Here is a 144,179-nt window from a genome sequence, read left to right on the forward strand (position 1 = left end):
TGTTTTTGTGACTTCAGGTCTTTTCTCCGCTTCGGTACTTTAATTTCGGATGTTTTTGTGACTTTGGGTCTTTTCGCTGCTTCGGGACTTTAATTTCGGCTGTTTTTGTGACTTCGGGTCTTTTGGCCGCTTCGGGACTTTAATTTCGGCTGTTTTCGTGACTTCGTGTGTTTTCGTCGCTTCGGGACTTTAATTTCGGCTGTTTTCGTGACTTTGGAACTTCCTTCGGGTCTTTTTGGACTTCGGCTGTTTGGCACTTCGGTAGAGGCGGCCCGGCTTTGGTACTGTCAAAGGGGGCCTGGCTATTTCAAAAAGTGCAGCACAGCTGGGCCCCCTAGCCTTGTACCCCCTGTGCCCCCCTGATTGCAGCCCTGCTTGCCCCCCTGGAAAATTTTGTGCGGACACCCCTGAGTGTGAGCCTCCCGGTGAGCCCCCATCCCGCTGCGCACACTAGCACCCGCCTCACGCATTCCTGTTACACGAGAGAATCTCCGCTGCAGGCTGTGCTTTCCGTGCAAGGGGCGGGGCTAAGCTCATTGTGTCAGGGGAGGGAGGGGCGTGTGAGAAGAAGGATCTCCTCTGGTAACTGCTAGTGAGAGAAAGAGTTATCTCTCCGGCGAAACACGTTCTACAAATGTAGTATTTCTTAGCCGAGCCCTTCACGCCCTTTGCTAACTGCCAAGATACGGGACCAGAATTCCAAGTCTAAAACACTACCTCTTTTTTTATAGCAAACGATACTGGCAGCTGCTGCCGAGATATTGGAACCAAAACAACTTATGCACCGGGAATCAAATTACAGAGCCCCAAGCACTGGCACCGGCCCTCAGAAAGCTGCAGAGTTGGGAGTGAGCGCAGTGCAGCACAATGGAAACTTTCTCAGTGTTCCCCTCCTGCTGAGCCCCAGAAAAAGGAAGCTCCTTCCACTGAGTTCAACCCCAGACTGAATGCTCAGCTTCCTTCTTGCTGCTGCTGCTGCTGCTCTCACATGGGGACATATCCCTGACTGCACAGAGAGAGACAATAACATCACTGAGACTGCACCGGGGGAGTTAACATCACTGTGTGACTGCTCAGAGGGACTGTAACATCACTGAGACTGCACCAGGGGAGTAAGATCCCTGTGTGACTGCTCAAAAGGACCGTAACATTACTGTGTGACTGCTCAGAAGGACAGTAACATCACTGAGGCTGCATAGAGAGACAGTAACATCACTGAGACTGTACCGGGGGAGTAAACATCACTTTGTGACTGTTCAGAGGGACCGTAACATCACTGAGACTGCACTGGGGGAGTAAGATCCCTGTGTGACTGCTCAAAGGGACCGTAACATTACTGTGTGGCTGCTCAGAGGAACAGTAACATCACTGAAACTGCACCGGGGGAGTAACATCACTGTGTGAATGCACAGAGAGAGCTAGAGTAACATCACTGTCCGGGTCAGAGAGACATCACAAGCTGAATAACACCACTTACTGCACAGAGAACGAGTAACATCCAGCATGAGAGTAACTTCTTACTGACAGTACGAGGAGGGTCACATCACTCAAACTGCTGGAGTAGAGTAACATCCCTGGCTGTACTAGTGGAGAGAGTTGCACCAGGCACAGTGTATTGGATCTGGAGGAGACTTTGCATTAACTGCATGGTCAGGTAGAGATCCACGGGGGGCATCTCACTGGCACGGGTGCAAAAAGTGGCACCGATTGGAGACCAGGGAACAAAGGTTGTGGAGGGGAAGAGCAAGAGCAGATGACGACACCTCTACCTCTTTAACTGCCAATTACTTCACAGGAAGAGGTACCCACAGGAGACACAACACTGGTAAGGCTTATACTACTGTACCGCCTCTTATATTGCACCTGGGTAAAGATTTATTGTACCCTAAGTTAGATGGCTACACTTTAGACTTGCTATATGCTTAATTTAGATTTTTTGTACCATTTGTTTATATGGCTGCTGTAGTATAGTTTTTCTGGACCCCGTGTAACTGCATTATGGATATGCTGTACCCCCTGGCATAAGGCTGCTGTACATATCTGTTATATCCCCTGTTACATGGCTACAACAGAATAGTTGTGCTGTACCCATGATTGTATGGCTAATATGTCATGGATGTACCCCCTATTAAATGAGAGCTGTAAAGGTGGCCATACACAGGGAGATCCACTCGTTTGGCGATGTCCCCAAATGAGCGGATCTCTCCCCGATGCCCACATTGAAGTGGGCGATATCGGGCTGATCCGATCGTGGGCCCTAGATGCCCACATTGAAGTGGGCCATATTGGGCTAATCCGATCGTGGGCCCTACGGCCCAACGATCGAATCAGAATGGAGGCCAAACGGGTGGTCGGATCACGGGACAGCATCAACGAAAAGATGGGATTTTTAACCTGCCCGATCCGCATCTGGACCACTTTTGGCCAGATATCGATTGGGATGCCCTTCGGATGGCCCCACACATGGCCCAATAAGCAGCTTTTATCAGCCTGTGTATGGGGGCCTTTATATGTTTACTATACAGATATGATGGCCCATATGTTATATGGCTACTGTATGTATCTACTGTATGTCCCTGTATGGTTAGTATAGAACTTTTCCGTTATAGACATGTATATACTGTAGATATAATAGAGGCATTCCCGAGTGAGAATAGATGCAGAAACTGTACCAGGAATGTGTAGGTATAGTTGGGTGGATTACAGTGATGATCTGCATCTTTTGTTGTAGCCTCTATTACTACAGAGATATGAACAGTCCAGGTGCAAAAAGTCCCTGACCCACAGAGCTTATAACCCAAGCATTGTCCCCGAGGCACAAAATAGTTAAGTTAACTGCCCAAGTTTTCACAATATCGATCAACTGCTTATCAATATGCAGGAAGAAAGTATACGTGTTTATTCTTAAAATAGGTAGTTCACCCTAAAAAGTATAATCAGTAGTTTGCCTTAATTTTTTTTTTTTAAGAATTTTTTGACGTAGTTTGTGCAGCTGTCAGGGCTGGAAACTTAACAGCTGTCTTCCTAGTGGCTTCCTTTCCCTAGCGACCAAAAAAAAAAAAAAAAAAATATATATATATATATATATATATATATATATATATATATATATATATATATATATATATATTAGTGAATCCTCACTGTCAATTTGCTTCTTTTTTTAGTTGCTGGGGACAGTGGCCCTGACAACCAGATAGACTTTTCAGTTGCAGGCCAGAGGGAAGAACAGGAAGATTTATAGTATAGCAATTTGCTTAAACAGATTGTTATATAATACACTAACAGTTTATATCATGTGAAATGTTTATGTAAATTGTATATGATTGGTGTTGGATGCTTTGTTCCCTTGTGTAACAGATAACCTGTCCCTAACCTTACTTAATGTAAAAGCTCTGCCCTGCTGTAATGGTAATTAACCTGTGCCGAGCCTTGGGTTTGAGAAAGTCTTCACACTGCCATAGCATCTAAATTGCCTGCATCCTAAAATTAACTCTGGGTCCAGCCTTACAAAATACTAACTGTACCCTGCCATAGCATCTAGATTGTCTGTACCCTGCCAGGGATTGTGTGAGGTATATTAGAGGGAAATAGTGGAAGCACTCAAGGCTAAATCAAAATATATTTAAATATAATGGAAGTGCTACTTACAATGCACTTCCCTGGGCCCCTGTCTCATAAGTAATTCAGTATAAATGCAAGTGCATGTTTACAAAACAGGGGTTTTTAGTTACCAAAGTTATGATCATAAAATTGAAAAGCCACCATACCACGTCAAGGTAAACCCCATATGGCGGTCCCTAACTTACTTATTAAAAAGAAATGTTTCTCTGCATAATAGCATTACCTGTGTTCAGTGTATGTTGAGCATTGGTTTCAATTTGAAGGCTGAATCCTCCCCCGCCAGTAAAGGCTTTTAAGAGAGAGTGATTGCCCAAACCAACGCCCACATTTAAAAGCGTAGGACCACCATTAGTTTTAAGGGGTGGGTATGGGGTGCTATTGAAAAACCACATGAAGCTAGGCCACAGCTTCAGGCCAATATACTATATTAGAGGGAAATAGTGGAAGCACTCAAGGCTAAATCAAAATATATTTAAATATAATGGAAGTGCTACTTACAATGCACTTCCCTGGGCCCAGGGAAGTGCATTGTAAGTAGCACTTCCATTATATTTGAATATATTTTGATTTAGCCTTGAGTGCTTCCACAATTCCCCTCAAATATTGTGTGAGGTGGTTGCCCTAGAGTTGCTGAACTCCAATTTCCAACCGATATCTGAAGGCTGACTGCTGCTCTTTGGCATTGTGTATTGGCCCTTGGACCCAGGTACACAAGCAAATGTTCTGTTTTATGTTCCATCAATAAACAGCATATTGATAAAACCAGGGAAGCATTCTCCCAGTAGATTATGGGATTTCCCCTACTAAAAATTAGGGGGTTGTTTATCAAAATCTGAATGTTTCTGATATTTTATTTGAAAAAAAGTCAGACCAAATTAGAAACCACAATTTTACCTTATTTATTATTTAAAAAGCTTGATTAAATCGGAGCAGGAAAAAAGTTGTGCGAAAACACAAATCGTACGATTTTTTTCTGTCTTTTTCCCGAAAAAGTGGTCCAGCGCAGACCACAGAATCTTCCAAATAGGATAGAGACCTCTCCCATTGACTTATATACAACATCAGTAGGTCGGAGATGGCAGATTTTCGGATTCAGACTTTTTGCATCCTCGGGGTATAATAAATCTCAAAAAATTCGAGTTTTTAAAGTTTTTAGCATTCAGACTTTAATAAATAACCCCCTTAGTGTATTAACTTATTTTAGCATAAAATACATTAACAAATAGTTTCACTGCCTTGCATGATAAGAAAATTTATACTTTACTGTCTTTGTGCCTAAATCCACCCCCTACATTATTATTATTATTATTATTAACATTTATTTATATAGCGCCAACATATTGCGTAGCCAACATATGACAGGCAGACCTCCATGCAATGTGTACTATATATCTATATTTGCAATTATAAATTCTTTTTCTTTAGTCATTGCCTGGGTACTGGGTAAAGGTTTTTTTCCACATCCTAAATGGCTCTTTAAGGGGCCATATATGCTACAATTACGATCTTTCCCAAGACCATTGGCTGTACAAAAAATCTTTTGTCTACTCTACTGATGTTAAGAGCTGAAACGTCAGATATGCAGGTCAAAACAAAAAGAATTCTTTAGCTCTATCTGATGATTCAGCATTAAAGTAACAATGTTCAGGAACCTTCAAAGGTGTCCTATCAAAAATTTCAGTCCTGCCCGATAACTAGGTAACTTTTGGGAACCCCTCCAACCCTACCTTGGGTCATAGCTTTCATCTAAAGTCCTTTTACTCATCCATAGAAAGTTAAAGATCACCTTTTTAAAGGCATTGGGCTACGTTTTTTAGGGAGTTGATAGGCAGATGTAGCTTGGGGCATTCTCTGCCATAAATACAGACAATACCCCACAGCTTAGTGTTACTTAAAGTTCTGCACCATATGCCGTGATAAAACTTTGTTGAACTAAATGAACTGGTTCCGTCACTCTGGCTTGACTGGGGCAGTAGGCTACTCTATTTTTTTATATATAAACTTCAGGCTATAAAATAATTGCCCAGTGCTGTAACTAACACTGGACTATTCATTATAGGATTACGTTGGTATCACTTTTATTCTGGTTGCACGATGTATCAGGTAGCCCTTGATAACTGCTCTGATATCCCATATAACTTTCTGGGATGGGGTAGAAGAGGAAATAAGTTAAAATATATAATAATAGTAATATATTCTATAGTAATCAGAGATTTGTTTAATTGATGTACCAGCACATCTGGTTGGCTAGCAGTAAAGGCTCTAGGTTCCTCTACTTCTAGAGGATGTTGCCCCCAGATGACTCATTATGCCCCCTGAGGACTGATGAGGTCATACTGTATCTTCCAAGATCAAAATAAAATTGACTCTGGAGAATCTCATCAAATTCTGTGTGTTTATTCCATCACAACATGTTTCAGATAAACATATCCTTCAGCACCTGATGAAGGATATGTTTATCCGAAACATTTTGTGATGGAATAAACACACAGAATTTGATGAGGTTCTCCAGAGTTGATTTTATTTTGATCTTGGAAGTATTGTGGCTTGGACGGTGCCATTTACTCTATTGTGAAGAACCCTGAGACGCATTGGAGTGAGGGACCACGCAAAAATTTCTATCATACTGTATCTTGAATCTTCATAAAATTTACCAGTTTAACTAAGTGGGGTTCTACCAGAATGAAGTCTGTTCTAGAATTGGAGTCATTGACTTACTATGTTACTGTGAAGAGTATTTCAGGGTTATTAAGATGGCTATACACAGGCTGATATAGGCTCCTTCAGACTGAGTAGCTTATTGACACATGTACAGGGTTTGACTAACCCACTGGGATGTCAGGAAAAAATCCTAGTGGGTATTGTGGCCACATTGTTTAACTTTTCCGTACACTCCACTATATAATAAAATCCCTGATACCGTAGGTGCATCACCAGTCTTTTTGCCCCACTTCATTCTATTCCAGCTTGCAGGTACCCGCTGCCACCAATTCACATAATGCCTTGAGCAGGGCAACTGTTGAGGTCAGGCACTTTGGTGGGTCCCAAGTGCCCCAGTGGGGGCCAAAAAACAACAGCTGTCCCAGCTGATATCTGACCAGGTTAGAAGATCCCATCAGAAGAGGGCCTCATCAATAGGATGACAATAAGATCAATCTGGTTTGGCCCTAAAGGTGACCATAGACGTAGAGATCCTCTCGTTTGGCGATGTCACCAAACGCGTGGATCTCTCCCTGATATGCCCACATTGAAGTGGGCGATATCAGGCTGATATGATTGTGGGCCCTAGGGCCCAATGATTGGATCATAATGCATACGATACGGCCGGTCGAATTGCGGGCCCGCATAAACGCACAGATGCGGTCACGATCCGACTGGATTTTTTAACCTGCTCAATCTAGATCTGGCCGACTTTTGGCCAGAAATGGATTGGGAAAGCCTGTCGGATGGCCCAGACACGGGCCAATAAGCTGTTGACTCGGTCTGTCAGCAGCTTTTATCGGCCGTGTATGGGGGCCTTTAACGTGGGTGGCCTAATCATGAAAAGATCTGCTCAGTTTGTGAGGCCGTGCCCAGCTTTATCACCAGAAATCGATTGTTAATGTTTGCATTACACATTAACGGCCCAGCCACACCGTGCCTGGAAGCTATTCTTTCAGTTCAATGGAGACCGAGTAGAATCCACCGGTAAAATTCTGAATTTTACCGCTCTGCAGAATAGAATATGTCACATTGATACATTGCTGAGCCTGATACATAGTTATAGGGCTTTACCTTTGTAGCAGTTGAAGGCTCTTGATTAATGTGTTTCCACTCCTTCTTCCCTCCCTGCATTGTCTAATATTCTATCTGCAGTTTGCCTGTCTCACTCTCTGGCTGGGAGCCCAGTATTTCTCATTGATGTAATAATGAGAATACAACGAGGTACAGTATAAAGCAACAACCCTGAACTTTACACAGCACAATAAAAACGACATCTCTCTTGCTAAGCCTCGGCGGATACTCCCGCGTCATCTTGTGTTTACCCTGCACCCAGCAACCTCTGGGACTCGCTTTATTTTTTAAAGGGGAAGTCAAAAGTTGTTGATATTATTTAACAGGTGTTATATAATACCATATGTTTGTTTGATTTCACTAATATTTGCCCCTTCTGTCCTATACTGACATCCTGAGAAACCATTTGAAATATCTGATGCTCTATCTGTACAGGTATGGGATCCATTACCCGGAATCACGATATCCAGAAAGCACTGAATTATGGAAAGATCATCTCCCATAGACTCCATTTTATCCAAATGATCCAAAGTTGTAAAAATGATTTCCTTTTTCTATGTAATAATAAAACAGTAGCTTGTACTTGATCCCAACTAAGATATAATTCATCCTTATTGGAAGCAAAACCAGACTATTGGGTTTATTTAATGTTTACATGGTTTTCTAGTACACTTAAAGGGATACTGTCATCGGAAAACATGTTTTTTTCAAAACGCATCAGTTAATAGTGCTACTCCAGCAGAATTCTGCACTGAAATCCATTTCTCAAAAGAGCAAACAGATTTTTTTATATTCAATTTTGAATTCTGACATAGGGCTAGACATTTTGTCAATTTCCCAGCTGCCCCATGTCATGTGACTTGTGCCTGCACTTTAGGAGAGAAATGCGCTGCTGTTTTTCCTTCTCAATGTAACTGAATGTGTCTCAGTGGGACATGGGTTTTTACTATTGAGTGTTGTTCTTAGATCTACCAGGCAGCTGTTATCTTGTCTTAGGGAGCTGCTATCTGGTTACCTTCCCATTGTTCTTTTGTTTGGCTGCTGGGGGGGGGAGGGAGGGGGTGATATCACTTGCAGTACAGCAGTAAAGAGTGACTGAAGTTTATCAGAGCACAAGTCACATGACTTGGGGCAGCTGGGAAATTGACAATATGTCTAGCCCCATGTCAGATTTCAAAACTGAATATAAAAAAATCTGTTTGCTTTTTTGAGAAATGGATTTCAGTGCAGAATTCTGCTGGAGTAGCACTATTAACTGATGTGTTTTGAAAAAAAACATGTTTTCCGATGACAGTATCACTTTAAGGTATGAAGATCCAAATTACGGAAAGATCTTATCTGGAATGCCCCAGGTCCCAAGCATTCTGGTTAAAAGGTCTCATACCTGTACATTATGCTGGGCAGGTGGCACAACGCCCCAGAAGGATGAAATGCAAAAATAACAGAAGCCCAGGTCATCAGAGCCAATCAACAACCTAGTTTAATTGAAGGACAAGAGAAGGTGTATAAAAAAAGGCAAAACTACTAATGCTAATAAAACTATTTTTATGATATTGACACCTTTCCTGCCTTTGATAAGAGTGCATCATTATCATTATACTTTCAATTAATGAGTTGTAGGTATTGTTATTTTTCTTCAACACTTTTACATCATATCTCATGGCTTTGGTTTGTCAAAGTCGCTGACCTTAGTGACCAATTCAATATGTTTTTTTAATATAAATTTCACTTCTATCTCTACTTATGCTTTATGATCACGGTGGCACAGACCACGTGGAGCTCTGTTCTGTCATTTACACATCTTTCCTTCTCTTTTTACAGCTGATTTGTTTATGGAGGTTTGGGCAAGAGCCCAGAAAAGCTTTCTTCAGTTGAGCGTTCCAGGCAATGCTGTTCTGAAAGAGGATCTTTTGGGAACCCCGCATGTAAGCCTCCAGTGCAGAGACACCTCCTCACACTACTATGGCTGTATTTTGTTATGCCTTGAATAGTTTGGTGATCATGAATAACAACAATGTGAATACAGGCAGTGTCAGTGTGACTAAGTCTAGCCCTAGTTGCCAGAGACCAGTGCTGCCTGTACCTGATAGACGGAGTGCCTATTACCCGGCGAGCCCATCTCTTCCTCCTTGTAGCCCTGGTCCCTCCAGCCCTGGGTGCTCTCCCAAGAACAACAGCTCAAGTGCTTTTATTTTCCCTACGGAAGAGCAAGATCAACTCACATTGAGAAGTTGCAGCCCAAGCTGGAAAAGGAGAGACAGAAAAATTTCAAGAGGCGACCGCAGTCCTTCTCCTGTAAGGCTTCCTGGAGGCCACGTGGGAGAAACAGGGTCTTTGATAGCCTCACGTTCCAGGACATTGTCAGAACTTGGACAAGGCTCAAGTTCAGGATCTGGAATGGGTCAGGGGTCATGGTTAATGGAATCTGAAGAGAAGAGACGCCTTTCTCGGATTCAAAGGGAACTTCAGAATGTGCAGGTCAATCAGTATGTGGAGCTTTTTGAAGCCCATATTCAAGCCCAGAATAGTCCCACATCCCCGTTGCTTTACAGTCCCCGAATGGGCAGTAGGTCCCCATCACCTTTACGCAGAATCAGAAGAGAAGAGACAGCTTTTAACTTTGGACTAGAAACACGCCGCAGGTTGTCCTGCTCAAGCCAGGAAGAATCATCAACAGCTCCTCCATCACCAATGGTGATTTCTCCATATATATATAACAGTGCACCATACACAGGAGAACTGTTCAACCCTTCTCTCCAGGTGAATGACTTTGAAAAACCAAACTCACATGGGAATGCAAATCCAGGACCTATACCTGCTGTCATTGTAACTGACCATGGAGAAGACAGTGAAGAACAGGTGGAAAGAATAAACCTAGATACCAATCCAACATTTTTACCTAGGAAACTGTCATCCTCTTCTGCTTCCTCTACTGGCTTTTCTTCCTCTTGGGATGAATCGGAGGATGATATTTCCAGCGACCCAGAGAAATCCCCAGAGAAGAGCACTCCTTTCTTGCAGACTATCGAGCAACCTAAGCCTCGGGTGGTAAGTGTATATTAATATTTCTGGCCAGAGTCGACCATAAACTTTTATGAAACATTGATAAGTCTTTACATATACTGTTCTTGACTGTCCAAGCTGTCTGGCATAATAGTACAGCAGTGGCTGTTGTTATAGTGGGGATAATAGCACAGCAGAACCTACAGCACTGGTGATATAAGAGCTCGGTAACACCTATAGCAACATTGTACATAATAACACAGCAACTCCTATAACAGCAAAGGGCATAATAACACAGCAATTACTATAGTATTAGTAATGGACAAAATAGCACAAGAACACCTATAGCAAAGTATATACAGGAATTCCTGTGGTTGCTGGGAAATAGCACCTCCACACCTATGATAGTATATAGTGGGGTAGAAATATAGCACAACCTAAAGTAGCAGGATATCACTATTGGCTGTCATTTAAGGTCAGAAACAGACGAGAAGAATCAGGGAGATTAGTCACCCGGGGTCAAATCGCCTCTTGAACGGGGAACAAATATCTCCGACCTGCCTCCCCGCCAGCTAGAATCTAAATCGCTTGCGGGATGGCACTTGGAGCGATTCGTTTTCTGATGTCACCCGAAGTTGGCTCACGAGGAAACTTCGGACGACTTCGGAAAACAACGCACTCGGAGTGCCATTCCGCCAGCGATTTCGATTCTAGCCGGCAGGGAGGGTCTGAAGAAGAGTCGTTTTATCGCCGGGCGACTAAATCTCCCCGAATCTTCTCGTCTCTCTCTGCCCTAAGGTTAGGGTGTCACTCTCAGCACTACTGAAACCCACGCTAAAGGGGCAAAGGTTAAACATTCTTACTTTATAAACACTGTAATGCAATGTTTGTCTACCCTAACCCCTAGTACCACTTGAAACAGCTGTGGTTCTGGCCCAGCTGGGTTTGTTTTGCAGTACCCTGGGATAACTGATCTTCCTGGCAGTTTCATAAGTGAATAATTTTCCAAACCCTTCCAAAACCTTCATGTGAATTTTCCACTTTACAGTTTTTTTCCGCTGCGTTAATATGATTTTATCACCAAGGAAAAGGCATAAATATTAAAAAAAACAGGGCTTGAATTAAATCGGAACTGTTACTAGGTTAGATGTCGCCTCTTGCCTACAAAGTTTCCTTTACTGTAGCAGAACTCGAAATATTTGAGGCTGCATGTAATGCTCTTGGGCTGTTTATCTCCTGAAAACAACATTGTCACCTCTTTATGCAGAAAAGCTGACATCATTAGATAAAACAATCCACACCCACCCCCTGGGAATCAGAAAGCAGCATAAATAATTAAAAAGACTAAAAAGAAATGGAGAGAGAGATTGATCTTTAGCAGACCTAGAGATTAACTGCGACTGCACCCTGTATACAACTGGCAGGGAACAATTGCCTGTGGATTTTTAATATTTGTAATTCAAAATCTTTAATCAGAAATGGATTCATTAATCTCAGAGAGATGTCAGATCTGCTTTTGGGCTGAACCTAAGAGAATACTGGGACTTGTGGTTTGCAAGGTTATGCACTTTGGCAAAAATAATATAAATGCAAGTTATACACTAAATGGCAGTGTGTTGGGAGTTCCCTTAAATGAGAAGGATCTAGGGGTTTTTGTAGATAACACGTTGTCTAATTCTGGGCAGTGTCATTCTGTGGCTACTAAAGCAAATAAAGTTCTGTCTTATATAAAAAAGGACATTAACTCAAGGGATGAAAACATAATTCTGCCTCTTTATAGGTCCCTGGTGAGGCCTCATCTGGAGTATGCAGTTCAGTTTTGGACTCCAGTCCTTAAGAGGGATATAAATGAGCTGGAGAGAGTGCAGAGACTAAGTGCAACTAAATTGGTTAGAGGGAAGGAAGACTTAAATTATGAGGGAGACTGTCAAGGTTGGGGTTGTTTTCTCCTGAAAAAAGGCTCTTGCGAGGGGACATGATTACACTTTACAAGTACATTAGAGGACATTATAGACAAATAGCAGGGGACCTTTTTACCCATAAAGAGAATCACCGTACCAGAGGCCTCCCCTTTAGACTAGAAGAAAAGAACTTTCATTTGAAGCAACGTAGGGGGTTCTTCACAGTCAGGACAGTGAGGTTGTGGAATGCACTGCCGGGTGATGTTGTGATGCTGATTCAGTTAATGACTATAAGAGGGACTTGGATGATTTCTTGGACAGACATAATATCAAAGGCTATTGTGATACTAAACTCTATAGTTAGTATAGGTATGGGCAGGCAGCTACCCTCAGTTTTCCTGGCAATATCGCCTGAAATGGTTCTTTTTAGTTGATGGACAAATCGTACATTTAAACGTTTTGAGATAATCGTGGTCTCGCGATAACGGAAAGATCTTTTAAAAATCTTTACATCTATGGCCAGCAAGGCAGAAACACACACTGATAATTCGGGAGATTAGTCCCCGATCAACATATCACTTCTTCTTCATACGACTAATCTCCCCAAACTGCCTTCCCGCAGGCTAGAATGTAAATTGATGGCGGGATGGCACTCGGATCGCCCTTACCCTTAGGGCAGAGACACATGCAGCTATTTCGGGAAGAACCTTCTGGCGACTTCAGAAAATGAAGCGATCCGAGTGCCATCCCGACAGCAATTTAGATTCTAGCCGGCAGGAAGGCATTGCGGGAAGATTAGTCACCCGAAGAAGAGACGATTTGTCGATGGGCGACTAATTTCCCCCAAATAGCATTGTGAGCCTCTACCCTAAAGCTAAAAGCAAAATCTTTATCCATTCATATTACATATAGGTGCCTCTGTGACAGTGCCAAAGCCAGGCAGACAATCAGCTCTCTCTAATAGCAACCTTCCTTCAGCATAACAATTGACAACCCTGTAAGTGCTGATTGTAGGGTTGCCACCTTTTCGGGAAAAAAATACCGGCCTTCCTATATATTAATGTTTTTTCCCTTTTAATAAAATTGGGAACAACCATCATTTTTACCGGCCAGGCCAGTAAAATACCGGCCATGTGGCAACCCTAGCTTAGTGCCAGGCTTGACAAAGGGCTTGAGTAAAGCCCAGAAATTTGCCAGCGGCACTTCAATTTTGTTTGCACTTTTGAGAAACGGATTTCAGTGCAGAATTCTGCTGGAGCAACACTGATGTGTTTTAAAAAAAAAAAAAACATGTTTTCCCATGACAGTATCCCTTTAATATTTAAATTTTTGGGAGATGTGCAAATAGACTCCATGACCTGGTGTTAGCGATGCTATTAAAGTTAGGTCTTGGTGGCAACAATTGATTCAGAAGCCTAGAATACTGCTGTCTTCCCAGGAATCACTCAGAGCAAATGGAAACTGGTTTTTACATATCCGCAAGAACAATAGCACTCATGAACTTAATAGCTAACGTTTTATCCAGCAATGGAAACTCAAACACGTATCTGTAAATGCTGTGTGTGGCACTTCTACGTAAGAGCAGCTTTCCTTTTATCACAAGCCTAATACTGTTTGTCAGTTGTACTTCTCTTTAATTTGCATTTCATCAGCATGAACCCAGGAACTGCGTCAGGGCTGAAACTAAAGGTCTGATAGGGAGTTACAATTATAGAAATATTTATATAAATAGTATAAGTGTCTCAAATTCAACTGATACATTACAACTCTCAGCATATTCTATCCGTGCCATTGTGATGACTGAATGTTTTTTGTAATGAATAGCTAGAATCTCAGCCATAAAGCAGGGCAGGACTGCTGCTTACAATGGGGATCAGATAGGATCTGTGCAGCCACTGGGACAGAATGCTTTGTTATACAGATAGCTAGAATCTCAGCTGCCATAAAGCAGGACAGGACTGCTGCTTACAATGGGGTTCAGGTAGGATCTGTGCAGCCATTGGGACAGAATGCTCTGTTATACAGATAGCTAGAATCTCAGCCATAAAGCAGGGCAGGACTGCTGCTTACAATGGGGTTCAGATAGGATCTGTGCAGCCATTGGGACAGAATGCTCTGTTATACAGATAGCTAGAATATCAGCCATAAAGCAGGGCAGGACTGTTGCTTCCAATGGGGATCAGATAGGATCTGTGCAGCCATTGGGACAGAATGCTCTGTTATACAGATAGCTAGAATCTCAGCCATAAAGCAGGACAGGACTGCTGCTTACAATGGGGATCAGATAGGATCTGTACCACTGGGACAGAATGTTCTGTTATAAAGATAGCTAGAATCTCAGCTATAAAGCAGGGCAGGACTTCTGCTAACATTGGGTATCAATAAGAATCTGTGCCACTGTGACAGAATGCTCTGTTTTTTGGGTTGCATTCTCCTTTAAATATTTATATTTGCACTGCTGATAATTGCACCAAAGTAAAAACAAATACATAAGGTGTTATTTTCTATATCCTATGTTATGTCAAGCTAATTATGACTTCCCCTTTTAAATGAAACAGCAGTTTAGCATGGGCCAATTCTGTCCATTTTCTGTTGTGTTTGTCTGTAGTGGAGCGGCTGAGGCTCGGTGCACATGGCGTGGGCGAGGTACAGAGCATTGTAACTCTGAGTGGAAAAAAAAAAAAACCTTAAATGTGGTTACGGTGCTGCAGAAAGTTTCAAGCGTTCACATTAAGCTTGTTGGCAAGATTTTTGTAGCATGAAGCATTAGGTCCGCACACCACTGCATTGCACCATGTTTTGCTATTAAAATAATGCTACTTTTTGCATTTCATCCTGGTAAAAATAGCAAAATCTTTTTTCCACTGGCTGTAAAACTGCAACGAAAAGAGAAACTGAAGGGAATGTGTGATATACATACCACTAACCATGGATTGTCACACCAATAATACCACTAGACAGGAGTATTATAACCAGCTGATATACACCTTTCTCACTTGTGCTTTAAGAGAGAACCTTTACCTTTAAGGGCAGAGAAACACGCTGCTATTTTGGAAGATTAGTCCCCCAACTACATATCACTTATTCTTTGGGTAACTAATCTCCCCGAACTTCTTTCCCGCTGGTTAGAATGTAAATCGCTGGCGGGATGGCACTCGGATCACTTCCGCTTTCAAAGTCACCCAAAATTTCATGAGGCATCTTTGTGCAACTTAGGAAAACAAAGTGTTCTGAGTGCTATCCCGCTGGCGATTTACATTCTAGCAGGCGGGAAGGCAGTTCTGGGAGATGTGTTGCCCGAAGAAGCTGGGCGACTAATCTCCCAAAATAGCAGCGTGGGTCTCTGCCCTAAAGATCATACCACCTACTGTATGATCCAGCTGTAGGCCATAGCCCAATTAAGGGGGATATTTAAGTTTGCCTTTGCGCAAGCTGTCTGGGTTCCGAGTTCCGGTCCTGTAAGTTGGTTCGTGCCCTGCCCTTGTCTCCTCTAGTTTTGATTCCCTGGTTTCTGAGGTTCAGGCACAGAGTCAGGGCAGACGGCAAGTTAACAGAGTGTGAAACAGGCACTAGATCAGGGCAGTTGGCAAGTTGGCAGACAAACAGAAATCTAATAACAGACTAGCGGTCAGACACTGGGGAGACAAAACCAGGGCAGGAACCGACTTACAGGACAGGACTCAGGGCAGAAACTCAGAACTTGGACAGCTTGGACAAAGCAAGATGGCTGGATCGTAGGTGGTGTCAGATGGGGAGAACAGACAGGGGCAAAAAGTCACTGGGGCTCATTTATCAACACTGGGCAAATTTGCCCATGGGCAGTTACCTATTGCAATCAATCAGTGATTAGCTTTTTAAAGCCAGCTGCAAGTAAAACAATGAATACAGCAATTTGATTGGTTGCCACGGGTTACTGCACATGGGCAAATTTGCCCAGTGTTGATAAATGACCCCCACTGACTCTGACAGCAGCACCAAAAGTATGACTTCTCTAGTGACTGAAGAAAGAAGAGCTGGAGCTAGTAATTACATGGGCAGCAATACTGTGATCATCATAGAGACTTGTATTTAAATGTTTCTTTGTATTTCTCAGTTTAGTCAGGGAGCAAAAGGTGTACAAGCTAGTAACCCCAGGATATGCAGTACAATAGAAGAAGAGACTTTTGGCTATTTGGGATAAAATATTGGGGTGATTGATGTTAACAAGAAGTAATACAGTGCTGTCATCATACTGGAACAATATGGCAATGCTGTTTAAATGTTTTTATTTTCCCTTTATATATCATTGCTTTCCCCAGCCATCTCCCCATAGCTTGCTACAAAAAAGCTTGCTAAAAACTTAAACTACGAGAAAAAAATAAAATAAAAGTGCAGATTACAATAAATGAATAAATAAAAATAAGCCCCATGGTTTTTTATTGAAAGGTTTGCAGGACATAGACACAGGTTGACATGTACCTACACGCACATACCTCCCAACGGTCCCGTTTTCAGAGGGACAGTCCCTCTTTTGACAGCTGAACCCGCAGTCCCTCGTTTGTACTGGAAAGTCCCAATTTTCCCTGCACTGAAGCGCCAGAAAAAAAAAACAAAGTTTCTAACTTAATTGGCTTTTGGCAGAGAGCCCAGAACAGCCACAGCTGCAGATAAGATACCTTTGTAACAATTTTGAGATAAGCAAATAAGTAATTGTAACAATATAAGATAATAGGTCTCTTGGGAGAAGTAAGGTGGCCATTCAAGTCACCTTCATTAGCAAAACTGTAATAACTGGGGAAAAAAACACAGAAATATGTTCAAACTTTCATAACCTGGCAAGTTTTGTAAAATTAACATGGTAATTAGGGGGTGTTGCCACAAAAATGGGCATGGTCAAAAAATGTGTCCCTCTTTATTTCCAAAATGTTGGGGGGGTATGCAAGTATGTTTGTCTGTTGGACACTGATTGTATAAGGTTTGTTTTTTAGGGAAGGGCTTAAAGCACACGTGGCCTGTATGAATTTTGGCACCACTCTTAGATATTTTTTACAATAAATTTCACTTTCATTGTCTGAAAGCCTCAGTGTAAATGAGCCGTCAGTTTGTTATAAATTACATTAACAAACAGCCAAATTCTACTGTAAGAATGCCGGAAACATTTTTTTGCAAAATGTTACTTCTCAGCACAGAAGATCTGCAGTACGAAGGGCTTCCCTATTACACTATCTAAAGTAAACAAATCACAAGGGAATATCAGCCCAGTCCCCTAATGAAGAGCTTAGAATATTTGTATATCCGCGACTCGACATTTTCCATCCTGGGGAGGATTGTCAGCAGCTCTCAACTGTTTAGTTTAAAGGGATCAATTTACTGAGGTTTCAAATGAGAGAACAGTGTCCTTTTCATACGTTCCCTACAGCCGTTCCCAGCAAATGCCCCCCTCTTTGTTCTCTCCCCCTGCCCTGACAGGTAGAATTAGTTTCCTAAGCCCAAGAGCTGCCAATTTTCCATTCCACAGCGTTTCCGTAATACAGCCCTGGCTGCGTTTTCTTCCTCTTTCCCTTCATTTCACAGCAATCTCTTTTTACTCCTTAAGGTCTGAAGCTGTTCCCCCGGGTTACTGATTTAAGATAGAGAAGCTCATCTCTGGGTGGCTTAATGGGTCAAACAAGGGAATGTCTCTTATTCTGCTTCCAAGTTGGCTTCCCTCTGAATTTCAATCTTTTACTGGTTAAAGATGTCCTAGATATACAATTCTAAAATGTAAATGTCCACCCCCTATGGTGGGGAAGATTTGGACTCCTTGTTATTATGTATCAGTATCCTTGTGACATTAAAGAAGGAAGAAAACGTAAAAAAAGAGTATATGAATTCTCTTCTGTGCACAGGGGCTTTTTGGAGAGAGGTGCTGTCCATTCATAATATATATATATTATTGTTTGTTGCATACAGTTGTGCCCATTTTTGTACCCTAGAAAATTCTGATTAAAGACTCAGGTGCATTCCATTTATATAACTCTGGTTTCTTTTGTCAAACATGCAGTACTAGTCACCATGCGCAGCTAATGTTCACTTAAAGGTGGCCATAGACGCACCGATATTATTCGTACATAAGATCTTTCGTACGATAATCACTGCATGTATGGTAGGAGATAAGGTGACCAATATCGGTGATTCAGCTGTTAACGTTAGTAGAGTGGATGAAAGATCTTAATTGTACATGTATGGCCACCATAACCCCAAATCTTTCCCTAACTGCCTTCAGGCTAGGTGCACTTGGCTCATAACAAGGTTACAGATATATAGAAACATTGGGGTAACAGGTACCAGGGGTACCCAGGGCACAAATAAGCACTGACCACAAATCTCCCACTAACTGGCCTTTAGGCTGGGCCCCCTTAACTCATAACAAGGTTACAGATATATAGAAACATTGGGGTAACAGTCACCCTGCTATAGTTCCAGGGGTACCCAGGGTACAAATAAACACTCACCCCAAATCTCCCCCTAACTGACCTTCAGGCTGGGCCCCCTTAGCTCATAACAAGGTTACAGATATATAGAAACATTGGGGTAACAGTCACCCTGCTATAGTTCCAGGGGTACCCAGGGCACAAATAAGCACTCACCCCAAATCTCCCCCTAACTGACCTTCAGGTTGGGCCCCTTAGCTCATAACAAGGTTACAGATATATAGAAACATTGGGGTAACAGTCACCCTGCTATAGTTCCAGGGGTACTCAGGGCACAAATAAGCACTCACCCCAAATCTCACCCTAACTGGCCATAAGGATGGGCCCCTTAGCTCATAACAAGGTTACAGATATATATAGAAACATTGGGGTAACAGTCACCCTACTATAGTTTCAGGGGTACCCAGGGCCCAAATAAGCACTCACCCCAAATCTCCCCCTAACTGGCCTTAAGACTGGGCCCCCTTAGCTCATAACAAGGTTACGGATATATAGAAACATTGGGGTAACAGTCACCCTGCTATAGTTCCAGGGGTACTCAGGGCACAAATAAGCCCTCACCTCAAATCTCACTGTAACTGGCCTTCAGGCTGGGCTTCTTTGATCTGTATATAATTGCCTCATAGACTAACTAGAAACATATGCTTTACAAGTAAAAATGTTCTGTAGGATAAACATGTTTTAGGCCTCTTTTAGGCAACACCACAAGCGAAAGCTACATATAGTGTTTGCATTCCTTGGTTCAAGAACTGTTAAATCTCATCACAAGGGACCAGTATTAGTAGAACACAAGCCCTCTGTATATAAAGCAGAGCAGGTAGTAACATCTAAAGACATTCATGCAGCAAACAGCAACCACATGTTTGGAGAAGTTTAGATATGTCGTAGCTCACGTGCTGTTTTTTAAGGATGTGGAAGCTTCTGTATTTTTTTTTTGCTGTAGCCAAGATAGAAACAATTTACACAGGCCTCGTAGAGGGCCCACGTCGCCTCAATGTATTTTTTCCATTAAGTTACAAGTTTCCTAGCTGGTGACTAGTTTCATGGAATTTGTGAATTGAACCAAAGAATTTTTTACGTGGCCGTGCGACACAAAGTCAGCATGCGTATTTTCCTAGTCAGTGTCTGTTTGACAATTGGAATAAATAGTGATGTGGGAATGACTTTAAACGCCTTGTATAGGAAATAATTGTATTTGCCAGTTGGGAGTGGAGACATTTTTTTCTTACAGTTCAATATTCATTATAAAAGAGATAATAGATAATACATCTGTCAATGTTTTTTTTACTTATAAGGGCTCTAGACCATACATAGATCTTCTGTTCTGCTGCTCCTACCTTCGAACACAGTCACCAATCTTTTAACATATTGGATAATTTATTTATGACAGCATTCAATCAACTTTAATACACATAATAAAAATGAATCAGAGAAATAACCCATGATCCTGAATTCTTCTGGTCTGTAGTAAAGGGTGACTTCCTTTAATCCGTTAAACAGAGAGCAAAGCATAAATGACCATTATATAATAGAGAATCAGGCTGATAAATCTGTCTTATGTGTCTAAATTAATTAAACCCCCCCCCCAGATTAAGTAAAAAAAAATAGGAGACAGGTGAATGTTTTGTTTTATTAATGAGTCTCAAACCAATTTGAATATGTATTTTTTTCTTCTGTTTGCAATTTGTTTTTCCAGTTTGAGGTTCTTGCATAATTTGTATGTAAAGAAATCGGTGATGACAGTATGAAAAGCACCTGTCTGTACTTGTAGCTTTCAGTGTGTTTGTTCTTCCAATTGCAGCTGTTTGTTTTTCAAAAGAGCTATTAATGAAAATAAAGGGAAACCGGCAGAACATTTGGCTTTTAAACTAAGGCTACTAGATGATTTGTAAAATCAGGGAGACTTGTACCTTTATACAGCCACATGGCTTCTATGATTCTTATAATTTACAGTAGGGGGTACATTATCCTTATAATAAATGAGTGATAGTCAGAATTCCCTGTATAACTCAGCCTGCAGCCTTGTGCCTTTATATGGGCACAACACCCTCAGTGACTTCTAATATCCTTATCATTTACAGTAGGGGGTACATTATCCCTTATAATACATGAGTGATACTCAGACTCCCCTGTATAACTCAGCCTGCAGCCTTGTGCATTTTTATGGTCACACAACCCCTCTGTGACTTCTAATATCCTTATAATTTGCAGGACACATTAAATTACATTAAATAAATTAAAAATTTTGAATTATTTCATTAAACTGGAGTCTGTGGGAAATGATCTAACTGGAATTCTGAGCTTGCTGGATAATGGGTTTGCAGATGGATTATAAATATTATTCATACCAGGTATTAAATGTTCATAGAACAAAGCATGCAAGAAATCTATATTCTGTATTTTCTCTGCATGTCCCATCAGTCTGCCTAGTGTATAACAATAATTCCCCAACAAGGCATCACGAGAAGAAATATTGCTAATGATTGAACGTGATTGCTATTGGCAATATTGGGATTTTACTTCAAGACCAGCTAAAAGGCTGCAGGCTGGGCAACATTGATAAAAATATTATTGAACCCATCCTGCTGTACTGTTGCCATTTTACCTTCAGTAGTGATTTATAATTACTGTGGGGTGCCTAACATTTTGGGACCATCAGTGATTATACCTTTAGTTCTCCTATAAGGCCATTGTGTAAGAGAGTAGTACATTTAGAATAGCCAGTATATCAGGTCCCTGGGGGGAAGAGCAGTAAATTTATATTAGGCAATAGATTTAGATAAGGGAGGTATAAAAGTCCAATTCGTAGGAGAGCAGCACATTGGTAAGCAGCAACGTACAGTAGGAGAGCAGCACATTTAGATGGCAGTTTACTTGCTACTGCACTGGAGAATATCACAATTAGATAAAGCAGCATACTAAGCCACTGGGGAGGAGAGTGGGGTGTATTATAATACTTCACTGAGTACAGGTACGGAGAAATACCCAATAAATTGTGCTAGTCCTGTTTTCCATTCTCTGTTGTTATTTTTCTTTTGAAAGGGCGAGTGAGAACATTTCTGTTCCACTTCTAGTTCTGCCAGCGCTGTTGGAGGTGCTTTGTGTATTCAGGCTCCTCCATTTTTCTTTTCTTGAACGTGTTTCAACAAAGCCAGCATTCCTGCTTTGTCCCTTTTCTCTTGACAGTCAGAACAGCTGGTTCTTCCTGCTCGGGGTTCTGCTTTTAGTCAAATAACAGAAATGGGGCTAAAAAGACGTTTCCAATTGCATTTATGGGTTGTGATGGCTTTGGAATGCATGCTGACAGGCTGCACATGGTTAGTGTTACCAAATTAGTTTTCATACTGTGCAGAGAGTAACTTTTTTTCTAACATTTAAATCTCAATTTCCCCATCAATCCTGCTGTTTTAAGGGTCTTTGCACCATCTTTTTATTTTTCCATTCTGTTTGTCAGATGGAGATTTTAAAGAGTTCCTTTGTCATGATTTTCCTTTACAGTTGTCTTCCCTAGCTACTAAGGTGTCAGAGAGATACAATGTATGATATGATAGAATAGGTATTCCCCTGTACTACACGCAATTCAACAGGAATAATCCCAAAGTTTACTCATAGCAAGTACTGAGATTATACTATAAACCAGAGGCCAAGGTATTTCCTTGTACTAAGCTCAATTGAGCAGGAACAACTACAGTATGTAAGTGTAATCATAGATTGCACTAGGATAATAGCATAGGTATTAACCTGTACTAACCACAGTTCATAAGGACCAGACTAAACACTATAAGCCTCATTTGCAAAGTGCAAACTACAAATAAATTAGCACCCTCCCCTGCACATTGCACAATGTCCACAAGTCCAATATGAATGATGAGTGGATGTGATTTTGTGGCCATTAGTGCTCCTGAACTTGTAGCAGGGTAAGAAATAAATTAGCCCTGCTATACTTTAATTTACAGCAATGCTGTCTTCCAAGTAGGTTTGCCACCTGGCTAGTAATTTACTGGCCTGGCCGGTAAAAATGATGGTTGATCCCAATGTTATTAATAGGGAAAAAAGATAAATATATAGCAAGGCCGGTATTTTTTCCCCAGAAAAGGTGGCAACCCTACTTCCCAGGGAACATTGTACATTATGAAATTGAGGCGTATACACCACATAGCACTGACAAACATGCATCACTCGAATTCTCGCTGTCTACATGACATTCAGATGTTTCAGCATGAGTGCAGAAGAACCAGTAAGATTTGGGTGCAGGGAGCCTACAGGCCCTTCGCTTTATAATAAATACAATGAAATACTGAGGTTATTCTCAGATACCTCATTCTTCACTCACATGGATTTATGGGTGGACACATGCAAATTATGGGGTAAACTTATCAAAGAGTGAAGTTCCGCCACTGGAGTGAAATTCCGCAGCTCTCAATTCATTTCGATGGGATTTTGAAAGGCGTATTTATCAATGGGTGAAAGTGAAAGTTTGATAAATACGCCTATAAAAATCCCATAGAAATGAATGGAAAGTGGCGGAATTTCACTCTAGTGGCGGAACTTCACTATTAACTTCACTCTTTGATAAATATACCCCTATGTGTCAAATGTCTCTTTGGCTAACAATCCAGCCATAAGTCAGGGTGGGGTTGTGTTACGCTCTTATATTTAACCTTAAAGGGGAAGGAAACCTAGTTGGCGCAAAAACCCTCCCCTCTCCCGTGTGTTGCCCACCCTCCCTCCTCCCCCCTGGCCTACTCGTCCCGCTGGGCAAATGCCCCTAACTTGTTACTTACCCTTCTGCGCAGGTCCAGTCTAGGGAGTTCACAGACGACATCTTCTTCCACGCGATCTTCTTCCTGCTTTGACCGGCGCATGCGCAGTAGGAGCATTTCGCCTGTACGATCTACTGCGCATGCGCTTATCTACTTCGTGACTTTTGGCGCATGCGCAGTAGATCCGTAACGGCAAAATGCTCCTACTGCGCATGCGCCAAAACGCCGCTCAAAGCAGGAAGAAGATCGCGTGGAAGAAGATGTCGTCTGTGAACTCCCTGGACTGGACCTGCGCAGAAGGGTAAGTAACAAGTTAGGGGCATTTGCCCAGCTGTACGGGTAGGCCAGGGGGGAGGAGGGAGGGTGGACAACACACGGGAGGGGGGAGGGTTTTTGCGCCAACTAGGTTTCCTTCCCCTTTAAGGCTTTTCTATGTGTGTAGCCTGATGTTTGTGTACAGGAAGGCATTTACTATGAGTCTATTATGAGATTTTTTGAAGGGATGTAACTTTTACAAAGCATTATATCATTGAAATAGAGTCCTGCATCGGGTTGGGTACCCACGTAATACCCACAATATAATTTGGATTATTCTTCATTTGCCCAGTGTTCGGGTGTCCCACAGGTACCCGGTCCTCTGCAGTTGGGGGGCTAAAGGTAGCCAATGCAGGGGGAAACAGTGAAAAATCCAAGCGTCCTAATGGTTAAAAAGCTCGATGTGACGTCACTTCTGGTCAGAGTGACGTCACTTTTGGTCAGAGGGATGAACACTTGGGGGAGCAGGTTGGGTGAAAATTCATGGAGTTGCCAAGGCAGGTAAGCAGGTCCAGATCAGACTTGGGGAAAGTGGGTACAGGTTGGATCAGTGTCATTCCTATTTTTATGAGAAGAAAGTGGCTAAATAGGTGGAATAATGTATTATAGTATGTAAAGAAAAGAGACCAGGAGAATAGAGGTTGAGGAAGGAGAGGAAGAAAATAGTACTGAGGGTGGGCCCCTCATCTAAAAAATTTTGGTGGGCCCCAGGTCTAAGGTTTTTTGGTGGGCCCCTGGTGTCCAAGTCCGACACTGGGTTGGATGCAGTTTTAAAAAACAGACCCGTGCAGGTCTTTACATTGAAACACAGAATACTTCATAGAAAAACTTACGTATCCAAGAGAATTCTCCAGTCAATTAAACATTGGAAGTGGGGACATATTGCTGTTTAGGTGGTCACTGTTAGAAAATAATCTGTTTATTGCTCCTCGTGAACATAGAACAATAGGCCAAAGTTGTACTGCATGCTGGATTCTCATTGGAGGATTGCAGAAATGGATTATCTAAATTTACGGCAATTATATATATAAATCACATTGCGGCAGAACTAGTGCAGAGTGGGTGGGGTATAACTGGGCATGGATTGGGCATTGTAGAGGAATGGCAAAAAACCTCCGCTCTGAGATCATCTTGCAGTGACACGCTTAAGCTTGGATTCGGTTTATCAGGGTCGTGTCTGAGTTTTATAGACTACATGTCCCATGCTTCCCACACTCCCATGTTAATTCCTTCATAGAAGATGCTGGGAGATGGAATCAATCAATGTTGTATTGGAGCAACAACTTTATAGAATGTTAAACCGAAGAGCTGAAAATGATATTTGTTAATGGGGAATATTTTCCCTTTTTTTTAGTTTACTGCCCATATTGTTGATAGAGATGGTAATTAGAGGATGATTGCAGTTGTATTCCTCGTGAGGCAATGGCAACAGAAAACAAAGTGCTCCAGATGCCATCTGGCTGGCGATTTAGATTCTAGCCGGCGGGAAGGCTTTTCAGAGAGATTAGTCGCCCCAAGAAGAAGCTATTTGTCGCCAGGCGACTAAATCTCGCCGAATCTTAGCATGTGTCACCACCCTTAAAGCCACAACACTACAGAGGAAGCAGACCCTGCCGTTGCAGGGGAGCCTAGGAGTGTAGAGGGCCACAGTTTGTACACGTAACAAAGGGATTATAAATCGTGGCTTTGTGATGTAACTCTGTGAGCTTGGGTGTATACACGCCTTATTGAATTCTCTGCAGCGTAAAATCCCTTCAGTCAAACCACGTGTTTACTATTAGATACACTCGGCTAAACATCCTGAGAGAGTGGAGCTGATTTGCACAAGACCACAAAGAGCTGAAGCTACCGAGCCAAGTAGCAAATGTTACATTTGGGGCCCGCGTGATCTTCTGTCACTACCATGCATGTGGGGGAGGGGATCACATACAGGAGGAGCATGATAGAACGGCTATTTTGAATGATAGGCTTTTGCAGTTACAAATATTAGGGTCACAATCACTGCATTTATTTAATTTGTTAAAGTATCTGTATATTTATACGTGTGTGTGAGGAGCACTTCCTGTGCTGAGCAGTTCCCGCCTTGTGAAGTTATTTAGGTGTTGCTGGGAAACTAGCCTGCAATAGGCTTCCACAGGACAGTAAGGCTCAATCCCATTGGCTGACAAATCTCTCACACTTTACAGGTGAAAGTTTAGTTTCTCATGAGGCAATTTAAGTCAGTATCAAGTGGCTCTTCTGTGAATTGGTTGTGACTGACTTGATTGTGTCGATTATGTCCAGAACGCAATGTTTAAACGGAATTATCATGTGATTCTTTTGTCACAAGTCTGATGCGCTTATTGACACACCCTGCTGTGGTATCCCTATGATTACTGCGGTGTTCAGGGTGCTCCAGCGTTCCCCAATGTCAGTGGGCGCATAAATGCAGAAGAAGCATATATATATTTTTATATTTTTGGTTTGTTTGTTTCCTTTGGTTTGTATATACTGTATGTTTTTTTTGGTTTGTTTTTGTTTTTTCAAGAGCTCATGACTTAAATAAACCCTGAGAAATGTGGCTATAATTAGTGCTAATGCCACTCAGTCACCTGTATAAAATGGTTCGGTTTCACAGTTCTGGCATGGTTCCCGGGGGATAAGCCCTCATTACTGAGAGCAGTGCTCTAAAACCACCATCTACTTAATACTCATATGAAACAGAATTACCAGTCATCACACTTTCACCCGCTGGGCTACCTCTGGCTGCTACTGTGTTTTTAGCTGAACTAAACAGGACTCTGGAGAAAATTGCTTCAGCGACATGGTGTATGCTGTAGATAATTCATGGGGGAATGTATAATGGAGACACGACTTTGTGACTCGCGAACTGCTTTCCCTGTAGAATGGAATGTACCATGTAGCTGCGACTGTGCAATTCTAGAACCTCTTTTCTTTTATAATGGAATGTACCATGTAACTGCAACTCTAGAACCTCTTTTCTTGTATAATGGAATGTATCACGCAGCTGCGACTGTGCGACTCTAGAACTGCTTTCCTTGTATAATGGAATGTAACATGTAGCTGCGACTGAGCAATTCTAGAACCTCTTTTCTTGTATAATGGAATGTATCATGCAGCTGCGACTCTAGAATCTCATTTCCTGTATAATGGAATGTGCCATGTAGCTGCAACTGTGCAATTCTAGAACCTCATCCCCTGTGTAATGAAACGCAGTATGTAGCTGCGACTGTGCAACTGTAGAACCTCTTCTCCTGTATAATGGAATGTACCATGTAACTGCAACTCTAGAATCTCATTTCCTGTATAATGGTATGTACCATGTAGCTGCGACTGTGCGACTCTAGAACCACTACTCTCCTTGTATATTGGAATTTACAATTTAGCTGCGACTGTGCGACTCTAGAAACTAATTTCCTGTATAAGGAATGTACCATGCAGGTGTGACTGTGTGACTCTAGAGCCGCTTTCCCTGTATAATGGAATGTACCATGTAGCTGCGACTGTGCGACTCTAGAAACTAATTTCCTGTATAAGGAATGTACCATGCAGGTGTGACTGTGTGACTCTAGAGCCGCTTTCCCTGTATAATTGAATGTACCATGTAGCTGCGACTGTGCGACTGTAGACCCTCATTTCCTTTATAATGGAATGTACCATGCAGCTTCAACTGTGTGACTAGAGCCGATTTCCCTGTATAATGGAATGTACATAGTAGCTGCAATCCTGCAACTGTGCAACTCTAGAACCACTTTCCCTGTATAATGAAATGTACCATGTAGCTGCGACTGTGCGACTATAGAACCACTTTCCTGTATAATGGAATGTAGTTTCAACTATGTGACTCTAGAACCACTCTCCCTGTTTAATGGAATGTATAATTTAGCTGCGACTGTGTGACTCTAGAACCGCTTTCCCTGTATAATAGAATGTACAATGTTACGGCGACTGTGTGACTCTAGAAATGCTTTCCCTGTATAATAGAATGTACAATGTAGCTGACACTGTTACTCCACAGAATAAAATGTACAGTGTAGTTGTGCATCTCTACAACTGCTTTTCCCAAAAGTATGAAATATATGGTGCAGCTGAACATCTAGTGGTGCTTTGCCCAGCTTTGTACAGTACAGATGTGTGCTCCCCTATAACCTATTCAAGTTTTGTAGGGAGTAGGATGCCCCCAGTGCAGCCATATTTGCCCCCTATATCTCCTCTATACAAGATACAGCGATATCCTGGAGTTTTACTTGTGCCCCAGTCTCCAGAGAATTGAAGGATCATCTCATATCCTGCTGGATGTATCTCTGACAGTCAGACATTCAACAGCCTCTTCTTAGGACAATGAAAATCCCCTGGCAGAAAGAGCCAGTGTTAATTATTATTATTGTTGGCAGGAGCAGAGCGGTGTATGGTCTTTATCACCAGTCAGAGTTTATTGTACTGTAAAGCATTAATGTTTTGTTTGAAAATTGGCTTAGCAGGTTCAATGGGTGGGGGGGGCTTGTTTGGCCATCTCTGGCACACATTACTCTGCTAGGCTGCCGCTGCAATGGCATTATGCACAGCTAGTTCTGTTAAAGGGCAACTATATACTAGGGATGCACCGAATCCACTATTTTGGATTCGGCCAAACCCCCGAATCCCTTGTGAAAGATTCGGCCGCATACCGAACCGAATCCGAACCCTAATTTGCATATACAAATTAGGGGTGGGAAGGGGTAAAAATGTTAATTCCTTGTTTTATGACAAAAAGTCAAGCGATTTCCCTCCCCACCCCTAATTTGCATATGCAAATTAGGATTCGGTTTGGCCGGACAGAAGGATTCGGCCGAATCCGAATCCTGCTGAAAAAGCACGAATCCTGGCCGAATCCCGAACCGAATTCTGGATTCGGTACATCCCTACTATATACACAAGGAAAGTAGCACCCACTAACATATAACTCAGCCTGCAGCCTTGTACCTGTATACGGTCACAGAACCCCTCAGTGACTTCTAATATCCTTATCATTTACAGTAGGGGGTATATTATCTCCTTATAATACATGAGTGATACTCAGAGTTCCCTGTATATCTCAGCCTGCAGCCTTGTGCCTTTATATGGTCACAGACCCCTCAGTGACTTCTAATATCCTTATCATTTACAGTAGGGGGTACATTATCCCTTATAATACATGAGTGATACTCAGAGTTCCCTGTATAACTCAGCCTGCAGCCTTGTGCCTTTATATGGTCACAGAACAATCCCTCAGTGACTTCTAATATTCTTATCATTTACAGTAGGGGGTACATTATCCCTTATAATACATGAGTGATACTCAGAGTTCCCTGTATAAGTCAGCCTGCAGCCTTGTGCCTTTATATGGTCACAGAACAACCTCTCAGTGACTTCTAATATCCTTATCATTTACAGTAGGGGTACATTATCCCTTATAATACATGAGTGATACTCAGAGTTCCCTGTATAACTCAGCCTGCAGCCTTGTGCCTTTATATGGTCACAGAACCCCTCCGTGAGCCGTGAATATCCTAAAAATTATATCCTTATAATTGATGACTAGGGATGTTGTTGGTTTTAATTGTTTCTCAGTAATGCATATCCTTATACAATACATTATTCACTATATACTATACAGTAGAGCTTATATTATTCCCTTAACTGGAATAAAACAAAAAAACTCTAAGTACAATACAGAAGCATTTTTAGCTGTAAGAACCATAGAAGAAAACAGATGTGCTTTTATGTCTCAAACCCCAGCCTGCTGCTATTTAAAGTATAATCCTAAACTGAATTTGTTTTTTATCAGTTGTTATGATATTCTAGAAGTTCCATTTATAATGATGACATGTTGCAGAGTTGGATTTAGCTTGGAGTTATCCCTAGGGAGAGAAAAGACAAAATTGCAGGGTTGGTGCTCAAAATAATAACACCCTGTTGGACTCCATTGTAAACTGCAGGAAATGCTTCTATGAAAGGCTGTTCCTTCCAGGAGTTGAATTTTGAGTTAGGTGTGTCCTGTCATTTATATTTGGGGGGAAAATTTTAATTGGGATTTAGGATATGTCCTCTGTACCATCTAAATTAAGGGAAACAATATGGCAACAGCATCAATGCGTCTTATACTGTACCATCTAATTATAGAAACACAAAAACATAAATCGTGCAAATATGGCAGTAAATACAGTATGTTATTTTTAGTCTGGTGGAAGTAGTCATTAAATCATGGAATCATTCCTGCCTCTCGTTTGCACCTTTGGATCATAAATTCAATACTAAATGGAACAGTTCCTTCATTTGCAGAACAATTGTCTCCCTGTTATATGTTCAATCGCCCCTTTCTACTGACAAGGCAGGATTCTCTACATTCCTCACATGAAAATGAAACGATTAAAGTGCAAAATTGCCCCAATAAAGTGGTAATTGAAGGGGCGGGAACTAGAATAAACCATGAGTTTCTCTATGTAGTCAACGCGGTGGAGCAGGAATATGGAAAAGCTGTTCCTTATTAAACGGTCTTATTCCAATTAGTATTAAATGATGGTGCTGTTGTGACTTATACTTCTATTGCTGGCGTTTTGTTTGCAGCATTCATTACCCATAATCTTTCCAGTAGGGTAATAATGTTTGGCATTCATCCAGACCTGAGCTTCACTTCTAAATCCAGACCCCACAGAGAAGGGCTAGCTCACAGGATAAATAACATGCAGAATTGTAGGTGCAACCAGTCGTGGATCTAACGGGGGAGCAGTGGTGCGATTGCACCAGGGTCCACACCCCCTTGGGGCTTGCTGGCAGTTAGTGTGCCCACGTATCTTCCAAAAGGATCACTTCTGAGAGGTGGGGGCTGGTTAGTTACGTTACTGAGTGCACCCAGGATCGCCATCAGGGGGTCACAGGGGGTACAGCTGTATTGGGTCCGGGGCTAAAGGAGGGCCCAGCTGTGCTCAAAAGTTCATATGGCGGCGAATCCGGCCCGAAGCCACGTAAAGACCCGAAGCCACAGCGAAAATACCTGAAGCCACGAAAAGACTAGAAGCTAAAGTCCTACGAAAGGAGCCAAAGAAGCTAAAGAAGAACCTAAGGTAAGTTCCACTGGACACCAATGTTTTTTTTTTATTGAACCACTGGCCACCAATAATTTTTTTTAAATATTCTATGTTTTTGGAAACTTTTATGGGGGGGACCTGGCACAATTTTTTTTATATTTATAGGGAAGGCCCTGACCACCAATGTTTTTGTAAAATATTTTATGGGGGGCCCTGGTGCAAATTTTTATTTATAGGGTAGGCCCTGTCCACCAATGATTTTTTTTAAGTTGTAGGTGGGCCTTGACCACCAATGTTTTTTTTTAAAAAAAACCTTTATGGGGGCCCTGGTGCCAATAGTTTTTTTTTTTTAACTTATAGTGGGGGCCCTGACCACCAATGTTTTTTTAAAAACTTTTATGTGGGATGCTAGCCACCATTTTTTTTTAATTATGGTTGGCTGATCACCAATGGCTTTTTATAACTTGAGAGTGAGGGGGTTTACTGTTTTTTGCACTTGAGTCTGTGTGGACTTTTTACTGGGGTGGGGTGTTACTGTACAGGGCCACATGATTTCTTATGGCAGCCCTGCATGCACCCAACTAGAGCACTTCTAGCTAATTTCTTCAAGGCAGGGACGGGCAACCCCAGCTCTTCTTATCAACTTTTCAGTACACATGTATTACTTGATTTTACACTGGATTTAAAGGAACAGGTCAGTGTGAAAATAAAAACTGGGTAAATAGATAGGCTATAAAAAATGTTTCTAATATAGTTAGTTAGGCAAAAATGTAATGTATAAAGGCTGGAGTGACTGGATGTGTAAAATAATAGCCAGAACACTACTTCCTGCTTTTCAGCTCTCTAACTCTGATTGGTTACTGCCTTGTAACCAGGGTAACCAGTCAATGTAAACCAAGAGAGCTGAAAAGCAGGAAGTAGTGTTCTGGCTATTATGTTACACATCCAGTCACACTCCAGCTTTTATACATTACAACTATATTAGAAACATTTTTTTACTTTGCACAGCCTATCTATTTATCCAGTTTTTATTTTTATACTGAACAATTCCTTTAAATGTATTTGTAAATGTAATCTCTCTTGAAAGCAGTATCTGTCTTTAATGTTCTCAGCGCTGCTGGTTCTGACTCCTGAAACACTGTATCAGAAGTCAGCTGATTTACAGACCCAGAGAAGAAACGACTTCTGCTACAATGTTTCAGGAGTCAGAACAACAGAAAGGGCTGGTGCAATACTGCTTTTAGATGCAATTGCATTTACAGATAGCTAAAATCACGATGAATGTATACAGGAAGGCATCATAGAATTATATCTGTCGTTATGGTTCTCATAACAGTTTTTGGGTGGAGATCCTGTTAAGTAATCACGTTAAAACGGTTTCCCACCAAAAATAGATGTAGCCTGTTACTGTAGCTTGATAGCACCAGACACTTGTATGTTAAGCTGTGAGACTGGAACCATTTGTGGTTAGCTGCAATCTAAATTGAAAGAGACAGCCAACGCAGAATCCTTTCCTATTGAAATGAAACAGTTTTCGTGAAATATGGACCAGCAAAACCAAGTCTTTCTCAAATTCAGAATCTATTTCAGGCAAAATAGGGTTACGAGTTGTGCCTGTGCTGACATTACACCGTGAATTCTGTTGCTCTGATAGATCACTACTTTATTGTCACTTTTACATTTATACATTTATTGTTGATTGGAAATAGTCATTTTATGAGAGGACATTTCCACTGAACTTTGCTTAGTACAGAGAAATACCTGTGCTGCCACAGTTTTATGGTTTTATGGTGTCTGCCTGTACAACATAGGGGATATCCCTGCTGAATTGTGTTTAGTACAGAGGAATACCTATGCTGCAATCGTTTTATGGTATCTCTCTGTACAGACTATGAGCAAACTTAGGGGCTGTTCCTGCAGAATTGTGCTTAGTAAAGGGGAATACCTATGCTGCCGTAGTTTTATGGGATCTCTCTGTACAGACTATGAGCAAAGTTAGGGGCTGTTCCTGCTGAATTGTGCTTAGTACAAGGGAATACCTATGCTGCCATAGTTTTATGGTATCTCTCTGTACAGACTATGAGCAAACTTAGGGACTGTTCCTGCTGAATTGTGCTTAGTACAGGGGAATACCTATGCTGCCATAGTTTTATGGGATCTCTCAGTACAGACTATGAGCAAACTTAGGGGGCTTTTCCTGCTGAATTGTGCTTAGTACAGGGGAATACCTATGCTGCCATTGTTTTATAGGATTTCTCTGTATAGGCTATGAACAAACTCAGGGGGCTGTTCCTGCTGAATTGTGCTTAGTATAGGGGAATACCTATGCTGCCATAGTTTTATGGTATCTCTCTGTACAGACTATGAGCAAACTCAGGGGGCTGTTCCTGCTGAATTGTGCTTAGTACAGGGGAATACCAATGCTGCCATAGTTTTATGGTATCTCTCTGTACAGGCGATGAGCAAACTTAGGGGGCTGTTCCTGCTGAATTGTGCTTAGTACAGGGAAAACCTATGCTGCCATAGTTTTTTGGTATCTCTCTGTACAGGCAATGAGCAAACTTAGGGGGCTGTTCCTGCTAAAATATGCTAATCAAAATGGAATAACCACATTGGCATCGTTTTTTTTAATATTGGTAGAAACAAAATCACCTTTTAAAAAAACCAGGGAAAACAACAGAGCCATTGCTTGTAAGCAGAACTCTATGGACAGATCGCAGTGCCACTGTTCACTCCCCCTGCAGTGAATGGAGGTTCTTATACACAGATGTGACAGTGATGGGAGTCAGTCAGCTTTCTTTTGGGCCAGAGTGTGAATGTGTATAAACATGACTAACACATCCTTGAATCTGGTAACAAGGAGAGACACAGTAAGATCATCGTCTTGTTGGAATTATCCATCAGTTTCTGTTAAAACAAACACATCCTTTGGTTATAAGCAGGGATTATGTTACCTTTATTTTTCAAAAATGCCCAGTAAAACATATACTGAGTAGGATATTCGGCTCAAGGATGTTTGTCTGCGCATATTAAAGGGGCTGTTTACCATGAAATTAACTTTTAGGATGATGTAGAGAGTGATATTCTGAGATAAATTGCAATTGGTTTTCATTTTTTATTATTTGTGGTTCTTGAGTTATTTAGCTTTTTATTCAGTAGCTCTCCAGTTTGCAAATACAGCATTCTGGATGTTAGGGTCTTAATTACCCAAAAAACCATGCATTTATCTGAATATGAGACTAGAATATGAATAGGAGAGGCCTGAATAGAAAGATAAGTTATAAAAAGTAGCAAAAACAAAACATTTGTAGCCTTACAGAGCATTTGTTTTTTAGATGTGGTCAGTGACCCCTTTAGAAAGCTGGAAAGAGTCAGAAAAAGAAGGCAAATCATTCATAAACTATAAAAGAGAAAAAATGAAGGCCAATTGAAAAGTTGCTTAGAATTAGCCATTCTATAACATACTAAAAGTTAACGTAATGTTTATTGATAGAAAGGGAGTAGTCATGCTGTTTGCTCTGATGATTATGTGACATTTCAGCCACCCTAATGAAATTGTGCTCTGCAGCTGCCAAACTGCCCATATGGCTTGTCCCATATACGATCTGCTATCCACAATGCTTGGGACCTGTGGTTTTCTAGATACAGAGTCCGCTTTTTTTCAGTTCAGTTGTTTTCAGATTGTTCGCCAGAAACAATGACTTTTTTTTTAATTGCTTCCATCTTTTGTTGCCATTTTTCCAAAATTGAAGTTCAAAGTTAAATTTATTAAATTTAGAACAGTTTACAGAGTCAACCCCCCCTTCCGTAACGGCTTTAGAAAGACAGATGAAGCTGAAATATGAAACTTGGCACTCCAGAATTAGAAAAACTGTCACAAACAGAAAATATGAAGTAATTGGAAAAAGTTTATTTCTCGGTACACTGGATTTTTCTGTCAGCGCTGTTGTGGTTCTGATACCGCTGGTGGGCGCTTGCTTTATTGGGCAGGTGGCGGCTGCTTGATGGAGAAAGCTCCGTTTTACCTAAAAGGTTAATGACCGTAACAGGGGTTAAACAGTGTAATATTATTATTAAATAATAAATAAATAATAAAATCTTTATTGGACGAAGATCGGTTAAACATTCACTACACGGAAGCAGAAGCCAATGAATGCGGGACATGTCACAAGATGACGGGGATTTTGAATTTCGCGCCTTTTTACTGTGTATATAGGGGTAGTTTGTATATGTGTATGTGACTTTGACAAAGGCTGTAATACAGCCGGAACGTTTTTCTTGAATAAAGCATTTGTATATTCGTAAGACCTGTGAGTGCGGCTTCTACTTTGGATGATCGTGTACACTATCGGTGGCACACACCCAGGCCAACAAAGACTTTAAACTTGAGTGCTGTGAATGTGGGGATTATATATATATATATATTTTTTTTTTTTCTTTCTTTTTTTCCCAAAATTGACACACTCCAGAACTTCATAATGCAGTTAAAAAGGATAATTTTTTGTCAATGTTTCGGTCCTGTTCTGGTCCTGTCTCAAGACACATCAAGACAAGTAATGTCTTGAGAAAGGTCCAGAACAGGACTGAAACGTTGACAATAAATTTTCCTTTTTAACTGCATTATGAAGTCATGGAGTGCGTCAAGTTTTGGAAACTATTATCTATAATATATGTGACAGCACCCATGCATGAAGAGAACACTCTATTGGAGTGCACCACAGCTGGAACTATATATATATATATATATATATATATATATATATATATATATATATATATATATATATCTCACACTGCCAAAAGCAATATTCCACTTACAGACAATGGTAAAGGGGAAGTACATTTTATTTATATCTTCCTTCATAACGTATATCTGTCTACTGTATGTATTTATTCTGTAGGAGGTGTCACTGTTCCCTCTTTTAAGTATTATTCTTAAAGTGGCAGAGCTAACCCCTACAGATGCCAAATTAATGTTAAAATACAGGATTCATACCAATAACTAACAGTATGTGCAATTGCATGTTACATAAGTTCCACAAAGATTAAGCATCATCCCCCCCAATAAAGAAGCTTCATATATATATATATATATATATATATATATATATTGTGCGGATCCTTACTTACAAATCGTTATATGAATCCTTTTTTGGACCCTGCACCCACCAAGAGAGAACTAAGTCCGGTCTTCAGAGTGCGGTCGTTTATCACAGACTATATATATATATATATATATATATATATATATAAAGTGAATAAAGTACCCCCTCTTGTAAAATATAAGGATATTATAAGTTACCGAGGAGTTTTTATACAGGTCATGGAACTCTGAGGTAGCTTTTAATATCCTCATATTTTACAACTGGGGGTACTTTATTTATTATAATTCACAAATTTCAGTGAGTCATGTGACAGAAATGACATCAGAACTCACCGTTTATAAGGATATAATTTACAAGATATTCATGGCTTTTGTGTATTATATATATTTAAATTACTGTGTGGTCTTCTTGTAAAAATAATGTCCAACCCTAGCCTTCAGAATGGGCTAGCATTATTGTGTAGTTTAGAAAGCCGACCTTTGTCTTGTTACATTGTCAGCCCGAGCTATTGTCTTGTCGCTGTGCTGGTGTTTGTGCTGTAATGGAAAGAGTCAGAGTTCCATTTTCCTGTTACAAACGAGCGTTTCCCTTTGGGGTCAGAAACCACTTCCCCCAGCGCTCAGCGTAAGATAATGAACAGAAATACTTTGAGTATTCCCTTTATAAGTTTTTGTTTCTTGCTGCCTCTTAGTTCTACTACCATATTTCTTTTTTAAGAGCACAGACTAATTGGCCCTTTGTTATTGTGGGTGTTTAGCAGGTAATTGTTACTTTACAACAGATATAGGCAACCTATTGGCCTGGGTTCGTTTTATGCTTTGGCAGGAATTTACTCTGGGCCTCCAGAATCTCAAGGGGTATAATTTGTGTATTGAATAATAATTAAATTAGTTTTAAAATATATACAGGCTCTGCACCCTGGAACAGGCAGTGAATGAGGGTTAAATGGTTCTTTGCCTATTCTGCCTGATACGTTTTGTTCCAGGAAGAGGCTGTAAGGCACGGTCGGCCTGTCAGGACTTGCACACGCATTGCAATTATCCGACTATATCAAACAGGATGTCAACAAAACAACACTGCCCTTATCCATTGCCATTATTCACCTGAGAACGGTAAGAAAAGTCACCAAGGGAAACCCTCGTACATTCAGAGATTCGCTGCTCCCAGTGGAAAATTCAATAATGTTCTCCCCCTACTATTCAAAGGGAAGAGTAAACACTGTGTTCTGGCACCCAGGAGTGGTTCAACATGGTGGACGTGAGCGCGGATTAAAACAGAGTAGCCCTTAGTGGTAGTGGGGTCCAGAGCAAAAAAGAATCTCTGGGGCCCCATTATTTGTAAAGTTAGTCTGTTTTACCAAAGGCCTTTCCTACAGCCACAGTCCCTCATACCTCCCAACATATGAAAAATGGAAAGAGGGACAAAAAGAAAAACATTTTGGCAACACTCATTTTATGTCCACAGCCACTAATTACCATGTCCATTTTACAAAATTTGGCAGATTATGAAATCTGAACACATTTCTGGCAGTTTTGCTAAAGAAGCATAAATTACCCTTTAAACTGTGAGTCTCAGTTTTTTCTTGTGAGTCTTGCTTATCTTATTAGTTACAATTGTATCTTTGCTCATCTTAAATTGTTTCAAATGTATCAGTCCAGGCACTGAGTGTTCTTATTTTAACTATATGTTTCAGAAAATGTTTTCTTTTTCTGGCATCACTGAAGGAATCAAAGAGAAACTCTGGACTTTGTAATAAAAATCCAGGACTGCAGTTGAGCTGTCAAAATTGGTACTGTCCCGCAGAAAATGGGACAGTTGGGAGGTATGACTCCCTTCCCAGAGACTATTATCCCACTGTTACTATAGGCACCATCTCTCCCTACTATACCTGCTATCCCACAGTCACACTCCCTTCCCAGAGACTATTATCCACTGTTACTATAGGCACCATCTCTCCCTACTATACCTGCTATTCCACAGTCACACTCCCTTCCCAGAGACTATTATCCCACTGTTACTATAGACACCATCTCTTTCTACTATACTTGCTATCCCACAGCCACAGTCCCTTCCCAGAGACTATTATCCCACTGCTGCTATAGACACCATCTCTCCCTACTATACCTGCTATCCCACAGTCACACTCCCTTCCCAGAGACTATTATCCACTGTTACTATAGGCACCATCTCTCCCTACTATACCTGCTATCCCACAGTCACACTCCCCTCCCAGAGACTATTATCCCACTGTTACTATAGGCACCCTCTCTCCCTACTATACCTGCTATCCCACAGTCACACTCCCTTCCCAGAGACTATTATCCACTGTTACTATAGACACCATCTCTCCCTGCTATACCTGCTATCCCACAGTCACACTCCCTTCCCAGAGACTATTATCCCACTGTTACTATAGACACCATCTCTCCCTACTATACCTGCTATCCCACAGTCACACTCCCTTCCCAGAGACTATTATCCCACTGCTACTATAGGCACCACCTCTCCCTACTATACCTGCTATCCCACAGTCACACTCCTTCCCAGAGACTATTATCCACTGTTACTATAGGCACCATCTCTCCCTACTATACCTGCTATCCCACAGTCACACTCCCTTCCCAGAGACTATTATCCCACTCTTACTATAGGCACCATCTCTTTCTACTATACCTGCTATCCCACAGTCACAGTCCCTTCCCAGAGACTATTATCCCACTGTTACTTTAGGCACCATCTCTCCCTACTATACCTGCTATCCCACAGTCACACTCCCTTCCCAGAGACTATTATCCACTGTTACTATAGGCACCATCTCTCCCTGCTATACCTGCTATCCCACAGTCACAGTCCCTTCCCAGAGACTATTATCCCACTGTTATTATAGGCATCATCTCTCCCTACTATACCTGCTATCCCACAGTCACACTCCCTTCCTAGAGACTATTATCCCACTGTTACTATAGGTACCATCTCTCCCTACTATACCTGCTATCCCACAGTCACACTCCCTTCCCAGAGACTATTATCCCACTGTTACTATAGGTACCATCTCTCCCTACTATACCTGCTATCCCACAGTCACACTCCCTTCCCAGAGACTATTATCCACTGTTACTATAGGCACCATCTCTCCCTACTATACCTGCTATTCCACAGTCACACTCCCTTCCCAGAGACTATTATCCCACTGTTACTATAGACACCATCTCTTTCTACTATACTTGCTATCCCACAGCCACAGTCCCTTCCCAGAGACTATTATCCCACTGCTGCTATAGACACCATCTCTCCCTACTATACCTGCTATCCCACAGTCACACTCCCTTCCCAGAGACTATTATCCACTGTTACTATAGGCACCATCTCTCCCTACTATACCTGCTATCCCACAGTCACACTCCCCTCCCAGAGACTATTATCCCACTGTTACTATAGGCACCATCTCTCCCTACTATACCTGCTATCCCACAGTCACACTCCCTTCCCAGAGACTATTATCCACTGTTACTATAGACACCATCTCTCCCTGCTATACCTGCTATCCCACAGTCACACTCCCTTCCCAGAGACTATTATCCCACTGTTACTATAGACACCATCTCTCCCTACTATACCTGCTATCCCACAGTCACACTCCCTTCCCAGAGACTATTATCCCACTGCTACTATAGGCACCACCTCTCCCTACTATACCTGCTATCCCACAGTCACACTCCTTCCCAGAGACTATTATCCACTGTTACTATAGGCACCATCTCTCCCTACTATACCTGCTATCCCACAGTCACACTCCCTTCCCAGAGACTATTATCCCACTCTTACTATAGGCACCATCTCTTTCTACTATACCTGCTATCCCACAGTCACAGTCCCTTCCCAGAGACTATTATCCCACTGTTACTTTAGGCACCATCTCTCCCTACTATACCTGCTATCCCACAGTCACACTCCCTTCCCAGAGACTATTATCCACTGTTACTATAGGCACCATCTCTCCCTGCTATACCTGCTATCCCACAGTCACACTCCCTTCCCAGAGACTATTATCCCACTGTTATTATAGGCATCATCTCTCCCTACTATACCTGCAGGGTCGGACTGGGGGGTCCGGGGCCCACCGGGACTGGTGTCCAGGGCCCCCCTCTGGCCCCGCTACCTACTTGTTCGGCGAATCCCTGCTCGGCGCATCGCGCATGCGCAAACGGCGCGCATGCGCAAACGGAAACGGCGCTCGGCGCGCATGCGCAAACGGCGCTACTATGCGCCGATTTTTTTTTTATTATTTTTAAAAAACAGTTTGGGAGAGGGGGACTGGCCCGGCGGGGCCCACTAGGGTCGGGGCCCACCGGGTATTTTCCCGGTATCCCGCCGGGCCAGTCCGACACTGTATACCTGCTATCCCACAGTCACACTCCCTTCCTAGAGACTATTATCCCACTGTTACTATAGGTACCATCTCTCCCTACTATACCTGCTATCCCACAGTCACACTCCCTTCCCAGAGACTATTATCCCACTCTTACTATAGGCACCATCTCTTTCTACTGTACCTGCTATCCCACAGTCACAGTCCCTTCCCAGAGACTATTATCCCACTGTTACTTTAGGCACCATCTCTCCCTACTATACCTGCTATCCCACAGTCACACTCCCTTCCCAGAGACTATTATCCACTGTTACTATAGGCACCATCTCTCCCTGCTATACCTGCTATCCCACAGTCACAGTCCCTTCCCAGAGACTATTATCCCACTGTTATTATAGGCATCATCTCTCCCTACTATACCTGCTATCCCACAGTCACACTCCCTTCCCAGAGACTATTATCCCACTGTTACTATAGGTACCATCTCTCCCTACTATACCTGCTATCCCACAGTCACACTCCCTTCCCAGAGACTATTATCCCACTGTTACTATAGGCACCATCTCTCTCTACTATACCTGCTATCCCACAGTCACACTCCCTTCCCAGAGACTATTATCCCACTGTTACTATAGGCACCATCTTTCCCTACTATACCTGCTATCCCACAGTCACACTCCCTTCCCAGAGACTATTATCCACTGTTACTATAGACAATCTCTCCCTACTATACCTGCTATCCCACAGTCACACTCCCTTCCCACAGACTATTATCCACTGTTACTATAGCACCATCTCTCCCTACTATATCTGCTATCCCACAGTCACACTCCCTTCCCAGAGACTATTATCCACTGTTACTATAGGCACCATCTCTCCCTACTATACCTGCTATCCCACAGCCGCAGTCCCTTCCCAGAGGTGATTACCCTGTAACTCATAGGTACTTCTATGGTACTATCTGTACTATTTCAGATACTACTGTTGTGCCTTTGTACTAAAAATGTAAAAAAGTTGTGTTTTGTTGACAGTTCCCACACTCTTCTTACTCTTGGGCCAGGTTGATCAGCCACACTTGGGACCTCCATGGAGTGAGCTCTGGGCGCAACCTTCAGTTAATCAGTGCCTTGTAAACACCCAAAATGCAAAGGAAGGATTAAGTGCTGTTGGTGGAAGTGTCAGACAGGTTTGCTCGCTAGTATTGTACGTGCAGCTTGTGAATTTTCCCCTGGGAGTCTGGCGCCAAACTTACAATGGAAAGTACTAGGGAGGTGGCTGCAACTTTCTAGGGACTGTGAACAGTCTGTGAACAGCTCTGAAATGGTTTATTTTCTAGGATCACAAAACGAGACACACGATTTGGTGGTGATCATTATAGTATCTGTACATGCCGGTCAAAGCTTTACTTTGTATATAAGACATGAGCTGCTGTAAATTGGTGCATTAGGGGCATTAGTAAGTTAGATTGCCATTTGCTGTGCCAGTCCTAAGGTAAAACAACATTTGCATGCCCCCCAAGTTTGTCTGTCAAGCTTTTGGCGCTGGCTATTGGGCGACAGCAGTGAGTTTTACTCTAAAACATGGCCCCTGCCAGGGCAATTGGACACAATTTCAATTGGACAGCAGCACTCTGGTAATTTGAAAAAACCATGTCTTTACTTTAAGTGCCTCAGGGCAACGTTTCGGGCCCTTCTGCTCACCCTACCCCCTTTCGCAATGTCATCGGCTAGGCAGGGTGGCATGGGTCTATAAAAGGAACCCGGAAGTCTAATGCGGGCGGGTACGGGCTGTGGGAGGTCGGGTCCGGTGCAGGTAGAGTTTTACCTGACCTGCACATCACCATCACACCCCCCCTGTAGTTCCACCAAAGGAACTACAAATATACGTGTATACCAGGGGGTATACCAGGGGTCTCCAACCTTTTTTACCCATGAGCCACAAAAAGAGTTGGGGAGCATGCATGCAAAAGGTTCCTGGGTGCCAAAAAAGGGCTGTGATTGGCTATTTGGTAGCCCCTATGTTTTTATACAACCAAAACTTGCCTCCAAGCCTGGAATTCAATAATAAGCAGCTGCTTTGAGGCCACTGAGAGCAACATCCAAGGTGTTAGAGAACAACATGTTGCTCACAAGCTACTGGTTGGGGATGCCTGGTGTATACCAACAAGGGGCAACACAAACCAATCAGCTGATCTTGAAGCAGTCAATTTGGATTCTTTGCAATTTGTCCACTCACATCTGGATGACTGGATATACCAAATAAAACCACCGCGGGCCAACCATATGACTGATCCTCCCAGATCAGCTTAGTATATGACCTTAGAATACACTTGTGTTATTAAAAGAACTTGGCATTTAACTTTAAAGACTACCGTATAATCGCCCATCTTGCACATGTCAGCCCCCACAGTTTTGTCTGTATGGTGTTAGGTAAGAAGTTAAGTCTCCCGTCTGGGAGAGAATAAAAAAATTCCCATATTTGGTTAATAGGACTGACAATGTCACAAATAACCTTTTTATTGAATTTTTTTTTTCATGGCATTGATTCATTACAAAAGAAAAACCCTCCACGATGTTCTCTGTTGCTTTGAAGCGGCAATAAAGCAGTTCAGCTAAGCCGGGAGGGATTGATTTTTATGGCTATTTTCATCCTGGTTTCCCGTCGCTTTTAGACTCAATTTTTTTTGTAAATGCCTTTCAGCGATGCCCTAATTTCTACGCTGCCGTATTAGATCGATATTCAAAAGGCGGATATTCCATTTAGAGGCCCTTGACAACGAACATGTCGCTCGGTATTACAGACAAAGCCTCGGTTCAGTTTGTTTCTGATGGCGTTATTCCTTTTTATGATCTGCAGGGAATGTTTTGTGCTTTCCTACTAACGTCACACATAGAGCGACTGCCCACTGGTAAATAAATACTGAAATGAGAGGCCTGAAATGGCACTAGGAGCCCTCAGTGGATTAAGGCACATGGGGGTCTCTATTACCTCTCCCTGATATATTTGCTTTGTGAAAGCCACAATCCCTTGTCACAGGGAGTTCTGTTGGTATCCCAGTTTAACAGTCTGACAGTGGTTGCTTGCTATGATACCATCTTTTTTAAAATTAGGATGTTAGAAACTTGTTTTACTCAGCCTGTAGCCTTGTGCCTTTATATGTTCACAGAACCCCTCAGTGACTTCTAATATACTTATCATTTACAGTAGGGGGTACATTATCCCTTATAATACACGAGTGATACTCAAAGTTCCCTGTATAACTCAGCCTGCAGCCTTGTGCCTTTATATGTTCACAGAACCCCTCAGTGACTTCTAATATACTTATCATTTACAGTAGGGGGTACATAATCCTTTATAATACACAAAAGCCATGAATATCTTGTAAATTATATCCTTATAAACTGTGAGTTCTGATGTCATAAGTTATAAACGGTGAGTAGTGATGTAATTTCTGTCACATGACTCACTAAAACTTGTGTATTATAATAAATAAAGTACCCCCTGTTGCAAAATATGAGGATATTAGAAGTAATCTCGGAGTTTCATGGCCTGTATAAAAACACTCGGCCTTCGGCCTCGTGTTTTTATATGGTCATGAAACTCCTCGGTAACATAATATCCTTATATTTTACAAAAGGGGGTACTTTATTCCCTATATAATACATGAGGGCTACTCAGAGTTCCCTGTATAACTCAGCCTGCAGCCTTGTGCCTTTATATGGTCACAGAACCCCTCAGTGACTTCTAATATCCTTATCATTTACAGTAGGGGGTACATTATCCCTTATAATACATGAGTGATACGCAGAGTTCCCTGTATAACTCGGCCTGCAGCCTTGTGCCTTTATATGGTCACAGAACCCCTCAGTGACTTCTAATATCCTTATCATTTACAGTAGGGGGTACATTATCCCTTATAATACATGAGTGATACTCAGAGTTCCCTGTATAACTCAGCCTGCAGCCTTGTGCCTTTATATGGTCACAGAACCCCTCAGTGTCTTTTAATATCCTTATCATTTACAGTAGGGGGTACATTTCCCCTTATAATACATGAGTGATACTCAGAGTTCCCTGTATAACTCAGCCTGCAGCCTTGTGCCTTTATATGGTCACAGAACCCCTCAGTGACTTCTGATATCCTTATCATTTACAGCAGGGGGTACATTATCCCTTATAATACATGAGTAATACTCAGAGTTCCCTGTATAACTCAGCCTGCAGCCTTGTGCCTTTATATGGTCACAGAACCCCTCAGTGACTTCTGATATCCTTATCATTTACAGCAGGGGGTACATTATCCCTTATAATACATGAGTAATACTCAGAGTTCCCTGTATAACTCAGCCAGCAGCCTTGTGCCTTTATATGGTCACAGAACCCCCTCAGTGACTTCTAATATCCTTATCATTTATAGCAGGGGGTACATTATCCCTCATAATACATGAGTGATACTCAGAGTTCCCTGTATAACTCAGCCTGCAGCCTTGTGCCTTTATGTGGTCACAGAACCCTTCAGTTACTTCTAATATCCTTATAATTTACAGTAGGGGGTACATTATCCCTTATAATACATGAGTGATACTTAGACTCCCCTGTATAACTCAGCCTGCAGCCTTGTGCATTTTTATGGTCACACAACCCCTCTGTGACTTCCAATATCCTTATAATTTGCAGGACACATTAAATTACATTAAATAAATTAAACATTTTGAATTATTTCATTAAACTGGAGTCTGTGGGAGATGATCTAACTGGAATTCTGAGTTTGCTGGATAATGGGTTTGCAGATAATGGATTATAAATATTATTCTACATATATATATATATATATATACACACACACACACACACACACACAAATAAAACAAAGTTGAGATTTTTTGCTAATTAATCCTCACTCTTAATTGCCATAAACTGCAATATCAGGCAATCTGCTTCAAGTTAGGATTTCTGCAATAGAAATACCTTATTTGCTTTGTGTTTCTAGGAAAATGAAGTGTGAGCTTTGAACAGAAAGTGTTTGAGTCAGACAGCAGCTGGCTTGGGAAGCATTTGTTTGCCATGTATATTATGGACAGGGATTGTGAATAGCTCAGATTACAGGTCTTTAATTTCCCTATTTCATTGTTAATGGATCATCAGTGAAAGGATTGCACTGCATTTGTATGTCGTTTCACTGTCTCCATCTTGCTCTAATTTTTCTATATTGCCAGTTTCCATCTTACACTCTATCTTTATTCCCCTAATCTCCCTTCCATTTCTTTGCTGCAGGTAGTTGTCCATATTTGACCTCCTTAATAAATCCACGAATAAGTTATGCAAATCAAAAATCTCTGCAGTCACCAGTTCTATATAGATTTACATTGTTCTAAGAAACCTCTATTGATCCAATTAGGCATCTAGACTGGTCCTCTCTGTTTGATGGATGAAAGATGCTCAAACAGCCCCTCACAAGCCCAATATACAGTTATTGTCTAAGGACTAGGAGACTGGGTGCAGAAATGACTTAACAAACACCAGTAATGAATTTAGCTTCTTCATCTATTTTTTTAAAAGGGTTTATGATCAATTACCCATGTTGATTTTTCTGTCACCTCGTTGTTAGCACCAAGTCAATAGTGGAGATAACCCTGTGCCAACTAAGTAAGAAGGGTAGTGCCCATTCGCAGTGGAGTAAGACAATTAACAATTCCCATCAGGGCCAGAATTAAGAGGCACGAAATAAGTTATACATTGCCCCTCCAAAAAGAAATACAAGTGCCTCATATTAAGGAGGTTATTTATCAAAATCCAAATGTTTCTCTTATTGTAAATGAAAAAAGTCAGACCAAACTAGAACCCATGATTTACACTTATTTATTATAATAAAAAAACATGAAAAAATCGGATCAGGAAGAACTGTGACTTTTTTGGATTGTCGCACAAAAAACGCAACTTTTTCTGATTGTCGCAAGCAAAATTAAAAATTTTCGGCTCTAATGCCGAAAAGTCTGATTTTTTTGTGAAATCGGAGTTATCAATTATAAAAATCCTGAAATGTTTGGATTATCGTACGAAATCCAGTGCAGATCATAATAACTTTAAATTGCAAATAGGACCTCTGCCATTGACTTCTACAGGACCTCGACAGGTTGAAGTTGGAGTATTTTCGGATTCTGACTTTTTGCCTCCTTGTGGTATAATAATAAATCGAAAACTCTAGTTTTTTTCCCTCTTAAAATTTGGATTTTAAATTAAAAAAACTGGAATTTTTCGAAATGTTTTGCATTTGGACTTTAATAAACAATCCCCTTAATGTAGGCATTTTACCAATGTTCCTCTCTCTGCCAAATGCCAATTAAGTAAGAAACTTTGTTTCTTTTTCTGGCTGTTCAGTGCAGAGAAAAACAGGACTTTCCAGTGCAAATGAGGGACTGCGGGTTGAGCTGTCAAAAGAGGGACTGTCCCTCTGAAAACGGGACAGTTGGGAGGTATGTTGTAACAAGTGTTGCACTAACTCTTGTGTTCAGAGTGAGATGATGTGGTTACCGGTGGTGTGTGGCTCCTACAATGGGTTAGGGTAGGTTGTGGGTTGAGTTTTTCCTGACCTGCACATCACTAGTGGGGACCCTGCAGAGCAGTGGGTGGTAGGAAGAGTACAGTGATAGTAAGATGGTGACTGTAAAGTAAGTTGTTGATTGAGGGTACTACAGCTTTGAACAACCTGCTGTCCTTTAGTTGTTGTTGAGGTACCTAAGCAATACAGGTATGGAATTCTTTTTATGGAAACCTGTTATCCAGAAAGCTCTGAATTACAAAAAGGCTGTTACCCATAGACTACATTACAATGAAATAATCAAAATTTTTAAAAAAAAACATGAAAGTTTTCTCTATAATAATAAAACCTTGTACTTGATCCCACCTAAGATATAATGAATCCTTATTGGAAGCAAAAGCAACCTACTGGGTTTATATAAAGTTGACTTATGACTTATGTATGAAGATCCAAGTTACGGAAAGATCCGTTATCCGGAAAACCCCAGGTCCCGAGCATTCTGGATAACAGGTCCCATACCTGTAGTAATTATTGAAATAATAATATTATAAAGTGCCATGTAATTGCCGAATTAAATAATAATAATATATATGTCATTTATGTAGCTGTGACCATGCATGTAACTTTTTAGATGCTGGGTACTGCCTGCCAGGGATACGTGTTGGGGGGGGTTTAATACTTTCCACTTAAAGCCTCTATTCAAATACCTTAACCAAACGCATGAGTTTTTCTACCCAAAGCAGCATGGTTTTTGCTTAAGAAATCAGACAGAACAGTGCAAACATATCTGCCCTGGAAACAAATGCTCTTTGTACACAACATCAGGTCTCAAGCCAAACATGCATCGGAATAGTAAATGTCACTATTTTTAGCTCTTGTGTAAAAGTAGTATTATCCATCTGTTCTCCTCTTCTCCTTATTATAAAGGGTAAATATGTACATGTGCTCACAGCAAGCCAAAGAGGCCTTGTCTTTACAACCTGCCTACTGTTTTCATTACAGTTTTTTAATATCACAATGTATCAAGGGCAGGGTGGCCTATAGCCTCAATAAAAGAAGTGGAATTAGTTTATTGAAGTGTTTCTTATTAACTCAGTCCTGAGAGCACAGGCAGCACAAAGAGGTGGCATAACTAGTTGTTACTCGGCACCACAGGGCCCTGAACACATCCAGAGTTTGTCCTGTTTTACTAATAGATGTTGAAATTGAGAATTATTAGGGCATCATGGGGCCCACTATACCCCCTGGGTCCCCCTGCCGCAGGGTCTGCTTCCTCTTTAGTTATGCCCTTGGCACAAAGTATCCATTATCTTTATCAAGAGACAGATGATCCTAGTTGGTTATCACATGAGCCAATCATGTGACACACACTAACTACCATAACAGATTATGGTATGTATATTTTTATTTATATTGTCGCTACTTATGCACTCAGCACCTTGTAGCTGTACCATAAATTAATAGAACAGACAGGGGTCGTTACAATTATAAATACAAATAAATATAAGGTACAGTTACAATAAAGCTTAGGCACTAAGTGTTAAAGATACAAGAATATGGAGGTCCCTATCCCATAGAGCTTACAATCTAAGTGTTATTAAGCCTATCATATCCATTCTGTATCATACACCAAATAAAGGAGCACTTGAATCTCAGGCAAGAAGAGACCAACCAGTATAGCCCTTGTAAATAGATTAAGGGCAAAATGATCCATGTGTTCAATAAGCTTCCGAGGTTTAAATATTATCTCCACCCCAAGGGTTCTTGGGAAACTGCTCTATCAAAAAATAAAAGTGTTAAAGATGAGAACCATGGGGAAGGCTGAAATCTGAATAGGTTCCACTTATTTTGTTCAAAGAAGGATGTTTGGGTTAATTTCTTGTCTGTTGGTTTTGTCTTACAGAGCAAATCATGGCGGAAGATCAAAAACATGGTTTACTGGTCGTCGCCATTTGTCATGTCCTTCAAGAAGAAGTACCCATGGATACAGCTTGCAGGGCACGCAGGTACAGGGTTCAGTGCAATTGGGTCTTTCATGGGGTGCACTATAGCTCCACTGCTCCTAAGGGTTTAAGCAAACGGGCAGAATCGGGGAGAGTTAGTCACATGGCCTCACATGGAAACTTCAGGCGACTTCGGAAATCGAACTGCCGCGAGTGCATTGCAAGCGTTTTTTCATTTTAGCAGGCAGAAGGCAAGGGGAAGGCAATTCGGGGAGATTGTCGCCCAAAGAAGAGGCGATTAGTCGCCAGGCGTCTAAATCTGCCCAAATCTGCCCTTGTGCGTAAACCCTAAAATTTGGTAAAGGGCATAGTTATCTTAAAAGCTTAAACCCATTGTAGAAAAAAATAAGTCTAGGCCACTAATTTTTAAAAGGATACCATAAACTAGTGGTGGCAATAGATTCTTAATACATCACACTAGTAGCATTGTTTAAAAGCACTTTTTGCCACCAGCTCTGTCTTTTTTCTGCTCTTCAAACTGCCTGTCTGAATAAGCTTTGCTGTTAGCTATGTTTACTGTCATGGGTATACATGGTTTTTCAAAACACACCAGTAAATAGTGCTGCTCCAGCAAATTCCTGCACTGAAATCCATTTTTCTCAAGAGCAAACAGATTTTTTTATATTTAATTTTGAAATCTGACATTTGACTAGACATATTGTCAGTTTCCCAGGTGCCCCCAGTCACGTGACTTGTGTTCTGATAAGCTTTGGTCACTCTTTACTGCTGTGCTGCAAGTTGGAGTGATATACCCTCATCCCTTCTCCCCCCCCAGCAGCCCATCAGCAGAACAATGGGAAGGCAACCAGATAACAGCTCCCTGCTAGATATAAGAACAGCACTAATAGTAAAATCCATATCCCGTTGAGACACCTTCAGTTACATTGAGTAGGAGAAACAATAACCTGCCTGAAAGCTGTTCCATTCTGAAGTGCTGACTCTTTCTGAAAGCACAGGATCAGGCAACTGAGAACTGACCTGAGATGGCGCCTACACACCAATATTAGAACTAAAATAAAAATGAGTTGTTTGGTTAGGAATGAAATTTTATATGGTAGAGTGAATTATTTGCAGTGTAAACAGTGTAATTTAGAAATAAAAACTACACCATAGAAATCATGACAGAATCCCTTTACATAAATTTTTTGTTCCCTCTGTTGCTGCTTAGCTATGATCTAAAAGAGGCTTTGCTGTGTTCATATAGCAATAGATATATAGCCTACATGGATAACAATAGTCTGTCAATCGTTGTCTGTAACAGAGTATATAAATTTGATTGGCTCATAGGTAGTTTTAAAGCTGCAGCCAATGGGAAGATCCTTAAGAAACACTGTGACTGTGAGCAGCGTTGCCTCAGCCAGCTGATGAATGATGTTCTAAAGCCCTATGTTCCGGCCTATCATGGTGATGTGCTGAAAGATGGAGAGAGGTACAATCAAATGGATGATCTGCTCTCGGAATTTGAAAGCCCTTGCATTATGGATTGCAAGATGGGTGTCAGGTAAGCAATAACCTCATACTTCATATTTATAATCTAAAGGTATGAAGTAAAGGCGCAATTGCTTGTTTAAAACATCTCCAGAAGGTGACTAAGGGCTGTCTTGTGCAGTGCAAAGAATCAATGCCTATTTAGCCTTCAGACTGGGTCCCCTTAGCTCATAACAAGTTTACAGATATATAGAAACATTGGGGTAACAGTCACCCTGCTATAGATCCAGGGGTACCAAGGGCACAAATAAGCACTCACCCCAAATCTCACCCTAACTGGCCTTCAGGCTGGGCCCCCTTAACTCATAACAAGGTTACAGATATATAGAAACATTGGGGTAACAGTTACCCTGCTATAGTTCCAGGGGTACCCAGGGTACAAATAAGCACTCACCCCAATTCTCACCCTAACTGGCCTTCAGGCTGGGCCCCCTTAGCTCACAACAAGGTTACAGATATATAGAAACATTGGGGGTAACAGTCAGCCTGCTATAGTTCCAGGGGTACCCAGGGTACAAATAAGCACTCACCCCAAATCTCCCCTAACTGGCCTTCAGGCTGGGCCCCCTTAGCTCATAACAAGGTTACAGATATATAGAAACATTGGGGTAACAGTCACCCTGCTATAGTTCCAGGGGTACCCAGGGCACAAATAAGCACTCACCCCAAATCTCACCCTAACTGGCCTTCAGGCTGGGCCCCCTTAGCTCATAACAAGGTTATAGATATATAGAAACATTGGGGTAACAGTCACCCTACTATAGTTCCAGGGGTACCCATGGCACAAATAAGCACTCACCCCAAATCTCACCCTAATTGGCCTTTAGGCTGGGCCCACTTAGCTCATAACAAGGTTACAGATATATAGAAACATTGGGGTAACAGTCACCCTACTATAGTTCCAGGGGTACCCATGGCACAAATAAGCACTCACCCCAAATCTCACCCTAATTGGCCTTTAGGCTGGGCCCACTTAGCTCATAACATGGTTACAGATATATAGAAACATTGGGGTAACAGTCACCCTGCTATAGTTCCAGAGGTACCCAGGGCAGCAAATACATACAATGCTAATAAGTAAATTTCTGCAATTGATAGCCCCTAAAATGGAGGTTTTTTAAGCAATTTAGTTAAAGTCATGGTGGGAAGCTGAAAGACATTTTCTGATCAGGGCCGGGCTGGCAATGGTGCTCCACCTCTGCCCCATGTTTAGAGTGGGCAGGAATGGGGACTCGAGGGCCAGGGCTATGCAGACAAGAGGTACATGTCCAGTGCCCCCCACGCTGCACCCTAGGCACATGGCTCTTCTGAGTACACGTAGTTCCTGCCCTGTTTTTGACCATCAAAATCTGGAAGAGACCGTGAGTTCCCAGTGTGTACATGTTAGAGATCCGCAGGCCTGGCAGCTATTGCCTCTTAGTGATCCTGACAGTACCTGCTTCCTGTTTGCTCTAGTGAAACCCTTCCTTATTTAGACTATTTACGCAGACCCCATTGTTGTGCTCTACAGTTCATCACTATACCATGTATTTTTCCATTGTCAACAGCCTTTCAGATCCTTTAGTCAAGGAAAATATTATATCCATAATGGTCCCACACCCTGTCCTTCCTCAGTCCTGTCTATTGAACCTTATACACATCAAATAATTACATGATCTGCCAGCTGTCCCTAAAATGGTTTTGCCTGGAATATTTTCCAGGTTTTAAAACCTACATGGCATTGTTAAATGGGCCATGTAGATGATTTCTAAGGAATTTGCTTTTAAGAAACACCCATGGGTCATTTACCACCCTGAGTTCACTATGATATTATCCCTGTTACATTTCATGGCTCTCTCTAGTCAATAGGGTTAAACAGGAAGCAATGTAATGCCATGTTTACAGAATCCCACATATGTTCCCCGAGTTTATTTCCATGTCCTGAGAACATCTTAATTAGATGCAAACGGTTCAGAATAGCTCAGTTTGTGTAGAATTTACATCATCAATGGAACACACACAGAGTGTCAAAACACTTTAACCCTATTCATGCAGGACAGCTAGAGTGACTGCTGCAAAGTACCTCTGAAAGGCTCTGTGGGATAGCAGGTATAGTAGGGAGAGATGGTGCCTATAGTAACAGTGGGATAATAGTCTCTGGGAAGGGAGTGTGACTGTGGGATAGCAGGTATAGTAGGGAGAGATGGTGCCTATAGTAACAGTGGATAATAGTCTCTGGGAAGGGAGTGTGACTGTGGGATAGCAGGTATAGTAGGGAGAGTCGGTTCCTATAGTAACAGTGGGATAATAGTCTCTGGGAAGGGAGTGTGACTGTGGGATATAGCAGGTATAGTAGGAGAGATGGTGCCTATAGTAACAGTGGATAATAGTCTCTGGGAAGGGAGTGTGACTGTGGGATAGCAGGTATAGTAGGGAGAGATGGTGTCTATAGTAACAGTGGGATAATAGTCTCTGGGAAGGGAGTGTGACTGTGGGATAGCAGGTATAGTAGGGAGAGATGGTGCCTATAGTAACAGTGGGATAATAGTCTCTGGGAAGGGAGTGTGACTGTGCCGAACTACTGAACACACTGGGAGGGTGGGATGCGTGGGTTTGCATTAGATATGCATGCTTGCTGTGTAGGTTGGTTGCAATCCAAAAGCATTGGAAAATCACTCAAACCTTCTCTTTAATCTTTATTATGAGGACTATAGCTTGCACTATGTTTAGTGCATTAATGCAGACTCAGTTATCTCTGCTAGAGGGGGCAAAACACTATAGATGGAAATATTGTATAAGACCTGTTCTATGAAGAATGTGTACAGTATGAAAAAAGACATTGATCAATATTGTTGAACCCAGTGTGAAAGCAGCTTTGTCAGTGGTACATGCACAATGGGCAGCAGGTTGTTAGACAGTAGATGACTGACATGTTGAGTTATGTACAGGGATTATTTGTATCTGACAATGATTTGCGCCATCTCAAGACTTATGGGAATGTTGAACACTGACATCCCATTTCAGGGTTAAGGTGGGCATAGACCATCTGGCAAAACAGATCTTTATCTGATCTGGCCACAAATATGGATGAACCAAATGTATGGCCCTAGGGCTGACTATAAGTTCAAAATGGGGTCCAATGAGAATCGAGAGCTGTGTGCCTTATGGATATCTGCCCAATTTTTATCAGTCAGGGCAGACTGTCAGGAAGGCACCATGCATGGGCTGAGGGTCAGCTTGTGTATGACCTTTGCAGCCCCAGGGTTTTAAGCTTAATTTTGTAGGGCTTAAAATGTTTTTATCCCTTTTCCCTGACCCCAGGACTTATTTAGAGGAAGAGCTGATGAAAGCCAGGAAGAAACCCAGCCTCAGGAAAGATATGTATCTCAAGATGACTGAGGTGGACCCAGAAGCCCCAACAGAGGAGGAGAACCAGCAACGTGCCGTCACCAAGCCCCGGTACATGACATGGAGAGAGACCATCAGTTCCACGTCTACTCTTGGCTTTCGTATTGAAGGCATCAAGGTATCATTTTATTACCAAACCGTCTATTCAGCTTTCAGGATGCCACTAACTTGGTATGCAGGAGATGCCTCTGATATTTGTCCATTTTTAAGGCATGATAAACAACATCAGCCCCTAGAACAACAAAGCATTCCGCACCCTTAATATCCACTGGATACAGCTGGCTTAGACTTAACTACCATAAGGAAGGATATTCTATGTATAGAACAACAATATTATTGCTAACCAGCAGGATATTCATGGATTTCCTAGTTTTCTTTTCTAACGATAGATCCCTGACTTGTAAATAAGATCTGACACAAGCGCTCAAGCAACAGAAGAAATCTCCTGTGGGAGAAGGAAATGATGTTACATGAATCGTCATCATATTTGTCTTTAAAGGGATACTGTCATGGGAATTTTTTTCAAAATGAATCGGTTAATAGTGCTGCTCTAGCAGAATTCTGCGCTGAAATCGATTTCTCAAAAGAGCAAACAGATTTTTTTATATTCAAATTTGAAATCTGACATGGGGCTAGACATATTGTCAATTTCCCAGCTGCCCCAAGTCATGTGACTTGTGCTCTGATAAACTTCAATCACTCTTTACTGCTGTACTGCAAGTTGGAGTGATATCACCCCCTCCCTTCCCCCCCCAACAGCCAAACAAAAGAACAATGGGAAGGTAACCAGATAACCGCTCCCTAATACAAGATAACAGCTGCCTGGTAGATCTAAGAACAACACTCAATAGTAAAAACCCATGTCCCACTGAGACACATTCAGTTACATTGAGAAGGAAAAACAGCAGCCTGCCAGAAAGCATTTCTCTCCTAAAGTGCAGGCACAAGTCACATGACTAGGGGCAGCTGGGAAATTGACAAAATGTCTAGCCCCATGTCAGATTTCAAAATTGAATATAAAAAAATCTGTTTGCTCTTTTGAGAAATGGATTTCAGTGCAGAATTCTGCTGGAGTAGCACTATTAACTGATTCATTTTGAAAAAAAACATGTTTTCCGATGACAGGATCCCTTTAATGATGATAATATCCTTGTTCTTTACAGTACAGTAAGAGTGTATAGTATATTGTGTGCACAAAACACTACTTAAAGAACTTTTGCAATTTAAATTTTCTAGTTTTCAAAATATTAGCAGTTTTAATACTGCTGACATAATACATTTAAACCAAAACACAGCAGCCTGACTTTCAGTACTGCTGACCAGCCACCTTTGGCAGAAAACTAGATTGGTGAGAAAATGAAAGTCGTGTGATGTTGCTTTTTCTTAGAAAACTAAGTCAGTGAGTAGAGAAGAGATATCTGATATTTTTCTGGTTAGTTCTCAGCTGGGAAACATCACAGTACTTTCCTCTGCTCGCAGAATTAATTTTGAGTTTCTGCAATAATTGCTTACAGCTCTGGGCAAGTTTAGGGAGCCACCAGCAGTAGGGGGGCCATTTGGGAAAAAATATTTAGGGTTGCCACCATTTCTGGAAAAAAATACCGGCCTTCCTATATTCTTGCCATTAATATCATTGGCATCAAGCATCGTTTTTACCGGCCAGGCCGGTAAAATACTGGCCAGGAGGCAACCCTAATTATATTGTGTAACAGTTTTAGATATTCTCAGTATATACATCAGTGGTGAGTGTGCAACTGTGGTGTAACTATAAGGCATGGTGCCACCCCAAGCAAAAAATCTTTGTAAGAGCCCAATGTGCACAGCAAACCCACCTCTCCCAGTGCCCTCTGTTCACATCCCCATCTACTCGTTCCAAGGTTGGAGAACGGCTAGCCCAACGGTTAGCCCAACTAACTGCAATCCTTAGCCCAACTAACTGCAACCCTTAGCCCAACTAACTGCAACACTTAGCCCAACTAACTGCAACCCTTAACCCAATTAACTGCAACCATTAGCCCAACTAACTGCAATTCTTAGCCCACCTAACTGCAACTCTTAGCCCAATTAACTGCAACCTTTAGCCCAACTATCTTTAGCCCAAATAACTGCAACCCTTAACCCAACTAATGGGAACCCTTAACCCAACTAACTGCAACCCTTAGCCCAGCTAACTGCAACCCTTAGCCGAACTAACTGCAACCTTAACCCAACTAACTGCAACCCTTAACCCAACTAACTGCAACCCTTAGCCCAACTAACTGCAACCCTTAACCCAACTAACTGCAACCCTTAACCCAACTAACTGCAACCCTTAACCCAACTAACTGCAACCCTTAACCCAACTTACTCCAACCCTTAGCCCAACTAACTGCAACCCTTAACCCAACTTACTCCAACCCTTAGCCCAACTAACTGCAACCCTTAACCCAACTAACTGCAACCCTTAGCCCAACTAACTGCAACCCTTAACCCAACTAACTGCAACCCTTAACCCAACTAACTGCAACCCTTAACCCAACTTACTCCAACCCTTAGCCCAACTAACTGCAACCCTTAACCCAACTTACTCCAACCCTTAGCCCAACTAACTGCAACCCTTAACCCAACTAACTGCAACCTTTAGCCCAACAGGGACTTTTTTTGTCAGTATGAGTATCTCTTCCTATATATGCCCATTATACAGAGATGAAAATATTCTGTAAGTGTTAGAAATAAGCATGTATCCCTATACACTTGTAAATTACAATGTAATCCAAAGTTTCATGTATTAGCTCTTCTAGCATAGGAATGTTGTATACCTATCAAACTGTAATACAGGTGTGGGACCTATTATCCAGAATGCTCTGGACCTCGGGGTTTCCAGATAACGGATCTTTCCATAATTTGGGTCTTCCTACCTTAAGTCTAATAGAAAATGTAAACATTAAATAAAGCCAATAGGCTGGTTTTGCTTCAAATAAGGATTAATTATATCTTAGTTGGGATCAAGTACAAGCTACTGTTTTAATATTACACAGAAAAAGGAAATCATTTTTAAAATGTTGGATTATATGAATAAACTGGAATCTATGGAAGATTGCCTTTCCGTAATTCAGAGCTTTCTGGATAATGGGTTTCTGGATAACAGATCCCATACCTGTATAATAAAATGTACTGGTATGACAGAAATGCCCATCACTGTATCCCGTCTCTCTCTCTTCTTATCTTCCTTTACTTCTTTCTCTCATCATGCCTTCTTATTAAATATCAACAAATAAAACCATACAAAAAACATTTCATATAAAATGAGTTTCAGCCTTTATTTTTATATGATCCCCCCATTTCCTGTTTTTTCCTACCAGAATGAGGATGGCACAGTGAACAGAGACTTTAAAAAGACCAGAACGCGAGTGCAACTGATGGAGGCATTCAGAGGTTTTACTAAAGGAAACCAAAAGATTTTAGTAAGTGCTGGCATCACACTATGGGGCAGATTTATTACCATGACCATAATTTTTTTTTTATGGTCAAATTTGACTAGGGAATTATCTAGTTTTTTTAAAATTATTTGAATTCGATTTTTGAGATTTATCATACTCTGGCCCTTAAAGAATTCGAATTTGACTGTTTGCCACCTTAAACCTGTCGAATTGCCAAGTCAGTGGGTGAGGTCCAGGGATCTATTTGGAGATGTCTGCAGCCTTCCTGACAATCAAGTTTTTTTCGGAAAAAAACGCAAATCGAGTTTGCTCTAATTCCATTCGAGTTTTCGGGTCATTTAAATTTGTCCGCGTTGGAAAAATTCTATTTTATTAATAAATTTCGATTTGTCGAATTTCGAAATCATGGGAGCTTATGGGAGTTTTAAAAAACTCACATGAATTCAGTGGCGTAACTACCGGGGGAGCAGGGGGTGCGATTGGGCCAGGGCCCGCACCCCCTCAGGGCCCCCCCGACAGCTCGCGCCACTGTTCTAATGCGGCCGTTTCTGGCCGTACGGAGGGGGACGGGGCCCGGCTGCACGTCCCGCGCCAGGGCCCCCCCCCTCTAGTTACGGCTCTGCATGAATTCAAAATTCCACCCTTGATAAATGTGCCTCTATGTGTATATATGGGTATAAAGTACCATATACTTTGACCATGGTTAACATTGGCTGAGATTCTTGCACCATTCAAATGACTAAACTGTGCAGCCAGAGTTTGTTTCTTGTAGTCCCTCTCAGACTATCACAAGCCCCACAGCAAGAGGTATATTTTATTCCCCCTACAACATGTGCACCCCCACCCACATTTATATACAATAACTTACATATGAGGCCTATATAGTTACAGTAGGAATTTTAATAACAAATTTACACATTTTAACTTTAAAATCAGCTAAAATTTGTAATGAATGTGTATTGGGAAAAAAAATCACATTTGGGTGGAGTTTCCCTTTAAAGGAGAAACAAACCCCTTATTAAAAAAAACCCTACCCCCTTACCCCACATAGATCGCCCTCCCTCCTCCCCCTCCCCCCAAGCCTAGCTGCTACCTTGCGCAAATGCCCTTAACTTTTTACTTACCCCTCGGTGTAGATTCAGGGATTGGAGTTCACGGCAGCCATCCTCCGGGTCTTCGTGTCTTCTTCCGGCGATTTGGCAATTTCCGACCATTTCGGCACATGCGCAGTTGTCGCAAACTGGAAAATTGCTCTGACTGCACCGCTCCGCCAGTCTCATTTTCAGATTACGGAAGACCCCGAGGATGGCTGCCATGAACTCCGATCCCTGAATCTGCACCAAGGGGTAAGTAAAGAGTAGGTGTATTTGCCCGGGGTAGCAACTAGGCTGGGGGGAGGAGGGAGGGGGTCTATGTGGGGTGGGAGGGGTGTTTTGTTTTTTTTCAAAAAAAAAAGGGTTTGTTTCTCCTTTAACTAGTATTAGACTTAGAATGTTTGTATGAGTTTCTATCTTCCATCTGGCTCTGTGATTCCCAATCTGTTCCTCTGTTGCTGATTGGCAGGATCATTTTTAGTGACAGTCTGTTTCTCTGTGTCACATCATTTATTCAGACCTCTAGTGTATAAATGTGACACAGGACTGTGTATGTTTCTTTTCAGAAGTTGTACCTAGAGCGCCTGGAGGACATGAGTGCCATGCTGGAGAAGTCTCCTTTCTTTGAGACCCATGAGGTAAGACGAGAGAAAGTGTAATTACTTAACGTAAGATCCTGGTACGTTTGATCCTGCATCTAATAAGAATACTGGGCTCAGAAACCCATAGATCAGACTGAGTGAGGGTGTCCTTGCACTGCTTCAGTCCTGCTACCTGCCCCAGTCACTCCCAGGTAACTCCTTTTATTCCCTCTCAGGTCTCCAGTCACTGCTGTATCACTTCCTCTGCTGTTCCTGGGTCTGTCCATGAACCTTCCATCTGCTGATCACATGCAGCCTCCACAGCACTAATACTGCTCTCCTTAATCCCTAATGTTCAGTTTGTATTTTTTAGTTTGATGGCGTGTTATACAGTCAATTTCCTGGATTGAGGCTCTGAAATATATCTGCTATTACCCCACTGCTGTTCTTTACTAGGCATTAGAAAATGAAAATATAAATCACAAAAAAAGTAATTTTTTTCTAATGTACAGTAGCTTTATCAAACATATTGTACATTTAGAAGGTAAATACACAATGGTTACATAGAGATACATACTTCTTGCTTTATGTTTGGTATGAGTAGCATACCAAACCTAGCCCTCACATGCTGTTCCTGCTGAATTGTGCTTAGTAGAGGGAATACCTAAGCTGCCATAGTTTTATGGTATCTCTCTGTACAGACTATGAGCAAACTTAGGGGCTGTTCCTGCTGAATTGTGCTTAGTACAGGGGAATACCTATGCTCAGGGCCGCCATCAGGGGGGGACAGGGGGGACAAGCGTACCGGGCCCGGGCATGAAGGGGGGCCCGGCAGCGCTGCATTTTTTTGAAGATCCGGGCCCCCCTTACGAGCGCCCGAGCCGTACGTCTTGCCTCTTCAGTGCCGAATGCGGAAGTGCCGAAAAGCCGAAGCCGATGCGCCGAAAAGACCCGAAGTCACGAAAACAGCCGAAGCCGAAGTCCTGAAGCAGCGCAAAGACCCGAAGTCACGAAAACAGCCGAAGCCGAAGTCCTGAAGCGGTGAAAAGACCCGAAGTCACGAAAGGAGGCGAAGTTGAAGTACTGAAGCCATGAGTTCAATTCTACTGAACACCAGTTTGTGTTTTTTTTTTTTTTAATCCCCTGGCCACCAATGTATTATTTTAATATTCTATAGGCCCCTGCCACCAATCTTTTTTTTAAAACTTTTGTTTTTGGGGCCCCAATTTTTTTTTTAACTCGTAAGGGGCCCCTTGCCACCATTGTTTTTTTTTGGGTTTTTTTTTTTAAAAAAAATTAATTTTCTTTTTGGTGGCCCCAAATTTTTTTAACTTGTAAGGGGGCCCCTGCCACCAGTTTTTTTTTTTTTTTCAAAAAAAAATTTTTTTTTTAAAAATTTTTTTGGGGCCCCAATTTGTTTTTAACTTGTAAGGGGCCCCTGCCACCATTTTTTTTTTTTCAAAAAAATTTTTTTTTCTCCAAATTTTTTTTTTGGGGCCCCAATTTGTTTTTAACTTATAAGGGGGCCCCTGCCGCCAATGTTTTTTTTTTTTTTCAAAAAAAAATTAATTTTTTTTCAAATTTTTTTTTGGGGCCCCAATTTGTTTTTAACTTAGAAGGGGGCCCCTGTCACCAATGTTTGTTTATTTTTTAGTTTTTTTTACATTTTTTTTTGTTGGGGCCCCAAGTTTTTTTTAACAGGGGGCCCCTGCCACCAATGTTTTTTAAAAAAAAAAAATTTTAATTTTTTTTTTTTGGGGCCCCAATTTTTTTTATAAGGGGGCCCTGACCATCAATAGCTTTTTACAACTTGTGTGGGGGGGGGGTTACTTTTTTAGCGCTGATGTCTGTGTGGTCTTTTAACTGCGATGTGGGCGGGATATGGGGCGGAGCTTGGTCGTCAGTGTGGGCGGGGCCCAGGGGGCCCCAAAAATTTTGTTGTACGGGGCCCCGTGATTTCTAATGGCGGCCCTGCCTATGCTGCCATAGTTTTATGGTATCTCTCTGTACAGACTATGAGCAAACTTAGGGGCTGTTCCTGCTGAATTGTGCTTAGTACAGGGGAATACCTATGCTGCCATAGTTTTATGGGATCTCTCTGTACAGACTATGAGCAAACTTAGGGGACTGTTCCTGCTGAATTGTGCTTAGTACAGGGGAATACCTATGCTGCATAGCTTTGGTATCTTTCTGTATAGGTTATAAGCTATTTTTGTTAAAACAATACCTTCCCACCCCCAACCTCCGGTCGCAGTAGGGTTACCAACAACTTCCTTTATTAGGGCACAGGTTAAAAATGCTGCAGGCTTAAGGCTTAAGTGGAGTGGCTGCTTTTTTGGGACAATCTCTGCTCTGCGTACCCAGGGCCACTATTAGACAGGGCCCCGTACAACAACATTTTCAGGGCCCCCTGGGCCCCATCCACACAACAGTTAAAAGACCACACAGACATCAATGCTAAAAAAGGAACCCCCCCCCCACACACAAGTTATAAAAAGCTATTGATGGTCGGGCCCCCTTATAAGTTAAAAAAAACTGTGGTGCCAGGGGCCCCCCTTAAAAGTTTTTTAAAAAATTGGTGGTCAGGGCCCCCCCTGCAAGTTAAAAAAAACAATTGGTGACCAGGGCCCCCCTATAAAAAAAATTGGGGCCCCAAAGAATATTTTTTAAAAAACATTGGTGGCAGGGGCATATAGAGTATTAAAATAATACATTGGTGGCCAGGGGATTCAAAAAAATAAAAAAACACAAATTGGTGTTCAGTAGAATTGAACTCGTGGCTTCAGGACTTCAACTTCGCCTCCTTTCGTGACTTTGGGTCTTTTCGCCGCTTCAGGACAATTTCACATGTTTTCGTGACTTCGGGTCTTTTCGCTGCATCGGGAGTTCGGCTATTTTCGTGGCTTCGGCTTTTTTCGCCACTTCGGAAGTTCGGCTTTGGCTATTTTCGCCGCTTCGGGAGTTCAGGTTCGGCTGTTTTCATGGCTTCGGGTCTTTTCGCCTTTTCCGGACTTCGGCTGTTCAGCTTTTTCGGCAGTTCCGCATTTTGGCTGTTTGGGACTTCTGAAATGGCCGCACGGCTTGGGCACTGTCAAGGGGGGCCCGACTCTCTCAAAAGTGCAGCACTGCTAGGCCCCCCTGATGGTGGCCCTGTGCGTACCTGCATTACAGTGGAGCTGTACTTATCAGTTCAGAGCTGAAGGAGGGAGCGGATCCACTTCTCTCAGTCTGCAAAAAAAATGTATGCTGAGAGCACACAGCCCATCTCTGAGGCCGATTAGATATGGACACCTCATTAAAGATGGTTGTAGGCAACCTTGGGTCAACCTTCCTTGGACACAAGGCGGCACCTCCTGTTGCCTCTTATAAAGGGAATATGACAGTACAGAAGGGCTATGTTAGGAGATATAGAAGGGTGTGGGACAAAACCAGTTTGTGTATGGCTGAACCTGTTAGCTGAGCCAAAAACAAAGCTAATAGAATAGTTATTCTCCTCTCATTAGTCATCATCCATAAATGCAATGGGAAAGTCAAATAAGGTTTACGGGCCCTTTACAATATCTCTTTAATATTCACATTCATATTAATATTCACGTTTATATTTCCAGTAGTGGCGTCAAAGTCAAAACAGTACATTGTATATGAGTCTGTGTTTTTATGTGTGAGTGTATATGAGTGTGTGTTTATATGTGAGTGTATATGAGTGTGTGTTTATGTGTGAGTGTATATGAGTCTGTGTGTTGATGTGTGAGTGTATATGAGTGTGTGTTTTTATGTGAGTGTATATAAGTGTGTGTTGATGTGTGAGTGTATATGAGTGTGTGTTTATATGTGAGTGTATATAAGTGTGTGTTGATGTGTGAGTGTATATGAGTGTGTGTTTATATGTGAGTGTATTATTTCTCTGTAATAATAAAACAGTAGCTTGTACTTGATCCCAACTAAGATATAATTAATCCTTATTGGAAGCAAAACCAGCCTATTGGGCTTGTTTAATGTTTACATGATTTTCTAGTAGACTTAAGGTATGAAGATCCAAATTCCTTTATCGTAAAGCCCCAGGTCCCAAGCATTCTGGATATCAGGTCCCATATCTGTATGTGGCTCAAAGGGATCATTACTTGAAAGGGCAATTCATTTTGTCTATGGAGTGAACCAGTGGCCGTCAAAATGCCCTGCACTGCCGTGCACTTACTCTCGCCCAGGGGGTCGGGATTTTTGAGCGCTGCCAGTGATGTGACTGCTGAGGAATGCAGTGAGCTCATTGTCTTAGAATGCAGTAAGGACTCTCAAACAAGATGCCTCTCTGCTCATAGAGAATGAAAATCCAGCCTCTATTTATAGGCCGAACAATTATTTATTTTTATTATGAGTAATGGCCTCTGTGCTTGTTGTACACGTGGGAATCTAACCCCAAACTTCCTCATGGACACTTGCCCCCGTATAAAATGGGTTATTTGAAGGGGTCAGCACTTTCTAAGCACATACCATAGCTAGGAATAATAATAATAGATCCTATTAGTTCATAAGCCACTTATACAGCTGGGAGGCCTGGCCTCGGGTCCTCTATCAGCTTTCTGCAACAGCCACAACCCACAGTGCAAAACAGCAAAAATGTGACATTTTTATTTAGAAAAAAATAAATAATCCTTAGTAGCTTCTCACTGGCTGCAGACTCAAGTTATGGGCAGCACGGGACTATGGTCTACATTTCCTTCTATACAACATCAGCAATTTGTGGGTATTGCCCCCAGATGGCTGGCTCGCTGCTATCCAATGAGAAACCACTAGGAGTGTACTGGAAACGTAGGTACTACTTCAATGGTAGAATGTAACTTCCTCTGATGAGGATGTAGTAAGTACGCTGTTGACAGGGAAAGGGTTAAACATACTTGGACACTAGGAAATGCAATTAATAATAATATTAATTAGGGGGGTTGGGGGTCGCCTGAGCTCTTTGCTCTGATACAGCTGAGCCAACAGATTTGGCAGACAAAGGAAGTTTCCTATTGGCTCATGTGCATGGATGCTGTTTTAGAAACCCATATTGCAGAGTTTGCATCCCAAGCGGCTCTGCCCTTTATCAACTTTTTAAACTACCATGAGAGAATGAATGATTCCCAGGCTGGGCCTATTTCAGCTTGGTACCCGGGGCCCAATTTTTTTTTAAATGTCTAAGCAGAGAACAGCTTGTGGCCTCCAGTCAAAGCACAAAAGGTGTCATTATCTATTCATATATTCTCCTTTATATCTGGATTCGGAACAAGTACTCAGTGTATATCTGCCAAGGATAAGAGCTCCAGGGACTCAGCATTCATCAATAGCTCCAGGGACTCAGTATTCATCATTACCCACGTACTATAATCCTAATTCCCTTTTTACTCATGTAGTACTGCTATTTTCTGTCTCAACTTTTGCCCGTTTCTCTCTTAAATGTCTACTGGTTTCATTTGTTCTATACCAGTTAAGCATTCTTATGAATAACAGGCTCCTCTGTGCTGCAATGCTGGAAATAAGCCTTTCAAATAAATAAATCAAATAAAGAGTAACTTACTGTTATGCCATGTTTGTTGTAACACTATAGGACTCTCTGTGACCATATAAAGGCACAAGGCTGCAGGAACTCTGAGTATCACTCATGTATTATAAGGGATAATGTACTCCCTAGTGTAAATAATAAGGATATTAGAAGTCACTGAGAGGTTGTTATGTGACCATATAAAGGCACAAGGCTGCAGGCTGAGTTATACAGGGAACGCTGAGTATCACTCATGTATTATAAGGGATAATATACCCCCTACTGTAAATTATAAGGATATTAGAAGTCACTGAGGGGTTCTGTGACCATATAAAGGCACAAGGCTGCAGGCTGAGTTATACAGGGAACTGTGAGTATCACTCATGTATTATAAGGGATAATGTACCCCCTACTGTAAATGATAAGGATATTAGAAGTCACTAAGGGGTTGTTCTGTGACCATATAAAGACACAAGGCTGCAGGCTGAGTTATACAGGGAACTCTGAGTATCACTCATGTATTATAAGGTATAATATACCCCCTACTGTAAATGATAAGGATATTAGAAGTCACTGAGGGGTTCTGTGACCATATAAAGGCAATAGGCTGCAGGCTGAGTTATACAGGGAACTCTGAGTATCACTCATGTATTATAAGGGATAATGTACCCCCTACTGTAAATGATAAGGATATTAGAAGTCACTAAGGGGTTGTTCTGTGACCATATAAAGGCACAAGGCTGCAGGCTGAGTTATACAGGGAACTCTGAGTATCATTTGTATATTATAAAGGAATAATGTACCCCCTACTGTAACAGTGCTACGCAATATGTTGGCGCTATATAAATACATGTTAATAATAAATACTGTAAATGATAAGGATATTAGAAGTCACTGAGGGGTTCTGTGACCATGTAAGATCAGTAAGGTCTGACTATGATAAATCAGCTGATAGGACAAAGCCGTAATGATTGTCTTTTTCTTGAAGGTGATTGGAAGCTCCTTGCTGTTTATCCATGATAAGAAGGAGAATGCCAAGGTGTGGATGATAGACTTTGGTAAAACCACTCCACTGCCAGAGGGGGAAGTCCTAACCCATCGGAAGTCCTGGGTGGAAGGAAATCGAGAGGACGGTTACCTGTGGGGACTGGATAATTTGATTAACATCCTAACGGAGATGGTGAGAGATGGAGAGAAAGAAGAAGACAAAGAAGAAGACAAAGAAGAAGAAAAAGAATCACATTAGAGGCAGTACTATCCCCAGGAATGACACTCTAGGAACGCACTACAAGTCACTTTCTGGACCACATCTATTTATGACCTTGTAGGATGGACTGGAATGTACCACTCCTCCAGCAGCTGCACGGGAGGCCAGAAAACATACTAAGCTATTTTACACATTTTCTGTCCTTTTTAGATCTTGTACATAGTTTCTTACCAGAACAAAAAAAGGACTATGCTTGTTTTTAATATATATCTATATATTCTGGTGTCTTTTATTAGAGGGGTTGGAAGTTTATACCAATGACTGATCTTGTTTTATCCCAGCGGACCAATTTCATTTATACATTTATAATTTTAATAAGTTCATTTCTAGGGCTTGATAAGACTTACCATTCAGGGACCAGATCTGGATTTAGTGGGGTACAAGCCACTGTCCCATATCCTTTAAGTAGTGGGGCTCTGTAGAAGAGTATTTCTAAGAAAGAAGGGTGTAAGAAAAAGCATAGTCACATCATATATTTACCCCATTTGCAGGCAGTGCTTGTAGTAGCAGCAGGGATAATAGTCTCTGGGAAGGGAGTGTGACCGTGGGATAGCAGGTATAGTAGGGAGAGATGATGCCTATAGTAACAGTGGGATAATAGTCTCTGGGAAGGGAGTGTGACTGTGGGATAACAGGTATAGTAGGGAGAGATGGTGCCTATAGTAACAGAGGGATAATAGTCTCTGGGAAGGGAGTGTGATTGTGGGATAGCAGGTATAGTAGGGAGAGATGATGCCTATAGTAACAGTGGATAATAGTCTCTGGGAAGGGAGTGTGACTGTGGCATAGCAGGTATAGTAGGGAGAGATGGTGTCTATAGTAACAGTGGATAATAGTCTCTGGGAAGGGAGTGTGACTGTGGGATAGCAGGTATAGTAGGGAGAGATGGTGCCTATAGTAACAGTGGGATAATAGTCTCTGGGAAGGGAGTGTGACTGTGGGATAGCAGGTATAGTAGGGAGAGATGATGCCTATAGTAACAGTGGGATAATAGTCTCTGGGAAGGGAGTGTGACTGTGGGATAGCAGGTATAGTAGGGAGAGATGGTGCCTATAGTAACAGTGGGATAATAGTCTCTGGGAAGGGAGTGTGACTGTGGGATAGCAGGTATAGTAGGGAGAGATGGTGCCTATAGTAACAGTGGGATAATAGTCTCTGGGTAGGGGCTGTGGCTTTGGGATAGCAGGTAGTACTACAGGTATAGAATCTATTTTCCAAAAACCTGTTATAGAGAAGGCTCCGAAATTATGGGAAGGCAATTTCTCATAGACTAAATTTTATTAAAATTGTAAAAAAAAAAAATTAAAATTTAAAAACCTGTAGTTGTATGAAGGAGTAGAAGGAATGAAGTGGAATGTTGGCTATGCACAGTTCAGTAGGCACCAAAATTAAACTGTCAGCTTTACCGGCCCCCTGCACCTAAAATCCATGACATTGAATAGCCACATTCAAATGAAACTTCTCTTATATTACTAAGCAAATGGAAATACATGGAGTCATATCCTGGTTCCTGGTTTATTTTTTAGTTGTGTTGTTTAATTACAGGAATATAAAGTCATGTGACCCGCAGGATTCCGCACAGAGCAATGAGTCAAGACTTTAGTAACCCGCTGTTTGGAAATGACATTTGAATTTAATGTAATATTAATATCCAAACATGAATAGAATTGAATTTATTTATCAATTGTATTTGGTTTTTCCTAAAGAAAGCGACGTTCCTTGGGTGGGGGTGGGGGGTGGCTAGCATGGAAGCTGCGCCTGTCACCCTATTGTGAAGCTATTATACAGCACAACATGGCAGTAATACTAATTAGGAGTAAGTATGAAAGCTCAAAAATAAATATAACACCCCAAAGTAACATATAGGGGCAGATTCACTAAGGGTCGAATTTCGAAGTTAAAAATACTTCGAAATTCGACCCTCGAATTGAAATCCTTCGACTTCGAATATCGAAGTCGAAGGATTTAGCGCTAATCCTGCGATCGATCGAAGGATTTTTCGTTCGATCGAACGATTAAATCCTTCGAATCGAACGATTTTAATCCAACGATCGAAGGAAAATCCTTCGATCAAAAAAAGGTTAGCAAACCTATGGGGACCTTCCCCATAGGCTAACATTGACTTCGGTAGGTTTTATCTGCCGAAGTAGGGGGTCGAAGTTTTTTTTAAAGGGAAAGTACTTCGACTATCGAATGGTCGAATAGTCGAACGATTTTTACTTCGATTCGTTCGATTTCGTTCGAATTCGAACGAATTTAACCAATTCGATGGTCGAAGTACCCAAAAAATACTTCGAAATTCGAATTTTTTTCATTCCAATCCTTCACTCGAAGTTAGTGAATCTGCCCCTTACTGTTGCTTTATTTCTGCTTTATGGAGTGAATTTGCTGCATATAGAGAGGAAAGGCTGGACGTGAGATTTCTGCCAATGAGCAGGATTTGGCAGCACCCATTCCCTTGGCTCATCAACCAGCCCGACGGCTCATTTACTCTTCACAAAGTACCAGTACAGACATTGGGGTAAATTTATCAAAGAGTGAAGTTCCGCCACTAGAGTGAAATTCCTCAGCTCTCAATTAATTTCGATGGGATTTTGAAAGGCGTATTTATCAATGGGTGAAAGTGAAATTTCACCCTTTGATAAATACGCCTTTAAAAACCACATAGAAATGAATGGGAAGTGGCGGAATTTCACTCTAGTGGCGGAACTTCACTATTAACTTCACTCTTTGATAAATACACCCCAAGGAGTGCAAATTCTGCAACCACAGAGCAGCCCTGGCAACTGCAACTCCCTGGGGCTGGAAGTTGTAGCTTAACAAGAGCTTACTGGAATTGCCAGCATCTCCCTAACTAACAGCTGAAAAATAGCTAGGCTGTTACTAGGGGTATATCCTACAGGAGAAAGGATCTAAAGGCTTTTTGTTCAGGGGTTGTTCACCTTTAAATTAAAGGGATACTGTCATGGGAAAACATGTTTTTTTTCAATAGCGCTGCTCCAGCAGAATTCTGCACTAAATTCCATTTCTCAAAATAGCAAACAGATTTTTTTATATTTAATTTTGAAGTCTGACATGGGGCTAGACATATTGTCAGTTTCCTAGCTGCCTCCAGTCAGGTGACTTGTGCTCTGATAAACTTCAGTCTCTCTTTACTGCTGTACTGCAAGATAACAGCTCCCTGGTAGATCTAAGAACAGCACTCAATAGTAAAATCCAGGTCCCACTGTGACACATTCAGTTACATTGAGTAGCAGAAACAACAGCCTGCCAGAAAGCAGTTCCATCCTAAAGTGCTGAAAGCACATGCCCATACAAAATGAACGGAGAAGCATTTGTTTTTTATATGGGGTCAATGACCCTCATTTAAAAGCTGGAAAGAATAATTCAAAAAATATAAAAAATATAATAAATAAGGACAATATCGACAATGAAAAGTTGCTTAGAATTGGCCATTCCATAACTTATTAAAAGTTAACCTAAAGGTGTACTGCCCGTTTAGGGGGAATATAACACAATAGGAGGTTTATGTGCAAGGATTAGCAGACTCGTGTCAGGAGAGACCATGGTTTGCAAGGCTGAGCCAATAGCACATGTTCCTTATTTTCTCGGACATTAAAAAAAATGAACAATGAATGTAAATTAGTTTTGCTGAAGTGTTCGGAAAACGAAACGCTCCGAGTGCTATCCCATCGGCAAGGGGAAGGCAGTTCGGGGAGATTAGTCGCCCAAAGAAGATGAGATTTGTCGCCGGGGGACATCCCCCCGAAACTGACCGTGTATCTCTGCCCTGAAACAGGCAAAAATCTCTGGAGCTACTTTTTGTGGCTACAAAAACCCTGCTATAGACAATACTAAGAGTTGCCTCTGCTAAAACACACTTAGTAGCTTAGTAAAGTTGATAATCTCTATTGTCTTATTTTGTAGCCTTGACAAGTAGCTGCTACTAGTAGCTCTGTGTGTCTTCACCCTTAGGGTAAGGCCACACTGGGTATTTCGGGCTACTTCGGAAAACGAATTGCCGCATGTGATTAGCGCCGGCGATTTTTCATTTTACCCAGCGCAGAGTGAGGGAAGGCGTTCGGGAGATTGGTCGCCGCAAAGATGAGGCGATTAGTCGCCAGGTGACTAAATCTCCCCGAAATGCCCAGTGTGGCCATACCCTTATAGTGTGTCGCTGGTGGCACCTACGTGCATGCAGTAAAGTATTGCCTGAGACTGATGTAACCCTACTTTGTTACGGTCTCTTTAAGTAGCAATTAACCCCTTGCAATGCAGGGCCCTGAAGTTCTCTTTGCTTGTAAAAGATACTGGGAACTGGGATTTACAGTGCAGTGCCTCCACCTAGAGGGCACTGAGGAGCATACCTCAGGGGGTTTCCGCTAGGAAAAATAAAACACACACTTTGCCCTGGGGTACCTGTATGGACTATTAACCCCAGGCACAGTCTAATGCCACAGTCCCACAGTGTGGGAATAACTCAAGAGCTCTTATGTCCCCAGGTGGCGCTACCTGCCTCAAGGTACCTTTCCCTTTGCAGTTAGTAGCCACTCCCATGTGGCAGGTACACAAGCAAGACCTGTCCTCACCCTGGGGAAACACACAGTAGCCAAAATATCCACAGGCAGGAGATAGAAACTGACTCTTCATGAAGCTCAAATGCTTTCTCAAAGTAGAGCACAAAACAGCCCTTTCCAAGCTCTTCCTGATTAATCTTTTTAAGCAGCACTGTCACACTCTACAGGTCTAGCTCTGACTGGCTGCTGCTGTAGGGGTTCCTTTATAAGCTCTGTCTGTAACCCTGTACATTTGGCTTCAAGATCAGGCACTCCCCTGGGTCCTCCTCCTCTCCCAGGGATGCACTGGGGCTTACAGCCAATTGGATGGCTCTCTAGTCTGTAATCAGGCTGGATGATGTCACAGACATAAAAACAGGGGAAGTACTTGTCTGATCCCCTACATTTCCTTGGACAAATCAGCAACGTCCTCGCTTGCCGTATGCCTTGGCATGCCTGGACAGCAAAACAGTAAATAATGTCTGTATCGCAACTGTTAGCTGAGGCCCTAACTTTGGCCTTACCTGGAGACCTGTGCTTACCCAGACCCAGTCCTTTAGATCTATCAGGGGTATCAGAGTTTTCAGGGGCCACCTTCATGCCAACAGGGTTCTCCACAGTAGTCTTCTCTCGACTCAACACCCTATCCTCTTCAGGGGATTCACTCTCACAGATGGAAGGCTCATAATAAGACTTCTGTACTGTAGAACTTTTGTAAGTCTTACAAATCACTTGGCACATGTAGCATCTCCCATAAAATCTTCTAAGCCAGTGGTGTACTTTACACAGTGCGAATTGAGTCTCACCCTCATCCAGTTTGCCTGGATGTGGCCAAGTTTGCCACACCCGTAACACTTAGGAACTTTCTTAGCCTCAGTTGGGGGTTTGGCTCTCTCAGACAGTTGAGCTTTTAATTCCTCCAACTCTCTTCTAAGTTTCTTGTTCTCTTCCAACAGTTTAGCATCAGCAGGGGATTTCTCTGTATGCCCTGAAGTTGAACTCTTTTTTACTGACACATAGGAATCCACCTCCTCTCACTGAACTCTCTCCATCAGAGCAACATACCCAGGGGGTAACTTATCCTGGTAGTGCGCTCTAATTGTCATGGCAACAGGGTCACTTTTTTCTCAGTTGGAAAATTCTCAGAGAATCCATTTCATCATCTGCAATTGCACCATGGCTCACTAGCAGTCTCAGGCCTTATTCTAGTCGAAAAATAGAAGCAGATAAATCTTCCTTCTCTTTCTGGAAGGTAGAGTAGAAGCGATAGAGCATCTCTGTAGCACTCTTTAAAGGGCCAATGTCACCTCCAGGACTTCAATCAGATCACCTGAAGTAGCATTGGGTTGACCAACCAGATGGGATTTAAAGGGGTGGTTCACCTTCAAACAACTAGTTTTTTTCCAATAGATCACTAGAAATAACAACTTTCAAGTCACACAATATAACTTTGCTGTGGGGAACCTGGGTGGACTATCAACCCCTGGCACAGTCTCTCAATGCCACAGTCCCACACTCCACTCCAGGTGGATAAATGCAGAATAAATCCGGTCAGTTCAATGTCCCTTCCCAAGAGCTCTTATGTCCCCAGGTAGTGCTACCTGCCCCAGGTACATTTCCCTTTGGAGTTAAAAGCCATTTCCACATGGCAGGTACACAAGCAAGACCTGTCCTCACCCTGGGGAAACACACAGTGGCCAAAGTATCCACAGGCAGGAGGTAGAAACTGGCTCTCCCTGAATGGCTTTCTCAAAGCAGAGCACAACACAGCCCTTTCCAAGCTCTTCCTGATTAATCTTTGTACAGAGGGAGGGTAGCACCCATCACTGTCCTGCACACTAGCAACCAGATTGCTAAAATTGCAAATTGGAGAGCCACTGGTGTAACTAGGTGTTACTGGGCACCACAGCAAATTCCTTTTAGGGCCCCTAACATATTGAGAGTTTGTCCTTTTTTATAAATATATGTTGAAATGGGGCCCCCCTATAACTCTGGGCCCCCTGCAGTCGCATGGTCTGCTTCCTCTGTAGTTACACCCCTGTAGAGAGCTGCTAAATAAAAAACTAAATAACTCAAAAATAATTAAAAACAAAAGCCAATTGCAAATTGTCTCAGAATATCACTCTCTTCATCATACTAACAATTAATTTAAAGGAGCCCTGAGAATTTCTATACCATGCACATACTGGGAATAATGCACAGATGGTGCTGAACTATAACTAGGGCAGCATGATGGCTCCATGGTTAGCACTGTTCCTGTGCAGTGCTGCCGTCATGGGATCGGTTCCAGCCAGTGCACTATGAAATGGGATCAGTATGTTACACCAGGATGTTCTGGTAGGCACAGTTACCTGTATTAAAGACTTTTATACCCATGATTTGCCCACATGCTGGAATTCTTGGGAAAACCCTTGCATTGTGGGGAAAACATTAAAACACTGGAAATGTAATCTATGGTGCTGGAAGTGTGATATGAGTTTCTCCGCTGATGAGCTGTGTACAGCAAGCAAAGGGTTACTTCCTACTCTGCTTGACTTTTGGAAACAGTGGCATAACTAGCTGTTACTTGGCCCACCAGCAAATTATTTTTAGGACCCCCTAAACATTCAGAGATTGTCCTGTTTTACCAATATATATTAAAATGGTTCATTAATTATGGCCTCATTGGCCCTCTATAACTCCTGAGCCCCTCTGAAGCTGCAGGGTCTGCTTCCTCTGTAGTTACATCCCTGCTTGGAAACCAACAAGTGATCTCCTTGGGCTGCATTCTACCGCTCTACCACCAGATGGCACCATTGTATATATTTTTTTTAATATCAGAAGCAAATTCTACATGAATGGGCAGTTATCATGATTGGAAGCAACAATTAGAAACTTTTTCTATATGAGATGATGATACCAATAAAGGTGAAAATTAACAGAGTGACTGGATAATTTCCAGGTGTGTTTTTGGACTTAAATCCAATTTAATGCCTTTGTTTTTTAACCCAAAATTTACTTCAGTGAAAAGAATTGGTTTTAAGAGGAGACAAAAGCCTTCCAGTTGGTCTCTGTGACCATATAAAGGCACAAGGCTGCAGGCTGAGTTATACAGGGAACTCTGGGTATCAATCATGTATTATAAACGATAATGTACCCCCTACTGTAAATGATAAGGATATTAGAAGTCACGGAGGGGTTGTTCTGTGACCATATAAAGACACAAGGCACAAGGCTGAGTTATACAGGGAACTCTGAGCATCACTCATGTATTATAAGGGATAATGTACCCCCTACTGTAAATGATAAGGATATTAGAAGTCACTGAGGGGTTGTTCTGTGACGGTATAAAGGCACAAGGCTGCAGGCTGAGTTATACAGGGAACTCTGAGTATCACTCTTGTATTATAATGGATAATGTACCCCCTACTGTAAATGATAAGGATATTAGAAGTCACTGAGGGGTTGTTCTGTGACCATATAAAGGCACAAGGCTGCAGGCTGAGTTATACAGGGAACTCTGAGTATCACTCATGTATTATAAGGGATCAGGCCGGACTGGCAATTTGTGGGTTCTGGCAAATGCCAGAGGGTCTGCCATAAGATGTCATAGAAATCCACTATTTAGTGGGCTGGTGGGATGCTGATTGGGCCTTTCTGTACTTGGAATGCCAGGGCCTATTTTGACTCCCAGTCCAGACCTGTAAGGGATAATGTACCCCCTACTGTAAATGATAAGGATAATAGAAGCTATGTAAAGGCACAAGGTTGCAGGCTGAGTTTACTACTGGGAATCTCCTTACCTGAGAAATGTTTCCCTATTCTCAGTGAGGAAGAGGAAGGACTTGAGCAACTGAATGAACACAAACATTCTATTTCTGCCTTTTAGGGTTGGATATGACAGATGGCATCGCAGGCACCGCTCTGGCTCAGTGATCATTTGCCATCCTGTCACTTTCTTTGGCCAGAGGTGAGAAACGTTTATACAGAACAATTACATCCCTGTGTCGGCCAGGGAACCGGGAATCATTAACTGTATCTTCAGCAAAACATGAGGGTCCCACTTAACTACTTACTGACAGATTGAGACAGAGAAATCACTGGGGCTGGTACCCATGGGGCAAGTGGATTTAATGTCTGACCAAACAAAACAAGTAGTTACTCACATTAACTCATTAGCAGCGCTCAGGTTGATATTCAGAGTTGATATTAAATGTACCTAATACTACAGATTTGGGACCGGTTATCCAGAATGCTTGTGATCTGGGTTTTTCCGGGTTTTTCTGCAAATGTTTTCCCGAAACTGCTGCAAAAATTCACCATGGACAAATTTGTTCGTGTCAAAATTGCTGTGTGTCAAAATGATTTTGACTCCCATTGACTTCAATGTGTTTTGCAAATTTTTTTGCTAATTTTTCAGTGAATAGAAACGGGACTGATTTGCTCATCACTATCCATGACCCCTGTGCCCATGATCAAATGGATCTAACAGCATTGGGTGAAGACTGGGGGGAAGGTACCAGGGAGATGTGAGTTTTTTCTGGTCGCCCATTTTCCTGGGGCCCCCTTGTGGTCAGAGGGTCAGCTTATACACAGTTTGGTCACTGCTTTGGTAGATATAGAAGATATCCAGCTCTTAAATACATCTGTGCCCACCCCTAGGGGCCCCTTTGATACTGTGGGTGCAAGACAGTTGCCTTCTCTGCCCTACCAACATAGGGGAAGCATATTGGCCATATCTACTATTACATATGAACACTTTTTAACAACATTCCCTATTTTCTCCCCATAAAATATATAAAAGTGTCTATGGGGAAAAAACTGCCAGTTCTGTTTTCTTAAGTCTGCAATACTCTCAGTGCCCATGAGGTGGAGCACCCGTCATATTCGGGCAAAAAACAATGAAACTTGAAATAAGGACTGCAAATATCACAATAACATTTATTAAATACAAACTAGGAGGGCGGAGCCACCAAACATGAACGCTTTCTGTTAAAAAAACATCAGACAACACAGAAAAAAAAACCCTCATGCTTTGTATCATGGGTTACAAAAAGAACATTATTTACAATGTAATGTACAGCCCAAGTACAAAAGCCAATTAAACCCCCCCCCCATAAAAGTACCAGTGTTGAGTCTATGGTTCTGGGTTTCTCTTTGACCCTGAGAGATCATTGATATTTTTTAAAGAATAGACAGCCCTACTGTATTTACAGTATACGCTCAAGTGGGCGGCCTTTAGAATTCATGGTGCCCCATTATAATGAAACACATCCATGGGCCCAATCTGTTTCACAGTAAGCACCGCCCCTATCATGGCAGCCGGAGCCATTGGAACTGCTGAAAGGAGCCCACTCCTGTGGGATCTGCCATATTGTTTAAGGGATTCTCCGAAGACGTAAATTAAACATCGCCATCAATTAGTGGGTTGTGATATTTCATTACATATTGCATTCATGTCTATGGAGTTTCCCTTAGCTAAGGCAAACACTATGGCAGCTGCCATATTCCTGCTTGGCTGACGCATTCACCCTAGACATCAAAGAATAGTGCCATCTGCTGGTCACAAACAGCTTGTAAGGCTCTGTGTCTGGTCCCGCTAATACTATATTTAGATACATTGTATCCAGAGGAGGAGTCTGTTATAAGCAATGGCTTCCTACTTAGCTGTGGAATTAAAGGACAAGGAAAGCCAGATCCTGTGTAATGGGGTCCTTGGTCCCTTCTGTGAATAAATGCACTGGCCCTTGGGTAATTTCAGAGTGTTTCACACCCATTTTAACTCCCATGGAGAATTATTTTAAAAATTATCTAACCCTTTGCAATAAATAGGTGCACCCAATAATATAGATTTCAGCAGTCGCTAAGGCAGGAGGGGGAGTGGCAGTGACATTTGCTGCTAGACGGAGAAGTCCGTATGTCAGGTAGAGTCCTGCGCAGAACCAATTTCAATGACCCAAACCTCAACCCGCATATTTACCCTACCCGACCCGCAACTGCCTTATCCACAACCCGCCGATCACCATCAAACAGGAAGTGATGGTACAGCAAACCAGAAGTGACGTCATTTAACTGGGCGGGGACAGAAATACGTTTTGTAAAACTTTAAAAGGAGCAAAATATAAACAATATTGCATAAGATAAGAAATTTAGAGATGGGCTGGACAGTTATCCGGGGCGTTGTTGTAAGATCTGACTCATGAGACAAATTTAGCTCCATGTGACATTTAACCAAGATGGAATAAGCCCTTTGCTGCAGTCAGAGTTCATGGGAAATGTCAGCTATGAAGCGGTTGAGTCTTTCTGTCGGCATCCTGCAAATTCATTGTGTTTGACAGATTTTTGCTATTTAAAGGGAACTTAACTTTAAGCAGCTTTGTATTGAGTTCCTATTATTTATTTTTTTTGCTGTTTTCAAATAAATTGTTTTCCCATTGGTTTAATGTGACCCCCTGGGAGGAGGGGCTATCAATAAGTAGAATGGGGCCCAACGAAAAAAATAGCCCCTACATTCCTCTTCCCTGCTTTGTCTCATTTTGCAGAAACCCCTCCCACTCCATTAAAGCCCCCTCGTTCATGACCCGTGCTTTCAGCTCTTTTGGGACTTTCTCTCCCACAGGGCCCATCCAGCGTCAAACTGGAGGGCTCCGGGACCCACTGGACTTACTCATCAGGTAGTGGGTCTGGATGGGCAGGGCCCACGAGGGTGTCCTGCCTGCCCAGTCTGACCCTGGGCCCATAACCACATCACCCCATGTACCCTCCCAATGGTTGACCTAAATAGGGCCCAACATTTTAAAATGCTAAATCGCAGAACAAAAAATACAGACAATTCAAAAATTCCCACAAGACCAACTGCAGTGTCCCTTGCAATATCACTGCCTCGTACTGAAAACTGAATACACACATCACTGGATGAGAGTTGCCATACTGCATTCTCTAAGTACAATGTGGCTTATATAACTTTATATGTATCCCAATGAAACTGCTCCCCCTAGTGGCTAAATAACACATGGACTCATAGATAAGAAATATGGTTATTTCCAAGTTCACCGTCGGTACAAAGTCACTTTTTAATTGCGTTTGAAAAAATGTCTACATACTCATGGCCAATGATACTTGTCTTTCTGCTCTATAGCCCAGATACCAAATAATACATTTCCATATAGCTATATATTTGAGTCAGAGTGGAGTGTCCGCCATATTGTCCATCCAGTAGGTAAGAAACACTTAATACATGAATATACTGGAGAGAGGGGTTTATGTGCCCTTTGTAGCTCCTGTAATTAAGAAAAGTGCAATTAAACATGAAGAGTGAGAGCGATAGGATCCGTCTCTAATCCCTTCGGGGAGTTGATTCCTCCGGTTGGAAGCCATATTCTTAGCGGTGTAAGCCATTTTTATGCCACTGGCCACTTGCTAAAGAACGTGGATGCTGCTAATAGTCAGGTTTGGTACCAATAGAAGCAGAACAGCGGTGCCAGTTAGGCTGGATCCTAGGGAAACCCGGATACTGGATTTATAATTCCTAATGAACCAAAAAATTTCAACGTAAAGTTCCAATTTTGGGCCCAGATTTGGTGGGTTCCATCACTGAAACTAATGTGTTCCAGTTCCTCATGGTTCAGTGCCGAGCTCCAAAGGAGAAGATTCACACAGTAAATACTGAGTAAAGATACCGGGAGAGGAGGGATTTCATCAATTTACAGCTGCTGAGGAATCCCTTGATCCTTGTACCCTGCATGACATACAAACAAGTGTTACATGGGGCAGAAACATCAAATATAACCTAGCTCTATCTATTATCTATCGTCTATATATCTACTATCTATCTATCTATCTATCTATAATACACAAAAGCCATGAATATCTTGTAAATTATATCCTTATAAACGGTGACTAGTGATGTCATCAGTTATAAACGATGAGTAGTGATGTAATTTCTGTCACATGACTCACTAAAATGTGTGTATTATAATTAATAAAGTACCCCCAGTTGTAAAATATGAGGATATTAGAAGTTACCTCGGAGTTCCATGACCTGTATAAAAACACTCGGCCTTCGGCCTCGTACTTTTATATGGTCATGAAACTCCTCTGTAACTTATAATATCCTTATATTTTACAAGAGGGGGTACTTTATTCACTATATCTATCTATCTATCTATCTATCTATCTATCTATCTGTCTATCTCTATATGCCTATAAATATATCATCTCTCTGTCTTATAGTTATCAGACAATCTATCAATCTATCTGTCAATCATCTGTATATCTCGTTATCTGTTAATGTATATCTGTCATCTATCTATCTATAGCTATCATTTATCTCTCTCTCCCTCGCTCTCTCTCTCCCTCTATCTATCTATCTATCTATCTATCTATCTATCATTTATCTATCTCGCCCTCTATCTCTATCTATCTATCTGTCTATCATCTGTCCCTCCATCTACCAGTCTGTCTATCAATAACTATTTATCCACTATCTATCTATCTATCTATCTATCTATCTATCTCTCTTTCTCTCTCTCTCTCTCTCTCTCTCTCTCTCTCTCTCTCTCTCTCTCTCTCTCTCTCTCTCTCTCTCTCTCTCTCTCTCTCTCTATCATCTATCTATCTATCTATCTATCTGTCATCTACCTACCTGTTTGCCTGTAGGCAGAAGAGGCATGTGCCTAGGGCACAAAGTTGTAGGGGTGCCAGGCACAATACCTCTTCTGCCACCTTCCCCCAGTTTTGACCCTTGTGCCCCCCACCTGCATCAGCAATTCCTCTATTCCTGACGCTAGGACTTGGGCGAGCATGTGCACCCACTCATCTTTGGCACATGTGCTTGTTCACTCCTGGCGCGCCCATCCAACTTGGCCTGGATCTATCTACCTATGATATCTAACTATCATAATGTGGCAGCCCTCTGACAACCTTTGCTTCTAGCAGAGAGACCCAAAATGCCTGTTATTTGGAATCACTTACCTTGTGAGACTTTGCAGAAAGATAAGGAAAAATGGAAGAAAAGATAAAAATGTTACAAGAAGCTCAATAGAAGCAGCAAACAGACTGGCACGTTAGTGCCCTGAAGTACATGCACATTCCATACAACACGTGGCAGAGCTGCTAAGAGAGAGACCTCATTTTTATTTCCATGACAACTTTGTAGGATAAGAGAGAGTGAAATCAGTTGGGAATATTTGATCAATGGGGCTTTTCAGTTCTGGTACCAGGGATGCAATCAAGCGAGATGCACACATTCATTGCAACGGATTTAGATGGTGTTAATGTTGGTGCCCAAGGTTAAAGGAGAAGGAAAGGCTAAAACTAAGTAAGCTTTATCAGAAAGGTCTATATAAATACACCAGTAAACCCTCAAAGTAATGCTGCTCTGAGTCCTCTATCAAAAGAAACACTGCATTCCTTTCCTTCTATTGTGTACTCATGGGCTTCTGTATCAGACTTCCTGTTTTCAGCTTAAACCTCCAGGGCTAGGGCTTGAGCATGCTCAGTTTGCTTCTCTCTTCCTCCCCCCCTCCCTGCTGTAATCTGAGCCCAGAGCTATGAGTGAGCAGGGAGAGACTCAGGCAGGAAGTGATGTCACAGCAAACTAATACGGCAGCTGCTATCCTAAACAAACAGAGAGAACTTCTAGAGCTTTTTACTCAGGTATGGAAAAGCATTCTGCAGAATAAATATAGTCTTATAGCTTGCACTATTGTGTCTAATATATTGGCAATAAACTGCTTTGGTAGCTTTCCTTCTCCTTTAATGCCCTTTCTGCCCAACTCTATGACCACCCCTTGCAACTGATGTAAAGGGAGAAATATTCAGGCAAGTGAAAGTGCAGTAAGAATTTGTTCATCAGGTTGTATTCCACAAATGCCCTTCCCTGTATCTCTGTGTTTCAACCTCCTTGGCACTACACCGGGCACTGGTACAAACTCTCCTACTATTAATCAGATCAACAGGACTTGGTTATATAAAAGCAGATCTGTATTTTGTTTCATTTCAAAAGTCTCTTTGCCATTTTATTATGTTCTGAGATGAAGGGACTTTACCCAACAAAGAGAAAATTACCGCCCTCTCCCTCGCCAGTGGCTCACATGCTAATTAACAGATGTGTTCCATGGATCTGCTATAAAAAGAACTAATTGTATTCTCCAGTAACGAAATGGGATCAGCTTCTTTCCCTGATACAACACACAGGCACTGCCCGACCCGAAAAAAATTACAGCAGGGCCCACGAAGGGTTAAAGGAAGAGCAGGCACAGTAATCAGCCACAGGAGACTCATTAAATAGAGAAAATCTGTATTTTTAAAGAAGCAAGAGAAGGGTCTCAGTGAGGGATAGAGATATGTAGGTTGCTCAGGGCTGGGAGTCTGGAAGGGCTGCTTCCTTATATGAATTCAGGGTAACAAGAAAGCTTTCAGGTGGTGGTGGAAGAAATAAGTAGAAGGACACAGAGATCATATTGTTAAAGGCAAAATAGATCCTGGCAATGAAAACTTTCTATTCAAGCGTGTATCTAGTATAATTGTATATATAAGTTAAATCTATTCATTTATCTAATCTGCATATTTCTCTGTGTAACTTTACCTGTCGATTTAATGTATCTCTCTTTTTCCTCATGTGTATCTGCCTAACTATATACCAATTAATGGATTAGTCTATCCAGAAAAATATATAAAGTTATCTTTCTAATGTATCTATCTTTCTGTCTGTCATTATACAACATCTATGTACCTATCTCTACATCTATGCCTAGATAGGTCTGCCTGATTCTCTCTGTGTCTTTACAGTTCCCCTCAGAATGGAAGACTTATGTAGAGGTGCCCATAAATCCAGGAACAAGGATGCTCCCATTCATCAGACCTACATCAGGAATATGTTGCACCTTGTCCCAACAAAATTTGTTCTTTGCATTCCAAGAATGGGAATGGGTGGCACGCAGCTTGGCTATGGACATCCCTTGTTATGCTCCTTGCTTGTAATTCCAGTGGTTAAGGGGGATTTCCATACAAATAAAAGGTGACAATAAAAGAAGAGCTTTTAGTATAATTTGGGGCTCATTGCTCCATGGGGGTAGAGCATCATGAGGTTGGAGACATTATTGATTTGGAGGACATCAGTAACCAAACTGCTTCATGATTCACTTGCTCTTTCTCACATTCGAGAAATATTATGGTTATGGCAAATCCAATCCAAGATCCAATCCGTCCTGTTCAGTTCTAATAACAAAAAAACCTTCACGAATCAGACACTTACTCGCAAGGATGACCATGTCCATTCCCCAGAATATGCTCATGATCCACCCCACCATTACGATCGCCGTGAGGATTTGGATAAGAGCAGCGGCGATGTTCAGCCAGAAGACGCAACACATGTGTCTGTCTGGCAGGTCTGTCCTGGCCCCACACAGTACAGTGAAAGCTGATACAAACGTTCCTAAAATGAAGAATAATGGGAGAATATCAAACAAAGGAAATCCTAGGCGCCAGGGCCTCTTCGAACCACCGGTGGTCTCTAAATAAAAATCATGTTAGTGGGTCCCTATTCCCAAATTTCTGCCAATATTTCCATTATAATGGTTTGGTTTGCCCCTAATATAGCAATAAATTAAATGGTTTTCTTCTGGCTTTGTAGCTGGGTATAGCACTAATAATCCGCCCATTTGGTCCCACGACCCTACGAGCAACACAAAGACCAATGCAGAAACTGGATGACACTGTTTAAGGCCTGATCTTACACATGTCTTAGGGAAGACAAATCCATTAATACTAATCATCATGAATGTTCTGAAAGTTTTCAAGTAGATTTGGAACTAGGGTTGCCACCTTAGTGCGGCTACCAATCCGTGCAGGGGGTGGGACCATGGCGTCACATGGGGTTGGTGGGAGACATTGTGGGCAGGGAGTTCTACATCATGTGGGTGTGGCTATGACGTGCAACTGGCTAATCGCATGTCAATCAGGGGAGATCCTGCCGGGTTTTTGGAAAACAGGGCTGTCTAGGTCAAATCCGGACCCTCTGAACAAAAAAAACAGGTCATATGGATCCGCACACAATGGAAGTTGCTGGTAACTAGTAGGGATGCACCAAATCCACTATTTTGGATTCTGCCGAACCGTGAATCCTTAGCGAATTCTGAATACAAATTTGCATATGCAAATTAGGGGTGGGAAGGGGAAAACATTTTTTACTTCCTTGTTTTGTGACAAAAAGTCACCAAATTTCCCGCCCACCCCTAATTTGCATATGCAAATTAGGATTCGGATTCGGTTAGGCCGAGCAGAAGGATTCGGCCGAATCCGAATCCTGCTGAATAAAGCCGAATCCCGAATCGAGTCCTGGATTTGGTGTATCCCTAGTAACTAGTGATGGGCGAAACTGTGCCGTTTACCGTGAAATTCATGAAACAGCAAAAAATTCATTAAATGCATTGAAGTCAATGGGCGTCAAAATAATCTTGACACACATCAATTTTAATGCGAGCATAACACAACTATTTGGTCCAAATGAATTTTTATGTTCGACCATTTTGACCCGCGCCAATTTTTTTGCTGCGCTGGATTTTTTGCCAGCGAATTGTGGATTGATTCATTGATTGCGGGCTATGCTCAGTGGCCCAATTCGGAACTGTCCGTGGCCCAGTTCTGGCCCGAGGCGCAGCAGTTGGGGACCACTGATGTAGAAAGTGATATTCTGAGACAATTTGCAATTGGTTTTAATTTTTTATTTGTGTTTTTTGAGTTACCACTTAGCTTTATAATCAGCAGCTCTCCAGTTTGCAATCTCAGCCATCGGGTTGCTAGGGTCCGAACTACTCTTTTCTTTCTAATCAGGCCTCTACTATTCATATTCCAGTCTCTTATTCAAATCAATGCATGGTTGCTATGGTAATTCAGACCCTAGCAACCAGATTGATAAAATTGCAAACTGGAGAGCTGCTGAATAAAAAGACAAATAACTCAAAAACCACAAGTAATGAAAAACAATTACAAATTGTCTCAGAATATCACTCTCTACATCATACCAAAAGTTAACTCCAAGGTGAACAACCCCTTTAACAAGTCTTTCAAATAAAGGGTAACTAATCCTGTGTCTTGTGAAATGGGAGTCCTGATCCTAAACACATACAAGGAATGGTCACCTTGAAAGCAGATGAATCAGTCCCCTCAATACTGATAGCAAACTATCATTATATACAACTCCCAGCATCCTTAGAGGGTAATGTAATAAAAGGTTCTAATTGCTATCTCTCTCTCTCTCTCTCTCTCTCTCTCTCTCTCTCTCTGATATCTATCTATCTATCTATCATCTATCTATCTATCTATCATCTATCAATCATCTATCAATCATCTATCTATCTATCTATCTATATATCTATCTACCATCTATCTATCAATCTATCTATCATCTATCTATCCATCTATCTATCTATCTATCTATAAATCATCTATCTATCATCTATCTATCTATCTATCTATCTATAAATCATCTATCTATCTATCAATTATCTATCTATCTATCTATCTATCTTTCTCTCTATCATCTATCTATCTATCATCTATCTATCTATCTATCTATCTATCTATCTATCTATCTATCTATCTATCTATCTATCTATCATCTATCTCACCCTCTATATCTATCTATCTATCTATCTATCTATCTATCTATCTATCTATCTTTCTATCATCTATCTATCTATATCTATCTATCTATCTATCTATCTATCTATCTATCTATCTATCTATATCAATCAATCATCTATCTATCTATCTATCTATCTATCTATCTATCTATCTATCTATCTATCTATCTATCTATCTATCTATCTATCTATCTATCTATCTATCTATCTATCTATCTATCTATCTATCAGTCTGTCTTATCTATCAATATATCATCTATCTATCTTGATCTATATATATATAGTGTGTGTAGTTGTGTAGCTGTTCCCAGTTGCTGCCTTTACAGTTTGTTTTCTTATTAATACATCGACAATAACAATTGGATCCTACCAAAACGCAAGAAATATCATCAGTAACAAATCAAATTCCCCAGTTACAAATTAGGATGTTATGCGCTGGGATTGTTCAGCTTTTCAAGTGTTATTAGGCAGAGGCTGAATACATCATTAAGTAATTTAATTTATTCACGCTGCTTTGAGATCATCCGTGTGCGGCGCCTGAATTAGAAAATCTGGGAAAGACGAGTGTTTTTCGGTCGATTTATTTCAATTTGTTCTGTTCTTTTCCCAAGCCTCTTGCAGTGAGACAGAAATAATCAGGTTTCTGGGTCTTCATACTAATTTAATTGCATGTTTTTTTAATCCAGTGAGCGAACAAGCATATTATTTACCTATACCCACCATTTGTTTTATAAAGGTGACTTTCCTGCAAACATATTGTGGCTGTTCTACTGATCTACTGGCACTGGCTGCCAATCATACATTGGTTACAGGTTGGTCCAATCCCTTATTTAACAGGAAAATGCCTTACAGAGAGAGACCATAAAACTTTGGCAGCATAGGTATTCTCTGTACTAAGCACAATTCAGCAGGAACAGCCCCCTAAGTTTGCTCATAGTCTGTACAGAGACATTCCATAAAACTATGGCAGCATAGGTATTCCCCTGTACTAAGCACAATTCAGCAGGAACAACCCCATAAGTTTGCTCATAGCCTGCCCCATGGCAGCATAGGTATTCCCCTGTACTAAGCACAATTCAGCAGGAACAGCTCCTTAAGTTTGCTCATAGTCTGTACAGAGACATACCATAAAACTATGGCAGCATAGGTATTCCCCTGCACTAAGCACAATTCAGCAGGAACAGCTCCTTAAGTTTGCTCATAGTCTGTACAGAGAGATCCCATAAAACTATGGCAGCATAGGTATTCCCTGTACTAAGCACAATTCAGCAGGAACAGACCCCTAAGTTTGCTCATAGTCTGTACAGAGAGATACCATAAAACTATGGCAGCATAGGTATTCCCCTGTACTAAGCACAATTCAGCAGGAACAGTCCCCTAAGTTTGCTCATAGCCTGCCCCATTTCTACACATGACTATCCTCTACTAGAAGGACCAGAAAGGGCAATGGAAAGCCTCACAATCAGAGCATTTTCAGCTTCACAGTAACCATCACCAACCGGCACACTAATGAGATTCCATATTTATCCACTTCGTTAATAAGCAGGATGCTTTATATATCCAGTATAATAACACTGTGCTGAAATCTGGTTTGGTTAGTCCTGGCCCAGATGCAATGTGTGCGGTGGTGCATGGCTAACACCGCGCCTTATCGTGTGCAGATGCCTTGCACTCGCATATCAGTTAACTAATCTAATTAGGCAGAACTATTAAGCACAGCTAATTCAGTTTAGCAAATTAATTACTGCAAATTAATTGGCACATAAAGGCTGGAGGACAGCAAATGTTACAGAGGCAATCATAAATCATATATAACATTTTCTGCCAGAGGGGTATGAAAGCTCATAAACTCAGTAACATTAGATAAACAGCTTTTTGATTGGTTATAGAATAGTCATATGAGGGATCACTGTTACAATGCTGAACCAGTGATTATATATGAGCAGTACCCATTACACCCTTGGCATTGCAACCTTCTCCCCACACCTTGAATGTTAACACAATGATTTAAAACTGATCTGAGGATCCTCTCTGGGGGAGGAGAGAAGAGACCCTGCATTATAATTACAGGTCAGAGGCCATCAGAGATCAATTTGATAATGACAGAGTAATGTAATTAAAGTGTCAACATTCGCACCAGGTCTAGTAACCAGCAGCAACATATCCTATCTTTGATTACGAGCAGGTGACCAGTAAATACCAGCAGTGAGGATAATAGTCTAATCATAATAATAATAGTGGGAATGGACTGTGGGATAGCAGGTATAGTAGGGAGAGATGGTGCCTATAGTAACAGTGGGCTAATAGTCTCTGGGAAGGGAGTGTGACTGTGGGATAGCAGTTATAGTAGGGAGAGATGGTGTCTATAGTAACAGTGGATAATAGTCTCTGGGAAGGGAGTGTGACTGTGGGATAGCAGGTATAGTAGGGAGAGATGGTTTCTATAGTAACAGTGGATAATAGTCTCTGGGAAGGGAGTGTGACTGTGGGATAGCAGGTATAGTAGGGAGAGATGGTGTCTATAGTAACAGTGGATAATAGTCTCTGGGAAGGGAGTGTGACTGTGGGATAGCAGGTATAGTAGGGAGAAATGGTGCCTATAGTAACAGTGGATAATAGTCTGTGGGAAGGGAGTGTGACTGTGGGATAGCAGGTATAGTAGGGAGAGATGGTGTCTATAGTAACAGTGGATAATAGTCTCTGGGAAGGGAGTGTGACTGTGGGATAGCAGGTATAGTAGGGAGAGATGGTGCCTATAGTAACAGTGGATAATAGTCTCTGGGAAGGGAGTGTGACTGTGGGATAGCAGGTATAGTAGGGAGAGATGGTGTCTATAGTAACAGTGGATAATAGTCTCTGGGAAGGGAGTGTGACTGTGGGATAGCAGGTATAGTAGGGAGAGATGGTGTCTATAGTAACAGTGGATAATAGTCTCTGGGAAGGGAGTGTGACTGTGGGATAGCAGGTATAGTAGGGAGAGATGGTGCCTATAGTAACAGTGGATAATAGTCTCTGGGGAGGGACTGTGGCTGTGGGATAGCAGGTATAGTAGGGAGAGATGGTGCCTATAGTAACAGTGGGATAATAGTCTCTGGGAAGGGAGTGTGACTGTGGGATAGCAGGTATAGTAGGGAGAGATGGTGTCTATAGTAACAGTGGATAATAGTCTCTGGGAAGGGAGTGTGACTGTGGGATAGCAGGTATAGTAGGGAGAAATGGTGCCTATAGTAACAGTGGATAATAGTCTCTGGGAAGGGAGTGTGACTGTGGGATAGCAGGTATAGTAGGGAGAGATGGTGCCTATAGTAACAGTGGGATAATAGTCTCTGGGAAGGGAGTGTGACTGTGGGATAGCAGGTATAGTAGGGAGAGATGGTGTCTATAGTAACAGTGGGATAATAGTCTCTGGGAAGGGAGTGTGACTGTGGGATAGCAGGTATAGTAGGGAGAGATGGTGTCTATAGTAACAGTGGATAATAGTCTCTGGGAAGGGAGTGTGACTGTGGGATAGCAGGTATAGTAGGGAGAGATGGTGCCTATAGTAACAGTGGATAATAGTCTCTGGGAAGGGAGTGTGACTGTGGGATAGCATGTATAGTAGGGAGAGATGGTGCCTATAGTAACAGTGGATAATAGTCTGTGGGAAGGGAGTGTGACTGTGGGATAGCAGGTATAGTAGCAGTAGGATCACAGCCTCTGGTAAGGGATTCTTGCACCCCTTAGTGCATTTGCACTTAAGTTCTGCCTGAAGGCTATGTAAATATCCCTGTTCTTTCTACACTACAAGGTTACCAACTATGACACCTAAACACCCAGCAGGAGGGCATAACCAGTATATTTTGTGTGCTTGGAACTATTCTGTTCAGCATAGGAAGAAATTATTTTTGCATATATTTCACATCGTAAATGAAATTTTAAAATATTTAGGAATTCCAATGTGACATTAAACTGGTTAAAGCTTTGGAAAAGAGAAATTCAATCAAAGAACAATCAGCGCTCATTCACTTTGATTAATTCTATTCAAACGGAAGCGCCTCTATTGATTTACCACTGGGGGTAACACGTTCCCCCCCTCGTCTGAGATATACACATCGATGACAATTTAGAGTATCAGCCCTGAGGCTCCGATATGTGGCCAGTGAAGCAGAGGCCGGGGCAGGGAAACATTGGCACAGAACTCATTTTCTTATTGAGGCTAATGTCACACTTGGAAATGCCAATAGTGCCTGTCACAGGGGGCAGCTTTTGACCTAGAAAAATTCATTATGGTGGCAATATTATTTTAAAAGGGGACTAATTACTTCAATAAGGGAATCATTTCCCCTTTAAGTAACAGCACTAAGGGGGGCCCACTGTGACTGTAGAGATGGAACGGAGAAAGAATGTTCACTATTAAACCTCCCATACAAAGAGAAATCTATTTAACCTGCAAGACCTTTTATGAAATGCAATGAAATGAGAAATATATATGCAAAAATATGCAAATGAGGATTTGCCATTTTCACGGTCTGGTAGTGAGAAACGACTGTAGAATGAGGCGTCAGCCCCTTTAAGGAGAAAAGGAGACTGCTGGGAGGGATTGTGGGCAGAAAGTGACAGGTATTTTTATTAATGGAATATTGTATTAATGATAAAATCACATTTATTATAAAAGCTCTGCAGAACTAGGTGGGGGAAATTATATATAGTTTTACGTAGAGGCTTTATTTGTGTGTTAAAGCTGCAGTGCCTCCCGTCCTCCAGATGAGGGAGCTGGCATCATTTCAAAGCACTTGCATGGCTAGTTACTTACACTATACAGTATATATACACAACATAATAGTCACAAAACAAGGCTGATTAGTATTGAATTCAGATTCACATTAGAATACAAATCCGTGCAGTCTGCATCAGAATTGATTCATAATCAGCATCAGCTTCTCACTTTCTGCCTGATGATTCCCCCAGATCCCTAAGCTTAGCTTCTCCCAGCAGCCCAGAGCCCACTGAGCATGTGCAGAGCCACTGACACACAAAAGTTGCCTAACAAGATCCAAGATGAGGGACTGCTGGGAAAACTATGAAGACCTGGATCATTACTAATACAAGGCTTCTGAACCTCTGGGCAGTTATAGTAAGTTTTGTATATAAAATACAGCATTTTTAGGATCAGACAGGAGCAATAAATAAGTTATTTATTTGAACAGTGTCGGATTGGCCCGGTCGGACACGTCAAAGAACCTGGTGGGCCCCAGGCCCCTCCAATCCAGGCCCATCCCCAGCCAGACTGTCCCCTCTCCACCAATCACAGGTGAAAATGTAAGGAGGTAAAAGGTACAGGGAACATGGGGAGGGTAGACACTGGGAGGAGGGCCCTTCAGTCACAGCCCCAGTGGGCCCAGAACCCCCTGTCTGACCCTGTATATGAGTTTTTGGGAAATTAGCTATTACTTACTCCTGTCCTAGGATCCAAAGAGCACCTCTATAATGGTGGGTTCATTGGGGCTTCAATCACTGAAGAGCAGAATAGCATACCTCCCAACATTTTGGAAGTAAAAAGAGGGACAACATTTTTTTTCCCGCACGTAGCGCAGCAATTTTTTTGGCCACACCCCTTTCTGTGGCCACACCGCCTAATTACCATGTTTGTTTTACAAAATTTGGCAGGTTATGAAAGTTTGAAAATATTTCTCCTTAGCTAAACTGTGTTTTTGTGTCTCAAAATTGTTACAAAGTATCTTATTTGCACCTGTTGGCAGTTCTGGGCTCTCTGCTAAAAGCCAATTAAGTGAGAAACTTTGTTTCTTTTTCTGGCTGTTCAGTGCATAAAAAAGAGGGACTTTCCAGTACAAATGAGGGACTGCGGGTTGAGCTGTCAAAAGAGGGACTGTCCCTCCGAAAAAGGGACAGTTGGGAGGTATGGAATAGAGTGGATAGACAGTCCAACTCAGGGGACTGAGGCCCCATAAACTGAGCAGTGTAAATTTAAACCAGTCATTTTCTCACTGTAAAGTAACAGAAGCTGCCAATCAGCCCAATAAAGTTTCCCAGCAAGTCGGCAAACAAATGAGTAATTGTTATGCAAATATTTCTCGCTGCTGCTCCAGATATGTAACGAACGGCTGTTTGTAATTAAGGGTGTTAACTGGCTCTTCACCAGTCCCTGGGCCAAAAAAAGGTTGGGGACCGCTGTGCTAGAAAATCCATGAGTTACCTGGTTACATGGAACATCCAATTTCCCTTTCAGAATCAGTGCTATTTCTGCAAACCTGGCCATTCCAGACATTATACTAATGGGTTACTATTAAGATGAACTGCTCCTTTAAGGTATATAAATGTGAATAACTGCAGCTGCCCACTATTCAGAGACAAGTCTGTATATAATGGGGTGTAACAGACAGGCTGCTTGTTTAATGGTCACTCTGCTTATTGTTCCCATGATCTGACCTGACAGGCGGGTATCTTCCAATTCCCCCTACACTAAATCATATGATATAATCACAGACGCCTGCTTCTTGTCATTGATAGACAGCTCTGTGGCCTTAGAAATGGCTTTCCCATAATCCTCTGCTGCTGGGCTCCGTCAAGAAACTACATATAACGTGAGTTATATACATCTCATTTGTATTTATTCTTTCTCCCGAAATAGATCTATAGATGTATACCCAAAAGCAAGGTGTAACGATAGATCAGAAAAACATGAAGCAGTTTTTTTAGTTGCCCTTTATATTTCAAAATCGTTAAAAACTAGTTTAAATGCCAGGTTGCAGAGAGAGTCTGAAAAGCAATAAGAAGCAAACCAAATAAATAAATAGAATCAATACACATTCTGTTCTTTATAGTAAAATACATGTTAGACCAAATCCCGCTTTAAAGGAGAACTAAACCCTAAAACTATGGTTAAAAATGCCATGTTTTATATACTGAACTTATTGCACGAGGCTAAAGTTTCAGCTTGTCAATAGCAGCAATGATCCAGGACTTCAAACTTGTCACAGGGGGTCACCATCTTGGAAAGTGTCTGTGACACTCACATGCTCAGTGGGCTCTGATTGGCTGTTGAGAAGCTAAGCTTAGGGCTCGTCACTAATTATCCAGCAGAAAATGAGCTTCACCTGTAATATAAGCTGATGCTACAGGTTTGCTGATTATTAAATTCTGATGCTAATTGCACTGGTTTAATTACTAATCAGCCTTATATTGTGACATTTCTATTCTATGTGTTCTGTATATTGTGAGTGGGTCCCTAAGCTCAGTAAGTGACAGCAGCACAGAGCAGAAAAGAAGATGGGGAGCTACTGGGGCATCTTTAGAGACACAGATCTTTACTGCTAAAGGGCTGTGGTTGCCTCGGGCTGGTACAGAAGCCCAAAGCATAATGTACAACATTTCTATCTACTTCTTTACTTAAGCTTTAGTTCTCCTTTAAATGAAACATTTTCCAGCACATATGGGTGTTTTATGTAGTTCAGGATCCTGCATAGACAGTTACAGGAGAGCACTGCCCAGTGGCTATTTTCTTGTTTTCTGTAGCACTGGGCTGCACCCCCTGTGCCTTAGTCCGACTTTCAGGCTCGGTGCTTGTACAATACAGGACATTTCTGTCTGACTGAGCACAGGTGACACCTCGGAGGCTGAAGAAAGATAAACTGCTGACCCAGATGTAAATGATAAGTGAATAGAGTCATCGGGTGATGCTTAAATATTGGCGCACCCTAAAGTTTTCCTTGCCCTTTAATGACAATGACACATGGGTGCAAGTCTGTATTGTTGCCCCATTGTGTAGGTATATATATATATATATATATATATACTCCCCTGAATATTTACACCAATATATACCTCCTTCTGTACACTGAGCTCCCTAAACAACCAAACCTCACATTCCACTGTCTGGTTGTCAGGGTCTGTTACCTTAGCAACCATTAACTGCAGACAGTATAAAAAGACAAATAATCGTGAAGCCTAATAAACATGAAATAAAGACCAACTGCAAACTGAATCCTAAGGATTCCCATTATTACACATGTTCAATGTTTTTAAAGTGTAAAGTTTTAATGTTTTTGCCACTGAAAGTAACTTCTGTCTGTCCTGGTGGAGATTCTGTTTCAGAACTGTCTATATTGGGCTCAGAATGGATTTCCCCTCTAGAAGAATTATAAGATAAACTCTTATTCCAACAGGTTCTGTCTGCCTAACAAGTCATTATGTACGGTTTATGTATATACAGGTATGGGACCTATTATCCAGAATGCTCAGGACCTGAGGCTTTCCAGATAACAGATCTTTCCATAATTTGGATCTGCATACCTTAAGTCTACTAGAAAATCATGTAAACATTAAATAAACCCATTAGGCTGGTTTTGCTTCCAATAAGGATTAATTATATCTTAGTTGGGATCAAGTACAAGTTAATGTTTTATTATTACAGAGAAAAAGGAAATCATTTTTTAAAATTTGAATTATTTGGATAAACGAAAGTATATGAGAGACAGCCGTCCTGTAATTAGGAGCTTTCTGGATAATGGGTTACGGAAAATGAGTCCCATACCTAATATATATATATATATATATATATATATATATATATATATATATATATATATATATATATATATATATATATATATATATATATATATATATATATATTTATATATATATATATATATATATACACACATATATAAATATATATTTATATATATATATATATATATTTATATATATATATATATATGTTGTGTAGTTCTGTGCTCTGCAGTTGGACCATACATATGGCAGTGACATATGCAAATCCTGCCAAGCACTTATCGGGGAACAATAATGTCTTTAATAATAAATAAGGATCAGTTTTTTGGCCAGATTCTGGGATTTATTGTTTATCTACTTTTGCCAAAATTGTCATGCTGCAAAAAGCAGCGCAATTAGAAGCAGAACCCATTAACCGGGCGCCCACTGCTGTTTTGTGGCATTTAGTGCTGGTTATGCTGAGATTTCCTTTTGTTCCTCATATGGGTTTATTCTAGTTTATGGCACATTGACATGTTCTTGTATACGCCGGCTGTAACCTGGGTGAGTGAGGGAGAAAGGAACAAGTGAAAAGGTTTGTTTTGCCTCTAATGTCTTCCTGGTGGGAGTTGTCAGTACCAGGGAATCAATTTTCTCTGTTAAAGAATGAGCTGTTGGGTCTGGGAATTGGGGTGTTTCAGTAGAAACAAGTGTTTCACACTCCATTGCACAGGACACTGGATCAGACGTCCCATAGCTCAGAGAGTTGAGGGTGCTGTGTCCCACTGCAAGGAGGCTGAGCATTACCCAAGGTGCTGTTAACTGAAGTGAGTCTACAAGCAGTAGTCTACATGGGCCCACCAAGTGTGTATTTTTATGGTTTATTTGGGTGCTAATGGACAGGGCAGCTATTGGGGGGCACTGCAAGGAGGTACTTCAGTCAGGGGCCCTGTGGCAACGGGTGGCCCCAACAGACAGAACTGTGGGATTAAAGGGTCAGGGTTTTTCATAGAGGACCCTCTACTTCTTAGCAAGAATCACTGTACAATGGGTCCAGGTGATCATTGGGCTAGTAATTGGAGGGCCCTGCTAACTTAGTAGTATGGGACCCCATGATTGCTGATGCTGGCCTGGCTGATGTGCACCCTGTGCTTAATTTTGGGCACCCCCATCAAGTACTCTGAGCCTCCCTAGCGGGGATGCTTGACAAAGGGGCGTGGCCCCGAAACGTTGCACCTGCACTGCATTAAAAAATTGCAAGGGCTTGCCCTGCAGCTTAAAATCCTGTGTGCCAGTGAAAATCTTTTCCCTAGCGGGGAGCCCCATAGACTGGGAAGGACTGGCACATAACTGTGTATCAGCAGCAGGGCATCAACCCACCCACAGTGTCACCAAAGCTGAATGACGGTGCCCAATGTCCACAAATAGCATACCTCCCAACTGTCCCGTTTTCAGCGGGACAGTCTCACTTTTGACAGCTCAACCCACAGTCCCGCGTTTGTACTGAAAAGCCTGACTTTCTCTGCACTGAACAGCCAGAAAAAGCTAAGCTTCTAACTTAATTGGCTTTTGGCAGAGAGCCCAAAACAGCCACTAGGTGCAACTAAGATACTTTGTAACAATTTTGAGAAAAGCAAATACGTAATTGTAACAATTATATAAGGAGGACTCACAACTTAAAGGGTACCTGTTGGGTAAAAATGTTATCCCCAACCAAAGGTGCAGGCTAATAGAACCCGCATTCCGGTTGGGGATAACAGTAGTTTTTTATTTAAAAAAATGCCAACCACCAGCAATAAGCTACCGGCATTTTTTTAAAAAAAACTACTGTTATCCCCAACCGGAATGCGGGCTCTATTAGCCTGCACCCTTTGTTGGGGATAATATTTTTACCCAACAGGTGCCCTTTAAAGGGCAATTCACCTTCATTAGCAAAGCTGTAATAACTGAAAAAAAACACAGAAATATGTTCAAACTTTCTTAACCTGCCAAATTTTATAAAATGAACATGGTAATTAGGGGGTGTGGCCCCACACATGGGCGTGGTCAAAACAATTTGCTGTGCAAATTTCTTTTGTCCCTCTTTTTATTTCCAAAATGTTGGGAATTATAAAATAATATGTAACAGTGTCTAAATATGATTTTTTTTTTTTGTCCAGTACTGCCAAACTGCATCACACAGTCCATCATAGTCCCAGAAATGCATATCACATTCTGCACTCTATTCTGACATGAAGCTGAGAAAGAGCCGGGCAGCCTCCAATCACATATCCCTTTCCTGAATACAAATACCTGATCTACCTGCAAACTACTGGCCTATTAAGTGTAGTAGACAGAACAGCCATGTGGTGCTTTTATTGTTACAGATGTGCTTCATTAAATTATTTTGATCATTTGATGCTAATTTCTGGCCTTGGAGATGGGAAGTACTTACACCCCAAAAACAAGTCCCCGTAGATACAACAAGTTCCTCTGGATAATCATTCATGGTGTTTAGAGCACAAAGAAATGAAAGGTCACTGACCACTTACACCGGTGTATCTGCTTATAATTAAAGGGACCAGATTAGGTCATAAATTATACAAAATATTTGATGTGTGTGATTGAGGAATGGATGGGAGAGAAGGGCAGTGCCTGAGAGGGGGCTTATGTGTTATAAGGGGCTCAAAAAATACATATTAGCCTCTCATTGCATCTGCTACACTGTATCAGGAGTCAGAATCAGCAGTGCAAAAGATTAAAAAAAAGTCAAGCAGCTAATGCAATAATTTCAATAGCAAATAGGGCTTTCACTGATCCTATATGGAAGAATTCATGCAACGATGGCAAAAATTATAAATAGTGTAAATTTTGCTTTTAAGCCCTGTCCCACAATCCCTCTTAGCAGGATTAACCACTGGGGTTAGGGGTGCAATAACCATGGCAACCAAACAACAGTCGGTGCTAGGAGAATGATAGAAGATGCCCCATACGTTGCTATGGGTTACGGCAGTTATGCAGATTTGCACCTATGTGGTTATTAATGCAGGACGCTGGAGAGATGCTTTGCAGAAAATGAATTGCTTAGCGACACCCAGCAAGTATTTCACCATGTCCACAATTATGCTCCAGGCTCCTTGCCAGCCCCAGGCAGTGCATTTATAGCCTCTCACATTATATATATGTAATATAAGTATTGCACCCCCAAATCACTCGCCAGCCAACTCTCTGTAAGAACAAAACATTTCTGCCTGTGCTTTAACTCCTGCCTTGCCAGGGAGACAATCATCTGGCGCCCCCTTGTGGTGTATAGGAGAAAAGCCTTTAAAGCAGCTTTGGTAAAGTAATGAATCGCTCCATCGCTCTAACAACAGCAACAAAGAAACACAGGATAAAACTGTAGTTATTTGCTTTAAAAAGACAGGCAGTTATTTGTTTTTTAAAAGGCAGGCAGGTCAGAACCTTCCCGGGTGGATCCAATACTACATGTATCTATAAAGCACCAACATATTCTGCAGCGCTGTACCTAAAGATCCACTATAACAGACTTACAAACAAACTGATATATGAGTTAATGAGAACTCTGCCAGCGAGAGCTTACAGTCATTAACCTGTTGAGTGCCAGAATCAGCACAAGGCACATGGCATCAATAAACCAACAAAGTTAATAAAGATAAACAATGATTCAGTGTAAGGCAGCAGTGCCCCCTCCCAGCCCAGGTAATAGCCACAATGGGATGAGGTTGCCATAAGATAAAGTTTAATTCTCCATCCCTCGTGTCTATTCCATTGTTCTGGCCCAGGTTTGGGGAGGGGAGTGAAACCCTTTCAGAGAGGGGCAGGTACAGAACAGGTGAGGTGCCACTTACCCAGCCCAGGCACAAAGGTGTTGAGGAAGAGGCAGATGACAGCCACAGGGAATGGCATGTAAGGGATGGCAGCTCTCAGGGGTCCCTTCTTCTCTCTGACCTGTACCACCACTCCACTGGCAGACGTGCCCCTGTCTATCATGTCCCCTTCTTTGATATTCATTGTGGCTGTGCCCCCTGGGTGCCCTGAGCAGAGAGCAGTGGGTCGGGATGTGCTGGAACTTGGTGCAGGTTTGTCTGGGGTCAGACTGAGCGAGAGAGAGAGAAAAGGCAATTCCTCTCCTCCTCCTCCTACTCCTCCTCTCCTGTCTCCCACTGTGTGTGTGTGTCACTGTGTGTGTCACTGTGTGTGTGTGTCACTGTGTGTGTGTGTGTCCCTGTGTGTATGTGTCCCTGTGTGTATGTGTCCCTGTGTGTGTGTGTGTGTCACTGTGTGTGTGTCACTGTGTGTGTGTCACTGTGTGTGTGTGTGTCAGTGTGTGTGTCACTGTGTGTGTGTGTGTCACTGTGTGTGTGTGTCACTGTGTGTGTGTCACTGTGTGTGTGTGTGTCACTGTGTGTGTCACTGTGTGTGTGTGTCACTGTATGTGTGTGTCACTGTGTGTTTGTCCCTGTGTGTAATTTACACTGTGTGTGTATTTTACACTGTGTGTGTGTCACTGTGTATATCTAACACTAAGGGTGGCCACACATGGGCAGATTAAAGATGCCAATCTCGTTCCTTTATACTGATTCGGCAGCTTATCTGCCTTTGTATTGGGCCTTACCGACTAATATACGGCCAAATATCGGCCTGATATCGATCAATCAATTTTTCCTGTGATCAAGGACTGCGTTGCTCTCCGTTGTAATCGGATCATTCGGCCCGATATCGCCCTGCCGTGCGTGGGCATATCCAGGAAAAATCCACTCGTTTGGCGAGGTCACCAAACAAGCAGATCTTATTGTGTATGGCCACCTTAAGTTTGTGTCTCTTATTTCTAAAGCTGTGATTATATGATTCATATGATATTAAATATACAGCTTTAGAAATAAGAGACACAAGGATATAGTCATGGGAAAACATGTTTTTTTCAAAACGCATCGTGCTGCTCCAGCAGAATTCTGCACTGAAATCCATTTTTCAAGAGCACAAACAGATTTCGTTATATTTAGTTTTTAAATCTGACATGGGGCTAGACATATTGTCAATTTCCCAGCTGCCTCCAGTCATGTGACTTGTGCTCTGATAAACTTCAATCACTCTTTACTGCTGTACTGCAAGTTGGAGTGATATCACCCCCTTCCTTTCCCCCCAGCAGCCTTACAACAGAACAATGGGAAGGTAACGAGATAGCAGCTCCCTAACACAAGATGCCTGGTAGATCTAAGTACAAAACTCAATAGTAAAAGCCAAGTTCCACTGAGACTTATTCAGTTACATTAAGTAGGAGAAATAACAGCCTGCCAGAAAGTAATTCCATCCTAAAGTGCAGGCACAAGTCACATGACTGGGGCAGCTGGGAAACTGACAATATGTCTAGCCCTATGTCAGATTTCAAAATTGAAAATAAAAAAATCTGTTTGCTCTTTTGAGAAATGGATTTCAGTGCAGAATTCTGCTGGAGCAGCACTATTATCTCTGATAAATCTGCCCACCCATGTATTTTTGGAGGAAAACCACGGCGTGAAGATAAAAACACATTGCACATAGAGCCCCGGCTGGAACCAAACTTAGGACCCCACTATTTCACTTCCTCCCTCTGCAAATTAATCAACTCGTATGGTTTCCACTACCACCTCTATGCTAACGATACTCAGATCTATCTCTCATCTCCTGATCTCAACCCAGATCTCCTAACTGGCGTCTCCTCCTGCCTGTCCGCTATCTCTACCTGGATGTCGCAACGCTACCTTAAATTAAACCTCTCTAAAACTGAAATGGTTCTTTTTCCTCCAACTAACACCAGTAACATCCCGGAAGTATCCATCATAGCTAACAATTCCACTATCACCCCCTCTCCCCAGGCCCGGTGCCTTGGGGTTATCCTAGATTCTGCCCTGTCATTCACTCCTCATATCCACTTTTTAAATCATGTCACTTCCACCTAAGGAACATATCCAAAATACGATCATTTATCACCCAAGATGCTGCCAAAATTCTTATTCACTCTCTCATCATATCACGTCTAGACTACTGTAACTCTCTTTTAATTGGCCTTCCCCTCCAGAGTCTGTCACCTCTCCAGTCCATAATGAACACTGCTGCGAGGCTCATACACCTCAGAAACTGCTCCTCCTCTGCCTCGCCATTCTGTCAATCCCTGCACTGGCTTCCACTACTTCTCAGAATTAAATTCAAATTAATGACCCTGACATTCAAAGCACTTCATAACTCTGCCCCACCCTACATCTCTGAACTTATCTCTATATACTCACCCAACCGCTTACTACACTCCTCTACTGACCTACTACTCAACTCTTCTCTCATTACCTACTCACATGCTCGCATTCAAGACTTTGCAAGGGCTACACCCCTCCTCTGGAACTCTCTCCCACGGTCTGTCCGACTTTCTCCCAATCTTTCTGCTTTCAAGAAATCTCTTAAAATGCACTTCTTTCGAGAAGCCTAACCTCACTCTGCTTAACTACCAAACGCAACACCACAGACAGTACCACATTTCTCACCCACTTAATTCGATCTTGCCCACTCCCACACCTTGTGTTTTAGTCCCTTCCCTTTAGAGTGTAAGCTCTTTCTGCATAGGGCCTTCCTCACCTTTTGTACTGGTATTGATTGTGATGTATGTAACTCCATATGTTCTATGTATATAATTCATGTGATTTAGTTGTATAATCACATTTACTTTAAAGCGCTACGCAATATGTTGGCGCTATATAAATACATGTTAATAATAATAATAATAATAATAATAACAACCCAATTATTTTCCCACTGGTCATCTGGGCCCCTTGGGAGGTGGACACTACCAACTAGTAGAAAGGGCCCCAGTGAAAAAAGGACCTCACATGCATCTAGTCTGCCCTGATCATTTCCCAATTAAGCTAAAAACTCCATGCATGACCCACCCAAGCCCTGCTCACTTCCCAAAAGCCCCATCCCTTCACACTTTTCCATCTCTTTGGCCACCCTGTGCTATGGAGCCCTTGACTGCCGTGACCACTGTAAACTCCTGCCCAGGCCACAGGCACACCTATCAAGTACATCTGCCAAATGTGACCGTTCATATGTATGGACATATTGATTATTGCAATCTAAATGGGTACAATTGGCGTGATAAAAAGTCAACTGCTGACACAACTGAACAGCAATCATGTTTCCTGTGGTTCAACCTAGTGAGGATTATAAGAGAACATGGAACTCTATACTCATGGCTCACGTGGTCTCTAAAATCAATAGCCTTTTTAAGACATTTTCATGAAAAAACAAGCAAATGTAATGCTGCCGAAACACTTTGAACAATTACTTAATCTGAAGCCTCGTGAATCTTCTCTGGCTCAGAAATTCAGCTTCCAGCAGATGGACTTCTGTGAGTCACAAATAACTTGTCTTGCCTGAAGCCTATAATAAATAAGGAGTAGGAGCCAGAGAGAAGTTGTTCAAGGAAGTATACTATTTTTATATAGAATCTACTAAGAAAAAATTATAAAGGGACTCGCCTGCTGACAACACCAGGGTTCCCATGGCAGCTTGTGTCAGTATATGCAACTGACTTGTGCCAAGAAGTGATGGTTTTCACACACAAATGCAGCAAGAAAATATACCCATGCGTTTCACATGTGCACCAGGCTCTGATATGTGTATGTATTGCTGGCATCTCCATGACTCTTCAACCCCATAATGACAGCTCTTGACATAACATATAGCTACCTTATGGAAGGGTAGTGGATACCTTGAATAGTAGACGTGGTGCTTCCTTGTGTCTCCTTATGTCTTCTGTAATGGAAATTTACCCTCACTACATGTAACCCCTTTTTGGCCACCCCCCTGTGCCAAAGGTTATACATCATACCATTTTTTACCAATTGCAGGTCCTGAGTCCCCTTTGCTAGGTGAAAGGGTACTGGGAAAACTCTTCTCTGGCAGTACCTCCACTTTATGGGATCCAGGAATACACCTGCGGGTGGCTCCATTAGGAAAACATTTAATACACACACTTGCTTTATAAAAATATCAACTTTATAAGGGCAGATTAAAGGGGAAATAAACTGTAATATATATATATATATATATATATATATATATATATATATATATGTATTAAAAAGCATGACCACTACCCTGATGACCCTGTGTCAGTCCTATCCTGGTAATTCCCTACCAGGCAAAGTCCCGCACTACTCCTTTGGTGACAAAGAGTCTCTGTCCCTTTTCCCAACAAGGGCACAAATGGTCCAGTTAGCGCTATTTTCTCAAGTACCTTTCCCGATGGACAAGGTACTGGCTCCTACATAGCAGGCACACAAACAGCCTGTGACACAATAGAAACCCCGCTGGATCCTCTCCCTTTCCTCTACTCTCCCCAGGCAGACTCACCCGAGGGCTCACACACAGAGCTGGCAGGCTCACACAGAGCGGAAACAGGCATCCACATCAATGAGATTCTTTATCCAAGAAATGCAGTTTTGATGAATCCGTAGCTGAACTGTAGCTCCCAGCACTGTCTATAGCGCAAGCATTTACATATTCAGGTTTGGAAAAACAGACTCTCCTGATCGAGCTCCCAGACATGGGGTCACCCACCCCAGGCTCAGAGGCCTCCTGCCTCTACATCTTGGCTGCTGAATTCACTCTCTCCTCCAAGAAGTAACATCCAGCAGTAAGACAGCAGAAATCTGTAATGGCTGTCTGAGCATATGGCTCTCCATTTTATAGTAAAGTGGTGCAGCAGCGACACCTTGTGGTATCTTCCAGTATCTGCCATGCTGCACCGACAATGATCTGGCCCCAGCCCCTGGGAAACCCCATAGCTCAGCCATGTGACTCTCTGTAGGGAATTAACTCTTTGGGTCCCTACATACCCATGATCTCTATCTAGTTCATACAAGTGGGAAGGGTGCCAGACCTATGTTCTAACTACAGAACATGATGAATGCCTTGGTGGTAGTGCTGCCAACTAAGGAAAGATTTTTGAACAAATATAAATAAATGTTTTCTTCTTAGCGTTTCTTTATTTGAGTAACTAAACCGCTCATCTGACTTGCTACCTTTCATACACAAATCCTGTAGATTAAGACTGTCAATGCAAGACCCAATGAATCCTCTCCAGCAGCAATCTGATGTAAATGCACAATCTCATTTAAATGACATTGTGCATTGACATCAGTTCATACACACCAGTTTGAACAGTGCAGGGCAACACTAAATTTTATTGTCATTCCTTTAAAACACTTACATTTTTTGGTGTTACTGTTCTTTTATATTCCTGGCACCTTTTAGCTGTCCCATCGTACATATCCCATATCCTCTCTATGTAAATTATAAACACACAAATCTCAGATACTTTAGGTATGGTAGGGCCTTATCAGTTCTTTTGTATTTCAGTTAAGTGCACTTCTACAGAAGTTGTATTTATAAATAATTGTAATAATAATCACAACAAAAAGGCAGACTTCTTGTTTTAAATGGGAATTAAAGAGCCCCCTTGCAAACATCAGTACACAGACTCCCCAGTTTGCATCCCATTGAAATCATTTCCAATAGCTCCAAATTATCTGCAACCCATACGTATGTCCAGTCCTTGTAGAGCTGCAGATTGATGATGGTGGCTGCCATCTTTGGTGACATACTTCTCCTTCCAGCATGGATTTTGGGGGTTTTTTAGCTCTAAAATTCTGGACACTACAGCAAATATGCAAGTTCATGTAGGGGATTTATTTGTGCATTTGTTGGCCCTTTGTTTAACTCACATTCACAAACTCAGGTGTTCTATATAAACACATTTAAAAGCTTTTGGATCCCAATTTCTAAGCCAGAGGCTTTCCCATTACAATTCATTAATTTCTTGTTTATTGTTTCAGTGCAGCAGGGTTGCATGTCCCCGCAGTCCCACAAATACCATTAATGGATTATATTTAGAATGGAAGTCACATCCTTTTAAACTCTCTGCGTGGGATTATATAAATTGAACATTTTCATTCATAAAGACTTCCATTTCATTGATGTATGGAGTATAAAAGTCTATTTGTTTTAATCAATTTGGATTAAACTAACATAAATCCTATTTATAGTTAGGGTTCATCTACCATATATTCATCCTCATTTAAAAACTGTGGGCAAAGAATAGCTGCAAAATGCCAAGCCTTTTGTAATTGCCACTTTGCTCCTGTGACGTTTGCTCCTATTGCTCTAGTAATGGAGAGGAAAGAGTTAAAGTGTATTTCCGTATATATGTGTCTGCCCACCTACCATGGTTGAACTGCACACAGGAGGATCGGAACATCTCCTTGCAGGCCCCTAGCTAATGTATCTTTCAGAATGCTCAAGGCAGGAGTACCAGTGGGCATAAGGTGCTAGATAACCCTGTATTTACTAGACTACCTGCTTAAGGCTGACATTAGGTATAGTGGTGTTAACACTGTGCTATATACCACATGCTGGAGTTACAATCTTATATCGTTCGCCTGTACAATACCTCAGAACAACAACAGGGGAAATACAGTGCCAATCCCATATAGAATACCCCAGACCACATGGCAAGATAAATACATTACCAATTCCATGTATGTATAGATAGAGACATACCCAAACAGTCTGCACACTCTCGGTCCTTCAGTTCCACTTTGGGTGCTGCACTTAGTTGTGTGTAGTATATTCATCCAGAAAATGTGCGCACTCCGCATTTCGGTTGTGGTCTACAAACTTTATTAAAATGTATACATTTTGATAAAGGTTGTAGACCACAACCGAAACGTTAATGTACTGTTTTACATCATAAATAAATGGATTATTAAGAGTTGGAGTGCGCACATTTTCTGGATGAAAAAAAATAAAAAAAATAAAATAAAATATATATATATATATATATATATATAATATCAAAACAGGGGGGTTGTGGGAGCACATGTGTGTGTGTATATATATATATATATATATATATATATATACACAATTCCAACGTTTATGATGCACTAATCCCAATGTATATCAGAGTCAAGGGTGCTGATCCCAATAGCAGTGAGTAATTCCGCTTCTTAGTTATATTGGTCCAACCAGATCGCACTCCATATTTAAAACATAGCTTTTATTAGCTTGTTAAAATGTATCAAAAAATGGCATTCTTCACAACATAGTAGCAGCGTCATTTGTATCAAGACACTTATCTGTTAAAAGTCCAGCATAAACGCTATATTCATCCACACTCACGCGACGTTTCGGGACACATCCGTTCCCTTTCTCAAGCGTATGTATCGTGTAGTAGCGTGTAGGACTCCATTGCACACACTTTCTGCTTCCTCGTTAGGCGGGGCATACGTGGTAAGTAACTGTGATGATGCTTCCTCACCTGGAGGCCGGATCTGCACGTCAGTCACCACATATCTCCACCCTCCCGTTACTATGCAAAGTCCATAGTTACCAAAGAAAAGAAATATATCACTAACAGCAAATTACATGGGCATTTTTCACTATATCTGATAATTGTAGTTGTTTGAGCAAATTATGCCAAAATGAAAAGCAAAAGTTGACAGATGAAATGGCAAAAAAGAAAAAAAAAATTTTTTTTTTTTTTTTTTAAAAAATACAAAAGTACTTATAAAGAAAAAATATACACAAAATAATATTAGTTGCCCAAAATATTACTACTCACCCTAAATGGGTACTTTACAGAAATAAATGCAAGTCAAAATCACGATTTAGACCCCTTGGACTGAGAGTCCCTAGCCTGTCAATCCATGTAATTTGCTGTTACTGATATATTTCTTTTCTTTGGTAACTATGGACTTTGCATAGTAACGGGAGGGTGGAGATATGTGGTGACTGACGTGCAGATCCGGCCTCCAGGTGAGGAAGCATCATCACAGTTACTTACCACGTATGCCCCGCCTAACGAGGAAGCAGAAAGTGTGTGCAATGGAGTCCTACACGCTACTACACGATACATACGCTTGAGAAAGGGAACGGATGTGTCCCGAAACGTCGCGTGAGTGTGGATGAATATAGCGTTTATGCTGGACTTTTAACAGATAAGTGTCTTGATACAAATGACGCTGCTACTATGTTGTGAAGAATGCCATTTTTTGATACATTTTAACAAGCTAATAAAAGCTATGTTTTAAATATGGAGTGCGATCTGGTTGGACCAATATATATATATATATATATATAATATCAAAACAGGGGGGTTGTGGGAGCACTCTAAAGGCTTTAAAGTATATATATATATAAGTATAATAAATGCTCTTGCATATGTACCCAAATAGGGGTTATTTTGTTACAAAGTTATGATCATAAAATTGATAAGCCACCATACCACGTCAAGGTAAACCCCGAATGGCGGTCCCTAACTTGTTTTATTTTTTTATGTGCATTCTAGCATTACCTGTAATCAATGTCCGTTGAACGCTGTTTTTTCACTGAGGGCTAAATCCTCCCCAGCCAGCAATCAGGCTTTTAAAGGAGAGATATTCCCAAAACAAACGCCCAATTTTAAAAGCATAGGATCACCACTAGTTTAAAGGGGGGTATGGGGTGCTACAACCACTGAAGCTATGCCACAGCTTCCGGCTAAATATACAATATCAAGACAGGGGGGTTGTGGGAGCACTCTAAAGGCTTTAAAGTATATATAAGTATAATAAATGCTATTGCATATGTACCCAAATAGGGGTTATTTTGTTACAAAGTTATGATCATAAAATTGATAAGCCACCATACCACGTCAAGGTAAACCCCGAATGGTGGTCCCTAGCTTGTTTTATTTTTTATGTGCATTCTATATATATATATATATATATATATATATATATACACACATAAGTGCAGTAGGTATCGCACTCTAACTCCAATATCCGTTTGTGGGTCCTGGGTCAATTTTAATTGTATAAATCTTATAGAGGGACCCACACTCCAAAATCTTTTGTTACGAGACAACGAGGGCCGAAACGTTGGATGCACGAGTGATGAATCTATAAAACTTTGTAAAACAAGATTTTGGAGTGCAGGTCCCTCTATAAGATTTCTGTATATATGTATGTGTATATATATATATATATATATATATATATATATATATATATATATATATATATATATATATATATATATATATATATATATAAAAATTTGCATCAAGCAACGGCACTCCTAGTAATTTTGACAACACAGCAACGCTATAAAGCAAAAGTGGAGGTTTAATAAATCTCATCCACTTAGTTGACATTCCTGCTGAATTGTGCTAAGTACAGGCAAATATTAATGCTGCCATAGTTTTATGGGATCTCTCTGTACAGGCTATGAGTAAACTTAGGAGATGTTCCTGCTGAATTGTGCTTAGTACATATTTATGCTGCCATAGTTTTAGAGGAAGCCAATCCCACTGTCCAGGCCCCCTGCAATTGCATTGTCTACTTTCTCTATAGTTATGCCACTGCTTAAGGGCTGTTCCTGCTGAATTGTGTTTAGTACAGGCAAATATTTATGCTGCCATAGTTTTATGATATCCCACTGTATAGGCTATGAGCTAATCCCTGTGATCTATCTCACATCACAATATTTTCCCATCCACTTAGCTGACATTCTTCCTATGTGCCATTGCCCAGCAGGACCGCATGACATATCCATAGAATTTCCAAGTAGATAATCTGGATAGCTTCCTGCAGGTACAATGCAAAGCCTTCTGCTGGAGAAGTATCATTCCCCGGTGCTGTGTATAACATGATCATTGAGGTTATAATTATCAGAACTCTCCACTGTTCCCACAGCTGCTGCCTATGAATAATGCATCCGTATACTCTGTCTATGCAAATAAGAAACATTTTTGCCTCTTCCATAATCCCCCAGGGCCCTGCGTGTGAATGTGCTGAACTGAATATCATGGAAACAGATCTGTCTCCCAAGCATTACACTGTAACTTATATATTATATTTTTATAGCAATACTAACATTTACATTTTCCAAGTTGAGGAGCTTTTCATCTTGAAGTAGAAGGAAAGGGGTTTCAGGTAAGACATTTGGCTCCACCAAGTGCAAAAAGACTTTCCTTCTCCTTTAACTGAAAATGTTCTGTCGAATTGCGCTTTGTACCTGCCCCGATTTTATCTTATCTATGATGAATGTATATCATTAATATCTTACCATAAACAGGTCCTGAATCCCCTTTTCTAAATGGAAGGGTACTGGCAATTTCTCCGGGATACACCTATGGATGGCCCCACTAGGAAACAATAAGTAAACACACACGTGCAATAGCCAATATAACTTTATAGAACTGGGAAAAATGCAAAGTGCAATTGGCCTGGCACAGCCTCTACCCAGGACACAAGAGCTCTTGACCCCAGGTAGCGCTACCTACCCCCTATACCTCTCCTTGGGATAGTGGCAGTAGCTTCCACTTAGCAGGCACACAATCAACACCTGTCCTCATACAAGGGACACACGCTGAGACCTTTCAATAACCTTCCCTCAGGCCAAAACTCACTAAGGGCTCACACAGAACTGGTACAGGCATCCACATCATCTCACAGAAATCTTCAGGCCGGCTCCAACACTCATCTGGAGTGTGAGCACATTCCAGTCTCTTTCACAGAAATCCATTACCAGGCAGCTCCTTGGCCTGGGGCCTTTTGCTGCAAAGACTCCAGCGAAAAAACTCACTCCATCCTATAGTAAATAGGAAAGTAGACTTCCTTGAGCACGACAGCTCAGATTTTATACTTCTTTCACAACAGCACAACGCATTTTATACCATCTTTCTGGTCCCCTGAAAAAGGTTCTTGTCTTTCCTCATGGCAGAATTGCCCCTGTTCAAAAGGCTCAGGGACCAGCAACCAAATTAACTTAGGGGTGCAAATAAAATAAGTAATTTTTTTTTTATAGAACAGAGAACAAATAGAATTTACTGTTCATATATATTGTTTAATTAACATTTCGCTCAATGATATGAAAGCATAGACTAAAAGAAATTAGGTTTTACCATCAATAAAGGAGCGGTTTCTTTACTGTAACGGCCACCAAGTTTTAACAATTGCTGTGGTTTTAAAAATAATTTAGTGACTTTCTACATAGAAAAGAAGTTTAATTATTATTGTGATAATAATCACTTTGTTGTTGTATTTGTTTGCTTTCCTGTGCAACAACATACAAGGGTCAGTCCAAGTCTTGGAACTGTTTAGCTAATTACTATAAGAAATACATATTCAATTTGCACTTCAAGAATCAGTGGGTGCTTCTGATTGCTAATATACTGAACTAACACCTGTGCTTTGTTATCACTTTGGCCTCTCCCATACAAATATCCTACTTTCTTGTTCAGCAGGAACATCCCCCTAAGTTTGCTCATAGCCTGTACAAAGAGATACCATAAAACTATGGCAGCATAGGTATTCCCTGTACTAAGCACAATTCAGCAGGAACAGCCCCTAAGTTTGCTCATAGTCTGTACAGAGAGATACCATAAAAAATTACATCACTGGTATTCTCCTTTACTTAGAGCAATTTGGCAGGAACAGCCCCAAAGTTTGCTCAAAGTTTATACGAGATATATCATAAAACTATGGCAGTATAGGTATTCCCCTGTACTAAGCACAATTCAGCAGGAACAGTCCCCAAAGTTTGTTCATAGTCTGTACAGAGAGATCCCATAAAACTATGGCAGCATCGGTATTCCTCTGTACTAAGCACAATTCAGCAGGAACACCCCCCTCGGTTTGCTCATAGTCTATATACTGTGGAGAGATACCATAAAACTATAACAGCATAGTTATTTCTTTGTTCTAAGCACAACTCAGCAGGACATTTTGAGTGTTTAGAGCCTTAGAGGCTCTTTAATACTTTTCCCTAATATGTCAGAATACAATTTATGGAGATTGCAGAACTGATCTATATTCAGCCCTTCTGATTCTATGGGTATCTGAGGAATTGTTGCTCTGGGCACTAGTAATTTTGTTGTTAGTAAATTGACACTTAGGGGCATATTTATCAAGGGTGGAATTTTTTTCTGGCCGAATAGGTCCGAATTCTCTTGAATTTCATTCTAAGTTTTTCCCAAAAAAACCTTTGATTTTTCAAAGTCCACCATTTGATTCCAAGTAGGTTCTAGGAGGTCCCCCATAGGCTAAAACAGCAATTCAGCCGGTTTTAGATGGTGAATGGTTGAAGTCGAATTTTTAAAGAGACAGTACATGATAATCGATATTGAATTTTCGTTTTTTTTTCAAATTCAAATCAAATGTGGACTATTCCCTAGCCGAAGTACACAAAAAATAGCTTGAAATTAGAATTTTTTTCATTTGAAAATTCACCTCGACCTTTGATAAATCTGCCCCTACGACTAAACTCTAACGTCACTCCTTCCCCTCTGAATCAGCTGAGCATCTAATTTTTTAGTATAATTAAATTATCTTTATCTTGAACTTAGAAACAACTGAAACAACTACATCTCATTTATCTGCCCTCATTCACACCAATATGTTTTATTCACTGATAAATAGGAGTGGGATGCACAGGGGCTCTGGGCCAATGAGGCAAGTTGAGAAACTCACTCAGGCGGCAGTTCCCTGCTGGGTACCAGGGGCGGCAAAAAATGCTGCATGCCGATCCTGGTAACTTTAAGAGCCGGATTTCCAGTTTTCAACCCAGAAATTTTGCTCTTCTACTACTGCAAGAAGCAAAATTGTGCTTCTTTGCGCTAGCGTGCTGCCCCCTCCCATGGCAAATAAAAGGTTAGCACGAGGGGTGTGGAGAGGCGGCAACAAACCCCCTCAGTCAGCAAAAGGGCCAGGATTGCACCTGGGCAGGGCTGCCATCAGAAATTTTGTATATGTATATGGCCCCCATGAACACAAACATGCAGGAGCTATACCCCTTGTGTGTGCTACAGAACTGATCAACTAGCAGTAAAGGTGGCCATACATGGGACGTTAAAAGCTACCGACAGACCAAGTCAGCTTATTGGCCCGTGTGTGGGGCCCTCCGATGGGCTTTCCCGATCGATTTTTGGCTGAAAGTCGGACTTCCTGCCGCATTTGTTCATTAACACGGTCCCACGATCCGACTGCCCGTATCCCTTTCATTATGATCCAATTGTTGGGCCCATGATCAGATCAGCTCGATATTGTGGGCATATCGGGGAGAGAGACACTCATTTAGCGAAATTGCCAAATGAGCAGATCTCTATGTGTATAAACATCTTGAACAAAAGGTTTTAACTTTTTTGGATTTTTTTTCCCACCACAGCTACTATAATATACCTCACCAACCATTGTACTGAGAAACAGGGATGTAACTATAGGGGGAACAGGCCCTGCAACTGCTGTGACCCAGGAACTATTAGTGGCCATGTGGAACTGATAGGGGCCTAATAACTAGGCACATGACAGCTAGCAAATTCATGTAGGAGACTCATATAGTTCAGTTAGCAGCTCCCAATATAAATCGCTGATGTTACTCTATAATAGGTAGTTCATATAAATAGTGCCATTAATTAATGTGCTAATTAAGAATCAGTCCATTGGGAAGGCAATGGAGATTGATCAAATTTTATACCCTACAAATCTACCTGCCCCGTCACCAATGGCGTTAACTACTGGGGGAGCAAGGGTTGCACACCGCAGCAAATGCAGTACGGCCCGGAAGAGGGTAGTTACATTACTGCCCGTCACACTGCTCTGCCGTTGCTTAATATCCATGTTACATAAGTTTCTTATAACGTAAGTAACGTAAATTTTGGCATAAGTTATGTAACCTGCATAAGTTTAAGGGGCTCAATTGATTTTCCTATGGGCCCAATAATTAGTCAGTAAGAGTTCAAATAAATAGTAAAATAATAAATGAAATGGCTAATAAGTCAGTCAGTTTATTGGGGCTCAGGGTAATTTACATTTTTAATTCATTGGTGGTCATTGAAGTTTGCCTTTGCCTGTCTTTTTAGAGGGATATTTTTAAAGGAGACATAGGGGACCATTCACCAAGCTCGGGTGAATGAATAGAGGGAAAAAAAGCTAGAATTTCGAGTAGTTTTTTGTGCTCCTCGACTATCGAATTGGAGTTAATTCGCCTGAGTAGAATGATTCGAATAGATCGAGCGCAAAAACGCTGTGACTATTCGCCATTCGATAGTCGAAGTACTGGATCGAGCGCAAAAACGCTGCGACTATTCGCCCATTCGATAGTCGAAGTACTGTCTCTTTTAAAAATACTTCGACTGCCTACTTCGCCACCTACCGAATTGCTTTAAAAGCCTATGGGAAATTCCCATAGGCTTGTTTTCCAAGTTTTTGATCTAATAAAAAGGCATTAGATCGAATGAAAATCCTTCGAGCGAATATTCAATCGAGCGCCTATTCGCCTGGCGAATATTCACCAGCGCGTAAATTCGCCCGAATTGCCTATTCGATTCTATTCCCCAGTCGAATTTCGAGGGATTTAACCCCTCGAAATTTGACCCTTGATACATCTGCCCCATAATGTGTAAAAAATAGGAATGTACCAGTGCATTATACTCATTTAGATATAGAAGAATTGTGTTTCAAAAAGTAGTGTTTCACGCTGATGTATTGAATATTTCTGCAAAAACCCTAATAATTTAATTTCCCTTCCACTTCCTGCTCCCTGAATTCCCAGGCTGTGCAGGGGAGCCGGCAGCTCTCAGCTCACTGCACTGTAGGACAGGAACCAATCAGCAGCTAGCAGGACCTGATAGGGAACTGAAGCCTGTCTGTGCTTGTGTGACTGCAGGGCTGTGATTGGCTGTCCCCCTCAGCAGCTGAGAATAACATTTATCAAATTCGTAAATGAGCCAGAAATACAAAATATGCAGATCTTCCTGCACAGTGGCCTCTCTGTACCAGTGGGAATATGATAATATCTTATTTGTCTCCTTAGAGCCAAGAGAAAATGTAGCACCTCCATTCCTAGCTCTAGAATCAGCTTCTTGGGGGAAAGCAACAAGTTTTGGATCATTTGTCTGGGGCTGAGGGCTGGCTGGTGGGTTACACGTCATGGAGCTGACACTCACAACAATCAGTGATGAATCAGCACAAGACATAAGGCAGCACTGGGACATTATACAGCTGTTTCGTATGGGAAAATAAAGGCTCTTACACACAGGCGTTTGCTCATGTGTTTTCTTAAACGTACGCTGAGTAAGAAAAAAACAGATAAATTGCATTTAAACATGTTTTTTTGACGTGTCTAAATAAACCCACTCAAATACAACCGAGTAAACCACAGAATATACTGGGACCAATTAGTAAATGCGTTTTTTTTCACGCTCAAACCTGCAGAGCACTAGAATGTTTACATTGCTAGACCCTCAGCAATACTTTCAAAGGGGGCCGTCAGGCACTCTAGGAAAACCACAGGGGCACTAGTGGAACCCATGATTAAGTGCCTCTAGGGCCACTGAAGATGTTCGTTTTTTAATTAAATCTAAATAAACAGTGGTTCTTACTTTATAATTGTAGTCCTGAGGATTTCCTGGAGTGCCTGGAGGTCCCTTTGAGAGTATTGCTGACGGGTTTCAGCTCCCCAAGTTGAGGGTCTGGTGCACCTGGACAACTACTTCTAGTGGGTGAGTTATTTATACAAGTCTTCTGGGGCACCTTACGTTTTATTGAAATTATACATGGCTAGACCAAACTGCAGTCAATTACAGTGAGGATGATAATTTGATTTACTTTAGCACAGCTCTTCCTATGATTGCAATTGATTTCCCCCACCCTACCACCAATGGACTGCCAGCTGGTCAGAAACTGGACAACCTTATTGGTCTGTATGCAGCCAGCTTAAACTAGGGTTGGACAATAAAATGGGCACCTTGGATTGGTGTGAGTCACTAAGTCAGCAGTTTTCCCCTGCAGGTATAATTGTGAGGATTTATGATGTACTCACTAGTACGTGATCCCAATAGACATATTGCACAGCCTCATGATGGGCTGGTATAAACCGAACCTCAGTTGAGAAAAAATGCTGTTTAAAAATAGTGGGTTTTTTTATTTAAATAATCTAATACATCTTATTTATGGTATGATATAGCCGTACGCATTTCATGCCACACTATTTTTAAACAGAATTTTTTTCTAGACTGAGGTCTGGTTTGTCCAAGCCTATCTCTCCTATCACAAGGAATTGTGATCTCTCCCTTTAGCCGAAGGTCTGAGGCATGTGTACCTGGACCCACTGTTCCAAGTGGTGAATTAACCTTAAATGGGTTCCCTTTCTTGTCTTCATGCTTGCAAAATTGAAGATTCAGCCTCCTGTTTGACCCTTAGGATTTATATAATAATTACAATTTTCCCAAGCAACTGGTTCTGGTTTTGTCATAAGAGCCATTATAATAACCTGTTACCCTGTAACAGACGCAAAGCACAGTGTGAGAGACGATAGTAATATACAAAATGAACAAAATGAGCAGATACATCCAACCCACAGTATTTGTCCTTATGTGTTGCTGCTAATGTTTCAGAGAAGAGCAGTAACACCCCGCATGGACAGATATGCAGATTGCTCTTTATTCTGAGTCGTGCATTTTGCCTGCGTGCCAGGGATTGCTTCCAGCGAGCGGCCAATTACATTTGCATATCAGGGAGGCTGCATGAACCAAGATTTTGGTATTTATACTTAGTATTTGCTCATGAATGTCGGACTACAGATATGTCCATGTGTATCTATGTAACTATGAGGTGCATGGTGGAGTTATAACCAACCTAAATCTGGTCAAAGCAAGGTTGTGATTGGGCTGGTGGGACACTGGGAAAATAGATATATACTAATTATCAAATAGTATAATTAGTATTGAATTGTACCAACAAATTATACATTATACATTATAATATATATAGAGAGAGAGATGCTTGGGTGTCCACACTCTGTCCACACACTGTCTTTGTCGCAGGCTAGGTGCACAATCAATTAGAATGATACAAACGATGCAGGGATCTTGTGTGCTGATAACAAGTATAAGCGCAGTCGACTCCACATACGAGGTGAGGTGAGAGCTCTATCCCTCCGTCCAGTAGTTCCACTCTGGTCACGTGGTACAAACAATTCAATGAGGTTAAAGGCGCAATCACTGGCTCAATGGTAGGGATAGAGATTACCAATACAGGTAAAATAAAATCCAGATTTATTAGTTCATTTAAAATACATTAGAAAACTCAAAAATGGAAAAATGGATGAAACAGAGCAGGGGAGTGCATGGCTATACGCGTTTCGTGACTATAACGGTCACTTCAGTATCAGAAGCCGGAAGATATCTTGTGTGCTGATCCCTGCATAGTTTTTATATATATATATATATATATATATATATATATATATATATATATATATATATATATATATATATATATATATATATATATATATATATATATATATACACACACATATAAATATATACTATACTATATACAAATAGTAGTTTTCTTTTCCCAACATGCATTTCTCTTTTTTCCCCACAATTCCACTCTCAATTTTTTTTTCTTTTTTGAAAAAAAGCCAAGCAGAAAAGCAATTTACATGCAAAATGCAGCCAGACTGATCGCCAATGTGCAATGTAATTACGTGGTGTATTTCAGCTAAATGTATTTCCAAACCTCTGATCCCATAGAGTTCAATAATATGGCATTCCTTGGCATATTGGCGTTTCTGCTGAAAAAATGCAAATACTGGCTTTTCGTGATGGATGTTGACTTGCAAACGCCCAGTGGGAATTGCTATAGTGCATATTCCATTATTTTCAGTAGGGCTTAATTTTGTGCATTTTTAAAAGAGCAACGTAAAAATATTGCCCCCATGTGTGTCGCTACATCTATTATTAACATTTGTTTTAAGCATCATTTGTACCAGGTATAGGTTTGCCATTGCCACCTGTCTGGTTTTGAGCACCATTCCGCCCCATCACCATTGACTCTGTCTCTGATATCCTCATCTCATCACTTGCCCTTTTTGCCCTTTTATTAAAAACAGTCATGGAACAGCCTAATAGAAATCAGGAAGACAAATTTAAAAAGGACATGGGGGGATATTATCTACCTTTTATGAAGCCAACAGAGCAGATGTTTATACGTCAGCAGAGATTTAATTAAGAATCCTCTGCACTTCAGTAACCTGCCTGGTGAGACCCAGATTTATGACATAACAGGAGCCATTTCCAGTTTCTGCCTGTGCTGAATATTTGCCCTGTTCCTACAACAGCGGAATTAAGTTACATCTGCTCAGGTCTATGCCAGAGTTTAATACCCACACCGTCGACACTACATCAAGATCTTAATGATAAAAAAACCCCAAGCATATGTATTTCTAACCCCCGGAGAGGAACATGACAGGATTTACAAGCCCCTTGCTGTCAGAAACCACCATGGATAAAGCAGGTTTCTCATTTTAGTATTAACAAGTATTTAATATTTCTGCAATCTGGAGATCAAAATAATAGAAAAAGCTAAATTTGCAAATAAAAGTTGTTTTTGTTAATGGGGGATAAATCATTGTAGGTCAAGGATTCCTCTTAAAGCCTCAGTCTATAAGTGTAATTAAACTTGCAGGATGCAAAATTATCATTCATATTTATTCATAAGGCACCGTTTCCCATGTTTAATTAAAAGTTGTTTTGCTTCAGTAAATTGGAGTGAAAATGATGTGACCGGGAATGGAGAATCATCTGACTGTCAGTGATAATAGAAACATTTGGATTATTCCAGCATCATATTATATCCATTAAACTCTGTCATCTCAGCGTGTCCCCTCCCCCTCCTTTTTTTTTTTTTTTGCTATTTTACAAAATGACACTTGAAATGACTGCTTCACAGTTGTCAGTTGCTGAACATGAATATCGTTATGTACAGCATTGTAGTTTTGGGGAGCCAGATGCCATTTAGAGAATCTATAGACACTTACACAGGAGAATGGATTAGCTGGACACATGGGTAAGAGCAACGGCCTGTTGGCTTCCTCCTGACTGCCCTTCATGAACACAGTGTTGCTGTCTGAACACAAGCAGCTCAGTATTCATTGAGTGGTCTGAAGGATTTCAAACGCATAATAAATTACCTTGTATAAAATGTGATTATAAGCTCCAGTCAGCATCGGAACTGGGGGTGTGTGGGCCTACAAGGGGCTTTTACATCGGGTGAAAACCAAAATTAGAAATCCCGACAGGACATTGCAATCAATGGCTATCATCCAATCGCTCATTGCTATGTCATCAGCCCAGTCCCTGACGTCACCTGTCCAACGTCATCAGTTCAGCCCTGAATTGATTTAGAAAATATTAGGCAACCCTAGTTGCAAATGCCCCTTTTTCTCCAGCTTCATGCACGTCATGTGCATCAAATCATCTTCAAATGTGTATGCTCCTGTTTGGAAATCCAGAGCCAGAGAACTCCATTTACTCCATGATTACCTTTGATTACCCAAACGTTGAGCGTCATGCCAATGAACAAGTTAATGAGCAAGTACAGGCAAAGACCTATGGCAAACGATAAGGACAGGGTGGCCTTGCACTCATAGGCAGTCTACTCGGCACCTTGTTTAACCAGTGTGATAGCAAAGGAACCCTAACAATATAATATGAAGTTCTACTAAACCCATATGAAAAACATCCCGTCAACAAACACAAGTACACATCCAAGACAAACGCTAGGGGGCAGATGTATCAAGGGTCGAATTTCGAGGGGTTAAATCCCTCGAAATTCGACTGGGGAATAGAATCGAATAGGCAATTCGGGCGCATTTACACGCTGGCGAATTGGCGAATATTCGCCAGGCGAATAGGCGCACGATCGCATATTCGCTCGAAGGATTTTCATTCGATCGAATGACTTTTTATTCGATCAAAAACTTGGAAAACCCATAGGCTTTTAAAGCAATTCGATAGGTTTTAGGTGGCGAAGTAGGCAGTCTAAGTATTTTTAAAAGAGACAGTACTTTGACTATCGAATTGGCGAATAGTCGCAGCGTTTTTGCGCTCAATCTATTCGAATCATTCTACTCAGGCGAAATTACGCCAATTCGATAGTTGAGGAGCACAAAAAACTAGTCGAAATTCAAGCTTTTTTCCCTCTATTCATTCACCCGAGCTTGGTGAATGGGCCCCAAATGTAACAAGGCACATCCAGGGGGTAACTAGTCTACACAGCCCTCAGCCCAATAACCGGACACAGGCAAAGCTTTGCAATGTTACGGTACCAGGCTTCACACATTCCTCTTTCCTCTGAGACTCTTCAGCCTGAAAGGAATATACTGTTCTGCCCTGGATTGTTCTTTTTCTATCTACAGTATATGTGTCTGTGGGGACTGGATTTCAGCACAATGTACTGAGCAAGTCCAGTCTTCTCTCTCCCCTCAGGAGACATCATTACCCAAAATATCTTCCCCTGTACACAGCAGCTGTCATTGGGCACAGTGTATTATTCACAGCATGGCCAATTATAGAGCAATAATAGAAACGACCCCAAGTCTGATGCAGACGTAGTGTTATAAATATAGGTACAAATATATTAATGCGATTCATGGAGAAGAATCAGTGAATAACTAGTAACTGGAATACCCAACAACAAAGAATGCAAAAATGGGGTGAAGGGTCTTAATACTTTAGATCATGGCCATTGTGAAATATGAAAACCACCCCCTTATTAAAGGAAGGCAATCCCCCTAAAGTTAAAAGCCTCTCCAGTGGCCCCCCTACCCACATAGTGTTCTAGTAGAAAAAGTGTCCCTGGCAACAACGCTGACCTTACTATGCAGAGTAGCGCAGCCGAGCTCATGGGCACAACCTTCAGTAGCATAGACGGAGGGTGATTTTTTTGTTTGGGTAGGCTAAATCTAATGTTACATCAACAGTTTCTTCATCAGAGATTTTCCACTGGCAGAGAAACAGCTGATTAAGTCCAGGGCCAGAACTAGGGGTAGGCAAAGTAGCTGCCCGCCTAGTGCGCAATCATGGGGGGTGGGCGGGATTTTGCTTTTTTTTCTAAACCATAAAATACAGATGTTTGGGGCAATATGATGGATTTTTGGCTCCTGCTGGCACAGGTTAGATTGTGCGCAATCCGAGGGATTAACTGCCGTTGGCACAGGTACAAATTGAGCAATATAATAAGTGCTAGCACAGGTACAAATTGAGCAATATAATAAGTGCTAGCACAGGTACAAATGGGGGCAAAATGATGGCTGCTGGCACAGGTACAAGGGGCAATATGAATGTTAAATTGGGAAATGGTAATGCAGGACCGGGTGGGGGAGCACTGATTAATATCCTTGCCTAGGGTGCCAAAATACCTTGGCCCAGCCCTGATTAAGTCCCATATTATAAACACTGGCAAAAGTTGTAATTCACCTGTCTGAGAACACAGAGTGGATTTTTGTCTAAAAGTGCACTATAATCTGAAATCTGTCCCATACATGGTGTGATTTAAGAGCTACTAACTGATGGGCCCACGGGCTGCCTGGTTAAGTACAAAGTAATTTGTTCATTTGACATGGATGAAGCCCAGACTATTTTGAAAACAATATTCATAGCACTCTTTTATTATCAAAATTATAGAAAAAGATTAGTTCATCCACAATATTTGAAATCAGGGATAATGATTGGGTTGTTTAACATTAAAGCATGTTTATTGGTCTACTTTCACATAAAACGCAAGGAATATGTTAACTGTCATTTATGGGAGATCTTATACATAGAAAGTATAATGCAGATATGTTTTGGTCCCCCTGCAAAAAAACAGTAGCTGCCTTTTTACTGCAGTTTCAAAGTAACACAATATAATAGTAGATGAGGTTTAGAAAAAACTTGCATTCAATCAACACAAAATTTGTGTGTAAGTGAAAGTAGCCAAACTGATCTGTTAGTTGATCCAGAGGACGGTGAATTGAATTGATATAATAGTTGTTAATATTCCCCATATATTGCTAAGAAATGTTTTATTTAATTGTATCAAATAAATGGAGCAAATTTTTACAGCTCAGATGCTCCTGAATCACGGAGCTGCCAGACTGAAACACTAGAGACAGGAACATTAAACGTTTAACTTCAATTTTGAGAAAACGGTAAAAAGAAAAAAATGCAAAGCAGTTGAAAAAAGTCTCTGTTTTGGTGAACAATCTGAAAATAGCTCAACTGAAAAAAAGTTTTTGGAAGGGGAACAACCTTTAAGGAAAAAGTCACCAATATCTAATCACAATGGGTTGGGGACACAGTTCTGAGTTGGAGGGGGGTGGTGGTGTTTTGACCAAGTATTATTGCTTAGGGCAGCAAAAATACAGATCCGTTAAATGAATAACCCAGAAGCTGACCTATTTCTCTTATCAATTCACTGAACTTACTGTACCAGCCCAGAGGATCAGCAACCCTAAAACAGTAATGATCCAGACATTCATAGTCTTGGATATTGTTAAACCATCTTTTGTGTGTCGGTGGCATTGCACATGCTCAGTGGGCTCTGGGCTGCTGGGGAGAACTAAGCTTAGGGGGTGGGGGAAATCATCGAGCAGAAAGTGAGGTTCATCTGACAGAAGCTGATACTACAGGGCAGATTATGAATCAATCTTGATGCAGGCTGCACTGATTTCTATGCTCAGGGTCAGACTGGGGGCCTGATGCCCACCGGAGTCACTGCCAAAGGGCGCCCCTCCGACCCCCCCTGTTTCAGTGGTGTGCCGCATGTGTGCGCTGTGCCACGTACACGCGCACAAGCAGAAAGTTTTTGCCGCGACCACCCGACAAAGAGAGGTCAAGGCATTAAGAAACCTCCAAACCGCGGATCTGGGCCTGCGGGAGCCACAAAAGCTGGGGGCCCACCTGTTTTTTTCTGGTATCCTGCCGGCCCAGTCTGACCCTCTGGGGATACAGATCTTCCCTGTTAAGGAGCTGTAGGGTTCTTGGGCTGATATTGAAACCCAAAACATGAAGGGGCATATTTATTAAAGTCCAAATACTAAAAGCTCCAAAATTCTGCCAGATTTTGCCAGAATAAAATCTGAATTTATAGTGGAAACAGATTCTTTGAGATTTATTATACCCTGAGGCTGCAAATATCCATATTCGAAAATACTCCATCTTCAACCTGCCGAGGTCCCGTAGAAGTCAATGGCAGAGGTCCTATTTGCAATTTGAAGATATTATGGTCTGTGCTGGGTTTGTACAATAATCCAAACATTTCAGTCTTTTCCATCAATTTCATGAAAAATTCAGATTTTTCTAGTGAAAAATTTGTATTTTTTATGCAGCAATCTGAAAAAGTCGCGGTTTTTGTCTATCCCGTTTTTCCATGTTTTTTTGTTTTTGGGTAAATAAGTGTAAATCTTGGATCCTAGTTTGTTCGGATTTTTTTTATTTAAAGTGTAGCATATCTTGTTTAATTATTATTGATGAGCTTTAGTTTTCTTAGCACAAGTGTTTAAACAGGTTGCAGAGTGTGTTGCTGTGAGTTGCTGTTATCATTACAGGCAGAGCAATGTCTGCTCCAGTGAAACCTTCCTGAATATGGATTGATATAATCCTGTGCGATTGATTAATGATGAATTTCCTGGTCGCTAAGCTCCGAAAGGCCAGACTATTACAGGGATTCATTTCTCATCGGAGGAAGGCGTCTTTAGCACATCAGTGTGAATATCTGGGCTTTACAATGATCCCCACTTGATGCTTATACCAGATGAGCCCAATCTATTTCCAATCTAATATAAAGCATTTTATAACCAAAGCACATAATGACCGGCGAGTAGTGATGGGCGAATTTATTCGCCAGGCGTGAATTCGCGGCGAATTTGCGCGATTCGCGCCGAGCGAATAAATTCGCGGTAAAAAAACGGGCGCCGGCGTCGAAAAAACGGGCGCCGGCGTCGAAAAAACGGGCGCCGGCGTCAAAAACTAGACGCCGGCGCCGTTTCGCGAATTTTTCGCCGTTTCGCGAATTTTCCGGCGAAGCGAAACGGCGCAAATTCGCCCATCACTACCAGCGAGCATTCACAGCCCACTTTTCGTCTTTTCTGGTATTTTGCTCATAACTACACAGAACGTAGGATTACCAGTGGCATAACTAGAGTGCACCGGACCCCCTGCAAAAAAATCTTCAGAGGGGCTCCGGGGGACTCCAATCCCAATCCTCCCACCCCTGCCCCATCCACACCCCATCTGAACCCTGCCCACTTCCATCCAACTCTGCCCACCGACTCGCGCCCCCCCTTGCTCGCCGCAGGTAAGTGAGCCGCTGGGGAGGAGAGGTTTTTTTTATTAGCAGACCCCACTAGTGATGGGCGAATTTATTCTGCCGCATTTTCGCCAAAAAAACGGACACCGGCGTCAAAAAAATGGACGCCGGCATCAAAAACGGCACACTGGCGCCGTTTCGCAAATTTTTCGCCATTTCGTGAATTTCGCGGGAAATTCGCAAATCTTACGTCGAAGCAAAACAGCGCAAATTTGCCCATCACTAGACCCCACAGTTTGAGCGCCCCTATTCTCCGCGTCCCCTGCGACTGCGGGGTCTACATCCTCTATAGTTACGCCACTGATTATTACAAAGCAAAGAACAACAGGCTTAATAGAGATGTAATGGACCCATTCATTTGCTCCAATGGAATGATCATTAAAGGTTACTTTTTAGATACATTTGCATATATATTGCATTAGGCGCCCATGATTACAGCAGGCCGACGATGCACAGGGAATCAGTGACACAGAAATCCCATTGATCTTCTCTATCCTGAAAGCAAAATCTTCCTGTAATGTGAATATAAAGAATGTTCCAAAACCAAGAAAGTCTCTGGTGCAGAACAAAGAGATTTAAATGCAGAGCCGTGGAATTCACATCGGCCGTCGCGCACATCTGATTCATCCTTCAAGTCAGAAAACGTCACAGATCTGTCCCTGGAGTCATCAAGATACAGAATATTGTTAGTTGGGTGCTCTCTATTTTCTGGCCTTTTCTTCTGACAATCAGGGCCGGATTTGTGGAGAGGCCACCAAGGCCCGGCAGGATTTTAGGGGGCGACATGCTGCCCAACCACACCCACATTGCTTCAGAAACACTGGGGATGCTCATGAGATACAATAGTTCTTTAAATTTCCTGTGCACCAATCCGTATTGCTCTGGTGAAAACGATGAATAATGAGGAAGGATGAAAATTTGAGCAAATAAAAGGGAGGGGACGGGGGGCAACGAACCACAGTGGGCCTAGGGGCACCTGCTATTTAAATCCAGCCCTGCTGACAATATTACAGAAGTCAGTTCTTCTTCAGGTCATTGTTTCAGGAGTCAGAATATAAAAATATAAAAAGCCTTTGTGGTACTTTGGCAGAACATTTTCATTGAATGGATATTGGAAAGTTGCTTAGGGGGATCGTCATCATGCAAAACAAAAAAAAAAAGTTTTTTGGTGAAATTCCCCCTTTACAGTTACATTTTGTGTTATATTATTAAAAAATGATTAGGCATTGTTCAGGCATGGTTGATGGCAGCAGTTTTGTTCAGCCACATTTAGTGTATTATACAGGGGAGATTCTGGGGCCTGAGGCAGCAGCCCAGATGCCGACCCCCCTCCTGCTCCGAGCTTAAAAATCAGCATCTGAGCAGGTCAAAGGTCCAAATTTCCGGGTTAAAATGAGGAAATTCGTCTTAAAGTTACAAGAGGCGGCTTTTACCTGTCATTGCTATCACAGTACAGATTATTATTCCTGCTTTGCTGCTACATGTGGAACTTGTGTCCCCACCCCAAATGTGTTGAGCAGTTTATACTAAATGTTGTTGTTCTATTCATTTTCATGATATTAGCAGTTTGTACACAGTTAATATCATAAAAGTGTAACAGGCGCACGCCCTGCTGTTGTGTCACATAAGCTGCAGGAGTTCTGTCTGGATCCCTTGCGGAGAAAATAGCAGGAGATATGTAATACATTCACCCCCCCCCCCCAAGAGCATCCTACAGTGCCTAGCGCCCCATACATACTGTACATATATAAATACTGTGCATTCATATGTACCGTACATAGATACTGTACATACTATACATACTGTACATACAAGTGAATTCGAGGGAATTTTCGAAGTTAAAAAATTTCAAAATTCGAAGTAATTTTTTGGATACTTCGACCATTGAATAGGATACTACGACTTTGAATTTACTTTGAATTCGATTCGAAGTAAAAAGAGTTAGAATATTTGACTATTCGATAATCAAAGTACTGTCTTTTTAAAAAAAAATTCAACTTCAATACTTCGCCAAATTAAACCTGCCGAAGTGCTATGTTAGCCTATGGGGACCGTCTACAACCAATTTCTAAGTCTTTACCCATCGAAGTAAAATGGTTCGATCGTACGCTAAAATCGTTCGAATCGTTTGATCAAGCGATTTTACTTCCATTGTTCGATGGCCAAATTCTGTGAAAAATCCTTCGACTTCGAGTATTTTAATTCGATGGTCGAATTTCGAAGTATTTTTTACTTCGAAATTCGACCGTTGATAAATCTGCCCCTAACTGTACATACATACTATAAATACTGTGCAATTAAACATTCTAGACACACATACAGAACGTACTGTGCACACATATATTACATTAATACATACTGCACATACAAACTGTACTTGAATACTGTACAAACATACATACTGCACATTCATACAAACAGTACATACATGCTGTATCACATACATATGGTACATTCATACCTACTGTGCACTCATACATACAGTACATAAATACTGTAACTACACACCTACTGTACAATAATACATACAGTATATACATACTGTACCTACATACATACTGCACCAAAATAGTTCATATTTATAGATGCTGTACATACATATGCACTGTATACCTGCATACTGTATATACATACTGTACTTTCATACATACTGTACATACCGTATTCTGGGCAATGTAGGATACCTGAATACCATGCAGAGCACAGTACTGTATACAGATATGGGACCTCTTATACAGAATGCTCGGGATGTTGGGTTTTCCAGATAAAGGGTATTTCTGTAATTTGGATCTCCATACCTTAAGTCTACAGAAACAATAATTAAATCCAATAGGATTGTTTCTCCACCAATAAGCATTAATAATGAGTGAATTTTTTCGCCAGACATGGATTAGCAGCAAATTTTTGCCAAATTTGCAAATTTTTTTTGTTTGCAAATTTTTAACTTTCATTCATTTTTTTCGAGGTTTCACAAATTTTTCGGCGAAACTGGACAGATTCCCTCATCACTAGTCATAATTGTCCCCACTATACTCTATTAAATGTGCAAGGTTACCTGACCACTCTGTAATGCTTTCTAGGAAACTACCAGTACTCTAGAATTATATATAATTATAAATCTTTATTAGAAGGACTTAAAGGGGAACTATCGCGAAAATGAATATTTAATATAAGCTTCACTATACGGAAATATAATCAATTAAATATTCTGCATCTTTTCTGAAATAATCAAGTTTATGTTCACTATCCCTCTCTCATCTGTTTCTCTTCATTCTGTCTTCATGCAGCAGTTGGGTGTCAGACATTCATTGACAGTTAGATCCAATATATCTTATAGGGGGGCTCCCTTTCCTAGCAGATGTATTAGAGCTCACTCAAATAACTGATTCCAGTACAAACAAAATCTAACAAAATAACTGCCTTTTGCACAAATTCTGCATGTAGAGAGACATGATGTCTGGTGATTTTAATAGCATGAGCTCTAATACATCTTCTAGGCAAAATGAAGCCCCCCTATAAGATATATTGGATCTAACTGTCAATGAATATCTGACACCCAACTGCTGCATGAAGACAGAATGAAGAGAAACAGATGCTGAGAGAGGAATAGTGAATATAAACTTGATTATTTTAGAAAAGGTTCCTTTATGGCCAGTATAGGTCCTATTAAATGACATCAGCCAACAATTGCAATGGTCTGGAGAATAATGAAAAGATTTCAGAGCAGTATCAACATTGCAAAACCTTAGGGGAAAATACACATTTCAGTTCCTTGTTAAATGTCCGTGACTTGTTCCTTGTTAGAAATCAGACCTCTGACTGCTCCGCTTTTGTCAAAGAGACTTTTAGGTCCATTAAGACTGATTCGCAGATAATGACGAGCATATTGGCTGAATTATCCAGGCTCCAGGGAAACATAAATATCCACTAGGGACGTAAAATGATCAATGTGAAGAGATCTGTTGATAAACAAGTAATCAATGTCTGCTTTCATTGGCTGAGAGAGATTCCATTTAAGAACAATGACAGGAGTTTATTTACGGAATAGAGAAGGCTCACACCCTTAAATTGAACTACGGGGTGCTAATCCATAGGTGACTCCCCATAAGGGTCAATAAATAAATTTATTACATTTATTACAAAAAAGAAGAAAAAATAATATACAAAAAATAAATATAAGGAGATGAGCCCAACGCGTTTCGACCTTAAGGGTCTTCCTCAGGGGCACAAAATAAACAAAAAATCAAAAAAGGCAGGAGTTAATTTACAACATAACAAGGTATTATTCCAATCAAAGCCATCGTTACGCTTGAAGAACACGTAGACGTGAAATACAGGGCTCAGTTACAACCTGGCGGTCAAGATGCTCCATGACTTATTCATCTGAATGACATACAGGTTAAGGGGTGAAGCTTGAAGCCTTGCCTACCCCACACAGTGTCGGACTGGGCCGGCGGGACACTGGGAAAATACCCGGTGGGCCCAGGCCCTCATGGGCCCTCGCCGACCCAGACCCCTCCTCCAATCTGCTGGCCCCTAAAGAAACAGTTTGCGCTGTGCGCAGGCATTCTCACAGGTCGCATCAGTCGGCTGTATGTGAAGGGTTACCTTTATGTTACACAATGCTACACAATTAATGTACGTGCTGTTCTGAGCATAACATGTTTCTTTTCTGCAACTGTCACTACTTATTGATAAGCTATGTATCCTGTCACAAGATGTGTCTTGCTCCTATGTTACAGATCATATGCTTCATATACATCAAAGTGTTCTTTGTCCTAGTACTCAATATAGGCTGTTGTAACACTACCAATAAACTGAACTTGTTATGAGTCTCACTGCTTGCTAGTGTCTCTCTGTACAAGCTCCCGGATCCGAGGAACATACGTACGCGTTGTTTTAGGGACCCTGGGCGTCAGTTGCCGGATACCCCAACAGTATGCAGGGCCTTTTTCACATTCCTTCCTGCTACGATCAGCATAGAACACAGTGCGCGCCTGTGCAGAAGTGCACACGCAATTCGGAACGACGGATCGGTGGAGCGTCGGGGGGGGGCTGCATGGGCTCTACAGCAGTGGGAGCCAGGGTCTGCAGGGGGGCCCTGGACAACAGCCCCGGTGGGCCCCGGGCCCCCCAGTCCGACCCTGACCCCACATGAATACATTGCTACTGAACGCATGCAACACTGTATTCATTGGACAAACACAGGTTTTTGGAACATAAAGACCTATGGCAACATGTCTACATACGGGACACATTGCAAAGTGCAAATATGATTGCTCAGCTGCATTATGCATGTGGTAACCAATGATATAGTATATATATATATATATATATATGTATATATAGAGAGAGAGAGAGAGAGAGAGAGAGAGAGAGAGAGAGAGAGAGAGAGAGAGAGAGAGAGAGAGAGAGAGAGAGAGAGAGAGAGAGAGAAAATGGGGGTTATTGTTAATGTTTAAATAGGTCATTGAAGATCCAGTGACCAGTGTATTGTGATTTGGTGAAAATGCATATTGATAAATCACTGAATTTGTCCTATTATTTTCATAGTTTGCTGTTAGGTAGAGAACAGGTAAATCAAGGAGAAATATTGTCATACTTACTTGAAATCAGGGGAGGCCCAAGAAGACCTAATTCACAGAAGTATATTTCTATTGCTATTTCTTCGTTGGACCTCGAAATTGTCCCTACCAGTTTATCTCTTAAGTGCTTATTTCTACAAATGTATATAATGGTAATGTTTGCACAGGCATACAGAGTTAAACTCAGAGTTAAAGTGCTTTAACCAATCAGACTGATAACAACGTCATTCGGCTCATTCGATTTTCAATTAAGCGGCTGAAAAGAATTGTCTATTAAATATTATTACAGTTGGAGTAGGCAGAAAGGAATGATTCAGACATGCTATAACTATGGCAGTTTAGTAATGTCTTTGTCCTTGGACCTGCCAAAGCCTTTGGCCCCATAGGAAAGAATATTCTGGCATCTGGCCATGAGTTTATTTTTTGACTTTTAGGGCAGGGCTGCCCTAAAATCTTTCTATTTATACATGAAAAGGTCTGTTTGAGATCACTTGGGGCGCAAGGTCTTTTACACTTGCCAGTCCATCACCAAAGTTGTCTCTGATGGTTGATTGGCCCTATTCATGCAACCACCCAGATTTGGGTCTCCAGCATTGGCGTACCTATACAGCAGACCCTGAGGGGGCGCAGCAACAGGGTGGCCTGCTGTATCATATTCCCGCTTCCGACCTGTCTGTTACCTTAATATTACCTTATATTAATAACCTAATAGCTGTGCATGTGGGCTCAAGAGGTACAGCACAAGAAGGTAGGGAGAATAGCCAGGGGAGGAGGTCTGTTCATGTCAGTCAGGGGTGGGCCAAGCCGACCGGGCACGCTAGGTAACCCAATGGGTCACATCGATCCCCTCTTGCGCAGTGACGTTGCTCATGGGGGGGGTGATGCACTGACAAGAGGCGAGAGCAGCAGAGGGAGCATGCAAACCCAGTCATGGGGTAGGCAGAGGACCTTTCATGAGATACCTGCTCAGCACACCCTCATTGTTGAGCCATAGGCAAGTGCCTTCTCTATTTTCCCCTATTTTTGCCCCTGCCTAAGGGACTGTCCATCTCCTGAGTCCATTAGTTAAGGAGCTGGGTTGGTTCCCTCCCTTATTTATATTGATAAATGGAGCAGGGGCGAGACTATAGGCAGTGCCAGGCCAAGCAGCTTGAGTACCCAAGGCAGTGCACAAGCATCACCCCACCCCATGTGCCTGTACGTTGGAATGCGCTCCCTCCTGTGTCTCAGAGGCAGAAGCGGTCGCCCCAAGGCAGGAGCACAAAGAGCACTTCCTTTAAAGTACTTGGCTGCTCATGTAGTTACCTGCAGAGGGCCTCAGAGGCAGGAGAGTAGGATGTCCTCTTCACTTCAGGAGCTAGGAACTAGGGGGCAGCAAGGGAGAAGAGGTGCATGCTTGGTGCCCTTCACCTTTGCACCCTAGGCACATGCCTCTTCTGCCATCCCTATAGGGGTGATTTACAATGTGGAAGGAAGGGTGCAAAGTGCAAAAAACATCAGAATCAGAGCTTACACCTTGCGCAATTATAACTATATACGCAACACAAACGGGACTCCAAATCCCAAAAGACAATATAAGTAATGGAAGGAGTGTGCGCCTCCTAAGAATAATAATAGAAATCACCAAAGTTTATCAGATCTGTCCCTTTCCCCAAAACTTAAAGTCTCTTTAAGCATACGTTGTGTCTCAGATATGCGGTCACTTTCACACATCCACCACTCCTCCTCGATCCTCAAAAATACAAATAGATACAGAGTTGCTACTTGTTCGGATTTGACCCGGACGGGCCGGTTTTTGGGAGGCATGTCTGAGTCAAAACTGCTTGCCCACATTTCCTAATTTTGAAAACCGCGCAGGATTCCCTAACACTGATACGGCGATTGGGCAATCTCCAACCTATAGCGTCACCCACCGACACGCCCGAGCAATGTTACTGTTCTGCCCACAATGTCATCGTCCCGCACCCTTGACGTCTTTGACCTGCCCCCCCTGCCCAGAGCTCCCAGCTGGGAAAGGTGGCACCCCTAAATAGCCAATGGTCATATGTTGTGATCTCAGGAAATCTTCTGTATTCTGTGCATAGAAGTCAATCATTCTAAAATAATTTGTCCTTTCAATGTATTTTTATTGTAGGAACTTGCACAGAGGAAGAAAGATGAAAGAGACAAAGGACAATGGTTTCTATTTAATGAATGTAATAATTTAATATCAGTCGAGGAAGCCCCGGAAAGGTGACCTAAGACATGTCTGGAGTTAAACAGGTATTAGGTGAGGGTGGAATGTTGCAAGCAGCCAGCCAAAAGGAATACTCACACATGAGTCAGAAAATATATTTCCATAGAGCTTGTGCGTCCTTCCCCCATGCCTAATGCTTTGTGATGTGCACAGCATGCATCCCACGAGCCTGTCACTTCCCATTAGCCTCCCATTCTGCTCTCACTTGCAACTCAAAGGTGTTTTCAGGAACAAGATTCTTTCATTGATTTTATTCAATAAAGTTTGGCCTTGAAAGCAGAAACTCACAACGGCACAGCTTAAAGTTATAGGGCCACATTGAAATAATTTTAGGGCCCCTCTAAACTTTGGGAGTGATATAGTTTTTACAACCATATATTGTAACTGCTTATGAATCAATACCCCTCTGCCAACCTTCCCCCCAGCAGCCAAAGGATTTGCTTCTTCTATAGTGACCCCCTGAATGGTCTACCTTGTCATTTCTTGAGCAGTCATAAGTATGGAAACAATTTGCAATTTGTCTTAGTTTTTTATCTTTTGCTGTATTTTTTGCTTAAGAAACACTACTATAGTTTATATAAACAAGCTGCTGTGTAGCCATGGGGGCAGCCATTCAAGCACAGGATACACAGTAGATAACAGATAAGTACTACTATAGTTTATATAAACAAGCTGCTGTGTAGCCATGGGGGCAGCCATTTAAGCACAGGATACACAGTAGATAACAGATAAGTACTACTATAGTTTATATAAACAAGCTGCTGTGTAGCCATGGGGCAGCCATTCAAGCACAGGATACACAGTAGATAACAGATAAGTACTACTATAGTTTATATAAACACGTTGCTGTGTAGCCATGGGGGACAGCCATTCAAGCACAGGATACACAGTAGATAACAGATAAGTACTACTATAGTTTATATAAACAAGCTGCTGTGTAGCCATGGGGGCAGCCATTCAAGCACAGGATACACAGTAGATAACAGATAAGTACTACTATAGTTTATCTAAACAAGCTGCTGTGTAGCCATGGGGGCAGCCATTCAAGCACAGGATACACAGTAGATAACAGATAAGTACTACTATAGTTTATATAAACAAGCTGATGTGTAGCCATGGGGGCAGCCATTCAAGCACAGGATACACAGTAGATAACAGATAAGTACTACTATAGTTTATATAAACAAGTTGCTGTGTAGCCATGGGGCAGTCATTCAAGCACAGGATACACAGTAGATAACAGATAAGTACTACTATAGTTTATATAAACAAGCTGTTGTGTAGCCATGGGGGCAGCCATTTAAGCACATGATACACAGCAGATAACAGATAAGTTCTGAAAAATCTCATTGTATACTACAAAGCTTATTTGTTATCTGTTGAGTATCCTGTGACTTTTCTTCTTTTTCCAGCTTGAATGGCTGTCCCCATGGCTACATAGCAGCCTGTTCATATAAACTATAGTAGTCTTTCTGAAGCAAACACACCAGTTGTACCAGTGTAACACAACCATACATTATATTCCAATTACTTTAAAACTCTAATTGTTTGGTGTTACTGTTCCTTTAATATATGCTTTGTTTTGATAATGTTGGGCTAGGCTGACCGGTTTTGCTTCCCATAGCTAGGTTCTGTCCATTAATATATATATATATATATATATATATATATATATATATATATATATATATATATATATATATAATTATTGACCTTCTAGTGGAGGCATCAGCCACCTAAATGATATGCCTAAAACATTGCAGAGGCCAGTGCTGCTCTAGTTGTTTTGCTGTGGTGGAAGTGGCATTGCAGTTGCACCTAAGCCATTATTCTGTGGTGGGTGTAACTGGCCTTCACAGCCAATTCTCCTTAGGGGCCCCAGTTCTTCAAGATAAATTGCTCTTCCAGAGGCCCCAAACTCATTTTTCTGAGACTACAAAATACAGAAATCAGTACTTTCCAACCAATGTCCCTCCTTGCATTCCCTGAGACAATTCAACCTAATGGGGATGCATGAAGTTGCAGATTCACAGCACCAAAAGGGCCACAGGTTGGACGTTTCTGATATATGTATATGAAAATACCTAACAATTGTTACTCAGTATGACCTGTCCTAGGTTCTTTTATAATTGTGAGCCAAGCCGGGTGGGGTAGGTTATACATTACTGTGACTAAACTAAGCAAAAGATCTGCTTGTAACTGTTCTGCTTAATTGCCACATCTGAATTCTTCCACCAGCAGAAATTTATATATTCCATGTTTTTGATTCTACTGTTTATGATCACATTTTGAGATAGCGACTTTGAAATCAATTCACACGGTACAAAAGAGGGTGCAAGCGGGCGGCTTTAAACACAGCACAAAATAAGGCAAGAAGAGAATATAAACAGAAACTCATATTGGAGCGAATTTCCTTTTAGGTGCGTAGAAACGTAGCCACAGAAGTGCTGAGGTCTTGGCTTGTAAAAGCCTTTGTGGTTTGATACACAACTTAAAATTCATGAAAGCCTACACATTGGATAGATGAACAGCAGAGATTTCCAGTCCCTTATGCCAGACTGAGAAAACTGCATTTACCAAGTTCTTTAGTTGAGCAAAACCCAGGATCTCTTTATGGTCCATGTGTATCTGAACAGATCCAGTGCCTAAAGGGAAAATCTCCCTATTTTTCAAGATGGAGTCCATATATTTGCCTTTGAACATTCTTTAACAATGGGAACCTTATTTCATTAGAATAATTAAGAGCAGCCATGATTGCTGACAAAGGGTTTGCTAACTTCATGGTATTCTTGCTGATTATGATAAACAGATTTTGCTGATTGGAGCTACATTGCAGGGTATTTATTCCAGAAAGATCTTAATTACAAGTCATTCTGAATTGAGAAAGCCAGTTGGAAGACTGGTGAAACGTCTTCAAGAAAAACACAGCAAGTCCAGTTGATTTGACTTATTTCTACAGATATACCATGACCTGGATGAATGAGAATCTTCACAAACAAGGATAGGAAATGGGAAGTCAAATTATGGGATGGGAGGGAGGTGGCAATGACACTATGAAGATGTTTCTCGTGCTTCTTTTGCTGTTGCATGAATGGCAGAAGGTCACTAGAGATAAACTTGCAGGAGTGGGTGTTGGGAGCAGAAGGGATATTAAGGGGTAACAGTAACTCACCCTGGTGGTCTAGTGGGTCGGCGGGGAAGCCCGCCACGCTGCTCCTCTTCTGTGTCAGTGCCGGTTCCTTAGGGCGTGCGTGGCGCGCATCTCCTTTTCTTATAGGCTCATCGACGCAGGTGTGATGACGTCAGCGCGCAATGGCACAAAATTCAAACACTATTTAAAGGGACTTTGGCATTAAGATCATTGTCCGTTATTGATTCATCTTTATGAGTTCCTGGTTCTTTTTCTTGTATTATCCTGATATCTGATGTCTGTTTTGACCCTTACCTGATTGACTATTCTGACTTCTGTGATCCTGACCCTGCCTGATAAACTATTCTACACTCGGTACCTGACCCGTGCCTGTTTGGACAAACTCTTGATTGATCTCCCGGCTTTGACCATTGCCTGTCTGACTCCACTTGAATTCTGCCTGCATTGACCCGGCCTGCCTGACTAAGTTTTCGACTAAATCCTTGTACTGTGACCTTCTGCCCAAAGACTTTGCTCAACGATTGTGCCCCACTGCTCGTCCAGAACCTTCGCTCGGCTCCTCTCTTAATAAGACCTGGTGATATCCGATTAGCTGAGGGCTCCCCCCGAGGTGAAAGGCGGCTGTTAAAGGCGGAAGCAAGAGCTGAGACCAGGGAGCTTAGCATTGGTTCTGGACAGGGTTGGAGCATGAGATGGTGGGAAAAATTCTGAAAGGAAGGCATTGTGAGGAGATAGATTATAGAGAAGAAGAAAAAAACAAGAGAAGATACAGTGATAAGTGAAAAGAAGTCAGAGGTAACAGTTCTACAATGGGTGGGGCCAAGGCATCCCTGCAAACCCCTACCTAACTGCCTATGGCATGATACCCTGTCTAGTTGTAGTTCAGTTTCTTTTTTCTGTTTCTGTCTTATTTGTGGGACCATTGGGCCCTGATATTATTATACTTCTTAGACTCCCTGCAACACAAAAACAACTGCCAATGTCTCAACTTGGTGATCAAAGGGGAACAATCTTGTAACTTAGTGGCAGGCTCAGTGTAGTGACTCTAGGGCCCGGCCGCTTTTCAATGGAGTAAGGAGGATTGGTGTGCAAACGCTTTTATGGGGGCCCTCCAAACATTGTCCCCTGAGTAAGGTCCTTGTTTTGTTAAGTAGTGGAACTAACAGCAATGCAACTGCACTTGGGTCGCCACCAAATAGGGTCTTGTAGAAGGAATCAGGGAATGTGAAGTTGCAGGGCACAATATGGGTAAGTGAATGATGAGTGCTTGTCCCAGATGTAGAGTTTTTAATATGTCAAGCAGGGCACAGCAAGGGTGAGTAAAACAAAATACATGACATTATTAGTACCACAACTAGTTCTTTCCCATAGATGATTTCAGGGATCGCAATGTGTGATGTATAAGCACAGAATACGTCATTTATTTTACACTGTTGTTCCAGCATAATTTTAAACATCTTTATAAATAGACCTCATACTAACATGGGTAAGATAATAAATGGGAATCATTTCACCTGCTGACATCACTAACAGCCTGTAATCTGTTTATCACTGGGAAGAATGAATAGCAAATAAGACTCGCCCCAAAAGTGTTTGTCATAATAAACATGTCATTATATATACTGTATTGCACTAAACACTCGACTAATAAACACATCAGCCGCAGAATGTAGCTCATGAATAAAAAGAACATGTTGATGAAAATGTTTGACATTCAGTATGAGAGATTTACTCCTACTCTGACCTGACATCGGAAGTCTAAATGTGACAAGCTCTGCGCCCGTATAACTGAATCTTCTCACTCTGATGTATTGTTCATCCCTTATAGATGAAGGGAGGGTGCTACTGCTCCTGCTTTCTCTCTCTGTTTATACAAATGATTAACTAAAGCAGATGTAAAATATTTTTTATTAATAAATGTGCGCAGTTTTTAAGCTGTAGATGATACTGTCTTTTCTTACTTCTGGTGAGAGCATGGGTTACATGGGTCTCTATATAAGTTGCTTGCCAGTGATTCTTAAAAAACAATTATGGTTTCTGGAATCAGAATGGTAGAGGATAAAAATCACTTCCCAGATACTGCAGATTATTTTGACGCCCATTGCCTTTAATGCGTTTCACACATTTTTCGCCATTTCGCACATTTTTCGGACAAATTCGCTCATGACTATTAACCACCTCTTTAAAGTGCAATTTCACCTAGAATTAGCAAAACTATAATAACACATAAAACAAAACCCCCGAAGAAATGTGTTCAAACTTTCCATAACCTGCCTAATATTGTAAAATGGACGTGGTCTATAGGAGGTGTGGACGCAAAAATGAGCATGGTCAAACATGGCCAGATATTTTTATCCCCCTTTCCATTTTTCAAATGTTAGGAGATATGCTGTTGGTTTACTATAATAAAGCTTCTTTCTGATGTCAAGCAGAAATCCTGGCAGAATCTCCCAGAATCCTTGCTATTAAACATATATCAAGCCTTAAGGAAACACATCATTTGAAATTCTTATATTTTACATTTTAACAGCCTGTAGATTAATACTAGCTAGACTTTGGAAACCAACAGATTCCAACCGGATCATCATTATTATTATTATAAGTTATAAAGTAATTCTCTTCGAATTTAGATTTCAAGTCAGCACTTCCACTAGAAGGGAGTAGAAAAACAAAATATACACAAAGCTTGTAAGATTTGGAAGAACTTTATTAACTCTTGTCATAGTTAAACCCATATATATATATATAGTATCACGCAGCCTAGGGGTGCTGAAGAGGGAAATCCGGCCCTACATTTATGTTGACAAGACATAAGTACAAGAGCACTAAGGGGCACAAAAGCTTCCCAAATATTTGGGGTGATAAATATTTTACTGTGGCTATGTGCTGTGCTCAAATTTCATCTTGACGCATCCACTATATTTCCCCTTTAAGATGAATATTGAAGCTGCTTGTTTCATTTGTTTCCAGCTGTTCCAGTACCAAAAGAAAATTAGACGATTTCACAAGAATAAGCATAATAAATTATATTTTATAAGGACAACATGAATCATTAGCTTCTATAAATACTATTATATCAGTACATGAGAAACTGTACAGACACTAGTATGAGAAAACGGTCCTGTGCAGCTTTTTGTGCTCACGTGGATTTGGGTGCTCTGTGTAGGCTGCGCGTGGGTGAATATTCACAGAGGAACATAAATCATCTGTGCACAATTACCCGAGTCCTATGCTGCTTTCCAGTGCAAAATATATAGAAATGCCTATTATGGTCACAGAACACTTTATAATTTATAGTAGAGGTACATTATCCCTTATAATACATGAGTGATACTCAGAGATCCCTGTATAACTCAGCCTGCAGCCTTGTGCCTTTATATGGTCACAGAACAACCCCTCAGTGACTTCTAATATCTTTATCATTTACAGTAGGGGGTACATTATCCCTTATAATACATGAGTGATACTCAGAGTTCCCTGTATAACTCAGCCTGCAGCCTTGTGCCTTTATATGGTCACAGAATCCCTCAGTGACTTCTAATATCCTTATCATTTACAGTAGGGGTTAAATTATTCCTTATAATACATGAGTGATACTCAGAGTTCCCTGTATAACTCAGCCTGCAGCCTTGTGCCTTTAAATAGTCACAGAACCCCTCAGTGACTTCTAATATCCTTATCATTTACAGTAGGGGGTAAATTATTCCTTATAATACATGAGTGATACTCAGAGTTCCCTGTATAACTCAGCCTGCAGCCTTGTGTCTTTATATGGTCACAGAAACCCTCAGTGACTTCTAATATCCTTATCATTCACAATAGGGGGTACATTATCCCTTATAATACATGAGTGATATTCAGAGTTCCCTGTATAACTCAACCTGCAGCCTTGTGCCTTTATATGGTCACATAACCCCTCAGTGACTTCTAATATCCTTATCATTCACAATAGGGGGTACATTATCCCTTATAATACATGCGTGATATTCAGAGTTCCCTGTATAACTCAGCCTGCAGCCTTGTGTCTTTATATGGTCACAGAAACCCTCAGTGACTTCTAATATCCTTATCATTCACAATAGGGGGTACATTATCCCTTATAATACATGAGTGATATTCAGAGTTCCCTTGTGCCTTTATATGGTCACAAAATCCCTTAGTGACTTCTAATATCTTTATATTATACAAAAAAGTGTTCATTACATCTTGAATAAATTAGGCTGGCAAATGAAAGATTCCTATCTGTGCAGGAATCAAATTGTTTATGTACATTTAATATCTATGAACATTTCAATATACCCGTATTTATAAAGAGAAAAATGAAACACCAGCAAGAATGTTGCATAAAATGAAGGAAACAATGTGTTTCCATACAGATATAGTGAATAAAGAAAGGCTTAATAGATGTTTCTTTGGAGGAGGTTCTATTGCTAGTAGAGGTCTCAGCAGACCGGCTTTGAACACACAAATAAAGCTATTTACAGAGATGGTTCCATTCAGCTTCCATTATTCTGTCATATTACCAGACAGAGAAGGAACATTGCTGGCAACTGTTCCTTTGTGGCACCAACATTTCCTATTAGCATCTTTGTGATGAGAGAAAGATAGGAATTAATACTCAGGGCTCACTCAGAGAGAGAGAGAGAGGTGAAGAGCATGGAAATTAATTCTCAATTCAACATTTCCTGAATTAGCAACTATTGTAACAGAAATATTCATATACAGTATTACTCCCTTTAACCTGTAATTAATATGTATAAGAATTACACAATGACAATAGCATAAAAAGCAAAACTCACAATAAAATTGTGTGGTTGTATGTAAAATGTTAAAGGGGAAGTCCAGTGTTTAATGTAGTAGAGTACAACAAGAAAAAATCCGATGGCACACAGGACTTCCAATTTTTATTTCAAAGCGGAGTGCAAATGCAACGCTTGACTAAGGGGGTTTTATTCCCCGAAACGTTGCATTTGCACTCCACTTTGGGGGTGTGGAAAATCATCAAGTGGAAAGTGACATTCATTTGTCATAGAAGCTGATGCTACAGGGCTGATTATAGATCAATTCTATAATATATGATATAATTCTGCACTTCTCTGTTGCCTTGTAATGTGGCTCCAAATTAATTACTAATCAGAATTGTATTGTGAATGTTATATGCAGCATCTATACTAAACTCAGGTAAGTGACAGCAGCCCAGAGCATGTGCTGGGAATCAGCAGAAACGAAGATGGGGAGATAATGGGGTATCTTTGGAGGCACAGATCTTCAGATCTCCCTTCAGATGGCTTGGGCTGGTAGAGAATACTAAAATAGGGAAGGGTAGCATTCCTAACATAATTTTTTGTTGAAAGAAACCACTGGGATGATGTACATGAAGTGATTTTCCCCCCTTGGTTAAGGGGTAATGATGTATTTGGGCATGTTCATGTGCTTTGACACCAAAACCATGTACTGTGTCACTATTGTGTCATTTATATAAGTTTATTTTTTACGCATGTGCATATATGTGATTGTGTTGCTTAATTGTAATTATTGTGATATCCACAGGTAAGGGACCTGTTATCCAGAATGCTCAGGATTCGGGATTATTCCATAATTTGGATCTTCATACCTACTAGTCTACTAGAAAATCATGTAAACATTAAATAAACCCAATAGGCTGGTTTTGCTTCCAAAAAGGATTAATTATATCTTAGTTTGGATCAAGTACAAGCTTAGAAAAAGGAAATCATATTTAAAAGTTTGGATAATTTGTATAAAATAGAGTCTATGGGAGACGGTCTTTCCATAATTTGGAGCTTTCTGGATAACGGGTTTCCAGATAACAGATCCCATACATGTATTAGATTTACTTTTGTGCAGGTGCTTATATATGTTTGGGGTGGGTTGCGCTCAGTGCTTGAATTGGAGTGAAAAAAGTGGAGGGATGCTCTGTGTGGTGAGAGTATCGCGGCATGCTAAAACAAGCCCCTCCCACAACCATAAACCACACCCATTGTTATAAAAAGCCTCATGCACCAGACTTATAGATTTACGTATGTGACCTCTACGGACCCCAACATGAAAATTGTGCATATGAATTTTCTTGGCTGCCAATTCAGATTCTGCAAACACAGCACCTTTTCTGTGTATTGTGTGTCATAACATAGCAAAACCCCATTATATTCTATATTACCCAAGATTTATTTATACATATTATTTTCCCACTATTCCTTAATCTTCTGCTGTTTAATAATTTCCATTTCTCTTTTTGTTTCCCGTTTTCTAATTCTCTCCTTTTCTCTATAACCCTCTCTGATGCCTCCACCTTCTTTATCTGTTTAACACTTCTCTATATTTGCTACTTCTCTCCCAGCAATCTTTTCTCTCCTTTTATCCTCTATATATTTAAATATATTATATTTTACCTCTGCATTTTATTTGCATGCAGAAATGGAGAGAAGCAAAAGAAAGTTCCAGGATTCAAAACTCTATTTCACAAAAATAAAGAAGTGAAGGGATGGCATCCCTGTGCATCCCACCCCAATTCCAGCACTGGTTGCGCTATTTTAATATGCAATTGCACACACCCCTTCTGTGACCCTATTTATGGTAGTCGAAGTAAGTTAATCCTGACAAAGCCGGATCAACCAGTGATACGCATCGAATGGTGCTGCATTGTGATGTGCGGGCTGGCCCGATACCAGCGGGACCCACGGGTCAGCCGGGTGCGGGCCAACATCGCACTGTTCTTTGTGGGTGGTGGGTGCGGGTTGAGCTCTTCTCCTGCTCTCCCCACCCGCCACCAACAAATGCGGGCTTCCGACTTCTGGGTTCTTCCTTTATGAACGCTGTGCCTGCTTGGCCCGCCCCATTTGTGACTTCATCGGCGGGGTGGGTTGCCGCAGGTCTATAAAAGGAACCCAGAAGCCGGGCTCGGGCAGGAACAGGTGGAGGGAGGCAGGGTGGCGGGAAAATCCTGAACCGTACATGACTAGTGCTGCACTCTCCTTCCCAAAAACTTCCAGTTTCACTAAGGAGGGGTTTAATTAAGGCCAGCCTCTACCTCAGGCCCTCTGTAGATCCACCTCCTGCTATAGTCCAGTCCAGAAAAGCCCATGTTCCCTTCCCCTTAATAATTTAGGGAACAGGAACTGTTATCCTTGGGCCAATATGCAAACCTCCACCTCACAGGGCATAGGTTACTTCCTGAGCAGGGAATGTTAACGCTTCTGCCCCTACATGGATTTTACGATTTTTGAACACTGCTTGGTTTAAGACTGGGCACCCTTAAAAATTGCTCTACAAATTCTTATTACAAATTTTTTTCCATAATTTTGGCAAAATAATTTCCCATGAAATTTTCTGCTCTCCGATGGCACCAGTCCACTTTCTAATACAGGGTGAGCAAGCTATTTCCAATCGGCTCACATGTATAGCCGTGAGAGAGAAATTTACATACAGATTCATTCCTTTTCCATCAAATTCTGCCAGTGATCCCGCACACTCCTGGTATTTAAATCATCAACTTCACTTCATGTGATCCGATCATAACCTTTCATGCGGCACAATTGTCTCATTAATCTCCATTTTCAATACAGCCAGAAAAGATAAGAAAAAAAGAATTAAACAAAAAAAATCTGTCATTTTTTATTTCAAGCTGCATCTCAGATTTCCATTGGCAGCTTTATAGCAACACAGTAGCTGAGACTGAAAAGGAACACGCGCAAAGTCAAAGATTGAGCTTTTTAATATTCTGGGAACAAAATTTGTCTAGTTTTAAATTGTTTAAATAAACTGCTTGATATTTTATTTATCAGTTTCTATACATAGTTTAAAATAGTTCTAAGTCCATCAAGTTCAGGCATTGCCAAATACCTAATCTGTAGTGATGGGTGAATTTATTCGCCAGGCATGGATTTGTGTCGAATTTCTGCATTTTGGCACCTGCGAATTGTTTTGCAAAACTGCTGCAAAAATTCACCGGCGAAAATTTTCGATGCAACAAAAAAGTCGATTGTGTAAAATTTGTCGCATGTCAAAATAATTTTGACGCCCATTGACTTTAATGCATTTGGGAAAAAAAGTTGCACGTGTAAAAATTGTTGAGCGCATAAAAACTGTTGCGCGTCAGAATTATTCGGACACCCATTGACTTTAATGCATTTAGACAAAAAAGTCACATGTATAAAAATTGTTGAGCGCATAAAAACTGTTGCGCGTCAAAATTATCCGGACGTCCATTGACTTTAATGCATTTGGACATGAAAGTTACACGTAAAAATTGTTGAGCACATAAAAACTGTTGCGCGTCAAAATTATTCGGACGCCCATTGACTTTAATACATTTGGACAAAAAAGCCGTGCATGTAAAAATTGTTGCTCGTGTAAAAATTGACGCACGTCAAAATAATTGTGACGCAATTACTTTAGAAAATTTTTGGCCGTTTCACTAATTTTTCCGGAGGTTCGCAAATTTTTCAGCGAAACGGGACAGATTCGCCCATCACTACTGTTCTGGAGCAAGTTAAGTAAAATCCTCTGCAAGCCTCACAAAGGGAAAACACTTCCTAATGCCCAAAAGGCAGTGGGCTTCAACCTGGCAAAAAATGTATAAGGATTGGTAACTTCAAATATCCAAAGGAAATTTAAAATTTTAAAAGTTTGTTCTGTGGCCCTCAGAGTCAGACTGGGCCCCTCAGGGCCACCATCCTTGCCACCACTGCCACACATCACTGTCTGATGTCGCTGTCAAAGTTTCCCCTACCCCTGGCCACCAAACCCCCTACTAATGTTGACTTCTGCTGCCATTCTTAACCCGAACCCAACCACCAAAATGTAAGGAATATTACTAACCCTAGTGGTCTAGTGGTGTGGTGGAGACGCCCGCCGCGCCATCGGCGGGGACGCCCGCCACGCCGCTCCTCTTCTCATGCGCCGGGTTCTATCTAGTGAGCGCGCAGCACGCACTTCCGGGTCTAGTAGGCTCATGCGCGCTGGCGTGATGACGTCAGCGCGCAATGGCGCGAAATTTGAAAGTTTAAAAGGGACCTTCCTGCTTTTTTTTTACTGCCCGTGATAGGATTGATATCCTGGTGCTTCCTTTGCTTGTGCTTGCTGATCCTGACCTTGATTCTTGTTTGATTACCCGTGTTTGACCCTGCTTGTATACGGACTACTCTGAACTCTGAATATTGACCCAGCCTGAACTTTGACCACTCTCTTGCCTGATCCCATCTGTCTGATTGATACCCGGTTTTGACCCTTGCCTGCCTGACGATTCTGATATCCGCCTGCCTCGATCCAGCCTGTCTGACCATCCGCTTGCCTTGACCTTTGTACCGTGACCTTCGGCCTAAAGACTCTGCTAACAGCCGTGCCCCTTCGCCAGCCAGAACATCTCGTCTTGCACCCCTCGTTAAGTCCAGGTGGCACCCAAATAAGCTGAGGGCTCCTCCCGAAGCCCAACGGTGGTCACACTACTGGTGAAGCCGAGCCGAGACCAGGGTGCTTGGCATTTGTTCTGGTATCGGGTGCCGGCCGTGAAACAAAAGCTCTACCAACTCTTTAGCTGCCACTGCTTAACGTCATCCTGCCTGACACCAAAACCCTGCCTGCTTTGCGGTCCTGCACCCCTCCTTAGATTTAGGAGTGGCAGGGCACAATGGCATTTTTCCTGGTGCCCCCCTGGCCCTGGATCCATCACTACAATTCTAAGCATTGCCATTAGAGAACACTTAAATTCTGTCCTGGGAAAACATGTGTTTTCACAATGCATCTGTTAATAGTGCTGTTCCAGCAGGCTTCTGAGCTAAAATCCATTTTAAAAAGAAGAGCAAACTGATTTTTTAATATTTAATTTTGAAATCTGACGTCTGCATTTCCCAGGTGTCCCCAGTCATGTGGCTTGTGCTCTGATAAACTTCAGTCACTCTTTACTGCTGTACTGCAAGTTGGAGTGATATCACACTTCTCCCTTCTCCCCTCCCATCAGCCAATCAGCAGAACAATGGGAAGGTAACCAGATAACAGCTGCCTGGTAGATATAAGAACAGCACTCAATAGTAAAAATCCATGTCCCAATGAGACACCTTCAGTTACAATGAGTAGGAGAAACAACAGGCTGCCAGAAAGCAGTTCCATCCTAAAGTGCAAGCTCTTTCTGAAAGCACATGACCAGGCAAAATGACCTGAGATGCACCTACACACCAATATTACAAATAAATAAAATACACTTGTTGGTTCAGGAATAAAATTTTATATTGAAGAGTGAATTATTTGCAGTGTAAACTGTGCAATTTAGAAATAAAAACTACAACATAAAAATCATGACAGAATCCCTTTAAGGGACCCAAATGTCTGGAAGGCTGAGCTGGTGCAGCCACAGACTAACACAGCAGGTGGGGTTAACTGGGGGCTGAAGGGGAACAGGTCTGAAATAATTTTGAGAGACTGATTGGGCAGCAGTCTGAATGGGGTGCAGCTGAATAATAGTGTTTAGTGGAGTTAATAACCACTTTATCCTATGTTGTTGTTGTGAACTCAGTGGAGTGACCCCCAAGGTCTCTGAAGGCCAGACTCTCATGATACTAGGGGCAGTGTCTGATGGTGCCGCAGGCAGAGAAACAGGACTATAAACTGTGGGTCAATATATAAGCAACTTAAAGTCCAAGTGAATAATATCAGCTGGTTGACCTTTTAGGAGACTTCTCTTTCCAGCTAGGCAAGAGTTTATTGGAATTCATAAATGGCTGGGGGCCATTTTCTCCCGAGCCTCAGTAACAAAAGATAATAATGCAGCAGTAAATCAGGTCAGGGACATTGAACCGACCATCTATGAACTGCCGACAGAGAAAGATATTAAGTAATCCAGGGTAATCTCATGCCTGAGACAAAGTGCTGTGTGTTATATGTGAATGTAAAACAGTGCCAACTTCATTTATCAATTTATCTGTCTCTATTGTAGAGTCGTTAAGTCCAACCACACAGAATAGTCCCTGTAAGCTCTTCGATGTTGTCTATTTGCTACAGATGGGTCCTTGACTGCAAACAGCACTGCAGAGTGACACACAACTAACGTACGTACCACTCCCTGGGGGCAAAAATCTACATGCCCTGAGACAGCTGTGCCACTGTCTGTTCCCTGGGACACATCTGGAGCTGCACATAAAGCTGCTGGCAGCGGGTGCACTTTATTTTCCTTCTCCAGATACTCAGCCATATAAAGTATATCCTACTGAAAGGGGCATATAAGTTCACCTTAAAACCCAGTATAGCTCAGCCTGCAGCCTTGTTCCTTTATATGGTCACAGAACCCCTCAGTGACTTCTAATATCCTTATCATTTACAGTAGGGGGTACATTATCCCTTATAATACATGAGTGATACTCAGAGTTCCCTGTATAACTCAGCCTGCAGCCTTGTGCCTTTATATGGTCACAGAACTACAGTGACTCTTAATATTCTTATAATTTAGAGTAATACATGATTGTGCCTTTATATGGTCACAGAACCCCCCAGTGACTTCTAATATCCTTATAACATCCAGTTGTACATTATACCTTATACTGTATACACATTTTGTATACATTTGAATACAAGATGCAACAAGGTGCGTCACTTGATGTTGAAGCCCAGAATTCTACTACACGTCCACTCACCATCTCAAAGCCAATGTTTTATTGGGGAATCTAAAAGCATTACATTTTCCGGAATCTTTGAAATTTAAATCCTTTTTTTCTCTTCAGGAGAACTTTTAATGGTTCAGAACTCTGGCAGTCGGAGCTTGCAAGTCTAGATGTCATCCAGGCACTAAATGATGCTCATTACCCCAGCAAGAAGCTGGCGATTGAAACATTTCAGGCTCAGAGATGTCTTAGTGTTTCCATTTTTCCTCCTGCAAAAGGGAAGCTTTTAGTCCCTGTCCCTGGAGGTGATAATTTATGTAACTTGTGAAGTTGAAAAACATAAAGCAGCACTTAAGGTAGGTTCTATCACCAGAGCTTCGCCATTGCAAGCTCAAGAGCACTCACAGAGAAAGTGGCAAAATATGTTCTGGAATAGTTATATATATATATATATATATATATATATATATATATATATATATATATATATATATATATATATATATATATATAAATATACTGTATGTTCCAGAATGATTTACAATAATGACTGCTACATATATTATTACAAATTGACATAAGGCTAACATAATCCACAGCGCAGTACAATGGTAGGGTTTATACATCAAACCAATTTCTCAGCTAAAACACTGGCCTCTCTAGACAGCAGTGCAGTAAGTGATTCTGTTAAAGAAGTGTAACCAATCAGTCTAAGGGGCAAATTCGCTAGCATTTGGCATTTTCGTTACTGCGCAAATTCACTAATGAACGCTGGCGTAGTTTCGCTAGTGTTACTTCGCACCCTTACGCCAGGCGAATTTTCGCTAGCGACGTAACTACGCAAATTCACTAACTTGCGCAGTGTACTGAACGCTACCTTTTACGCTAGACTTCCTTCGCCACCTCAGACCTGGCGAAGCGCAATAGAGTAGATAGGGATTGTTTCAAAAAAAGTCAAAATTTTTTCTAAGTCCCAAAAAACGCTGGCGTGTTTTCTACATTATGGGTGATAGGCTGAAAAAGATCGAAAAAATTTTTGGGGCTCCCCTCCTTCCCCCCTACATTT

The 144,179-nt window shown here is 41.5% G+C and overlaps 2 protein-coding genes across 2 annotated transcripts; one reads left to right on the forward strand and one right to left on the reverse strand.

Moving 5' to 3' along the window:
- The first annotated feature begins 552 nt into the window (after positions 1–552).
- LOC108717684 (inositol-trisphosphate 3-kinase B) lies at positions 553–65,854 on the forward strand. Its single transcript, XM_018264933.2, has 8 exons — positions 553–1,825; positions 9,220–10,446; positions 48,794–48,896; positions 50,181–50,394; positions 53,682–53,886; positions 57,110–57,211; positions 58,848–58,919; positions 65,369–65,854. Exons 2-8 carry the CDS (start codon positions 9,361–9,363, stop codon positions 65,624–65,626), a joined length of 2,040 nt encoding a protein of 679 aa, XP_018120422.1. The 5' UTR covers positions 553–1,825; positions 9,220–9,360; the 3' UTR covers positions 65,627–65,854.
- An 11,382-nt stretch (positions 65,855–77,236) lies between these two features.
- Positions 77,237–96,476, reverse strand: stum.S (stum, mechanosensory transduction mediator homolog S homeolog). Its single transcript, XM_018264934.2, has 4 exons — positions 96,167–96,476; positions 81,440–81,619; positions 79,156–79,164; positions 77,237–77,920 (listed from the first exon to the last, which is right to left on the reverse strand). Exons 1-4 carry the CDS (start codon positions 96,327–96,329, stop codon positions 77,886–77,888), a joined length of 387 nt encoding a protein of 128 aa, XP_018120423.1. The 5' UTR covers positions 96,330–96,476; the 3' UTR covers positions 77,237–77,885.
- Between the last annotated feature and the right edge of the window lie 47,703 nt (positions 96,477–144,179).

This window comes from Xenopus laevis, chromosome 5S, assembly GCF_017654675.1.
Source record: "Xenopus laevis strain J_2021 chromosome 5S, Xenopus_laevis_v10.1, whole genome shotgun sequence".
In the NCBI taxonomy this organism is placed as follows: Eukaryota; Metazoa; Chordata; class Amphibia; order Anura; family Pipidae; genus Xenopus; species Xenopus laevis.

Coding starts and splice junctions, on each gene's coding strand:
- LOC108717684 (XM_018264933.2), top strand. CDS start 9,361: ATGGCTGTATTTTGTTATGCCTTGAATAGTTTGGTGATCATGAATAAC. Junction 50,395..53,681: donor GATTGCAAGATGGGTGTCAG/GTAAGCAATAAC, acceptor CCCTGACCCCAG/GACTTATTTAGAGGAAGAGC. Junction 57,212..58,847: donor AAGGAAACCAAAAGATTTTA/GTAAGTGCTGGC, acceptor GTTTCTTTTCAG/AAGTTGTACCTAGAGCGCCT.
- stum.S (XM_018264934.2), bottom strand. CDS start 96,329: ATGAATATCAAAGAAGGGGACATGATAGACAGGGGCACGTCTGCCAGT. Junction 81,620..96,166: donor CACCTTTGTGCCTGGGCTGG/GTAAGTGGCACC, acceptor TCTTCATTTTAG/GAACGTTTGTATCAGCTTTC.